The sequence below is a fragment of the Gorilla gorilla genome, chromosome 11 (genome assembly GCF_029281585.2).
Source record: "Gorilla gorilla gorilla isolate KB3781 chromosome 11, NHGRI_mGorGor1-v2.1_pri, whole genome shotgun sequence".
NCBI classification, from domain to species: Eukaryota; Metazoa; Chordata; class Mammalia; order Primates; family Hominidae; genus Gorilla; species Gorilla gorilla.
In genome coordinates this window covers 28,680,482-28,802,377 of record NC_073235.2, presented here as the reverse complement: position 1 = coordinate 28,802,377, position 121,896 = coordinate 28,680,482, and the positions used below count along the sequence as shown (strand labels likewise).

Below are 121,896 nucleotides of genomic sequence, written 5' to 3'. Positions count from 1 at the left end.
AAACTATATTGTGATCCATTTCACTATAAGTAAAATATGGCAAAATATTTACAGGAAAGTATTAAAAATAACTGAAACACAAAAGGCAAGATGAGATAAACTGGTTTTTCAGAAATCTCTACTCCAGTGCCCATAGCACACAAGAAGAGAGTCAAAACAAATAAGTAACTAAGATTCCCTGATCACAAATTTCCAAAGAACTGGAGAAGGGAAAGAAACAGGGTGAAAATGGTGGTGTGAAAGGGAATGGATGTTAGCAGCACTGCTTCAATAACTGATCTATTCTGAATGAAAAACCCTCTTTTCTGTGCAGTAAATTCTGAACAAGGCTATATTTTAGGATACTCCTTGAACTGAAATTAGAAAACACCCTGACAATGGAAGCGGTTCTTTCATCTAAGTTTAATAAGAGCCTCTTTCTCCATGGGCCACTGTTGTGAACAAAAGCCTGTTCGGGCATCAAAAGCTGTCACAGCAGCCCTTCCATCTCTTTCATGAAAGCCTCATAGATATCATCCTTACTTTGTACTGAGACAGGAACAGAAGGACCAGATTTGGGTGCTGCTTTGGCAAGAGGCACAGCAGAATCATCCTCTGACTTTCTTTTTTTTTTTTTTTTGAGACAAAGTCTCGCTCTGTCACCCAGGCTGGAGTGCAGTGGTGCGATCTCAGCTCACTGCAACCTCCGCCTTCTGGGTTCAAGCCATTCTCCTGCCTCAGCCTACTGAGTAGCTGGGACTACAGGTGTACATGCCTGGCTAATTTTTGTATTTTTAGTAGAGATGGGGGGTTTCGCCATGTTGGCTAGGCTGGTCTCAAAGTCCTGACCTCAGGTGATCTCGCCACCTTGGCCTCCTAAAGTGCTGGGATTACAGGTGTGAGCCACAGTGCCCAGCCCCTCTGACTTTCTTTGGAGAGCAGCAGTAGCCCCTTTATTCTCCTGATGTACTGTGAGTGCAGTGGGCAAAAATCGAGTAATCTCTGCCTTGGGATTAGTGATCTGTGGCTTGGCACTGATGGTTGCTGTGGCTTTCTTCTCAATGGTGGCTGCACTCATATCATCTGCCTTGGGCCACTGAATCAAGTTGGGCGGTGCATTGAAAACCCCAGGGTTTGGCCAGGGAGCTGGTAGGAAAAGCCCAGCGGGGGAAGATCCAAGTGGAGGTACCAATGGTGGGCGCATCATGCCAGGATGAAGTGGAGGAACACCCAGAGGTGCAGGGGGAGGTACTTTTGGTGGAGGTCCCCTAGGAGGGGGACCAGGAGGCAGACCTGGAGGTGGACCTGGGGGAGGGCCAGGTCAGGCTGGTGTTGGTCCTGGAGGTAAAAAGTCGGGGTAAAGGCCCTCGGAATCCTGGCATTCCAGGTGATCTCAGGAATGGAGGAGCTCCTGGAGGTGGGCCAAGAGGAAGGCCCGCAGCTGGCCCAAGAGGCCTTATATAATGGTGGAGCAGGTGGCGGCCCAAGAGATGGTGGTCCTGGGATGGGACGTGCTTGTATCTGAGAAAGAGGAACACGTGTGTGGCATTTAAGTTGTATAAATTATTCTGCAATTGCAAACAATGCTTCAATAATAAACCTTGTGCAAATGGATTTTCTTACTGTTGGAAGTGTATCTTCAGGGTGAATTCCTAGAAGAGGGATTGCTGATTCAAAGGTAAATGCAGGAACAGGCGCAGTGGCTCATGCCTATAATCCCAGCATTTTGGGAGGCCGAGGCAGGAAGATCACTTGAGGTCAAGAGTTCGAAACCAGCCTGGCCAACATGGTGAAACCCTGTCTCTACTAAAAATACAAAAATTAGCTGGGTGGCAGACGCCTGTCTGTGAAGAAGCGGTGGATGTGTCATCAGAATGAGACTCTTCTTTATGCTGTTTTTGTGATTGTTTTTCTGCTTCAGAGTCATCAGAATCATCTTCATCATCGTCCTCTGAAAATTACTCTACTTCTGGTCCCTCCTCAGGGACTTCTTGACCTGCCATGGAAGCATCATGGCTTGAAGAGGACTTAACTCCTTCATGTTCTTCTTTTTCTTCCTTGATTTTCCAGGCATCTCTGCAAACCGTACACTCAGACCTGAGTTGTTTTCTTCATTGCTGTCTCTCTCACCATCATCACGGTACACAATTCATCCCCCCACTTTCTCCATCTGATCTGTTGGTGTCACCATCATCAGTATTGTTACCATGCTTATGTTGGTCCTTGTCCTCAGAAGGGCCGTCATCTTCACTGGCGCTAGAAACATCATCACCATGACCTTGCCGGGCAAGTTCAGGATTATATAACATGTCTTCTTCATCTCGCCCATGAAGGGGAAGATCTAGGGCAAAACTCACTTTACGGCCATACATGTGCAAGACTTGAGGAGGAGGTGGGCCGGGGAAGGGCCAGGAGATTTTCTGTCAGAGGGCAAACGTGGAACATTATGCCCAAGAAGAGGAAGGATAGAAACTGCCCGAGTTGGAGGTCCATAGGCTGAGGTTTTCCTAAGGATGGAGAGTAGCTGGGACCAGGAAGTGGAATGTCCTGGATCAAAATGTTGGAAGGAGCACGCGGCACATCTGGCAAAAGAATGCTCTCCACTTCCGCTTGCTGAGCATTCTCGACAGCATCAAAATATTGCCTAAGTTGAGCCCTCTTCTGTTCATACTCTATTTCTAGTTTTTCAAGTCCTTGTAAATATCTGGATTTCCTTTTTCATAGTCATAGAATATGTTCAAAGGTTTCACGCAGTTTTTTACGCTTGTTTTTCAGTACTTTCTCATTTAATTGTGGCTGTTGCAGTGGGTTAAACTCCATTTCATCCAATTTCTCCATGTCCCGGGTAATCTGTTTGGGATCCTTCATTTTTAAAAACATAGCTCTGGCCGGGTGCAGTGGCTCACACCTGTAATCCTAGTACTTTGGGAGGCCGAGGCGGGCAGATCACTTGAGGTCAGGAGTTCGAGACCAGCCTGGCCAACATGGTGAAACCTCATCTCTACTAAAAATACAAAAATCAGCAAGGTGTGGTGGCACGCGCCTGTAATCCCAGCTACTTGGGAGGCTGAGGCAGGAGAATCGCTAGAGATGGAGGTTGCAGTGAGCCGAGATCGCGCCACTGCGCTCCAGCCTGGGCGACAAGAGCGAAACTCCACCTCAAAAATACCAAAACCAAACCAAAACAACAACAACAACAAACACTGCAGCTCGAACCGTCATGCGCTGTTTTTTGTTCTTTAATTCTCTCTTCTGGGATTCCTTTCGGACTTGGTCTGTGGGGTTCATAAATTTTCCACTGTTGGTGGATGATGTAGATCTCCGTCCCATGTTGAAAATTTGTGTGGTTTACTTGTTCATTTAAAAAGAAAAGGGAGAAAAAAGAAAAGGGAGAAAGAAAAACACTTCTGCTGTGCTCCCAAGACTGTGAGAAGTGGGGAGGCGGCGACTCCCGGCCTCTTTTCAATTTGTAAGGGCCTCTGGGTCAACCCCTCAGCCACCGCCATCATGAAACCTTGCGCGCCTCCCGCATATGCAGTTTTGTGAAATGCTGCCACATTACCCTTTACAGGGTTGTACTTATTCACATGTCCCCTAGCCATGCATGAGAGGCTTGTCTATCCACTGCGTTACCATCAGAGCTTATTGTTATATTTTTTAAATGTTGAAGATATAGGCTGGGTGCAGTGGCTCACACCTACAGTCCTAGCACTGTGCAGGTAAGGCGAGTGGGTCACTTGAGCCCAGGAATTCCAGACCAGCCTGGGCAACATAGTTAAACCTCATCTCTACAAAAATACAAAAAGTTAGCAGGGCGTTGTGGCACGAACCATGACCGCACTGCTGCACTCTGGCCTGGGTGACAAAGTGAGCCTCTGTCTTAAAAAACAAAATAAAAGAAAATATTATAGGTGAGAAATGGTATTTTAGTGTAGTTTTAATTGACATTTCTCTTATGAATTAGGTTGAAAAATTTTTTATATATGTGTGTGTGTGTGTATGTGTGTATGTGTGTGTGTGTATGTGTGTATGTGTGTGTATGTGTGTGTGTGTATGTGTGTATGTATGTGTGTGTGTGTGTGTGTGTCTGTGTATAAATTCCTCATTCTTATCTTTTGCCATTTTTTTCTATCGGGTTAAAAGAAATCTAAGCTGAGTGCAGTGGCACATGCCTATAGTCTCAGCTACTTGGGAGATGGGAGGATTGCTTGGGCCAGGAGTTTGAGGCCGCAATGCTCAAAGATGGTGAGATGGCACCTATGAATCGCCATTGCACTCCAGCCTGGGCAACATAGCGAGACCCTCATCTCTAAAAATGAAAAACAAAATATAAGTAAATAAACATTTTTAAAAATAAACCTTTTTTCATTTATTTATTTATTTTGAGACAGGGTCTCACTCTGTCACCAAGGCTGGAGTGCAGTGGCACTATCACAACTCACTGCGGCCTCCACCTCCCGGGCTCAGATGATCCTCCCACCTCAGCCTCCCATGTAGCTTGAACCGCAGATGTGCGCCACCATGCCTGGCTAATTATTTTTATTCTTTTGTAGAGACAAGTTCTTATCTTGTTTCCCAGGCTGATCTCAAACTCCTGGGCTCAAGAGATCCACCTGCCTCAGCCTCCCAGAGTGCTGAGTACTACAGGTGTGAGCCACAGCACCCAGCCTCTCCACTGGCTTTTGGGGTAATATATGTTGTAAATATTTTCTCCCAGTGTGTTGGCTGTCTTTTTACTTTGCTTATGGTGATATTTGCCATGCCAAAAACCCTCATTTTTTGTTTTAATTTAATCAGTTTTATCAATGTTTTTAGTGCATTTAGTGAATATGGATTTTGAGTCATAATTAGAATGTCTTTCCCTACATGCAAGGTAAAGAGAAATTCACCTCGTTTTCTCCTAATACTTGTAGGGATGTATTTTCCATTTAGATTCCTGATCATTTGGAGTTTATTTTTCAATAGGTGTGATGAGGTGTAGCTCAGTTTCATCTTTTCCCCCAAATGGCAAACCAATTGTCCCAGCATCATTTATTTAAAAGTGCATTTTTGCCCTAGTGATTTCAGTTGCTACCCTTATCATAGACTAAAGTTCCATATGTATTTAAAATTATTTCTGTTTTTTCTGTGACAGACTTGACAAACTATAATAGACTTGCTTACCTATTCAAGTGCTAGTACTACATTGTTTTAATTATAGAGGTTTTATAGTATGTTTCAATGTCTGATTGGGCTAGTCACCTTCATAGCTTTTCCTTTTTAGTGATTTCCTGGCTATTCTTAAATTACATGTTTATTTTTCCATATGAAGTTTAACATCAACTTATCTAGTTCCATTTTTTCAAAAAGCTTGCTGGCATTTTTTATTGGGATTACATTAAATTTATAAGTTAACTTAGGGAGACCTGACATTTTTATTATGTTGAGTCATTCAAAGAACAATAAATGTCTTTCAATTTGTTCAAGTACACTTTTATGTTTTTAAAATTTTCCTCGTGGATTTTGTACATTTCCTATTAGTACTTATTCCTAAATACTTTACCTTCTTTTTTGCCATATAAATGGCATTTTCCATGCCATTATATACTCTAACTGGTTATCATTGTGTATATGAAGGCTATCAAGTTCTATAAGATAATTTTACAGCTTGCTACCTTATCGAATTGTTAGTTTTATTGATTTTCTAGGGTTTTGTATGTACACTCGTATCATCTGCTAGATATAGTTTTACTTTTTCAAATCTCATGCATCTTATTGATTCTTCTTGTCTAATTGCATTGGGCTTATATCTCTAGTATAATGTTGATTAGTAGTGGAGATGGTAGGCAAATTCATCTTGTTCTCGATCTTAGTGGAAAGTTTCTGGGGCTTACCCATTAAAGAGTTGGTGGCTTTTTCACTAAAAGTGTATGTGTTGGGGTGGGAGTGTGTGTGTATGAAAGTGCACATATGTGTATTTACATGTTAATAAAGGATAGGTCAAGGGTGGTGGCTCATGCCTGTAATACCAGCACTTTGGGAGGTCATGGCGGGAAGATCACTTGACGCCAGAAGTTTAAGAGTAGCCTGGGCAACATAGCGAGACCCTGTCTCTATAAAAACATTAAAAAAATTAGCTGAGTATGGTGGCCTGTGCCTGTAGTCCCATCTACTCGAGAGGTCTAAGTGGGAGGATTGCTTAAAACCCAGGATTTGGAGATTTCAATGAGCTGTGCTGACACCACTGCACTCCAGCCTGGGCAACAGAGTGAGACCCTGTCTCTAAAAATACTCTGAATAATATAACTTATTTTCTTGAGGGTTTTTTTTTTTCTTGAGACAGTATCATTCTGTCACCCAGGCTGGAGTGCAGTGATACCATCTTGGCTCACTGCAACCTCTGCCTCACAGGTTCAAGCTATTCTCCTGCCTCAGCCTCCAGAGTAGCTGGGACCACAGGTGCACTCCACCACACCTGACTGATTTTTATATTTTTAGTAGAGATGGGGTTTCGCCATGTTGGCGAGGCTGGTTTTGAACTGATCTCAAGTGATCCACCGCCTTGGCCTCCCAAAGTGCTGGGATTACAGGCTCGAGCCACCACTCCTGGCCATTTCTTGAGTTTTAAAATTTTCTTTTTTATTTTCTTGAGACAAGTTCTCACTCTGTCACCCATGCTAGAGTGAGTGGCACAGTCATGGCTCACTGCAGCCTCCACCTCCTGAGTAGCTGGGACTATAGGTGCACACCTTCTGTAGTCCTGGCTAATTTTTTTTTTTTTTTTTTTTTAGTAGAGAGGGGGTGTGGCTCAGACCTGTAACACCAGCGTTTTGGGAGGCTGAGGCAGGCAGATCACTTGAGTACAGGAGGTCCAGATCAGCCTGGGCAGCACGGTGAAATCCTCTCTCTACTAAAAAAACAAAAATTACACACTCTTGAGTTTCTTTAAACAGGAGTAGGTAAGGAATTTGAAAAGGCTTTTTAAAAGCATCTATGGAAATAAACATGATTTTTCTCCTTAGATCTGTAAATACAGTGTGTTAGTTCACTTATTAATATTTAGCCAGTGTGTATTCCAGGAATAAATCCCACTTGGTTATGTTGTATCATTTTCATGGCGTGGTGTTGTATTCTGTTAAATAGAGTTTTATTTAGAACTTTTTCACGAATATTCATAAGTGATATTTGTAATTTTCTTTTTTTTGCTGTTTTTATCAAGTTTAGTTGTTAATGCTATACTTATTTTCTAAAAACAGTTCAGGAATGTTCCTTCATTCCCAATGATCTGGAAAAACTTGTGAAGTACTGTGACTGCCTGGTCTTTGAAGGTTTGGTAGAAAACCTTGTGAGACCATGAGGTTTTTTTTTTTGTTTGTTTTTGTTTTTTAATGTGGAAGTTCCTTGATAATTATCTCTGTTTCTTCGAAGTAAATTAGTCTGTTTAAACTGTTTGTCTCTAAATGGGGTCAATTTCAATACATTCTATTTCCCTTAAAGTTATCCACTTCATATAGATTGTCAGTATTTTCACAGAGGTCTGAAAAGTAGCCCCTTAGGTAAGAAGCCCCTTACCTTCTGTTTCAATGGTTATTTCCCCATTTGATATGTCTTATTTTGTGCATTTGTACTTTTTCTCTTTTTCTTGAGTAAATATAGGTTGTAATTTGTCTATTTTATTTCCCCCCAAAATTACAGATTTTAATTGCATCTATTGTAATTGGATCTATTGTTTTAAAATTCTTTATCTCATTAATTTCTGCTTTCATTTTTTATTATTTTCTATCTCTAGCTTTTATAACTATTTTCCTTACTACTTTAGATTTAATTTGCTCTTCTTTTTTAGTTTCCTAAGGTGGAAACTTAGATTATTGATTATAGGTCTTCATTCTGTTCTGATATGTACACTCAATGCTATAAATTTCCTCTTAAGCACTGCTTTTGCTGCATCCCACAAATTTTGATAACCTTTATTTTCATTTTTGTTTAATTTGAAATATTTAAAAATTTATCTTGAGAATTCTTTGATCCATGAGTTATTTCGAAGTATGTTGTGGTAATCTTCAAATATTTAGGAGTTTTCTAGCTATTTTTCTGTTATTGATTCCTAGTTTCATTCTGTTGTCATCAGATAGCATACTGCTTATAGTCTGAATGTGTCCCCCAAATTTTATGTGTTGGAGACTTCATCCCTAGTGTAGCACTATTGAAAGGTGGGGCCTTTAAGAGGTCATTGGATCATGAGGGCTCTGCCCTTACACATGGAGTAATCCATTCATGGGTTAATGGATTAATGGGTTATCATTGGAGAGGAACTGGTGGCTTTATCAGATGGGAGAGACCTGATTTAGTACGTTAGCATGCTTAGCCCCCTTGCTATATGATACCCTGCACTGTCTTGGGACTCTGCAGAGTCCCCACTAGCGAGAAGACTCTCACCGGATGCATTCCCTTGATCTTGGCCTTCTCAGCTTCCATAACTGTAAGAAATAACTGTCCAGTCAGAAGTTTGCTGCAAGGGTGGAGCCCTCATGGAGAACCTCTGCTAGGGCAGTGTGGAAGGGAAACGTGGGGTCAGAGCCCCCACAGAGTCCCCATTGGGGCACTGCCTAGTGGAACTGTGAGAAGAGGGCCACCATAGTCCAGACCCCAGAGTGGTAGATCCACTGACAGCTTGCACTCTGTGTTTCGAAAAGCTGCAGACACTCAACACCAGCCCTTGAAGGCAGCTGGGAGGGAGGCTGTACCCTGCAAAATCATGGGGACAGAGTTGCCCAAGAAGATGGGAGCCCTCCACTTGCATCAGCATGACCTGGATGTGAAACTTGGAGTCAAAGAAGATCATTTTGCAACTTTAAGGTTTAATGACAGCCCTGTTGGATTTCAGAGTTGCATGGGGCCTGTGGCTCCTATGTATTGGCCAATTTCTCCCATTCGGAAAAGTTGTATTTACCCACTGCCTGTATCCCCATTGTATCTAGGAAGCAACTAACTTGCTTTCCATTTAGGCTCAGAAGCGGAAGGGACTTGTCTTGTCTCAGATGAGACTTTGGACTTGGACTTTTGGGTTAATGCTGGAATGAGCTAAGACTTTAGGGGACAGTTGGACAAGCATGATTGTGTTTTGAAATGTGAGGATATGAGATTTGGCAAGAGCCAGGGACAGACTGATATGGTTTGGCTGTGTCCCCACCCAAATCTCATCTTGAACTCTAGTTCCCATAACCCCATGTGTCATGGGAGGGACCCAGTGGGAGGTAACTGAATCATGGGGAAGTTACCTCCATGCTGTTCCTGTGATAGTGAGTGAGTTCTCATGAGAGCTGATGATTTTATAAGGGACTTCCCCCACTTCGCTATGCACTTCTCCTTCCTGCTGCCAGGTGAAGAAGGATGTGTTTGCTTTCCCTTCTGCCATGATTGTAAGTTTCCTGAGGCCTCCCCAGCCCTGCAGAACTATGAGTCAATTAAGCCTCTTTCCTTCATAAATAAACCAGTTCTGGGTATGTCCTATAGCAGCAGGAGAACAGACTAATATAATTTGTTACTATTTTCTATTTGTTGGCCTTGTTCTTTGTTTCTTTTTGTTGCTGTTGTTCCACTCTTTTTCTGACTTTTCTCTCTCTCTCTCTCTCTGGGTTGTTTGTGTGTGTGTGCATGTGTGGCTTTTAAATTTTTGGTAGAGATGGGGTCTCACTTTGTTGAGTGAGCCCAGGCTGGTCTCAAGCTCTTGACCTCAAGTGATCCTCCTGCCTTGTTCTCCCAAAGTGCTGGGATTACAGGTGTGTGCTACCACCTCCAGCTCCTTCTCTGGTTTTAATTGAGCACTTATATAATTCAATTTTCTCTCCTCTCTTAGCATATAAATTATCCTTTCCTTTTTGAGACAGAGTCTCACTCTATCATCTAGGCTGGAGTGGCACAATCTTGGTTCACTACAACCTCTCCTTCCTGGGCTTAAGCAATTCTCCTGCCTCAGCCTCCCGAGTAGCTGCGATTACAGGCGCTGCACCACGCCTGGCTAATTTTTGCATTTTTAGTAGAGACAGGTTACACCATGTTGGTCAGGCTGGTCTCGAACTCCTGACCTCAAGTGATCTGCCTACCTTGGCCTCCCAAAGTGCTAGGATTGCAAGCTTAAGCCACCACACCTGGCCAAATTATGTTTTTTTGTTTGCCTTTTTAGTGGCTGCCCTTGAGATTGCAATAAACATTTACAACGAATCCAAGTCTTCTTTCAAATAATACTCTACCCCTTCACAGGTAGTGCAAGTACCTAACCACTGAGTATGCATAATTCTTCTCTTTCATATCTTATAACATTGCTGTCATTTTCACTTATCCATAAGCTACAATCATTGGATACTTTGTAGCTTTTTGTTTTGAACAAACTGTTATGTTATATCAATTGAGAATAAGAAAAATAAGAGATTTTACTTTATCTTCATGAGTTCCTTCTGTAATACTCATTATTTATGTAGATCTGAGTTTCTGATTGTATTAGTCCATTTTCATACTGCTATAAAGAAGTGCCCAACACTGGGTAACTTATAAAGGAAAGAGGTTTAATTGACTCACAATTCAGCATGGCTGGGGAGGCATCAGGAAACTGATAATCATGGCAGAAGTCAAAGGGGGAAGCAAGGCACCTTCTTCACAAGGCATCAGGAAGTAGAAGTGCCAAGCAAAGGGGGAAGGACTCTTTATAAAACCATCAGATCTCATGAGAACTCACTCGCTATCATGAGAACAACATAGGGGAAACAGCCCCCATGATTCAATTATCTCCACCCGGTCTTTCCCTTGACATGTAGGGATTATGGGGATTACAATTCACGATGAGATTTGAGTAGGGGGACACAAAGCCTAATCATATGATTTCGCCCCTGGCCCCTCCCAAATCTCATGTCCCTTTCATATTTCAAAGCCAATCATGCCTTCCAAGCAGTCCTCCAAAGTCTTTGTTCATTCTAGGGTTAACCCAAAAGTCCAAGTTCAAAGTCTCATCTGAGACAAGGGAAATCCCTTCCGCTTATGAGCCTGTAAAGTCAAAAGCAAATTAGGTACTTCCTAGACACAATGGAGGTACAGGCATTGGGTAAATACACCCATTTCAAATAGGAGACATTGGCCAAAACAAAGGGATGACAGGCCCCATTCAGGCCTGAAATCCAGCAGGACAGTCAAACCTTAAAGCTCTGAAATGACCTCCTTTGACTCCATGTCTCACATCCAGGTCATGCTGATGCAACAGGCCTCCTCTCAGCTGCTTTCATGGGCTGGCATGGAGTGTCTGTGGCTTTTCTGGGTACATGGTGCAAGCAGTCGGTGGACCTACCATCCTGGGGTCTGGAGGACAGTGGCCCTGTTCTCACAGCTCCACTAGGCAGTGCCCCAGTGAGGACTCTGTTGGGGCTCTGACCCTATATTTCCCTTTTGCACTGCCCTAGCAGAGGTTCTCTATGAAGGCCTTGCCCCTGCAGCAAACTTCTGCCTGGTCATCCAGGCATTTCCATACATCCTCTAAAATCTAGGTGGAGGCTCCCAAACCTCAATTTTGTTTTTGTTTTTGAGACAGAGTCTCACTCTGTTGCCCAGGCTGGAGTGCAGTGGTGCAATCTCGGCTCACTGCAACCTCCACTTCCCAGGTTCAAGTGATTCTCCCATCTCAGCCTCCCAAGTGGGTGGGACTACAGGCACACACCACCACACCCAGCTAATTTTTTTATTTTTAGTAGAGACGGGGTTTCACTATGTTTGCCAGGCTGGTCTCGAACTTTTGACCTTATGTGATCCATCCCCCTTGGCCTCCCAAAGTGCTGGGATTACAGGCATGAGCCACTGTGCCTGGCCCCAAACCTCAGTTCTTGACTTCTGTGCACCTGCAGGCCCAACAACACATGTAAGCCACCAAGGCCTGGGGCTTGCATCCTGTGAAGCCATGGCCCGAGCTGTGCCTTGGCCCTTTTTAGCCACAGCTGGGACACAGGGCACCAACTCCCAGGACTGCATAAAGCAACAAGACCCTGGGCCCAGCCCATGAAGCCATTTTTTCCTTGTAGGCCTCTAGGCCTGTGATGGGAGGGGCTGCTGTGAAGACCTCTGACATGTCCTGGAGACATTTTCCCCATTGTCTTGGTGATTAACATTTGGCTCCTCGTCACTTATGCATACTTCTGAAGCCGGTTTGAATTTCTCTTCAGAAAATGGGTTTTTCTTTTCTATTGCATCTTCAGGCTGCAAATTATCCAAACGTTTATGCTCTGCTTCTCTTTTAAACATGAAGTTCCAATTCCAAACCATCTCTTTGGGAATGCATATAGTCAAACACTTTTAACAGCACCCAGGTTACCTCTTGAATGCTTTGCTGCTTAGAAATTTCTTCCATTGGATACCTTAAATCATCTCTCTCAAGTTCAAAATTCCACAGATCTCCAGGCCAGGGGCAAAATGCCACCAGTCTCTTTGTTAAAGCATAGCAAGAGTCACCTTTATTCTAGTTCCCAACAAGTTCCTCATCTCCATCTGAGACCACCTCAGGCTGGACTTCATTGTCCATATCACTATCAGCATTTTGGTCAAAGCTATTTAATAAATCTCTAGGAAGTTTTAAAGTTTCCCACTTCCTTCTGTCATCTTCTGAGCCCTCTTAACTGTTCCAACCTCTGCCTGTTACCCAGTTCCAAAGTTGCTTCCACATTTTCAGTATCTTTATAGCAGCACCCCACTTCTGGTAACAATTTACTGTATTAGTCCATTTTTATACTGCTATAAAGAACTGCCTAAGACTGGGTAATTTATAAAGGAAAGAGGTTTAATTGACTCACAGTTCAGCATGACTGGGGAGGCTTCAGGAAACTTACAATCATGGTAGAAGGCAAAGGGGAAGCAAGGTGCCTTCTTCACAAGGAAGTAGGAAGGAGAAGTGCCAAGCAAAGGGGGAAGAGCCCCTTATAAAATTATCAGCTTATGAGAATTCACTATCATGAGAATAGCATGGGGGAAACTGCCCCCATGATTCATTTATTTCCACCTGGTCTCTCCCTTGACATGTGGAGATAATGGGGCTTACAATTCGAGATGAGATTTGGGTGGGGACACAAAGTCTAACCATATCACTGATGTATACTATTTTCTTTCTTTCTGAAGAATTTCAACATTTCTTGCAAGGTGTGTCAATTGTGACAAGTTTTCTCAATTTTATTTGTCTGTGAAAGTCTTTATTTCTCCTTTACTTTTCAAGGATAATATTTCTGGGTATAGAATTCTGGTGGTGGTGGTTGTTGTTGTTTCCGTCAACACTTAAAATATTTTGCTCCAAGCTCTTCTTACTTGCATGGCCTATGAAGAGAACTCTGATTAATTATTATACTTGCTCCTCATAGGTACAGTGATTTTTCCCTTTGACTTAATTCAAAATTGTCTCTTTGTCTTTGATTTTCTGTGGTTTGAATGTGCTATACCTAGGTGTAAATTTTTTTGGTATTTATCTTCTTTGATTTCCTGAGCTTCTGAATCTGGGGTTTGGTGTCTGTCATTCATTTTGGAAAATTCTCAGTCATTATTACTTCAAATATTTTTTCTGTTCCTTTTTTTTTCTTGTTTTGATATTCATTATCCATATGTCACACCATTTAAAATTGTCCCACGGTTATTGGATGTTTTGTTCTGCTTTTTAAAATTATTTTTTCTCTTACCATTTAGTTTTAGAAGTTTCTATTGACATATCTTCAAGTTCAGTGATTCTTTCTTTGGCTGTGTCCAGTCTATTTTTTATTTTTTATTTTTTATTTTTTTTTGAGATGGAATCCTGCTCTGTCACCCAGGCTAGAGTGCAATAGTGTGATCTCGGCTCACTGCAACCTCCGTCTCCCAGGTTCAAGTGATTCTCCTGCCTCAGCCTCCTGAGTAGCTGGGATTACAGGCATGTGCCACCATGTCCAGCTTATGTTTGTATTTTTAGTAGAGGCAGGGTTTCACTATGTTGGCCAGGCTGGTCTCAAACTCCTGACCTCAGGTGATCTGGCCGCCACAGCCTCCCAAGGTGCTGGGATTACAGGCATGAGCCATTGTGCCCAGTCATGTGTCCAGTCTATTTAAAAGCCCATCAAATGCATTATTTCCATGACAGTGTTCTTTATTTCTAGCATTTCTTTCCTTTTGATTCTTCCTTATTGTTTCCATCACTATGCTTGCAGTATCCATCTCTTATTGCATATGGTTCATTTTTTCTATTAGAGCTCTTGGCATATTAATTATAGTGCTTTTAAATTCACAGTCTGATAATCCCAACATCTTTGCCACATCTGAATCTTGTTTTGATGCTTACCTTGTTTCTTTAAAACATTTTTTGTCTCATAGGATGCCTTGTAATTTTTTGCTGGAAGCCAGACATTAGGTACTGAGAAAAAGAACCTAGGCAAATAGGCCTTTGGTATGATGCTTTATGTGTATTTGACAAAGAGTTAAGCTGTTTTGATTATTTGATGTACCTGTATGTTTCAGAGATATTAAAAGTTCCTCTAATGTTAGTTTTGTCTCCTCTGTTGCACAGAAGCCCTGTTGATGTGCTGGTAAGATGTGGGGGCAGAACAAACCTTCTCTAGTTCTTTGATTAAATCTCAGTCTTTTAATGAGCCTGTGCTCCTGTGCTGTGACCTTCACAAGTACTTCTCAGTTTCTCCCCCTTTGTTGGGACAGGATAGCTAGAAGGGACTAGACTAGGATATTTCCCTTTCCCCAGGACAATTAGCATTAGTAAAACCTCAGTTAAGCTCTGGTAAACTCATTTCTCTTGAGGGCAGGCCTTATTAACGATAGAATCCCCTGGCTTATTTCACCCTCCCCACTGACAGAAATACCAAGGGATTTTTCTCTTCACCTTGATGACCTGGTAAGCCTTCTGGAAGTAAAACTCAGAAAAGTGTTGGGGCCCCCCTAAGACTGGGCTTCCTGGAGTTTTTAACTCTCAAGCAGTCCAAACAGAGCCTCTAGCAATTCAGCAATTGCAGTTTAAGTTTTCCTACCCTGGTACTGGTTCCCATAAAGGTTTCTGCTCTTGAGCTTCCACTCAAGTAGTGAATCAAGTCATGATTCTCTGTATCTGCTGTCTGTCTCTCCAATTTATAAGACAGTAATTTACTGTCTTATATTGAGGTCATAAATATGATCTCAATTATCTTCAGGATCTAAGAAGAGCGGTTGATTTTCAGCTTGTCAAACTTCTTTCTTGTTGTTAGCGTGGGAATGACGACTCCCAAACTTTTTACACGCCAGACTGAAAACTGGAAGTCTGGTTGTCTTTCTTTCTTTCTTTCTTTCTTCTCCTTCCTTCCTTCCTTTCTTCCTTCCTTCCTTCCTTCCTCTCTTTCTCCTTCCTTTCTTCCTTCCTTCCTCTCTCCCTCCCTCCCTCCCTCCTTTCTTTCTTTCTTTGTTTCTTCCTTCCTTCTTTCTTTCTTTCTTCCTTTCTTTCTTTTTCTTTCTTTCTTTCTTTCTTTCTTTTTCTTTCTTTCTTTTTTCTTTTCTCTCTCTCTCTCGGAGTCTTGCACTGTCGCCCTGGCTGGAGTGTCATGGCACAATCTCAGCTCACTGCAACCTCTGCCTCCCGGGTTCAAGTGATTCTCCTGCCTCAGCCTCCTGAGTAGTTGGGATTACAGGCACGCACCACCGTGCCCTGCTATTTTTTTTTTTTTTTTTTTTTTTTTTAGTGGAGACAAGGTTTCACTATGTTGGCTAGTTTGGTCTTGAACTCCTGACCTCGTGATCCGCCAGCCTCGGCCTCCCAAAGTGCTGGGATTGCAGGCGTGAAGCACTGCACCTGGCCCAGAAGCACAAAAGTTTTAAATTGGCAGTGAGCTCCAACTTACCTACTTTTTCTTTTCTTTCTTTCCTTTTTTTTTTTTGAGACAGGGTCTTGCTCTGTCGTCCAGGCTGGAGTGCAGTGGTGCGATCTCAGCTCACTGCAACATCTGCCTCCTGGGTTCAAGCAATTCTTGTGCCTCAGCCTCTCAAGTAGCTGGGATTGCAGGCACCCACCACCATGCCCGGCTAATTTTTGTATTTTTAGTAGAGATGGTGTTTCGCCATGTTGGCCAGACTGGTCTCGAACTCCTGACCTCAAGTGATCCACTCGCCTTGGCCTCCCAAATTGCTGGGATGACAGGCGTGAGCCACTGCGCCTACCTAGCCTTTCTTTTCTTGTACTTTCATTAAGTGTCTTACCTAAGAAATCATTGTGTAATCCAAGGTCACAAACATTTACTCTTACATTTTCTTCTAAGGATTTTATAGTTTTGTCTCTTACATTTAGGCCTTTGGTCTATTTTGAGTTAATTTTTATATATGGTATGAGGTAGAAGCCCAGCTTCATTCTTTTGCATGTGGATATCCAGTCGTCCCAGTACCATTTTTTGAAAAGACTATTCTTTCTCCATTTAACTGTGTTGGCATCTTTGTCAAAAATGAAATTGGGCCAGGTGTGGTGGCTTACACCTGTAATCTCAGCACTTTGGGAGGCCAAGACGGGAGGATCGCTTGAGGCTAGGAGTTCGAGACCAGCCTGGTCAACATAGCAAGACCTCATCTCTAAAAAGTAAGTAAGTAAGTAAATAAGTAAATAAATAAATAAAAGAAATTGACCATAAAAGAAATTGATCATAGATCTATGGGGTTATTTCTGGACTCTCAATTCTATTCCTCTGATGTAGATGTCTATCTGTATGCCAGTACCACGTCATCTGGAGTATTGTAGCTATGACGCAAGTTTTAGTAAGTTTTGAAATGAGGATGTATGAGTCCTTCAACTTTGTTCTTCCTTTTTTTTTGTTTTGAGAGGGAGTCTCACACTGGTGCCCAGGCTGGAGTGCAGTGGCGCGATCTCGGCTGAAGGGCTCACTGCAAGCGCCGCCTCCTGGGTTCACGCCATTTTCCTGCCTCAGCCTCCCAAGTAGCTGGGACTACAGGCGCCCGCCAACACACCCGGCTAATTTTTTGTATTTTCTTTTTTAGTAGAGACGGGGGTCTCACTGTGTTAGCCAGGATGGTCTCGATCTCCTGACCTCGTGATCCGCCTGCCTTGGCCTCCCAAAGTGTTGGGATTACAGGCGTGAGCCACCGCTCCCGGCCTTGTTCTTCCTTTTCAAGAATGTTTTTGGCTATTCTGGGTCTCTCGCATTGCCATACATATTTTATAATCAAATTGCCAATTACTGCAAAAAGGGCAGCTGGAATTTTGATAGGGATTACATTGTAAGAGTATATCAATTTGAGGAGCATTAGTAAGATTAGTAAGATTAGGTCTCCCAATTCATGTATTAAATGAGATGTCTTTCCATTAATGTAGGTCTTAAATATTTCTTTCAGCAATGTTTCATGGCTTTCAAAGTCTAAGTCTTGTACTTCTTTTGTTAAATTTATTCTTAAGTGTTTTATTTTTTTTGATGCTATTGTAAGTGAAGTTATTTTCTTCATTTCATTTCCAGATTGTTCGTTGCTAGTGTGTGGAGATACAACCAGCATTGTTTATTGACCATGTGTCCTGCAGCTTTGCTGAACTTGTTTATTAGCTCTAATAGCATTTTATGTGTGTTTGTGGGTGGTTCTTACAATTTTATACATACAAGATTATGTTGTTTGCAAAACTGAAGTTTTACTTCTTCCTTTTCAACACTAATTTCTTTTATTTCTTTTGCTCATGTAATTGCCCTGACTAGGATCCCAGTACAATGTTGCATAGAAATGGCAACAGCAGAGGTGCCTGTCTTGCACCTGGCCTTGGGGGAAGCCTTCAGTCCTTCATCATGAACTATGACTTTATGGGTCTATGAGTGCCCTCTACCAGCATTCAATTGTTACCATCTCCATGGTCCACGCAAGGAGATGGCGGCTCAGAGAGGTTGACTAAGATGTCCAGCCAAATAGCTGGTAATTGAGAAACTCAGGGTTTGAATCTATTCTGTGATTTTCAAAGGCTCTTGGTGCTTTCCCCCTCTGCCTGGAAGTGGCCAGCAAGAAGAGAGCCCAGGAAGAAATGGGGAACAGTAAGGGCTCAGTGCTGAAAGAGCAGAGCTTCTCCATACTACAGGTGACGTTGGAAGTCATCCATCCCAATAACACGCCCACCTCCCACCAGGACTCCTGCTCCAAGACAGTGGTTGGCCTACCTGTAGCCCAACTCTCTGCTCTTTTGTCAGCAGCATTTGCTGGATGCTGGCAGCATTTGGAGCCATTTGAGGCACATTCTTGTCTGTGTTTCTGCCTCTTCCACGGAGTGTGGGGTTGTCCCAGGTAGGAGTACTTGCTAGGAAAGTTATGTGTTGGATGTAAACAAATGATCTTTTACTCCTTCCAGTTTCTTATCTGAACTTTTTTTTTCTTAAAAGATCTCCACAGTCAATCTTTATTAATGATGAGACGTTCTACTGCCTCACAAGTTTCTCATCTTAAAGAAGGTTTTTGGCCAGGTGCAGTGGCTCATGCCTGTAATCCCACCACTTTGGGAGGCCGAGGCAGGCGGATCACGAGGTCAAGAGTTTGAGACCAGCCTGGCCAACATGGTGAAACCCCGTCTCTACTAAAAATACAAAAATTAGCCGGGTGTGGTGGCACACGCCTGTAGTCCCAGCTACTCGGGAGGCTGAGGCAGGAGAATTGCTTGAACCCGGGAGGCGGAGGTTGCAGTGAGCTGAGCTTGTGCCACTGCACTCCAGCCTGGGTGGCAGAGAAAGACTCCTTCTCAAAAAAAAAAAAAAAGAAGGTTTTCTCAGAGAGATGTTTGGATTTAATTTTGGAATTTAGATATATTCTTCAGATCTTCCTCGTGCTCTGAATAATGGAGAAATCAAATAGGAAATGGAGGCAAAAGCAGTTTGGGTGAATTCCCCAAGGTCATATAGTAAGGAACAATCCTGCCACAAACTAAGATCCAGTCTTCCAATTCCTACACTACTGTTTCTTTCAGTCACACAATGTTTCATCACAGAATGCTAGGGCATCTTTGAAGAGAGCATTTACTCCCCATACGTTGTCCCCAGTGCTCTGTTATGAAAGCTTAGCTGTGAGCACACAGTGTTTGTTAAATGTCTGGGCTTGGAGCCCGAGACGTGGGTTTGAACTTTAACTGTACTGCTTATTGACTGAGGGCCATGGTCAGGCTAGACAGCCTGTGTGTCATTTTCTCCATCTATAAAATATAAAATAAAAATAGGAACATTTGCCTCATAGGACTTTTATGAGAATTAATTGACAAACTGTAGTGTTTTGTATAATGCCTGGTATATCGTAAATGCACAATAAATGATAGTTATTATTATAACACTTTTCCTTTCACAGTTCAAAGGAGGCCAGTTGAGTTGTTAGTGGATCTGGCTCACCCTGTTGGTGGCTTACCTTCATCTGTGCACATTTCAGCACCTAACTCCCTGACTTCAGGGCCTAGCCTAAGGCTGAGAAGACTTTCATGGATGGTGGAAACCTACGTAGCTTTCCCCACTGGTCTAACAAAGATGTCGGGCTGCCATAGAGTTAGGGTGATTTTATGGAGAGATATCGATTCTCACGTCTAGGTGGGGGACTGTGGATCTTTACAAAGATTAGAGGTAAAAGAAAAACAATGCAATGGTAGACATCAAAAGCCTGCGCTGCAGAAGGTGACTGAATAGAGAGTAAACCAGAATATTTTCTCCTCCTCCAATTTCCTGCAGGCACAGCCGTCCTGGGAGCTCCCCACACTGCAAACCCAGGGGCTCCCAGTTAGCTGCTGGGCTCCTCCGGAAGCCTGTCCCTGGGCACGTGGGAAGGGAAAGGGTACTATCTTAGTCTGTCTGTGCTGCTATAACAGGACACCACAGACTGAGTCATTTTTTAAGGAACAGAAATTTGTATTCTCACAGTTCTGGAGGTTGGGAAGTCCAAGATTAAGGCACCAGCATTAGATGAGGGCCTTCTTTCTGTGTCCTCACAGGGCGGAAAGCAGAAAGGGTGAATCCACTTCCACAAATTCTTTTTCAAACTTTATTTTTATTTTTAGAGATGGGGTCTTGCTCTGTTGCCCAGGCTGAAGTGCAATGGCACAATCATGGTTCACTGTAGCCTCAAACTCCTGGGCTGAAGCGATCCTCCTGCCTCAGCCTCCTGAGTAGCTGGGACTACAGGCATGTGCCACCATGCTGGGCTAATGTTTTTTTTATGAGGTCTCACTGTGTTGCCCAGGATGGTCTAGAATTCCTGGGCAACACAGTGAATACCCTAGAATACCCTTCTGCTCTGGCCTGCCAAAGTGTTGGAATTACTGGCGTGAGCCACTGCACCTGGCCTACAAACCCATTTTTATAGCAGCATTCGTTCATTCATGAGGCTGAAGCCTCATTATCTAAACTCCTCCCATTAAGCCCCACCTCCCAATACTGCTGCACTGGGGATTAAGTTTCCAATGCATGAATTTGGAGGGAAATACTCAGACCATAGCAGTCAGGGCAGAACCCTGGCTCCCATACCCAGCACAATGGTCATCCCTGGGTACCCCACATTCTTGCCTAGAACATCAGTCAGCCTGGTTCACTCTCTGCCCTGGAAAGTGGGGAGGGCTCAGGTCAGGAGTTAGCCTGAAAACCAAAAGGTGGTGCAGCCTGGAGCGCGTGGGAGGACAGGCCCCTGTCCATTCTAAAGCCGAGTGCACTACAGCCTCATGCTGCAGGGTGCTCAAAGCCCAGATATGCCACAGACAGATCTAAGTTTGAAGCCAAATAAAACCAGCTTTCAGTGCCCAGCTATGTGACTTGGGCAAATAACTGCACCTCTCTGAGTATCAGTGTTCTCATCTAAAGAAGAGCGGACTATGTACTGTTAATGGGAGGCCTGATGGCATATGGTAGTGGGTGATCAGCAAATGCTACCTTCTCTTAGTCACTTAGCCTCTCTGGCCTCAATTTCCACATCTATGCAATGGGGATCCCAGTCCTGTACCTACAAAGCCCTCAAGGTTTAATGCAGAAAAACACAGACACCAATCTCAAAGATGTCACAAAGCAGGATGGCGTGGCAGAAGACAGATGCAAAGTGATTTGGAAAGAGACGGCATGTTCTGTGCTATGAGGTGGCCAGAAGGAGCTTCTCTGAAGGAGTGGAACTTGACCTGTCCCGGTAATGGGAGTAATTAAATAGGCAGAGAAGACACCAGACATTAATTGAGTAATGAGGAACGGTGCAGCAGGGCTTGGAAGCAGGAATGCACATACCCTGTTCTAGAATCAGTCTTCCAGGGGTCTCTCGCTTTACCAGGAAGCCATGAAGCCTCTTGTGGGCTCAATGCTGACACATCAGTTGACTAAGATGAGATCAAAGCATGATGAAATCAGCCCTAAACGGGGCAGGAAAGCATTGAGGGAAGAAAAATGTACTGTGAGTCCAGCTTTCTCACTCCTAGGTATTTTATTCATGCAAAAACCTGTACGTGAATGCTTAGAGTGACTTTATTCATCATTGCCAAGACTGGAAATAATCCAAATGTCCTGAGTTGATCAGAATGATCCACAAACGAGAGTGCATTCCTATAATGAAATACTACTCAGCAATGAAAAGGGACAAAAACCTGATAAATGAAATAACATGGTAAATCCCAAATGCATTATGCTAAGAGACAGAAGCCTGATTCAGGAGGTTATCTCCTGGATGATTCCATGCATAAGATACTTTGGGAAAGGCAAAACTATAGGGGCCTAGCTGGGGTTGACTACAAAAGAGCATGATGTTTTTTTTTTGAGATGGACTCTCGCTCTGTCGCCCAGGTTGGAGTGCAGTGGTGCGATCTTGGCTCACCACAACCTCTGCCTCCCAGGGTCAAGCGGTTCTCTTGCCTCAGCCTCCCAAGTAGCTGGGACCACAGGCACCTGCCACCACGCCTGGCTAATTTTTTTGTATTTTTAGTACAGACATGGTTTCACCGCGTTAGCCAGGATTGTCTCGATCTCCTGACCTCGTGATCTGCCTGCCTTGGCCTCCTAAAGTGCTGGAATTACAGGCGTGAGCCACTGCGCCCGGCCTGAAAAAAATTTTTGAGGTAATGGAACTGTTCTATATCTTGACTGTAGTGGTGGATACACAACTGTATATGTTTTTCACAACTCAACTCATAAAACTGTACACCAAAAAGAGTGAACTTCAAATTATACCACTGGACAAAGGACATGGGAACTGGTGTCTGGGTAGGCAAGCTCACATTCTAGTCAACTTACCTTGGTATCCTCCACATACGAGGAATTCAGCAATCACAGATCACAACAAATCGATTCCAGTCTCATCAAATTCTGGGGTGTTGAAATACATCAATAAGATATTTTCAAACCTAAGTTTGATTTATATCAGAATATGTTAGGGGAGAGGAAAGAGTGTGGGACTGGGAGTTGGGAAAACTAGAGTCATCTTGGCTGCCTGCCTACTGTATGACTTGGAGCAAGTCGCTTGAATAATCTCTGGTAATTAGTTTCTGACTTGCCTTGTCAAAGGGTTGTTGAGAGGGTCGCATGAAAAGAATGTATGTTAAAAGTATTGCACACAAATCAGGTATTGGTATTGTCATTGATCATGTGTTTTCAAATAGGGAATATAAGTATCAGAATTTAAATGACATATCCAAGAAAAGAATCCCAAGATGAAACCCCATCCTACAGCGTCTCAAGTTAAAGAGTTGACACTCTCAAGACAAAACTAAAATCAAACCTTGAATGAATGATTTGAGGTAATTTAGAAGCCATAATTATAAGAAGACTACAAATTACTTAATCTATAAAAGCCTCCGTGCTCTATTTGTTACAAGGGAATTCATTTTTTTTACAAAAGTATGTTGCTCCATGAAGTGCCTGTGTCCTCTGTGCACACCTTGTGTGAAGCATCAAGGTTCACCTGGAGTAGGCGGGGCTGACCAGTGGGAGCTCCTCAGGACAGGGGCCAGGGCACAGCTCCTGCTGCTCTGGGCTGCACCTGCAAGATGACAGAAGGAGGCACTAGACCTTGGCAATGTCTGCACCACAGCTGCTGTGGTCTGAATGTGTCCCCCAAATTTAATTGGTTAAAATCCTAACTCCCAAGATGATGGTATGAGGAGGTGGGTCCTTTAGGAGGTGATTAGGTCATGAGGGTGGTGCCCTTATGAGTGGGATTAGTGCCCTTATTAAAAAGGCCCCAGAAAGCTCGCTTGCCCTCCCACCACATGAGGACACAGCGAGAAGACAGCTGTCTGCAGCCTGGAAGGGAGCACTCACCAGAACCTAACCATGCTGGTCCCGATCTCAGATGCCCAGCCTCCAGACCTGGGAGAAATAGATGTCTGCTGTGTACAAGTCACCCAGTCTATATCACAATGGCTCAAACAGACTAAGAACAGTTTTTTTCAGTGGACAGTGAGATCATGAGTTAGTTTAACTCCTGGGAAGTAATTTGGCTAAAGTTAAAGTCATGCTTTACCATTGCAGAACAAGTTTCCATTCGGCAAAGTGTTTTGTGGTTTATTTCAATTGGTACTGGGGACTGGATTTCTTTATTCTGGTGACTCAAACAGAAATTTACTCTTAAACGTGTTTGAGTGTCGCTAGGTTCCCGCTCTGCATTGGCTTGGGGGAATCCAGCCATGAGTCAGACACCGCCCCAGCCCTCAAGATGTTTACGGCTCTCCGCTCTGGCTGGAAACATGTTAATGTAAACAAGGAAGCCTGGGAAAGAGTTAAAAGGTGACAGATCTGTCACAGACAAGAGCCTGGGCTGGGCTTGCCAGGCACCCTGCCAATGTCTACAGGGAGAAAACAGGCTGGAAAAGGGCAATTTAGTGAGGCTGTCCCAGAACTGAATCCGAATCTGCAAGATTGAGGACCACGCCCTGAGCCATCTAGATAAATGCCACTTTGGAGAGAGAGAGAGAGAGAGAGAGAGAATGAATGTGCCGATTCACAAAACTGAAAGTTACAGAGGGGGTGGTAGATCTCCTCTAGGTACAGCTGGATGGCAGGCGTCTCCTATGAGGGTGTCAGGGGTTTCTTGATTAGGTGGTCTCCCGACAGATGGCTGCCTGCAGTCGCAAGCTTCTGGGGGCCTTCAGATTGCAATCCCCAAACAAGAGCACGTCTGCACTGATTGCTCTAGCAGAAGTCCCATGGAGGACTCTGCTCCCAACAATGCCCCCAACCCCTGGATCAGGGGCCACGGGCAGCCAGCCCCATCCAAACCCCTGGGACTGACTAGCATTGCTAGGGAATGTGGGAGGAAGGCTTTCCAAATAAAGATGAGCGAGCGAACCTCCTGTCTTCCCCTGCGGCCTTTGCTGAGGCACGCCTTCCTTTCAGAATTCACCAGTGTCTCATTCTCGGTTATCTGTCCCATCACCAGTATCTCAGAAACAGTGAGTGCCGTGCAGCACCGCCCCTACTCAGCGCCTACTAGAAATTCTCATCACTTCCCCGCAAAGCAGGTGTAGTGAAAGGCATAAAAACCCTGGAAACAGATTTGGGTTCAAGTATTAACTTTGCTCCTGACTTAACTCTTTTGGGAACATCTCTTTAACTTGTTTCTTCATCTGTGAAGGAGGATAATGTGCCCATGTCATAGAGTAGCTGCGAGGACCAGATGGATTCACAGGTGCCCAGGATAGTGCCTGATGCTCAACAGATGATGAAAACGTAAGCCAATATTTCGTAAAGCTGGTCAATGACAACAATAGTTTTTCATCACGGAAAGTTAGAGATTTTTGGCAGTGAAAAAACTGCTGCTAAGTCTTTGCTGGCTGACAAATCCCACCGGAAAATGCCCACATTCTTTGTAGGAAGAAATGTTTATTTTCTGCCTCAAGTGACCAGGATTATCACGGCTTCAGTAGCAACACCCGATTCACAGAGAAGACGATCTGAGATCTCCCAGTTCTGTCTCCTGGTATAACTTTGTTTTGTTTTGTTTTCTCTCTGTTCTGCCTTTTTATTGATGACTCTGGGGAAGCAACAAGATCATACTACTAATTCCTTTTCCTTTTTACCCATTAATTCTTAAGTGGAAACCAGTCAGAGGCATGGAATTGGAGCACAGGAAGCTGGTGTGGGTGAGAGAATTTCATGCAGACCGCAAGGAAGCTTGGAAGATCATCCCTGCCCCACTGTGACCAGCAGGTCTGGGTTTCAGAATTCAGAGGCTTGCTTCCTAGAATGTCTTGTACAGCAGCTCTCTTTTCTGAGATCCAGTTTGACTATCCCTGTTCTCTTCCAGGAATATATACCCTGCATTACTCTCTGCTTACCTAACAGCCGTGACATCTCTATTCCACGTGCTAGAGATTTATCCGTGGTCATCTGGATTGGAGTTCTGGGAGGTGGTGAAGCCTGTCTCTGGGTTTTACTTCCACAGATGGTCGTTTATTGTGTATAGAGTTTATTTACCTTTTAGAGGGCAACCCATTTTCCTATTTTGCTGTTGTCATTGGCTGTTGTTGGCTGTTGTTGGGAGAAGCTCATTTCTTCTCTATTACTGCCAACAAGCTGGTTTTCTTGAAGGAATACATCTGTACAAAATCTCCCGGTTTAAGGTCAGACAGGGACAGTGATGCCCTCCTGTTGGAATCTCACTTCTGTTTTTCTTGCACACTGGAAGGGAAAGGAACAAATAAATGGACAGTGTTTTCCTATTTTGGAAAAGTAGTTTTTCAGTTATTTTTTACTTATATTTAAGATTTCTTATAACATTTGATCCTTTATTCCCTCCACATTGAATCCCTCACAACTATGACAATCATTTACTTGTATTTTTTATTATTTTTATTTTTTATTATTACTTTTATTATTATTTATTTTATTATAAAGGCAATATTTTTATAGAAAACTCAGAAACCAAAGTAACATTACATATGTATATTAGAGTAAAAGAAACTCTTCCAATCAGGATGACTTATTCCATTTCTGGGTTCATATATGTTTTCCACTAATAATAATTACCTACAAAACAGTAATAAGAAAGCAGCATACTGCTCTATTGCAGAGTTTCAGACCGATCACTTATACCAATGTACTAACACTCTAAAATAGCCTTTGGCTTAAAGGATTATAAATCCTTCTGCTATAAAGACACATGCACACATATATTTATTGCAGTACTATTTACAATAGCAAAGACTTGGAACCAATCCAAATGCCCATCAATAACAGATGTGGTGGATAAAGAAAATGTGGTACTTATACACCATGCAATACTATGCAGCCATAAAAAAGAATGAGTTCATGTCCTTTGCAGGGACATGGATGACGCTGGAAACCATCATTCTCAGCAAACTAACATAGGAACAGAAAACCAAACACTACATATTCTCACTCATAAGTGGGAGTCGAACAATGAGAACACTGGGACACAGGGAGGGGAACATCACACACTGGGGCCTGTTGGGGGTTGTGGGGCAAGCAGAGGGAGAGCATTAGGACAAATACCTAATGCATGTGGGGCATAAAACCTAGATGATGGGTTGATGGGTGCAGCAAACCACCATGGCACATGTATACCTATGTAACAAACCTGCACGATCTGCACATATATCCCACAACTTAAAGTATAATTAAAAAACAAAAAGCCTTTGGCTTAATATCATTAGAGCTTGAGGCAAATTTCAAGAACTAATATCTTTATTTATTTAATTATGGAAACTAGCTTTAGACATCAGCAGAGATGATATCCTAAGACACAGGAGAGCAGGGGAGCTGCATGGAGCTCCAGAGAAGCCTGTCTCCATGTGTGTTTAAATCTTTCTTCCCCCTGTCTTTCTCTGTATTCTTCCTTCTCCTCTTCCTTCCTTTCTTTACTGCAGTCCTTTCCTTAATTAGCCTTCATAGAGAACCAGCTGCCTTTAAAATCATTGTTTACCTATATTGAACAGTTTAATATATGATTATTTAACAACCATCAATCATTGTTTATCTATATTGAATAGTTTCACGTCCAGAATGGACTGAATTGACTTCTACATATGTGGTCCTTTAATGATTTCTTAAGGACCAGTAGCCCTCTGCAAAACTTTAAAAGCCTCTCCTAGAGCAAGGCGATTGTGCTATTCTTCATCCTCTGCTGGCTAGCCGTGTTGCCACCCACTTCTGCCTGCTAAACGGCTCCTTTCCTCAGTCCCTGCCTGAGTGCTACTTCCTTCAGGAGGACTTTCTTTTGCACTGCTCCATCCTACCCTATAACTAGATGTGATCGCTTCTTGCCACAAATTCCAATCATATTCAGTCCAGTTTTGTGACACTTATAGTAATCTGGCTTGTATTTGTGTACCTGTTTTATTCTTCGAATAGGTTATGGCCTCCTAAAGGCAGGATCAAGGTCTTACTCTGAGTACTTTGCAGCTATCATGCCTTATAATTAAGAGTTGCAAGGGCCGAGTGCAGTGGCTCAAGCCTGTAATCCCAGCACTTTGGGAGGCCGAGGCAGGCGGATCACGAGGTCAGGAGATCGAGAACATCCTGGCTAACACAGTGAAACCCTGTCTCTACTAAAAATACAAAAGATTAGCCGGGCATGGTGGCTGGTGCCTGTAGTCCCAGCTACTCCGGAGGCTGAGGCAGGAGAATGGCGTGAACCTGGGAGGCAGAGCTTGCAGTGAGCCAAGATTGCTCCACTGCACTCCCGCCTGGGCGACAGAGCCAGACTCCGTCTCAATAAATAAATAAATAAGAGTTGCTGAGTACTTATTAATCAAATTCTTTTCTTTTTTTACAGACAGGGTCTTGCTCTGTTGCCCAGGCTGGAGCACAGTGGCATGATAATGGCTCACTGAAGTCTTGACTTTCTGGGCTCAAGCAATCCTCCTGCCTCAGCCTCCTGAGTAGCTGGGACTATAGGCACACACCACCACACCCAGCTAATTTTTTTATTTTTATTTTTTATAGTATCCAGGTCTTGCTATGTTGCCCAGGCTGGTCTTGAACTCCTGGGCTGAAGCAATCCTCCTGCTGTGGCCTCCAAAATTGTTGGGATTACAGGCGTGAGCCACCGCACCTGGTGTTGTTAATCAAATTCTGTAAGTTGAGTAACTATAGCCTTCTTTGCGTCACTTACATGATACTTCAATTATTCAAATGCAATGTAGATTTTACAGAGTTGTAAAGGTATAAGCTACTCATTAAAAATAAAATATTTAGCTGAGCCGGTGGCCTGCACCTGTAATGCCAGTTACTCAGGGGAAGGATCCCTTGAGCACAGAAGTTCAAGGGCAACCTGGGCAACATAGTGAGACCCAGTGTCTAAAAAATAAAATAAAATATTTTTATCTGGGCATGGTGGCATGTGCCCGTACTCACAGCTCCTTGGGAGCCTGAAGTTGGAGATGGCTTGAGCCCAGAAGTTGGAAGGTGTAGTGCCCAGTGATAGTGCCTGTGTATAGCCACTGCACTCCAGCCTGGGCAACACTGCCAGACCCCTCTCTGCTCTTTTTTTTTTTTTTTTTTGACGGATTCTTGCTCTGTCACCCAGGCTGGAGTGCAGTGGCAAGATCTCGGCTCACTGCAAGCTCCACCTCCCGGGTTCACGCCATTCTCCTGCCTCAGCCTCCCCAGTAGCTGGGACTACAGGCGCCCGCCACCAAGCCAGGCTAATTTTTTTGTATTTTTAGTAGAGACGGGGTTTCACCCCGTGTTAGCCAGGATGGTCTCGATCTCCTGACCTCGTGATCCACCCGCCTCGGCCTCCCAAAGTGCTGGGATTACAGGCGTGAGCCACCGCGCCCGGCCTGCTCTTTTTTGTTGTTGTTGTTGAGACGGAGTCTTGCTGTCACCCAGGCTGGAGTGCAATGGCGAGATCAGCTCACTGCAACCTCCACTTCCTGGGTTCAAACGATTCTCCTGCCTCAGCCTCCCGAGTAGCTGGGATTACAGGCGCGTGCCACCACGCCTGGCTAATTTTTTATATTTTTAGTAGAGATGGGGTTTCACCATGTTGGCCAGGCTGGTCTTGAACTCCTGAACTCAAGTAATCCGTCCACCTCGGCCTCTCAAAGTTCTGGGACTACAGGCCTGAACCTCCCTCTCTGCTCTTAAAAAATAAATGCTGGCCGGGCGCGGCAGCATTTTTTTTTTTTTTTCAAGATTACAGCGTCAGTAATCCCAGCTACTCGGGAGGCTGAGGTAAGAGAATCGCTAGGACCCTGGGGGCGGAGGTTGCTGAGCCGAAATCGCGCCATTACACCCCAGCTTTGGCGACAGAGCGAGACTCTGTCTCAAAAAAAAAAAAAATGCTTAGTAACAATACGTTGTAAACTGAAAAAAATCTTATTTTTTACGTTTAGATGCATGAGTACCAACTGTATGAAATCTTTAAATAATGTAACTCAGCGAGCAGTTTAACTACTGACTAGGGAAAAGTTCCCTTCCTTGAAACCACATGGCACACCTCTGGCCTTTCCCCGTGCTCCATCCCTCCCTGTGCGGCCACTTCTTTGTGCAGCCAGGCACTGGACTCTGAGTCTAGGTTGGCGGACTCCTCTCCTCGCCTCGGCATGGAGGTGGCTTCTCTTCTCCAAGCCTTGTGCAACAGGACCCGTCCTTGTGAGGGACCAGATAAACGCCCCATGCTCAAAGTCGCTCACCCTCACCTAGTCCTCACTGCTTCCAATGGTGTGCGGAATAAAAGCGATGAGCCCGAGGAAAGCCATCGTAAACGACCGTGATTGTCTTTATGAAAGCTTGTGGCAAGATAATCATGTGGTCATTTTACAACAGTAGGAACTACGTGCAAAATCGTCTCACTTTTGTTCCCCCCTTTGAAAGCTGAGTTACAATAATTTAAGTTGAAACCATAAAGAACTGCTTCTAAAATGCAAGAAAGACCAAAGATTTCTTTAGTATACCTTCAGTAGTCATTTCGAAGGACGGTAGTAATTTACAAAATCCCAGTAGACTTTTCTTTTTTTGGCCATGGTTGGAAGTGGGGTTGACCTTAAAACTTGGTGGTTTCAAGGAACGCTTAAGTGTGAATTAATATGATGTGAAGAAATAATAATAGCCTCATTCTCTTGCAGTCTAATCACAGCCTTTTCCCCAGCCCCAGGGGAGGGAGCCTTTAATAAGGGTCTGTGTAAACTGATGCCCCGGCGGCAGGAGTACGGAGAAGCACTGCTCTGACAAGTTAAGACCGAGGAAACAGCAACCCAAAGAGCAGCCCCCGAAACAAAGTTGCTCAGACAAACAAGCCGATGCAGACGAGCGCCATGGCCCTGCTGGCGCGGATCCTGAGAGCCGGGCTGCGGCCGGCGCCCGAGCGGGGTGGGCTCCTGGGCGGCGGGGCCCCGCGGCGGCCCCAGCCCGCGGGCGCACGGCTCCCGGCGGGGGCGCGAGCCGAGGACAAAGGCGCCGGGCGGCCGGGGTCGCCGCCGGGCGGAGGCCGGACCGAGGGTCCCCGGAGCCTCGCCGCCATGCCGGGGCCGCGGACCCTCGCCAACCTGGCGGAGTTCTTCTGCAGGGACGGCTTCAGCCGCATCCACGAGATCCAGGTAGCGCGCGCCGCGCCGGGAGGGAGCCAGCCCGGGCTGCTGCCCAGAAGGCTGACCGCGCGGGCGGGAGGGCGCCGGGGAGGGGCGCGGGGTTGGGGAGTCCCAGGGAGGGGCGGCGGGCAGGGATCCCCGGGCACTGGGCGGCGCGGTGGGTGGGGGGAGCTGGACTGGGGTTGTCCGGTTAAGGTTCGCTGGAAGGGGCGCTGGGGAGAGGACGCCGGAAAGGCGATCCGGGGTGGAGGAGGCAGGGACCGGGAGCGGGGCGGGGGCGTTGGGGAGGGGTCTTCGGGAAGCGGACCCCGGAGAGGGGCAGCAGGCAGAGGGAGCTGAGGAACGGGGCCAGAAAGGAACGGCTGGGAAGAGGCGGGGGAAATGGGTGTCTCGGGAGGTGGCGGCCGGGAGGGGTCCCCTGGAGGGGCCCCAGCCGGGACCCCTGGGGAGGAGGTGGCGGGGAGGGGAGTCAGGGATGGAGTTTCGGAGAGTGGTAGCCCGAGAGAGGCGGCGGGCAGGGTCTCCAGGGACTGGTCCCGGGGAGGGACCCAGGCAGGGATTGCCTGGTTGGGAAACCTGGGGAGGGGGCGCCGCGAAGGGAAACCAGGAATGGGACTGCGGGGAGGGCACCAGGGCTGAGGTCCCGGAGGAGGAGACTTGGGGAGGGGCAGCGGGCGCCTGGTGGACGCCGCCGGGGCCTGGGAGTGGAGAGCTGGCGGGACCCGCGGAGTTGGGGCTGAGGGGGCTGCGGCCCGGGGCCGGCCCGAGGGGAGCGCTAGGTTCCCTAGCTCCTCTAGGCTCTGCGGAGCTCGGTGTCCTTAGGTGGCCGAGACCGTGTGTATTCATTTCTAGTCCTTTTTGTATTTTGTAATGGCGGGGGAAGAGGGGACAGAGGCTCGGAGGCTCGGGGTGCCGTAGTCTCTAAGCCGGAGTTGGGGGCGACACCTGGAGTTCGCGCCGGGACTGGAGGCAGGACGTGGGAGGAACCCAGGGGTCCCAGCCACCCGCTAGGGCGTTGGGGCCGGTGAATTCCGCACGCTTCCCACTTGGAGCCTGAGTGCTGTCCTTCCCACGCCCACCTCCGTTGCGCCCTTCGTGGCAGGGGCACTGCACCCGAGCCGCGGCGGCGCCCTCCGATACCTTCGCCCATCGCCCGCCTCCCCGGGTGCCCGGCCCAGCACGCGCTGTTATTTCTGGGATGGGGGCTTTTGGTGTCTTCCGAGAACGCCCCCTTCTCCTCCCACCCAGGCCTGTCCTTCTGCCCAGAGTTCCGGTCTTTCGAGACCCTTCTCCATCGAAGCCTCTTCTAACTACCCACCTGGACTTCAGTCATTCATTCGTTCCATCAGCCATTCAGTCAATGAACGTGACGGAGAAGCCCCAAACCTCATTAATGGAAAAACGGGCGTGCGAGGAGCAATTTTAATTCGGCCGGGAATTAAAATTTAATTTAATTTTAATGCCAGGAAGTCCCAACCGTCCCTCCTCAAGTCCGCCATCCGCCACGCCAACCCTATACAGTTCCAAACCGCCACCCCCACCCCAATGCTTAGAGGGCTCAAAAATGATTTTCTTTGTAGAATCTGATAAGATATCAGGATGGCAACTTTCAAATACAGTAAAAAGTGTTTTGTTATTTGCTGTTGATGGGTTCAATACAGCCTGCGTTCTGAAGTGTAATTTAATTTTTCTTTTATCCGCCCCTACTGCCATCTGCTTTTATCCTCATACCTCACCCAGAGTTTGTTCCATGGGCGCAGGTTTCTTTGAGATGGACCGTGTTAAAGCCTGTATCCAGTCAGGATGTGTGGCAGTTCAGATGGGTATTTTCCATTCACCCGCCCCTGCCGCCGGCCCTCACCCTGAGCTCAGCCCCTCCTGCCCGCTGCTCAGACAGCTTCCTTCACCACACCCAGGGCCCTGGGGCACAGAGCAGAGAGTCACAACTGACTCACTTGGTGCCTTCTCACCAAGCGCACACAGGACCTGGAGAGTAAAGGAAATAGAGGAAAAAGTTCTTTTCCTTTACTCTCCAGGTGGCACTACCCCAACCCTCAAATATGGTACTTGTGGGGACTCTCACCTTCCTGCAGCCCCTCTGAGGACTCCCAATTTCGAACACATGGTTCTAGAAAAACCCTCTCTTCCCGCTCTCCAGGTTGCTCATTGTTCTGTGACCCATCACATCCAGTTCACTTGCGCTCCCCTTGCAATCACAGAATGTTAGCTAAACAAGGGCTCTTGGTGTTCACCTACATAGCTCACCTCTCATTTTACAGATGGAAAGAGTTGGGTGGTTACCTAAGCGACTTGCCTAAGGTCAGGCAGCTGGTGATTGGCAGAGTAGAAATCATAATTTGGGTCACTAGATGCTATTTAGGGTGTGGTAGAGCAGCAGGATGGCCGATACAGGAGTGATGTCCTCCAATGCTGGCCCTCTGCAGCCACCTGTGGAGCCTTGGGCTAGTCACTCATTCTCTCTGCACCTCAGTTTTCTCATCCGTGAAGGAGATTAGCAATCTCCATTCCTCTCATGGGTTATGATAAGGTCAAATGAGCTTAGTGTTATGAAACTGTAATAATAACAAATAATAACGATCAGTATTTCTAGAACTCTTTTCATGTGCCAGGCACAGTTTCAAGTCTTACGTGAAACTTATTTCTCCATTTTTTGGGTGAGGAAACTGAGGCATAGTGGGACCTAACTTCCAAAGGTTATTCAGCTAGTAAACTGTGAGCCCAGATTCAAACTCCGGAGTCTGTGCTCTTAACATCCAAGCAAACTCTAAGTACTGTGCCTGACTGTATAGTTCCATGGCCCACCACCAGAAAGTGATGAAAACTATCTGTATCATTTCTACCTCCAGTTCCCTTGTGCTGATTGTACCCAATTCAGTAGCTGGATTGGCTTGAGGAGTGGCCCATTTCCCAGTAGTTCTTGTTACCAGTCATTCCTTCAGTGGGCCCCTTTAGAGACCTGAACTCTTTGGGGGCCACTTATTTGTTAGGCAGAAGTTACCCCTTGGAGATGGACTCATTCCAGGTTAGTCTGAGTGTCTTCATTTTCAGGTCTCCAGAAGGAGTGAGTATAAGAGTAGAGAAATGACAGTGCTCCTGGCCCACTGTTTCTGAGATTGAGAGCTGGAGTGGTAAGAAAGCTGGGCAGATACCAAAGAGAGTCTTAGTAACTTTCCCCAGCCCAGCCCTGTCTGTGCCATGCTGAGCCATGTTAGAGGCCCATCACTTTTGTGTTTTAATTGAATAATTTAGTCTATTTACATTTATTGTGATTTCTTTTTATGTAGGGAGTAACAGCTTTCTTAAGATATAATTAACGTATCATATAATTCATCCATTTGAAGTATACAACAATCACCGCAGTCAGCTTGTAGAACATTTTCATGACCTCAAAAAGAAATCCCATATCCATCAGCTATCACCCCCAACTCTCCTATTCCCCCTGCTTTAAGCAACCACCAAGCTACTTTCTGTATCTATAGATTGGCCTATTCTGGACATGTCATATAAGTGGAATCATGTAATATGTGGTCTTTTATGGGTGGTTTCTTTCACTTTAAACATTTCAGTATAATGTTTTTAAGGTTCACCCATGTTGTAGCATGTATCAGTACCTCATTCTTTTAATGGACAAATAATATTGCAGCGTATGACTATACCACATTTTGCTTATCCATTCATCAGTTCATAGACATTTGGATTGTTTCCACCTTTTAGCCATAATGAATAATGCTGCTATGAATTTTTGTGTGTAAGGTTTTGTGTAGACATGTGTTTTCATTTCTCTTGGATATGTATCTAGGAGTGGAACTGTTGGGTCAAATAGTAATTCTATATTTAACCTTTTGAAGAACTGCCAGACTGTTTTCCAGAGTATCTGCCCCATCTTACATCCCCACCACTATCATAAGAGGGTTCTGATTTTTCTACATCCCTGTCAACATTTGTTATTACTTGTCCTTTTGATTATGGCCATTCTAGTGGGTGCGAAGTGCTATCTCTCCCTGATGACTGATGATGTTGAGCATATTTTCATGTGCTTATTTACCATTTGTATATCTTCTTTGGAGAAATATCCATTGAAATCCTTTGCCCAGTTTTTAATTGGGTTCTTTTCTCTCTTCTTCCTTCCTCCCTCCCTGCCTCTCTCTCTCCCTCCCTTCCTCTACTGATTTGTAAGTTTCTATATATTCTAGGTACAAGTCCCTTATCAGATACGTGCTTTGCAAATATTTTCTCCATCCGAAGGTTGTTTTTGCTTTCTATTTTTACATTTTATTTTTATTTTTTAATGAGACAGGGTCTTGCTATGTTGCCTAGGCTGGGCTCAAGCAATCCACCTGCCTTGGCCTTCCAGAGTGCTAGGATTACATGCATGAGCCATTATGGCCGGCCTTGTTTTCACTTTCTTAATAGTGTTCTTTGAAGCATAAAAGTTTTAAATTTTGATGAAGTCCTATTATCGATTTTTTTCTTTTGTTACTTGCACTTTAGGGATCATATCTTAAGACATTATGCCAAACCCAGGGTCATGAAGATTTACCCTTATGTTTTCTTCTAAGAGTTTATAGTTTTAGCATTTACATTTAGAGCTTTGATTCATTTTGAGATAATTTTTTTATATAGTGTGAGAAAAAGGTAAAAATTGATTCTTTGCTTGTGGCTATCCAGTTGTCCCTGTGCCACTTGTTTAAGAGACTATTAGATCCTTTTCCTATTGAAAGATCTTGGAACTCTTGATGAAAATCAGTTGACCATAGATGTTTGAGTCTTAAATCTAAGCCAATGATTATGCCATTACTGCACTGTCTTGGTTACTGTAGCTTTGTACTAAGTTTTTTTTTTTATTTTGAGATGGAGTCTCGCTCTGTCGCCCAGGCAGGAGTGCAGTGGCGCGATCTCAGCTCACTGCAAGCTCCGCCTCCCGGGTTCACGCCATTCTCCTGCCTCAGCCTCCCGAGTAGCTGGGACTACAGGCGCCCGCCACCATGCCTGGCTAATTTTTTGTATTTTTAGTAGAGACGGGGTTTCATCGTGTTAGCCAGGATGGTCTAGATCTCCTGACCTCGTGATCTGCCCACCTGGGCCTCCCAGAGTGCTGGGATTACAGGCATGAGCCACCGCGCCCGGCCTGTACTAAGTCTTTTTTTTTAAATTTCCTCTAAAAAAACAAAACAAAACAAAACAAAAAACAAAAAACGGATACATGTGCAGAACATGCAGGTTTGTTACATAGGTATACGTGCACCATGGTGGTTTGCTACACCTATTGACCCATCTAAGTTTCCTCCCCTCAACCCCCACCCCAGCAGGCCCTGGTGTGTGTTATTCCCCTATCTGTGTTCATGTGTTCTCAATATTCAACTCCCACTTATGAATAAGAACATGCAGTATTTGGTTTTCTGTTCCTGTGTTAGTTTGCTGAGGATGATTGCTTCCAGCTTCATCCATGCCCCTGCAAAGGACATGATCTCATTCCTTTTTATGACTACATAGCATTCCATGGTGTATATGTGCCACATTTTCTTTATCCAGTCTATCATTAATGGGCATTTGGGTTGGTTCCATGTCCTTGCTACTGTAAATAGCGCTGCTGCAAAAATATGTGTGAATGTGTTTTTATAGTAGAATGACTTATATTCCTTTGGGTATATACCCAGTAATGGGATTGCTGGGTCAAATGGTATTTCTGGTTCTAGATCCTTGGGGAATCACCATACTGTCTTCCACAATCGTTGAACTAACTTACATTCCTACCAACAGTGTCGAAGTGTTTCAGTTTCTCCACAGCCTTGCCAGCATCTATTCCTGACTTTTTAATAATCACCATTCTGACTGGTGTGAGATGGTATCTCATTGTGGTTTTGATTTGCATTTCTCTGATGATCAGTGATGTATACATTATACATTGAGCTTTTTTTCATGTTTGTTGTCTACATAAATGTCTTCTTTTGAGAGGTGTCTGTTCATATTCTTTCCCCACTTTTTGATGGGGCCATTTGTTTTTTTCTTGTAAATTTGTTCAATTTCCTTGTAAATTCCAGCTATTAGACCTTTGTCAGATGGGTAGATTGCAAAAACTTTCTCCCATTCTGTAGGTTGCCTGTTCACTCTGATGATAGTTTCTTTTGCTGTGCAGGAACTTTTTAATTTGATTCTAGTTGTCAATTTTGGCTTTTGTTGCAATTGCTTTTGGTGTCTTCGTCAGGAAATCTTTGCAGATGCCTATGTTCTGAATGGTATTGCCTAGGTTTTCTTCTAGGGTTTTTATGGCTTTGGGTTTTACATTTAAGTCTTTAATTCATCTTGAGTTAATTTTTGTATAAGGTGTAAGGAAGGGGTCCAGTTTCAGTTTTATGCATATGGCTAGCCAGTTTTCCCAGCACCATATATTGAATAGGAGTTCCTTTCCCCATTGCTTGTTTTTGTCAGGTTTGTCAAAGAGCAGATTGTTGTAGATGTGTGGTGCTATTTCTGAGGTCTCTGTTTTGCTCCATTGGTCTATATGTCTGTTTTGGTACCAGTACCATGCTGTTTTGGTTACTGTAGCCTTGTAGTATAGTTTGAAGTCAGGTATCATGATGCTTCCAGCTTTGTTCTTTTTGCTTAGGATTGTTTTGGCTATATGGGGTCTTCAATTCCATATGAAATTTAAGGTTTTTTTTTCTAATTCTGTGAAGAATGTCAATGGTGGTTTGATGGGAATAGCATTGAATCTATAAATTACTTTGGGCAGTATGGCCATTTTCACAATATTGATTCTTCCTATCCATAAGGATGGAATGTTTTTCCATTTGTTTGTGTCCTCTCTTATTTTCTTGAGCAGTGGTTTGTAGTTCTCCCTGAAGAGGTCCTTCACATTCCTTGGTAGCTGTATTCCTAGATATTTTATTCTCTTTGTAGTGATTATGAACGGGAGTTCATTCATGATTTGGCTCTCTGCTTGCCTATTGTTGGTGTAAAGGAATGCTTGCGATTTTTGCACATTGATTTTATATCCTGAGACTTTGCTGAAGTTGCTTATCAGTTCAAGAAGTTTTTGGGCTGAGGTGATGGGGTTTTCTAAATATAAAATCATCTCAACTGCAAACAGAGATAACTTGACTTCCTCTCTTCCTATTTGAATATGCTTTATTTCTTTCTCTTGTTTGATTGCCCTGGCCAGAACTTCCAATACTATGTTGAATAGGAGTGGTAAGAAAGGGCATCCGTGTCCTGTACCAGTTTTCAAAGGGAATGCTTCCAGTTTTTGTCCATTCAATATGATATTGGCTGTGGGTTTATCATAAATAGCTCTTATTATTTTGAGATATGTTCCATCAGTACCTAGTTTATTGAGAGTTTTTAATGTGAAGGGATTTTGAATTTTATCAAAGGCGTTTTCTGCATCTATTGAGATAATTATGTAGTTTTTGTCCTTGGTTCTGTTTATGTGATGGATTACGTTTATTGATTTGTGTATGTTAAACCAGCCTTGCATCCCAGGGATGAAGCTGATTGATCATGGTGGATAAGTTTTTTGATGTGTTGCTGGATTCGGTTTGCCAGTATTTTATTAAGGACTTTTGCATCAATGTTCATCAGGGATATTGGCCTGAAGTTTTCTTTTTTACTCTGTCTCTTCCTGGTTTTGGTATCAGTATGATTCTGGCTTCATAAAATGAGTTAGGGGGGAGTCCCTCCTTCTCAATTGTTTGGAATAGTTTCAGAAGGAATGGTACCAGCTCCTCTTTGTATTTCTGGTAGAATTCAGCTGTGAATCCATCTAGTCCTGGGCTTTTTTTGGTTGGTAGACTATTAATTACTGCCTCAATTTCAGAGCCTGTTATTGGTCTATTCAGGGGTTAAATTTCTTCCTGGTTTAGTGTTGGTAGGGTGTATGCGTCCAGGAATTTATCCATTTCTTCTAGATTTTCTAGTTTATTTGCATAGAGGTGTTTATAGTATTCTCTGATGGTAGTTTGTGTTTCTGTGGGGTCAGTGGCGATATCCCCTTTATCATTTTTTATTGTGTCTATTTGATTCTCTCTCCTTCTTTATTAGTCTAGCTAGCAGTCTATTTTGTTATTTTTTTCCAAAAACCAGTTCCTGGATTCATTGATTTTTTTGGAGGGTTTTTCGTGTCTCTATCTCCTTCAATTTTTCTCTGATCTTAGTTATTTCTTGTCTTCTGCTAGCTTTTGGATTAGTTTGCTCTCGCCTCTTTAGCTCTTTTAATTGTGATGTTAGGCTGTCAATTTGAGGTCTTTCTAGCTTTTCGATTTGGGCATTTAGTGCTATAAATTTCCCTCTTAACACTGCTTTAGCTGTGTCCCAGAGATTCTGGTACGTTGTCTCTTTGTTCTCATTGGTTTCAAAGAACTTCTTGATTTCTGCTTTAATTTCATTATTTACCCAGGAGTCATTCAGGAGCAGGTTGTTCAATTTCCATGAAATTGTGTGCTTTTGAGTGAGTTTCTTAATCCTGAGATCTAATTTCATTGCACTGTGGTCAGAGAGACTGTTTGTTATGATTTCTCAGCACTTGCTGAGGAGTATATGTGGTCAATTTTAATTGACAAATAAGTGCCATGTACACTGAGAAGAATGTATATTCTGTTGATTTGGGGTAGAGAGTTCTGTAGACATCTACTAGGTCCACTTGATCCAGAGCTGAGTTCAAGTACTGAGTATCCTTGTTAATTTTCTGTCTCGCTGATCTGTCTAATATTGACAGTGGGGTGTTAAAGTCTCCCAATATTATTGTGTGGGAGTCTAAGTCTCTTTGTAGGTCTCTAAGAACTTGTTTTATGAATCTGGCTGCTTCTGTATTGGGTGCATATATATTCAGAATAGTTAGCTCTTCTTGTTGAATTGTTCCTTTTACTATTATGTAATGCCCTTCTTTGTCTTTTTTGATCTTCGTTGGTTTAAAGTCTGTTTTGTCTGAGACTAGGATTGCAACCCCTGCTTTTTTTTTTTTCGCTTTCCACTTGCTCTGTAAATTTTCCTCCATCCCTTTATTTTGAGCCTCTGTGTGTCTTTGCCTTTAAGATAGGCCTCCTGAATACAGCACGCTGATGGGTCTTGACTCCTTATCCAATTTGCCAGTCTGTGTCTTTTAACTGGGGGATTTGCCCATTTACATTTAGGGTTATTATTGTTATGTGTGAATTTGATCCTGTCATCATGATGCTATTTGCTTATTTTGCACACTAATTGATGCAGTTTCTTCGTAGTGTCATTGGTCTTTATATTTTGGTGTGTTTTTGCAGTGGCTGGTACTGGTTTTTCCTTTACTATTTGGTGCTTCTTTTAGGAGCTCTTGCATGGCAGACCCAGTGGTAACAAAATCCCTCAGCATTTGCTTTTCTGGAAAGGATTTTATTTCTCCTTTGCTTATGAAGCTTAGTTTGGCTGGATATGAAAGTCGGGGTTGAAAATTCTTTAACTATGTGGAATATTGGCCCCCAATCTCTTCTGGCGTATAGAGTTTCTGCTGAGAGATCCACTGTTAGTCTGATGGGCTTCCCTTTGTAGGTGACCTGGCCTTTCTCTGTGGCTGCTCTTAACAGTTTTTCCTTCATTTCAACCTTGAAGAATCTGATGACTATTTGTCTTGGGGTTGATCTTAATATGGAGTATTTTAATGGTGTTCTCTGTATTTTCTGAATTTGCATGTTGGCTTGTCTTGCTAGGTTGAGGAAGTTCTCCTGGATAATATCATGAAGTGTGTTTTCCAGCTTGTTTCCATTCTCCCCGTCTCCTTCTGGTGCTCCAGTCGATTGTAGGTTTGCTGTTTTTATGAAGTCCCATATTTCTTGGAGGCTTTGTTTATTCCTTTTCATTCTTTTTTCTCTATTCTTGTCTGCATGTCTTATTTCAGTAAGGTGGTCTTCAAATTCTGATATCCTTTCTTCCACTTGGTCGATTTGGCTGTTGATACCTGTGTATGCTTCACGAAGTTCTCACACTGTGTTTTTCAGCTCCATCTGGTCATTTATGTTCCTCTCTAAACTGGTTATTCTAGTTAGCAATTCCTCTAACCTTTTATCAAGGTTCTTAGCTTCTTTGCATTGGGTTAGAACTTGCTCCTTTAGGTCATCGTAGTTTTTTATTACCCATCTTCTGAAGCTTACTTCTGTCAATTCGTCCATCTGATCCTCCATCCAGTTCTGTGCTCTTGATGGAGAGACATTGTGATTATTTGGAGGAGAAGAGGCACTCAGGCCTTTTGGTTTTCAGCATTTTTTTGTTGATTATTTCTCATTTCTGTGAGTTTGTCTAGTTTCAGTCTTGAGGCTGCTGACCCTTGGATGGGGTTTTTGTGGGGGCCTTTTGTTGTTGTTGTTATCAATGCTGTTGTTGTCGCTTTCTGTTTGTTTTTCTTTCAATAGTCAATCCCTCTTCTGTAGGGCTGCTGCAGTTTGCTGGGGGTTCACTTCAGGCCCTATTCTTCTGATTCGCTCCTGTGCCTGGAGATGTCACTCAAGGAGGCTGAAGTGCAGCAATGATGGGTGCCTGCTCCTTCTTCTGGGACCTCTGACCTCAAGGGGCATCCACCTGATGCCAGTAGGATTGCTCCTGCATAGGGTATCTGACAACCCCTATTGGAGGGTCTCACCCAGTTGGGTGGCACGGGGAGAAAGACCCTTTTAATAAAGCACTTTGTCCCTTGGTGGGGAGGGTGTGTTTTGCTGGGGGGAAACCCACTAGTCTGGATTGCCTGGATTCCTCAGAACTACCAGGAGAAGAGGCTAAATCTGCTGGTCCGCAGAGACTGTGGCCACCCCTTCCCCAAGGGCTCAGGCCCAGGGAGATCAGGGTTCTGTCCCTGAGCCTCTGGCTGGAACTGTTGGAGATCCTGCTGGGAATTCCCAGCCACTGAGGAAGGATGGATCAGGGTTAGACCTGAAGAGGCACTCTGGCTGCCAACTGCCACAGCTGGTGTGTTGAGCTGTGGGGATAACTCTTGGGACCAAGCCATCCAGCATCCCTGGCTCCAGCAGGGGAAAAGTGCAGCCTGGAGCTATAGAAATGGGTGCCACCCTTCCCCAACCCAGGGAGCTTAGCCTGTTGGCAGTTGTGAGTCCCAGTGCTGGCTGCTGCCCCTCCCCCAAGGAGCTCAAATTGCTTAGACAGCAGGCAGCTGCAGCTGGTGCTGGTCGCCCCTCCCCTCAGGAGTTCAGTAGGCTTAAGCAGATTCCAGCTGAGAGGCTGTAGGAATCTGTGCATACCAGGGTTGGGACGCTTGGCTCTGGTGGCATGGGTTCGGGAGTGGGATCTTCTGATCTGTAGGTTGCACAGTTCTGTGGAAAAAGCACAGTTTCCCCAGCTGGGTAGCCCACTCACTCACACCTCCCTTGGCTGGGGGGAGTGGGTTCCTTTCCCCGTGTGGCTCCCAGGTGGGCCACTGCACTACACTGTTCTTCCTTCTCTCCATGGGTTATGCCAGCCTTCTAGTCAATTTTGATGAGAGAACCTGGATACCCTGGCTGCCAGTGAAGGATTCACATGCTTATTATGTTTTTTTTGATGGGAGCCTCTGAGCGCCACTGCTTCTAGTTGGCCATCTTGGCCCCTCTCCCATACTAAGTCTTGAAACAGGAAAATGGGGGTCGACCAGCTTTGTTCTTTTTTCAAGATTGTTTAGGCTATTCTGGGTCTCTTGCATTTTCATATGAATTTTAGGATCAGCTTATCAGTTTCTACAAAGAAGCCCACTGGAATTATGATAGGGATTGTGCTGAATCTATTTACACACTTTGAGGTGTATTTCTATCTCAACAATATTAAATCTTCCAATCCATGAACATGGGATATCTTGCCATTTATTTCCTGTCTTGCCATTTATTTCAGGCTTCTTTAAACAATGTTTTGTAGATTTCTTTAAACAATGTTTTGTAGATTTCTTTAGACAATGTTTTATAGTTTTCAGAGTATAGGTTTTACCCTTCTCCTGTTAAATTTATTTCTAAGAATATTATTATTATTTTTTTGTGACAGAGTCTTGCTCTGTCACCCAGGCCTGAGTGTGGTGGTACAATCTTCACTCACTGCAACCTCCACCTCCCTAGCTCACATGATCCTGAGTAACTACTCAGCCTCCTGAGTAGCTGGGACTACAGGCTCACACTGCCATGCCTCGCTAATTTTTGTATATATATGTATTTTTTGAGATAGAATTTCACTCTTGTTGCCCAGGGTGGAGTGCAATGGTGCAGTCTTGTGGCTCACTGCAACCTCTGCCTCCTGGGTTCAAGCGATTCTACTGCCTCAGCCTCCGAGTAGCTGGGATTACAGGTGCACACCACCATGCCTGGATAATTTTTGTGTTTTTAGTAGAAATGGGGTTTCACCATGTTGGCTAGGCTGGTCTCAAACTCTTGACCTCAGGTGATCCCCTCGCCTTGGCCTCCCAAAGTGCAGAGAGTACAGGCATGAGCCTTTGCACCCAGCCATGTATTTTTTTTAGAGACAGAATTTTGCCATGTTGCCCAACCTTATCTCGAACTCCTGTGCTCCAGCGATCCACCCACTTAAGCCTCCCAAAAGTGCTGGGATTACAGACAGGCATGAGCCACTGCAGCTGGTCAAGTATTGTATTCTTTTTGATGTATTGTAAATTGAATTGTTTTTTAAATTTCATTTTGGATTGTTCACTGCTAGTGTATAGAAATACAATTGATTTTTGTATATTGATTTTGTGTCCTATTGAACTTGTTTATTTGTTCTAATAGTTTTTTAGTAGGTTCCATAGGATTTTCTGTATGTGAGATCACGTCATCTGCCAATAGGGATAGCCTGACTTCTTCGTTTCCAATCCAGATGTCTTTTCCTTCATTTTCTTGCTGGGAGTCAGTTTTAGAGGCTCGTTACAGACTGTCCACAGAGGGCTTGCTCTGCAGAGTTGGCTTGGTACTGCTTGGGTAGAGCTGTTGGGCCCATGGAAAGGGGCTGGCAGACAGGGCTCTGTTTGTTCTGGACATTTGTCTCTTACAATGACATTTCTCTCTTGTTGCTTCACACAGCTAAGGTAGTTTTAAAAACATATCCCTAAAGAATAAGAAAACTTCCATGATCATGCCTGTAATCCCAGCACTTTGGGAGGCTGAGGCAGGAGGATCACTTGAGGCCAAGAGTTCGAGACCAGCCTGGCAACATTGAGAGACCCCTGTTTCTACAAAAAATAAAAAAATAGCTGGGAGTGGAGGTGTGCACCTGCAGTCCTAGCTACTTGGGAGGCTGAGGTGGGAGGATTGCCTGGGCCCAGGAGTTGGAGGCTGCGGTGAGCTATGTTTATGCCACTGCACTCCAGCCTGGGCAACAGAGCAAGACGCTGTCTCTAAAAAACAAACAAACAAACAAACAAACGGAAACAACAAAAAAGAGATGGTTATGTGAAAACATGTTTATCTCAGCAATATGTAAATTACTGCTCTGATTCAGTGCTGTATTAGATAGCACTTCCCTCTGCCCCAATTTTCTGCTCCTCTAGCACACAGGATGTTTATGTTAAAGGTATATCATATCTATGTATTTTTTCCTTTTTTGATTTCTCCATGGTATTGCAGCAGAAGCACACACGGGAATATGGAAAAATCTTCAAGTCTCACTTTGGTCCTCAGTTTGTAGTATCTATTGCAGACCGCGATATGGTGGCTCAGGTGCTCCGGGCGGAGGGCGCTGCGCCCCAGAGAGCCAACATGGAGTCCTGGCGGGAGTACCGAGACTTGCGGGGGAGAGCCACCGGGCTCATCTCGGCGTGAGTATGTGGGCCCGGGCTGAGCCACGGGCTGGAGAGGGAGCTCAGGGAGAGGCCCCCTCCTCCAAAGCTCGGTTCCTAAAAGCCAGCTCTTAAAAAAGCACAGAACACCCCCATGGAATGATATCAGACAGTCTCCTTGTGTGATCTCCCAGACACAAGAGCCCTGCTGGGCTTTCTGGCTCCTCCTCCGTGCAGAGTTGTCCCGTCAGGAGCCAGGAGGGGCGACGCTGGCTCGGTGGTGGGCAGAGCGCTTCGGAAGCAGGGCTTTGTGGCTTTGGGAGTCCATTCGGTGATAACCGAGGCAGACAAAACTCACAGCGCCCTTGCCTGTGCACAGGGAAAGGAGGTGGTCACTATTTCAGGAAAATCCCTTTGACGAGGGGCTAAGAACCTCCAGCCTTGGTCGCCACGTGGTGCTTTTCCTGTCTCATAGCAGACTGTGATTATTCATTTTGAACCAGCGTCACCAACACCTCTGTGCCTTCCAAGAGATCATGGCCCGCGGCCAGGCAGGGAGGCCCAGGGCGCCTGCAGATGCCCCGGTCCAAATCCCCATGGGGTGGGACTTCTGTTTACAGCTCTTTTGATATCTATGTCCTTATACATAAATTGGGGAGAAATACAGCCACCAATTTCTCAAGTGAGATAAATAAGAATCGTGACCAGGTGTCACCAGGGTCCCTCAATTTCCGTCCTGGGGGAAATAAACAGCTCCTCCTGGATGTTCAGGCCTAGAGGGGCCCGAATGCTGAGGCAGAATCTCTCTGCTGTCTGCCCCGTTAGCTGCAGGCTCAGGAGCCTGTGTGGGTGCCTGGACCCCTCTTCGGCTGAGATGGAGTGAGGCGGTGCTGGTGACTTCAGCACAGTGGACAGCAAAGGGAAGGGCAGTGCCTAGGCCCAGGCGCCGGGGTGGCTTAGCTTGGGTTCCCCAAAGTCCATCTGGAGGCAAGGCTTTGAGTGCAAGTGGTCTCCTTGGGAACGGGAAGTGGAGCAGGGTTGGGAGGGAAGCCATGCGGAGGTGTGGAGGTGTAGGTGACGCTCGTGGGCACTTGAGGCTCAGTCCTGCCACGACCCTCTGAGAAACTGCAGAACACTCCTCAGACCTCCAAGGGGTTCCCTCAGTGTCCTGCCTTCACTTGGAGCGGTGTGCTGGGCCTGCTACCTGGGTGCTCTCCGAGTGCAGCCAGGAGCCCCAAGGCCCCACACCCTGGTAACAAGCTGCAGTCCCTCTTTCTTTCCCACACCCTGGTAACAAGCTGCAGTCTTGTTTCTTTCTTTCTTTCTTTCTTTCTTTCTTTCTTTCTTTCTTTCTTTCTTTCTTTCTTTCTTTCTTTCCTTTCTCTCTTTCTTTTCTTTCTTTCTCTCTCTCTTTCCTTCCTCCCTCCCCTCTCCCTCCCCCCTCCCTCCCTCCCTCCTTCCTTCCTTCCTTCCTTCCTTCCTTCCTTCCTTCCTTCCTTCCTTTTCTCTCTCTCTCTCTCTTTCTTTCTTTTTTTTTTTGAGATGGAGTTTCGCTCTGTCACCTAGGCTGGAGTGCAATGGCATGATCTTGGCTCACCACGACCTCTGCCTCCCGGGTTCAAGTGATTCTCCTGCCTCAGCCTCCCGAGTAGCTGGAATTACAGGTGCCCACCACCACACCCAGCTAAATTTTTGTATTTTGGTAGAGATGGGGTTTCACCATGTTGGCCAGGCTGGTCTTGAATTCCTGACTTCAGGTGATCCACCCATCTTGGCCTCCTAAAGTGCTGGGATTACAGGCATGAGCCACCATGCCTGGCCCTCTTTTTCTTTTTTAATATCAGTACCTACTTCATTTATATATACATATGTATGCATATATGTATATATATATGTATATATATATATATACTTTTTTCTTTTGCTAATTAGCAATCTCATTTCTTTTTTACAATATTATTTCAAGATTTTTTAAAGGAAGTCATATTACTTTTACTAAAGATGATTACTTAGCACTGGTAGTTTTTTCCTTAAAGTTTGCTTCAAAGGCAAGAGTGTAAGAAGCTCTAACAGGCTCCAGGGCTGCAGTTATTAACTCCTCTCTCCCCAGCAAAAAGTCTTCCTGTCTTAATTCCACTTTGTTGGGCAGATCTTGTTGATTCTTTATGGCTGAAATTTTTTCTAGAGGTTCCTTGAATTCTTTCCCAGAATGTCAGTGTAAGTAAGATGATTTGAAACTCACTTGATTCTTCTAGGGAGGGTGAACAGTGGCTCAAGATGAGAAGCGTATTGAGACAAAGAATTCTGAAACCGAAAGATGTGGCCATTTATTCTGGAGAAGTCAACCAAGTTATTGCTGACTTAATTAAAAGAATCTACCTCCTCAGGAGCCAGGCAGAAGACGGAGAAACCGTGACCAATGTCAATGATCTTTTCTTCAAATATTCAATGGAAGGTGAGGTGGAATCAGCAGGTGGGAAGGAGGGAAGAATGGACACTTGCCCCAACCTGCAGATGTCATCTTGGATCATTCCCTGGGTCCCAGGCAGTGTGCTAAGTCTGGGACATACATGCATGTCACCTCCACGGTGCTAACCTGAACCTAGTGTGAACCACTGTTGACCAATGAGGAAACTGAGACTTTTTTTTTTTTTTTTCTGAGATGAAGTCTTGCTCTGTCACCCAGGCTGGAGTGCTATGATGTGGTCTTGGCTCACTGCAACCTCTGCCTTCCAGGTTCAAGCGATTCTCCTGCCTCAGCCTCTCGAGTAGCTGGGATTACAGGCACCTGCCACCACTCCCAGCTAATTTTTTGTATTTTTAGTAGAGACAGTGTTTCACCATGTTGGCAAGGCTGGTCTCGAACTCCTGACCTTGTGATTCACCCGCCTTGGCCTCCCAAAGTGCTAGGATTACAGGCATGAGCCACTGCACCTGGCTGAAACTGGACTTAAAAAAGAACTTGCCCAATGCCATACCCCCATCCCTCTTTTTAGAGGCAGAAAGTTAGTTTCAAATTCAGGTCTTTTAAACTCAAGAAGCCATGTTGCTAATTACTAATTTACATGTTCAAAAAAAAAAACATTTTGTTTGAGCATAATTTTTAAAAAGGAGTGAAGTTGAGAGGACATCTACTTCAAACTCATTCTAGCTTTTAGTCATATTGAATGAGTGGTACATTCCTGTTCAAATAGCAATACTAAAAAGGCTTCAGTGAAGGTCTCCCTCTTTCCTGAATGCAGCAAAGGTCACTAGTCTCTCATGTATATGTCAAGAGATGTTTTATGCACATACAGAAAAACGCAAGTGAATATTCTTTTTATTTTTAAACAATAAAGGGTAGTACACCAAACATACTGTTCTGCACCGTGCTTTCTCTTTACTTAAGAATGCATCTTGGGGCTGGGTGCGGTGGCTCACGCCTGTAATCCCAGCACTTTGGGAGGCCGAGGCGGGTGGATCACCTGAGGTCAGGAGTTCGAGACCAGTCTGGCCAACATGGTGAAACCCTGTCTCTACTAAAAATACAACAATTAACTGGGCCATGGTGGTGGGCACCTGTAATCCCAGTGACTTGGGAGGCTGAGGCAGGAGAATCGCTTGAACCAGAGAGGCGGAGGTTGCAGTGAGACAAGACCACACAATTGTACTCCAGCATGGGTGACAAGAGTGAAACTCCATCTCAAAAAAAAAAAAAAGCATGTTGGTCTAACATGGTGATGTTTGTGTAAAAAAAAAAAAAAATAGAATGCATCTTGGAGGACTTTCTATCAGCTTTCTCATCTTTTTTAAAAAAAGCTTACCTTCAAGTTTCACTCAAGTTAGCTTTGCAGAGTTCTGATGTTAATTTTCTCTAAAATTAGTAACAAAATCATCCCAGAAGTGATTGGTAAATACAGTTCACAGCTCTGCCCGACACGGATTCATCCAGGCCACTTCTGCTGCGCCTTTAGCTCTCCAGGCCTGGGCTCTGCGTTTTGGCCAGGAGGAGTCACTTTTCAATTCCTCAAGTTGGGCAAGTGGCTGGAAGGCGATCCCCAGTGGCCAGGTGGGGCAGGAAGAGGCCCTGTGGGGTTTGCCGACTCCTTCCTGAGAGGAGGGTGTTGGGGGAGAGCAGCGACACGCTCGGTGATTGTCCCCTCCCCAGGGCTCATCATTTCAGACCTGTGCTCCAGATCTGTCCCAGGGTCCTCCTCTGCAGCCTTAGCCAAGCTACTTAAACTCTCAGAGCCTTCGAATTTCCTCCAGAGAGTGGGCTTCTTCATCTGTGCCTCCCAGGGCTGTGGGGCTCCTTAGGTGAAGCAGCAACAGCACCACCTGTCAGCCCTAAATGCCAGCACCCTGCAGTTCAGGACGCAGAGAAATCCTCAGAGGGACGATGCCTCATTCGTGCAAGGCACCTGGACCACGTTTGAAAGTTGCATTTATGGCCCAACATTGCCTGTTGGTATGGTAAATAATCTAGAAGAGGGTTTTCAAATTCTCTTTCCTGTCTAGGAGTGGCCACCATCCTTTATGAGAGTCGTTTGGGCTGCCTGGAAAACAGCATCCCACAGCTGACTGTGGAATACATCGAGGCCCTGGAGCTCATGTTTAGCATGTTCAAGACCTCCATGTATGCAGGCGCCATCCCCAGATGGCTTCGCCCCTTCATCCCAAAGCCCTGGCGGGAATTCTGCAGGTCCTGGGATGGACTCTTCAAATTCAGTAAGAGAAGAATTGAGAGCACCTTTTGCAGAAGCAGGTTGACCTGCTGTGTTGTGTGTCTAACTCTCATCCAGACAATGGGTGACCATAGCAGAGGATGCCTAGATGTAGTCACGTGTTGGTTTTTGGACCCATAACTTTTGGATTTTTTTTTTTTTTTTTGAGACTGAGTCTGGCTCTGTCGCCCATGCTGGAGTGCAGTAGTGTGATCTCAGCTCACTGCAACCTCTGCCTCCTAGGTTCAAGTGATTATCATGCCTCAGCCTCCTGAGTAGCTGCGATTACAGGCACCTGCCACCATGCCTGGCTAATTATTTTGTATTTTTAGTAGAGACGGGGTTTCACCATGTTGGCCAGGCTGGTCTTTAACTACTGACCTCAGGTGATCCTCCCACCTCGGCCTCCCAAAGTGCTGGGATTACAGGCGTGAGCCACTGCACCCAGCCTAAATATTGATCTTGAAAAGACATCATGAAACACTTTATTCAGTGTTAGCATTGCTCTAGAACATTGTTCTAAGCATTTTGAAAATAATTTCTTTATTTTCGGAAATGCTTTTATGGTAAAAATTTTAGTCACATAAGAAAACAAATCTCTTTGTAATCTTACCTTGGATTTGAACAAAAATTGTAACATTCAAATGAATGTGCGTGGACCTGAAACTCTACATTTTAAGCACTGACCAATTTATTTGGAGTAAAGACATCGTCTTGCATGGACATTTACTTGTACCTGTCCCTGCTAGCATGCTAGTGAAAATAAAAATTATTTTAAAATGAAAAAACTGATCATGTTACCTGTAGTCACAACCCACATGCTTTTTGCTTCTTTGAAAAACAAATCCATGGCCATGGCCAACATGGCGAAACTGCGTCTCTACTAAAAATACAACAATTAGCCGGGCGTGGTGGCGCGTGCCTGTAATTCCAGCTACTCGGGAGGCTGAGGCAGGAGAATCGCTTGAACCCGGGAGGCGGAGGTTGCAGCGAGCCGAGATCCTGCCACTGCACTCCAGCCTGGGCCACAGAGCGAGACTCTGTCTTAAGGAAACAACAACAACAACAACAACATTTATTTGAATATAGAAGTCCTGAAGTCCGTGCTATATGGTAACATCCCAGATAATAATGTGTGGCCTTTTCCTCTCCACTCATTTTCTCTTCTGAAAGTGTGGTGGAAAAAAAACAAAGGAGTTTGCATTTTGTTACTCGTATTATATAAATAATTTATTTGGCTATTGGATTAGTAAAGCAAACATCTGCAAATATCCTACAGCTTATTTTTAAAAAGGAAGATATGTTTAGCTTGTCTTTTAACTTTTCATTCATTTACATAAGCAAGTGTATGAGTGAAACTCCCAGGTTGACATTAGATAAATTGGGTTTCCTTACCCTCTGTCACCTGCCACTGGTTTAGTTAAGCTACTGGGAGGACAGAGGGCTTTGAGACTGAAAAGATGATTCTCAACCCAAACTCCTTTCAAAAGAAATACTGTTTTCAAACAGGCCAAATTCATGTTGACAACAAGTTGAGGGACATACAGTACCAAATGGACCGAGGCCAGAGGGTGAGCGGGGGACTTCTCACATACCTCTTCCTTAGCCAGGCGCTGACGCTGCAGGAGATCTACGCCAACGTGACTGAGATGCTGCTGGCCGGCGTCGACACAGTGAGTCTGGGGGTCCTGTTCTCAGCAAGCAACACACGATAACCCCTTCCTCATCACCTCATGGACGTTGTCTACTTTTTTGGAGGGGGAGGGTGGAGTTTTACTCTATTGCCCAGGCTGGAGTGCAATGGCATGGTCTCGGCTCACTGCAACCTCTGCCTCTCAGGTTCAAGTGATTCTCCTGCCTCAGCCTCCAGAGTAGCTGGGATTACAGGCACCCGCCACCACTTCCAGCTGATTTTTTGTACTTTTAGTAGCAACGGGGGTTTCACCATGTTGGCCAGGCTGGTCTTGAACTCCCAGCCTCAGGAGATCCACCCGCCTTGGCCTCCCAAAGTGCTGGGATTACAGGCACGAGCCACTGCGACTGGCCATTGTCTACTTTTAAGGCAGATTTGTTTAGCACACTGTTCATGTTTGTACTAGGCCTGCTGCACTGCTGAGGGGCTCCAGGAGGAGAAAACTCTGTGTATGCAGTCACGCCTCACTTAATGATGCAGATTTGTTCTGAGAAATGCGTTGTTGGGTGGTCCTGTCATTGCGTGAACATCTTAGAGTGTATTTACACAAACCTAGATGGTAGCCTACCACATACCTAGGCTGCACGGTAGAGCCTATTACTCCTAGGCTACACAACTGTACAGAATATTACTGTACTGAATACTGTGGGCAGCTGGAACACAGTGGTAAGTATGTGTGTATCTAAACATACTTAAACATTGGCAAGCTACAGTACAAATGTGGCTTTATAATCTTATGGGATCACCATTGTATATTGGGTCCATCATTGACCAAAACATCACTATACGATGCATGATTGTATATTAAATGTAAGGTGCATAATGATTCCTGTGAAAAGCATAACCAGAATTCCATTAGCACACACACAAAATTATAATAAATGTTTAAAGTTTACAAATCATTCCTGATTTGTAAACATTTTGTCATTGTTTCAGAATTTCATAAATGAAGAGGGTACAGACATTAAAAACCTTATTAGTTATCATTTAAAATATTCCAGGCCATGGAATTTATTTTATAAAGCCAAGAATTCATTTCATTCACCCCCCAATTTGTTCTATAAAGCCAACATAACTTCAAAACCAAAACCTGCTAAAGAGAGTGTAAAGAAAGTAAACTAAAGCAGTTTGGTTGATGAGTGTGTGTGTGCGTGTGTGTGTGTGTGTGTGTGTGTGTGTATCAACAAATTCCCTGTGAATGGAGCCCAGTAGCGTGGCAGATCAATGATACACTGGGACCAGGGAGGGTTCATATCAGAATGAGACAGAGCACTGCCCATTAACCTGGGGGGAACCCACAGGCTATCCGATGGGAAAGGAAGAGGCAGACCAGCATGTATACTGTGTCCTGTGAGTAAGATGCAGCGGCACCGCCCCCTCCCGGCTGTGTGCATCTGCACATCTGTCCGTGACTGTGCGAACACAGAGCAGCGCGTGGAGGGAACACACTAGATAGTTAACATGGGTTTCTTGGCTGGCTGGGGGTGGCATGGTCCGGGGGGAATAAGGAGCCAAGTTCCTTTCAAAAACACATGTGTAATATGATGCAATTAATAGGATACGTGTGAAAATGATCGCCATGTAGGTACAGGTGAAATTAGTTGTAAAATTTGCTAAAAGGAAGTGGCAAAACAGGGAGGAGCTAGGCTGATGCTTTCAGTGGGTGGAAGATAATGAAATTTCTGGCTGGAAACTGGGGAAGCTGCGGGCTGGGATGCTGCTGGTGGTCGGGTGGAAAGAGAGAATTAAGATTGCGTGACGCTTCGCTGTTTCCAAAGCATTGCACGCACACCCCGCCTGTCTCACAGCTTCCTCTAAGGTAGGAGTCATTGACTTCATTAACAGGTGGGGAAACTAAACAACCAAGCCCATCATCTCAAAGCTTTTCCTTTGCACGGGTGCTTCCCGGCCTTGAATAAGGCACGCCCCGCACAGACCTCCATCTTAAAGGGACGAAAAAGCCTCAAGGCTTTATTTTTATTATAATATCACTTAAGCATGTAAAAGCAAAAAACAAAACAAAACAAAACAAACCAAACCCACACAGCATAAACTCCTTATTCTTTTGGATTTCGTGCAACAATAAAATAAAAAGTAAATGAACTAAATGCAAACTAAATGATGCAATCAATGAGAATTCTAATTAACTACGTGAATGTGATGGTGTGGATTCGCTTAAATTAAGACACCACTTGAAAGGTGAAGAAATCAATGAATGGCTTGGTCGCTGAGCTTGTGCCTCCTGCCCCCTGGTGGTAACTAAGAACATCACAATGAGGCGGCATTCAGAAGGAAGCTGTTCCTTTTAGCATCCTACAATAGAAGCCAGGGAACAAATTCTTACAACTTCATACTGATTTTTAAAAATTAGTATGATTTTATTGCGGTATAACTTATGCATAGTCAACTCCATTTAAACTGCATAATGCGATACAGATTGTTGACAGATGGAATCATTTATGAAACGACTGCCACATTTTTCTAAACATTGATGAGAATGGAATTATATGGCATGCTGTCTTTTCTATCTGGCTTCCTGCACTCAGAAGAATGACTCAGGTTCATCCATGTGGTGGCATAGAACAGTAATTGATTCTTTTTTATTACTGAGTAGTATTCCATTGTATGGATATACCACATTTTTCCATAAAAATGTTATCTAAATAGAAATTTTCTATTCTCTTGATAGGAAGCATCTAAGTAATCTTTTATAATTTATAGACCTTGCACATTACATTATATATACAAGAGGGCTGCCCTTTAAAACACGTGATATCTTCTACAAGAAAATGATATCAATATTGCCTGCTTAAATTAGTTTTTTTTTTGGTGAAAGAGAAAGGCCTTTATACTGTGGCATTTCCTTGTTTACTAGAGAGTGAAATGTAGTCCCATAGATGATACTATTGATTTTAGCGAAAATCTTGGGACCTACGAGAATAAAACAATTATTTTCAGTAAGTAGAAAGGTTTGAGAAGAGGTATAAAAAATGACATGGCTGGCCGGGCGCGGTGGCTCACGCCTGTAATCCCAGCACTTTGGGAGACCCGAGGCGGGCAGATCACAAGGTCAGGAGTTCCAGACCATCCCGGCTAACACAGTGAAATCCTGTCTCTCCTAAAAATACAGAAAATTAGCCGGGCGTGGTGGCGGGCGCCTGTAGTCCCAGCTACTCGGGAGGCTGAGGCAGGAGAATGGCGTGAACCCGGGAGGTGGAGCTTGCGGTGAGCTGAGATCGCGCCACTGCACTCCAGCCTGGGCGACAGAGCGAGACTCTATCTCAAAAAAAAAACAAAAAGACACTGCTTTGCATAGACGAGTTATTGACTTGCTCTGTGTGGACCTTACTTGATGAAGGCAGGACATGATGGCTAACTAGTGATCTCCTGTGCACTCCAATCTCTAGATTAGGGCAGCCAGAGTGGGCTGGGCCCAGCATCCTGGGGATGCCGGGGGGCAGCCTGAGGCCCTTTCTGGCACACACCGAGCAAGCCCTGCAAAGAAGGTCACACAAAGTCCCAGCAGATCCTCCAGGCTCCACAGCATCCCTGACATATTGCTCTTCAGTGATTAAAAAAAGCTCCAGGATCATTTTTCCTGTGGCTCTTAATGACAGGAGCACATGAATCATAGAGTCGATGTCACTTGCCAAATATGTTCAGTTATTTATTTATTTATTTGCCATGAATTAAGGAAACAGTCTTTCGTTTTTAGTAAGACATTAGGTGCTATATGGAATTGGATGAGTTTGACTTTGTGCTGCGTGTATTCCCAGGGGACTTCCTACCTGCCACCGCGTCTGTTTCAGTCCCTGGTGTTACTCACTGCCTGCCTGTGTCTGCCGCTTTCTCTCCTTAGACGTCCTTCACCTTGTCCTGGATGGTGTACCTCCTGGCAAGGCACCCAGAAGTGCAGCAGACGGTGTACCAGGAGATTGTGAAGAATTTAGGGGAAAGGCATGTTCCAACTGCAGCTGATGTCCCCAAGGTCCCGCTGGTCAGAGCTCTCCTTAAGGAAACCCTGAGGTAAAAGGCTCGCCAGAATCCGTCAACAAACTGTGTCCCTTAGCTCCCTGGTTCTCTATCACAACAAGTCCTCCAAATGCCCCCCCTGGCTGACCTGTTCAGGACGAGGATGTTCGTGACTGTTATTTTTTCTCTGCTCTTGCCAGAATAGCAGAAAGACCATTCTGTTTTATGGGTCGACATAATCCTTGTTCTCTGTAAAGATCTTTGGGCCAGGCGCAGTGGCTCATGCCTGTAATCCCAGCACTTTGGGAGGCCAAGGCAGATTACCTGAGGTCAGGAGTTCAAGAGCAGCCTGGCCAACATGGTGAAACTGCGTCTCTACTAAAAATACAAAAATTAGCAGGACGTGGTGGTAGGCACCTGTAGTCCCAGCTACTTGGGAGGCTGGGGCAAGAGAATCGCTTGAAGTTAGGTGATGGAGCCAAGATTGCACCAGAGCACTCCAGCCTGGGCAACAGAGCGAGACTCTGTCTCAAAAAAAAAAAAAAAAGAAAGAAAAAAGATCTTTGGAGCAGTCATTGAATATTGTCCCTGCTTTAGCCAATTGGCTTACTGGGGGTTTCCCAAAATGTTCCTGGGTCAATGGCCTTTGACTTTGTTCCTCTGAAGATAACACGAAACAAGATCGATTTGTTAGGAAAATAGTTTGGGCTGTTCAGCTGATTTGCAGACCTGGATACAAACCTCATGGTTCTTGAGTGAATGTCCTCATCTGGGTTGAGACGCCACCCAGTGAGGCTCAATTACTCCCAGACAGGGCTTTCCTGACAAACGGAAAAGCCGGAGGGATGTGGGTTGTCCTGGGTTGAGGGGATGGTTTGGGTAGGAGGTGGGATTAGGGACGGATGACATCCCTTCCCCCAAACACGGCATCCTCTGTGAGGAAGTGCTGTGACAAAAAGCAAAGCTTGTTTTCTGCAGTATATACTAAAGAATTCTTTCAAAGCTGACTTGATAATGACTGTCAACCTATATAGCATGCTGTTGAATCTCAAAATTAAAAAAAAAAAAGCAGCTGGCTGTGGGGTTTATTGGTATTTGTCAATTAAAGTTTTATTCAGGGTTTTCTGAGATAATCTGATCGCTGAAGTATCTTTTCTCCAAATGCATTTCATGGGGCCTTAAGTCCTATGAATTATTCCTTGATAAAGTGGTCCCGTGGTCACATAAAATATTAGAAACTTGGAATTTTCCCTCCTGGGAACACAATGGCATGTGAAAGGCTTGGCTTTGTGTTTTGCAAATATTTTGCTTTGGGAATCTTTTCCACATTCCTCAGAATACTCACTGGTAAAGCAAGCCAGCAAAGAAGCAGCAAAGGTCCTTGCAAAATGTTTCAGTTGAAAATGTACCATGTGTTACTTTTTAAGAATTTTTAATGGAAATGGGAATATATCCAGGGTTCTGAACGTTCAATAAAATACTGTGAAAGTCACCACGCCATTCCCGTCCCCGCTGGCTCTTTTCCAGGCTGTTTCCAGTGCTGCCAGGGAACGGCCGGGTCACCCAGGAAGACCTGGTTATTGGCGGGTATCTGATTCCGAAAGGCGTGAGTTTGGGGCCATGGGGGTGGCCAGGCCTTGCGGGTCGGGGTTGAATTGGAATCTGCTTCTACCTTCAGGAAGTCTTTGTCCCTAAGCAGAGATCAATAGGTTTCCTTTTCTTTTGCATGTATTTTAAGATGAAGATGGGGTGTTGGGAGAAAGGAAGGGAATGGTGTGATCTCACTGCTCTGGAAACTTACTGCTCACCAGCAAGGCAGCCCATGCTCCTTGGCCTGCTCCCCGGGCCGTGTGGAAGTGGCCAGTCACCGCTGGGAGTCTCTGAAGGGCTCGACGGTCTTCTCAGTGGCTGCAGTGACATTTGGGGTGCAGTGTGGAGTGGGAAGGGAGGGAGCGGCTGCCATCCTGGGTGTGAGTGGACCCAGGCGGCCCCCAGGCGGGAGCACCCCGGGAGACTGTCCGGCTAGGGCTCTGGGCCCTGCCCTGCTCTTGAGTGATTCTGCTCCTTATCCCTTTTCTGTCATCCCTGATTTCCTCAGACCCAGCTGGCCCTTTGCCACTATGCCACATCGTACCAGGATGAGAACTTCCCTCGGGCCAAGGAGTTCCGGCCTGAGCGCTGGCTGCGGAAAGGAGACTTAGATAGAGTTGACAATTTTGGATCCATCCCCTTTGGTCATGGGGTTCGCAGCTGCATAGGGCGGAGAATTGCAGAACTGGAGATTCACCTCGTCGTGATCCAGGTAGGGCATGGAGGCCAAACGTTGGCCTTTGGGTTCAGCCTCTTTCTACTGGGCACAACAGGATAAAGACTTCCAGGTTGAAAAGCAAAGATGGTTTTGGAAACTTAAGAGCAAGATCTGTCAGGCACTGTGGCTCACACCTGTGGTCCCAGCTACTCAGGAGGCTGAGGCGGGAGGCTCACTTGAACCCAGGAGTTCAAGGCTGCAGTGAGCCGTGATCACACCACGGCACTCCAGCCTGGGCGACAGAGTGAGACCCTATCCAAAAATAAGAGCTCTGCATGAAATCCCTTGAAAATGCCTCCCCATCTCCCGTGCCCACCCTGTCCCCCAACCGTGGTAGCCATCTTCAACCCCATGGCCTCCTGCCTTGCTTCACTCCTCCTTCACGTCCATCATGTGGGTGGACGACAGGCCATGGCCTGAAGATTTGGATGGGGTGTGTGTCACTGGGGGTGCCAGGGGCCCAGAGCCCAGCTCTCCTGCCACCACACGGCGAGTTAGGAGAGAGGGGAGCGGGAGTCAAATGAGTGGTCTTCAAACGCTAGGGAGCATAAAGCCAGCAGGGAGCACCTTACAAGGCAGACTCCTAGCCCCGCCTGCAGAGTCACGGGTTTGAAGGCTTAGGGGTGGGGTGTCCACTGCTGCTGCCGATGCCGATGGTGCGGTGCGTGGGCTACACTCTGAGAAACCCTGGAGGCCTAAGTGAGGCCCGTGGGGTTTGGGGACCCCGCCTCCACCTCTAGTGGCCATGTCTGCAGTTAGGAGCTGGCCTCTCAGGCACCCTCAGCAGCAGGCCCCCCCCGCCGGAAAAGGCACAGTGGTGCTCTTGCTGGTCTCCTTTGTTTAACTGACCCAACCATTTACACGGAGCAGTGGTTCTCAAGCTTCTTAGGTTGTGAAACATCAGGAAGCCCTGGGTGTTGTTAGAGAACACCTTACATGTGAAGATACATAATTCTGGGTTTGCACCGTATCTGGGTTCAGGCTATAGCAGGAACTAAATAACACCTGAAGGAAATTTTATAAAAGTAAAGTCAATGGCGGAGAAAATTCCACCCGTTAGCCTCTCCTGCAAGTTGGAGAAGACTGTTTCAGCGACGGGAAACCTTGGCCCGAGGTTTGGGAGCTCCATCGTTGCCTGAGCATTTGGAGAACGTGGGGAGTGCCTGGTGACCTCATCTCCCCATTTTACTGATGAGGAAACCGAGGCTCAGAAAGCAACAGCCACTTGCCAAGTCCCACAGTGGCAGGTGCAGGGCAGGATCCAGGTGTCTTGACTTTTCCCCTACAAGTCATGCAGGTGCCCCCTCCAGGCTCACTGGGAGCCCGGAGCTGGGCAGAAGGAAGAGTAAGGGACCAGGGAAGCCTGGTTGGCTGGGAGGAGGGGTAGAGGGATTCTGGATGGTCAGGCTTAGGGTGGGCACCGGAGCTGGAGAAGGTAAGGGTCTACTGCCCAGGGAGGAGGCACAGAACGAGGTGTGGGGAGAACCCCCACTGGCTCAGGGCTGGCTCTGGAGGCACAGGTGGCCCATGAGACTCTGCTGGGGTGGGGCTGGTGGGACCAAGTGGCCATCCCACCTTTGTGTGGATGTGGCCGCTGCCCCTGTCCCTGGGAGCATGTGAGTGGCAGCTCGATGTGTAGGGGGAGCTCAGGGCAAGCTGGCTTCACCCTCAGTTCTGCCACTTGCTGGCTCCGGGACCTTGGCAGGTTTCTCAGCCACCTGAGCTGAGCCTGTCACGTCATTTACAAAAGGGGCCAAATCCCTGCCTGATAGGTGTGTGAGGAGTAAAAACAGTCCATGCACAGAGTCTGTGCCCAAGAAGTAGAAGCTGTTCTCATCTTCGGAGCCCTGCACTAAGTCTGCTGTGGGGAGTGTTTTCAGGAAGGTCTCAGCTCCCTAAAATGCTGCTGTGCCTCCCGCAGCCACTGCACCCTCCCGAAGGGCATCGGTGAGTTGGGAGGGAGGCTTGTTGCCCCCAAGCTCTGGCTGCCTGAAGAACCGGGGTAGACACCTGAGCAAGAGGCCAGCGGTGAAATGGTATTTGGAGCTCGTGATGGGGTCTTGTTTGCTGCTGTCAACATATGAATATACCTGCTAAAGTTTTTGCTTAAAAAGTCCTCATTTCTACCTGGGCAAGTGTAGAAAGGGAGCATCACGGTTTTTATTTTATTTTATTATTATTTTTGAGTCTTGCTCTGTCGCCAGGCTAGAGTGCAGTGGCGCAATCGGCTCACTGCAACCTTCGCCTCCTGGGGTCATGCAATTCTCCTGCCTCAGCCTCTGGAGTAGCTGAGATTACAGGTGCCCATCACCATGCCCAGCTAATTTTTGTATTTTTAAGTAGAGATGGGGATTCATCATGTTGGCCAGGCTGGTCTCGAACTATTGACCTCAAGTGATCCACCTGCCTTGGCCTCCCAAAGTGCTGGGATTACAGGTGTGAGCCACTGTGCCTGGCCCGTGATTTTTTTTTTTTTTTTTTTCAGAGTCTCGCCCTGTCACCCAGGCTGGAGTGCAGTGGTGCAATCTCGGGTCGCTGCAACTCTGTCTCCCGGGTTCAAGCAATTCTCCTGCCTCAGCCTCTGGAGTAGCTGGGATTACAGGCACCTGCCACCATGCCCAGCTAATTTTTTGTATCTTTAGTAGAGACGGGGTTTCACCATGTTGGCCAGGGTGGTCTCGAACTTCTGACCTCAAGTGATCCATTGCCTCAGCCTCCCAAACTGCTGGGATTACAGGTGTGAGCCAGCACGCTTGGCCCATGATTTTTAATTGTTAAGAAAAAAGCCAGGCATAGTGGCTCACACCTGTAATCCCAGCACTTTGGGAGGCCAAGGCGGGCAGATCATGAGGTCAGGAGTTCGAGACCAGCCTGACCAACATGTGAAATCCCATCTCTACCAAAAATACAAAAATTAGCCAGGCCTGGTGGCGGGTGCCTATAATTACAGCTACTTGGGAGGCTGAGGCAGGAGAATTGCTTGAACCCAGGAGGCGGAGGTTGCAGTGAGCTGAGATCGTGCCACTGCACTCCAGCCTGGGTGACAGAGTAAGACTCTGTCTCAAAAAAAAAGAAAAAAAAGAAAAAAAAAGAGAAGGCACAAATAGTACCAGGAATGAGCAGGAAGGCACAACTGTATAGATAGGAGATGATTTTTTTTTTAATCAAGAAAATACCTAAAACAGTTTTTTTGCCAATGAATTTGAAGACTTAGATAAAGCATACTGTTTACTAGAAAAAATATAAGTGATCCAAATTGACTCAAATGAAAGAGAACAGACCTAAGATATCGAATCAGTGAGAGCAAATCAAAGAAATGAGTCAGTGGTAAAAAGATTTACCCCTAAAATATCCTGAACCTAGACAGGGTTATTGGCAAGTTTTATCAAACCTTCAGGGAACAGGTAATCATCATCTTATATAAATAGAGAATAGAAAAAGGAAGTCTCATTTTGTGAGACTTGCATAACCTTGATATTCAAACCTGGAAAGGATGATATGGAAAATAAAAACCACAGGCTGGCCTGACTGATTAATAATTGAAGATGGAAAATATGCAAAGTCAACAGTTGGCAGGCTGAATGTATAAAACGGAAAGGCATCTTCACATATCAGGTGTATTCAGGAATGCAAGGATGGTCTGCCTAGAGAAAATCTGTCAGTAGAATTCACCAAGATAAAAAGGAAAATTACATGAGCATCCCAAAAGATAATTGATAAAATTCAACCCCAATTAATGAAGAAAGTCTCTTGGCACAGAAGCAACAGTGGAGGCTTTCTTTTTTTTTTTTTTTAATTTTACTTTAAGTTCTGGGATACATGTGCAGAACACGTAGGTTTGTTACATAGGTATACATGTGCCATGGTGGTTTGCTGCACCCATCAACCCGTCCACTAGGTTTTAAGCCCCACATGCATTAGGTATTTGTCCTAATGCTCTCCCTCCTCTTCCCCCCCATCCCCCTGACAGGCCCCTGTGTGTGATGTTCCCCTCCCTGTGTCCATGTGTTCTCATTGTTCAACTCCCAACAGTGGGGCCTTTCTTAACCAAATAAATGGCATCTGCCCTAACAGTACAGGAACATGCCTGAAGGCTACAGGGAAGGAAAGGGATAGCTTTCATGGTGTGATATTAATGTGTTCCCTTAAAATCAGGAAAAAGATATTTGATTGAACAGGAATGTTTGGAAGGTCCACCCCAGCTCCCTGGGAGCTAGAAACTGGATGTAGGGAGGTTGGGGGGCAGTGTTTTTTGTCTTTTGTCTCCTGCATAGTTTTAATTTTTTCAACAAACAAAACACTCAGAAAAGAAAAAATACCGTATGGCACGATGGCCTTGAAGTTAGGAGACCCACATGTCCACATGTGAGTCTTCCCTCTACCGCATGGGAATGAGCAGGCGTTTCTGAGAGGTCAGCACGAGGGGTCAGAGGTTAGGTGTTTAGGCTGAGCCACCCAGATGCCAGCAAATGATGTAGCTGCCTGAAGACATGCTGTTCAGCTCATTTCTTTAATAGTGACAAAGGCATGAGTTCCGCCTGCGTCCCCATTGCAAGCCTTGACCCTTGAGCCTTGGTGCCCTGTCTGACTCTTAATTATTTAAAAGAGATACCTTAAAGAGATAATCACTTTAGGGTGATGGATACTTTGGTGTTCTTTCAAACTCACTGTGTAGGTACATTCCAGTTTTACCCTGGGAGGCAGGGCTGGTTCTGCTTTTGAACTATAGAAATGAGAAATGGAATCAAAGGTACGAACCAAGATCAACAATCTCATCATTCATTCCTTTTTCATTACTATTCACTATTACCAGCACAGGTGATTGTAAATTAGGCTCTGAGGAGAGCTCTACCTCTCCTTTCAATAGTGTTAGAGGCCGAGAGTGGTGGCTCATACCTATAATCCCAGCACTTGGGGAGGCGGAGGTGGGAGGATCGTTGGAGGTTAGGAGTTCAGGAGCAGCCTGGGCAACAAAGCGAGTCTTTGTTTCTATAAAAAAATTAAAAAGTTAGCCAGATGTGATGCATGCCTGTAGTCCCAGCTACTGAGGAGGCTGAGGTTGGAGGATCACTTGAGCCCAGGAGGTTGAGGCTGCAGAGAGCTGTGATCACGCCATGGTGCCCCAGCCTGGAGCCCCAGCCCATCCTGGGTGCAGCTTCTTTGCCTGGGAGACAAAGCTGGAGAGAGAGGAAGGGCAGGGCGGGGACAGCCTGGGCCCTAAGTAGGAGACTATGGTATTGCCAGCTCATCTGCCCCCTGCCCTTTCCAAATGGGCTGAAAGCAAGGTCCCTCCTCCCCCCACGAGCCTGTCCGTGGACAGACGTCTTTAGAGCAGGTTACCTGTATTCCTAAGCCCAGGGCTGACTTTGAACATCAAGCCCTAGCCGGCCGCCGGGGGAGATAATTGCTTTAGGTGTTCTTTCAAACTCACCGTGTAGGTACATTCCAGTTTTACCCTAGGAGGCAGTGCTGATTCTGCTTTTGAACTGTAGAAATGAGAAATGGAATCAAAGTTACGAACCAAGAATATTTAAATTCAGGATAGTAGCACGGTGAAGTCTTTTGGAGGATTCAGCTCTCTCCGCCTCTGTTTCTGGCCGGGTCTGAAGTGTCTGCAGTTTCGGAACCAGCAGGAAACCCGGAATTTCACTTTGTTCCGCATTTCCCCCTGCTCCTTTGATGCCTTCTTCATCTAGACCTGCAATGGAAGCAAAAGAGGTAGAATTTGAAATGGCAAGTGAAACTTAAGTCATCTGAGCATCTGTCTGCATCTCTGTCCCACCGGCTGCACAGCTGCTTAGTGGACATGCCTAGGCTCTGGTACGGGATCTAAAGTTCTGTTTCCAAACAGCGGGCTTCCCACTGACCCGGAGGTTCTGTAGCCTCCAAAAGCTGGATGTGGGTGCTCATTGCCTGCGCTCTCTGCAGCCCAGTGCCGCCACAGGAAGAGTAAAAGCATTCAGGGAGCACTGAGAATTTTCTGCTGTTCCAATTCTGACCCCTTCTCTCTCTTTCTCTTCTTAGTTGCTTCAGCATTTTGAGATCAAAACATCTTCTCAGACCAAAGCTGTTCATGCAAAAACCCACGGGCTCCTGACGCCAGGGGGGCCCATCCACGTGCGATTTGTTAACAGAAAGTAAGCCTAGATTTTAAACCTGGGCTGATGTAGCAGACCAGCTCGCCGACACACAGTGGGTATTTGTGTGTCGCTGATCACCGTGGAGAAGGAAAGCGATGTCGCTAAAGGCTGTCTTGTTGTAGACTGGCCTCCCAGGTCCTGGGACACTTGTAAATCTTTATGCAAAGTAATGTAAAAAGGTTGCTATTTTACTGGTGCATACCAGAAGTTGCCCTTTCTTTGGGGGAAACAGCTGTTTAAAAACCAGTGGCACTGAATTTTTATGCTTCATACATTGTGCTAGACTCAGTATTTAATGACTGGCAGTATCCTATGCATTTACTTGTACAGGGAAATGGTGGTTTACTTACAAATTCAGTTCTTCAATATATGTTCTCTAATACTGGCATCTGGGCTCAAATTGCCATCAACAGTAAGTTGAAGGCAATTTCAACTTACTGTTTCTAATTTGAAGAGGGAACATTAAGAATGCCTCTGTAATACTGTAATTATGGGAAGAAAGCACCAGAGGCAACATTTTATCCTGAGCACCAGATTTAGATCCTGTTAAAGGGCTCAAACTTAAAAGGGCTGGCCGGGTGCGGTGGCTCACGCCTGTAATCCCAGCACTTTGGGAGGTCAAGGTGGGAGGATTGCTTGAGCCAGAAGTTCGAGACCAGCCTGAGCAACATGGTGAAACCCTGTCTCTACCAAAAATACCAAAATTAGCCAGGCGTGGTGGTGCACACCTATGGTCCTAGTTACTCGGGAGACTGAGGCAGGAGGATCGTTTGAGCTCAGGAGGTTGGGTCTGCAGTGAGCTATCTATGATGGCACCACTGCACTTCAGCCTGGGCGACAGAGTGAGATCCTCTCTCAAAAATAAAATAAAATAAAATAAAATAAAATAAAATAAAATAAAATAAAATAAAATGGCTGTATTCTTACTTTTCTCTCCACAACGAGTGCTTAATTTTCTAGTCATAACGCCTGATGAAGTTGACTATTAGTTTTTATTTGGAAGAAATAAAAAAGAAAGCTCCTGGTGAAATCAAGAATAATCAGATTTTCTAACCAAATCTAAATACAGAGTAGAGCAGACGTGCAAGAACTGGAAATATGACTACGTAAAATTTTGTTGCCTAAGTTGTGAGAAGTAATAAAACAGGCAGCATGGAAAACAGTGTAACTTTAGAACATTTTTATTTCAAGGAAAAATAAATACGTAAATAGAGATGCTACAGATACAACAATATTTTAATCTTGATGGTGTTGTTTTAAATATCCACACAAGAACCCTCACCCAGCTGTGTGCCTGTGCCAGGCTCTCTGGGAAGCCGTGGCTCCGGGAGTGCTGGGTCCTGAGGAGTTCTGTTGCCTTTCCTGCTGCTCACCGGTTGCTAAGAGGAAACACCGTGATTTCCTGATGCTCTTGCCTTGTCATCATGCCTGAAACAGCTTATTCCCAATTCTGTAATTCCTTTTACATAATCCTTCTCCAAAAATTACTTTCTTACTAATATAGACCATACAGGTTTTTTTCCATTTAGTAAGTCACTCTGCAAAATAACCCTTAAGTAAATAGACATAATATCCATTTCACATACCATTTTTGTTAAAGTATATAATAAAGTTGAAATCTCTGTGTGGTAGCAGAATAACTCTAGTATGAATGCTGTAAATGTACAGGTAAACGTGAAATTAGGTCATATTAACTGGCCAAGTGTTGGATTGATTACTTTGAGGTAGCAGTATACGTATATTAAGTTCTATAAACTAGATGAAATTGCATTCTGTTTGAGACTGAAATTTAAAAATATTGAGAATAACTAAGCAACTTGAAGTGACCTCTTATTCCCTGGGTATATATACAGTGTGACCCTCTCGTGAAGTGTGGCTCTGCCTGGGGATCAGCACAGGGTGAATAGCAAAGTGCGGGCTGGGGGTAGCACCTGTGCCCGCTGCTCAGTCTCACTGAACAGGAAGGGAAGCAGCCAGACACGGGGGCCTCCTGGTGTGATGTAGCAGGAAGTGCAGGGCGCCACCCAGGAAGCATCCACGCCAAAGAAATGGAGATTCAGCTGGACAAGTTTCTAGGTTCGCTACTGGTTTATAGGAAATATGTAGTATACAGGGAGATGTCAAAACTCCATGGGGGCTGGGCGTGGTGGCTCACACCTGTAATTTCAGCACTCTGGGGAGGTTGAGGCAGGAGGATTGCTTGAGGCCAGGAGTTTGAGACAAGCTTGGGCAACACAGTGAGATCCTGTCTACTAAAAATCAAAAAACTTAGCTGAGTGTGGTGGTGCATGCCTGTAGTCCTAGCTATTTGGGAGGCTGAGGCTGGAGGATTGCTTAAGTCTAGGAGGTTGAGGCTGCAGTGAGCTGTGATCCGCCATTACACTCCAGCCTGGGTGACAGAGCAAGACTTCATAACAAACAAACAAACAAACTCCATGGGGATGCAGTCAGCAAAATCCAGAATAGAGTGAGGTCTATAGGACCAATGTCTCGGGTTTCCAACAAAACGAATACGTGACAGGCAAAAAACAAGAGGAGGGGCCAGGCGAGGTGGCTCATGCCTGTAATCCCAGCACTTTGGGAGGCCAAGGCGGGCGGATAACCTGAGGTCAGGGGTTCCAGACCAGCCTGGCCAACATGGTGAAACCCCATCTCTACTAAAAATACAGAAATTATCCAGGCATGGTGGCGGGCTCCTGTAATTCCAGCTACTTGGGAGGCTGAGGCAGGAGAATCGCTTGAACCTGGGAGGCAGCTTGCAGTGAGCTGAGATCACGCCACTGCACTCCACCTGGGCAACAAGAACGAAACTCCGTATCTAAAAAAAACAAAAAACAAAAAGCAAAAAAAACCAAGGGGAGAGGAGAACTGTTGCAGATGAAGCAATATAGGAGACATATTAACCAAGTACAATGCTGGACTTCGTTTGAATCAGATTCAAATAAACCACTTGTAAAAAGACATTTAAGAGATAATTTTTAAAAATAAAATAACAGCCAAAAATATTAATTCTTCCAATGCATGAAAAAAAGAGAGCAACTCGGGGAAATTTGAATGCTGACTGTGTGTATTTGATGATATTTGGGAATTACTGTTAATTTTTTTGTTGTGATAATGGTAGTTATGTTTAAAAAAAAGAGACCTTATCTCTTGGAGATAGCTCTTAAAGATATAAATGTTTATAGCTGAAATGTTATGGCATCTTGGATTTGCTTTAAAATAACCCAGCTTGCTGCAGGAGGTGGGTATTGTGTGTGTGGGAAGGTGGGGAGGCTGCAGGAGGAAGAGATGACCCAAGAATAGGCAGATGTTGCTAACTGTGGAAGCAGGGTGGTGACTGGGGGCTCATGACATTATGCTCTCTACTTTGTGTACGTGTGAACATTTCCATAATAAAAGATGCCTTCAGAAACAAAAGACTGATCAATAATCTCATCATTCATTCATTTTTCATTACTATTCGCTTTTACCCGCACAAATGATTGTAAATTAGGCTCTGCGGAGAGCTCTACCTTCCCTTTCAATAGTGTTAGAGGCCGGGCGTGGTGGCTTATACCTGTAATCCCAGCACTTGGGGAGGTGGAAGTGGGAGGATCATTGGAGGTTAGGAGTTTGAGAGCAGCCTGGGCAAACAAGGTGAGTCTCTTTCTACAAAAAAATTTAAAAAATTAGCCAGGTGTGATGCATGCCTGTAGTGCTAGCTACTGAGAAGGCTGAAGTGGGAGGGTCTCTTGAGCCCAGGAGGTTGAGGCTGCAGAGAGCTGTGATCACACCATAGTACTCCAGCCTGGGTGACAAAGTGAGACCCCCATCTCTTAAAAAAAAAAAAAAGGGGGTTAGAAATGATTGACTTAACACACTGCAATAGTACAAGGGTTGTGCTAGGGTTTAGGGGACCTGTTGGGGCCCAGGTAGCCTTTGCAGCTGAGAAGGAAAGACAGGACAAGTCAGATAGCAGGAAGAAAAGGAGAAGTGGTCCCAGCAGGGGCTTAAATGGGTCAGACCACAGGGTATGACAGCAGGGGGTGGTGGGGCCCATGGGGGCACTCCCTGCCTGAAGGTTTTCAACCTCCAATTTTAAGAATGTGCTGGGCAAATGAAAGGGCTCACCAGCTGGTCAGGTCTGGGAAGCTGGCCGGGGTTCATGAGTGAGCCAAGGGCCCAGCACAAGCAAATGCCAGCATGAGGCGGCTCCACAGCCCCTTCCCGGCTGAGGCAAGCACACCCATCAGGAAGGTGGGGGACCAGCACAGAGACAGCAGAGCCATTTAGGTGAAAGTAAAAAGGAACTTATCAGAGGGACACTGGGCATTTGTCAAATGGAAGGACCAGCAGACCAGCCAAGCATCAGCCAGGGCCATCCAGGAATCTTAGCTGAGGATCTGGGGCCTCCCCAGCTCCTGGCTCATGTTTCTGTGGCTCTCCTGAGGGGCTTGGCCTGTGATGGACAGGTGCTCTGACAAAAGCAGGAGGGCTGCTGAGCTGGCAGCCACAGGAGTCCACTGGCCAGCATCACCAGTTGCTGGGCTGCACGTCCTCTCTCCTGTGTGTCCTCTTTCCCTTGGGGTCCCTGCACACCTGTGTGTCATTTCTAGCCCCTCCCTCCTCCACCTCCGATGTAGACTTGGGCCATTCACAATACTTTTTTTTTTTTTTTTTGAGACAGAGTCTCGTTCTGTGGCCCAGGATGGAGCACAGTGGCACCATCTTGGCTCACTGCAGCCTCTGCTTCCCAGGTTCCAGTGATTCTCCTGCCTTAGCCTCCCCGCATAGCTGGAATTAAAGGTGTGTGCCACCAAGCCCAGCTAATTTTTGTATTTTTAGTAGAGACAGGGTTTTACCATGTTGGCCAGGCTGGTCTCAAACTCCTGATCTCATGTGGTCCGCCCACCTCTGCCTCCCAAAGTGCTGGGATTACATGCGCGAGCCACTGCACCCAGGCTCAATACATCTTAGGTCACTTCCTGGAAAGAAAAAGTTCTCCAGTGACTTTTAGCCACTGCCACACTCTCATTTAATAATGAAAACATCCAGTCCAGTGTAAAGAAAACTTTGCTTAAAGCTGAGCATCTCTCCTCCCTCAGCTCAGGGCGGTGGAGGCTGGATGCCGGCAGGGCTGGGTGCCGTTGACCTCTCTGTTTCCTGCCTTGCCCTACCCCACTCCCACCCTAGGCTCTCAGGCTCCTCTGGTTTGGAGCTGGGGGAGGAAGAGGAGTTGGGGTGGGACAGGAGCTGCTTGACTGATGCCTCGGAGACTAGGCCTGAGCCTCTTCAGCCTGGGCAGACACAGATGCAAAATGGACCCTCCCTCCTGGGGGTTCTTTCTCAGGGTTTTTCCTAAGCAGGGAGCCTCCAACCAAACTTACCAAGAAACGGGCAGTGCCTCTCTGCCAGGCAGCTTCTTATGACTGCCGGTCAGCCTTGGGCATCCAGGGTCCACTTCTGCTTGGGAGCTAGGCCCCTCCAAGTGCTCCTCCAGGGCAGAACCTAAAACCCTCCCACTGACTCCCTTGTGTCCCACCCTCTCCCCACCAAAGACTGGTGATTGGAAATGGGAGGTCTGGTCACCAGTCTTTCCTAGTCATTTACAGAACAGGAACAATGAAGAGAGAGTGGTACTATAATCTAAGCATCAGAATTGCAAACAGGCAGTGTGACTCAGTCTCGGGGCTTAACTTCTCCCTTGGCATAATACATTTAGAGGGTCCTAAAATTGTATTTTCTTTTGCAATATAAATAGTGTCATACTGTATCATTCCACAACTTGCTCCCCCAATCATTTTAAGTGATTTATTCATGTTGCTACAAGTGAATCTGCTTCTTTAATTTTAACTCTTCACAATATTTCTTGATATTAATATAGCACTATTTACTTACCCATATTCTTGGAAGAAGCCTTTTTAACTAACACTTCCTTTTATTATAACTACTATTATTTTTATTATACTTATATGGAGGAAAACTTCAAACAACCACAAAAATAGAATAATGAACCACCATATATTCAACCTCAAACATTTTTAACACCTCATTTCCAATCTAGTTTCATTTCATCACATCAGTATATATCTCTAAAACATATGGATTCTTTTTTTAAAAAAAAACACGTAATACCCTAAAAATAGCTAAAAATTTATCAATGATGCATTATAATTTTCAAATATCCAATCAGCATTCAAATTTTCAATTGTCTCATAAATATAAATTTTGAAGTAGTGTGAATCTATTCAAATAATGTTTATTCCTTGAGATGGACTGATTTGTCTCTTAAGTATCTTTTAAGGTTCTCCCTCTCTCCCTCTCTTCCTGTGTCTTTCTTAAATTTTTTTCTTGCAGTTTATTTCTTGAAGAAACTGAATTGCTTTTCCTGCAGAATTTCCCACAATCTGAATGTTGCTGATCTCGTTCCTGTGGTATCATTCAGCATGTTCTTCTATCCCCTGTTTTTCCCTGCATATTTGTAGTTAGATCTAGAGGTTACCCTCATTCTAAAATAATTTAGTTGAGTATAGAACTCTATATTAGTGATTATTTTCTCCCAGCACTTTGAAGATATTATTCTGTTGTCTTTAGACTTTGGTTATTGCTATTGAGAAGTCTGAGGTCATTCTATTCTCACTCTGTAGGCAATTTATCATTTCTGTCTGGCTGTCTTTGCTCTTGGTCTTGAGGTTCTCCTATTTCATTAATTTTAATTGTTTTACTTACAGCTCATAGAAAAACCTCCCTGAATTAGAAGATGCATATCCTTCATCAATTCTGGAAAATTCTCAGCCATTTTTTTCTTGAGTATTGCTTTTCTCTGTTGTCTTCATTTACTCATTTAGGAGTTTCTAGTAAACTGAAACTGGATCTTCTGTCTTCATTCTCTGATTTTTATATTTTCTTTCAAACTTTTCACCTATTTATGTCTCTTGAGTGGCATTCTGGGAAATTTCTTCAATCTAGTTTCCAGTTCACTATTGCTCTTTTCAGCTATATTTAATCTGCTACTAAACATGTCCATCATTTCAATAATTGTTGTTTTCAATTCTATAAACACTATTTGGTTCATTTTCAAACAAGCCTGGTCTTTATCTTAACAATGTCTTGCTCCTGTATCATCCCTTGACTCCTTTTATCGAACGATTGTAAGCATACTTATTTTATAATCTACCTCTGTGTGTTCTGTTGTTTGGAGTTCCCAGGAGTTGAGTTCTTTGGTGCACTGTTGCTTGGACTGTTGCTCACCATGGCTTGTTTCCTCATTTGCTTTGTGGTTTTGGGGCATGCGTCTCTGTTGGTGGAGCTTTACTTGTAGAACATGTGCAGCCCAGACTGAGGGTATGTTCCTCAAAGGAGCTTTGGATTTGCTCTTGCCAGACACCCCAGGGGTGTTAACAGCTTGGAATTGCTATTTTCTTATTATTTCTCAACAGTGGGATTCCTTGACAATGCTTTCAGGCAGGCCTGAGGCTGTGCATTCTCATGGAAACATTTTGAGACAACCTGAGACAGACATAGTCTTTTGTGGCCACTTTTGGTCAATGAACAGATTTTTATTTATTCTCCGAAAGTATAGCCCTTTGATGATCCTCTTTGTGGGGTGGCCTTGTTTCTAACTCCCCTCCTCTGGGCCTGGGCCACATTGCTTGCCTTCATGGTTAGTGAAAACAAGCCCTTTGGAAACTGCTAGCCTCCCCATCCAAGGTAGCCAAAGTGTCAGCCACACTTACGTTTTTGATTTTCAGTTTTTTCTCGGTGGTAGGTAGAGTAATGCCCCCTGCCCCAAAGATGCCCACATCCTAGTCTCCAGAACCTGAGAATACGCTAGATGGCATGCAAATTGCAGATAAAATTACCATTGCTAATCATTTGATTTAAGATGGAATGATTGCCCTGGATTATCAGAGTGGGCCCAGTGTCATCACAAAGTTTTGTACAAGTGAAAGAGAGAGGCACAAGAGAGTCAGAGGAGATCTGATTACAGAAGAATGGCCAGAGATGCACTGCTGCAGACTCTGGAGATGGAGGAAGGGGCCACAAGCCAAGGAATGTCAGTGGCCCCTAGAAGTGGAAAAAGCTATGGAAATGGATTTTCCCTTAGGGAATGCAGCCCAGTGAGACCTGCGTCAGATGTCTGACCTCCAGAGCTGTAAGATAGTAAATTTGCGTTATCTCAAGCCACTAAGATTATGGTGATTTTTAAATGGCAGGGTAGAAAAATAATACACTCTCTAACATATTTGGCCTTCAGTCTTTTTACTTTTCTGTGGACTCGTGCATGCATTTAGAGGGACACATACTTTATCCAGCATGTCTAGGTGTTTTGTAGTGGGAGATTTTAATACCTCAGTCTACCGTATTGCTGCAAACAGAAGCTGTGCCTTAATTTTAGAAAGATTCCTAATATCTTTCATTCTCAGGCTTTTTGTTTGTTTGGGTCCTTCTGTTGTGTTCCTCTTTCTCAATCCACTAATAGTTTTCATCATGAAGTATAAAGAATGAGGGGAAGAAGGACCCTAACGTCTCACACGAGACACCTTTTGGGACAAACATAGATTTAGGCAATGAAGCTTGGATAGGAATGATCTTGATGGGCCAGGTGTGCTGGCTCACGCCTGTAATCCCAGCACTTTGGGAGGCCGAGGCGGGTGGATCATCTGAGGTCAGGAGTTCAAGACCATCTTGCCCAACATGGCGAGACCCCATCTCTACTGAAAATATAAAAATTAGCCCGGCGTGGTGGCAGGTACCTGTAGTCCCAGCTACTCAGGAGGCTGAAGCAGGAGAATCGCTTGAACCCGAGAGGTGGAGGTTGCAGTGAGCAGAGATCGCGCCATTGCACTCCAGCCTGAGCGACAGAGTGAGAATCTGTCTCAAAAAAAATAAAAAAATAAAAAAATTAATAAAGGAATGGTCTTGATGGGCCCCGGGATCTGTGCAGCCCACAAGGACCCTGCCCCAAAGCACCACACTGTGTGTCTCTTGGGATGAAACACAGCAGAGGAGGAGATATTTTAGTCACTGCCAAATGCTTTGTTTTATATACAGGCTCTGATTTATAATTTAGCTCTTATATAATAAACACTTTCCAATAGAACTATACTTAGAACCGCACTGGCTTGTTTCATCTTGGTCTCTCTGCCGAGGGCCCAGATCTGCTGTGGCCAACGCGTGGATGTGGACAGTGGATCAGGAGGCTCCTCAGAGAGGGCTGCACCATCAAGAGAGCCCTGTCAGCCTCAGGACGGTGTGGCACCACCACTGCGATACCCCAGGGACGCGGCGTGGGTTTTTAAATGTCAGCTATGTGGTAGGCAATTGTGTTGATAGCACCACATGTGGATTTCTAAATTACAGACTTAGTGAAAACCTAGGATCACCATGTCACTTCCAGAGTGTCTCCTGGTCCCCTCAAGTCTGAGTCATGAATGTTGTCCGTGGGATTGGAGCAGCCACGGCAAGTGGGCACCCTCCAGGGACCCCCAAAGACTTCTGAAATTGCCTTCTGTGTGAGGGGAAATGTGGCCAGAATGTATTTCGCTTATAGCCAAGCTTTTAAAAAGAAAGCAACAGCAACAAAGTGTGTGGGCTTTTAGTAGACATAGAGAGAAGGAGAAGTAACACCCTGTCAGGATGTGGAAGCCATTTCCATCAATAGATGATTCCAGAGGCGCACGGGGTGGGTTCCCTGAGGAGACAACACCCAGCAGCTCTGCCTCTGGAGGCCGTGTGGAGAGCACGGGGAGCACCATCCCAGCATCTGCACTGTGGGCACAGGAGGCTGCTGGAACCAGAGACCCGGATCTGCCCTTGTTATTGTCCCGAACGTCGCTGCTGGACTGTGCATCCCCAGATGCTTCATTCCCTCACCCTGCCTGAAGCTCCCAAAATGAGTAGCAGGACACGTGGAGTCCTCTGGGCTTCCGATGCAGAAAGACAGGGCCTGGGTCCGTCCAGTCCTTCATGCTGTCTAGCGCTTGGCTTTGGCAAGCACTCCAGGGCCCTGAGGTCTTTCCTTAAAGACCAGAGATAGCCACAGCCATTCTGCTTGATAAGGATTGGATGTGCTCATGGACACATGGCCTCTGGCACATAGCTGGGCCTCCGTAAAGAGTGCCTCTCTGCGTGTCTGCCTCACACTGTTGATGAAGCAGCCTGCCGCAAAGTGACCGCCCAGCCCTATTGCAGTGCATTCAATCCGAGGGTGGGGAAATGGTTTCAGTTCTGAGCCCCAGTTTAGTGTGGTGCCAGGAAGTCATCAGGGAAGCGAGGACTGGAATCATGTGCCCATGAGGGATTGCACCACTACAGAAGGGAGTGCAGATTGGGGAAAATGCAACAGAAGCGGAAATGAAGTCCAGGTCACAGTGGGGACACATGTGGCATGGTGTGCAGGCTTGGGTGTAAATCCTGGCTTCCTCGCTGACAAGCGGCAGGACTTTGTCAAGTGGCTGGACCTCAGTGCCCCAGGCTCTCCAGCTGATGACTACACCGACCTTACGCCGACCTCTTGGAGTTGTCCTGGGGTGGTGCCTGGCCCATGGGAAGAACGTTGGGCCTGTTTGCACCACCACTCTCTCTGAGCTGGCTTCCCTCCCTCCTCCCCATCTACACATCTTTTCTCTATCTCAGAGCCTCTGCCGACTGAGCCTCCTCCGACACAGCTCCTGTCTTTCCGTGCTTCTTCCCTTATGCTCCTGACTGCTCCCCGGGGCTTCTGTCTCCGCCTCCTTTCAGCTGTGTTGGAGCCGCTCAGCTCTGCCCTTGCCCAGCCGTGTGCTGGCACTGGTTCATGCCATGCTGGCTTGAGGGAGCTGATGGTTCTGTTTTAAGCGAGCATTGAAACAGTCGTGGCAGGAGTGTTTACACGATGGAAATCACTAAGCACTGTTTCGGTGACGTCTGGGCCACACTTCACAGGTTAAGGACACAGTCCCCGTAAGACTGTCTTCCTACAGACCCCAGCCACAAGTTTGGTGGCAGGTCACCCTTGGCTGGCTACAAATTCAGGAATCCGGGTTTGGTAATTTACTGGATAATTTACTGGAATGACTCAGGGAACTCAAGAAAGCACGATGCTTAGGATTACAGTTTTATTATAAACACAAAGATACAAGTCAGAACCAGCCGAAGGGAGAGATGCATGAGTGAGGCCTGGGAGTGTCCCAAACATGAAGCTTCCATCATTCCCAGACACAACTGTCTTCCCGGCACATTGTGTGTGACGGTACACAGAGTGCTGTCGCCCAGGGAAACTCACCGGAGCTGTGACGTCTGGAGTTCTTACTGGGTTTCATTATGTGGGCGTGGTTGATTGGGTCACTGCTCACGGGACTTCATTTCGAGCCCCTCTCCCTTAGCCCGGGTCAGGCTGACATCTCAAAGCCCCAATCCTCTCCTTACACGGTTGGTCTTTCTGGCCTGGTGGCCCCCATCCTGACCTTGCTAGCATAAACCATGGGCTGTAGCTCAAGGATCCACCATGAATAATAAGGGTTTAGAGGCGACCTCCTAGGACCTAGGGACAAGGACCAGCCAAACTGTCAATTACACAGCTACGAATCAGCGTCCACTGCCCCTCCCCTGTGTTTCCATTCCTGTCTCCGAGAGCAGGCCCCGGACAGGCCAGACTCATCTTTTCCTAGCAGGCAGCATCACGAACTCTAACAAGCCTCTGGCCAGGTGCCACCCCGCCCAAGCTGCTGGAGAAAAATTCACCCTTTGCCTCTCCTCCCATGGGACCTGCCCTTCTCTTCTGCTCCCCTACCCCGCATTTAGTGACCTGAATCTCTGGCTTTCTATTTGTCCTTGCCAAATGTGATCTTTGCTGGTTTTAGCCTGTTCTTCCGCCTGTTGGATCATTTTTATATCCTGGATTTGTTAACTCAGACATGGAATGACTGCATCGTGCTGTTCACAGTTTTGGCAACTGCAGTTCCCATGTTTATGTAAGTCATTTGCAAGACCCTCCGTAACCAATTGCTACAGCCCTCCCAGCCTCTGGACAGGGGTTTGAGCCTGTTGTTAATACATTGTCCCTACACTTCACTGCTCTCAGCCCTCCTCCTTGCCGAGTCTCCCAGGCCTCACACGTGCCTAGAGGGTTACTGCTCCCAGACCACGTGTGCAGGCCCCACCCACTGGCAGCTCCCACAGCCCATGGCATCCCTGCCTTGCACAGTGAGACCTGTCGTCTCTGCCTTAGACGGAGCTCGGTGGAGCTCTCCTGGGTTTGGTGCAGAAGCAAAAAGGAGGCTCCTCTTTCCCACCCTGAGTCCATCTTGTCTCCTCACCCCCTGTCCTTGAAAAGAAGGCGTAGACACCTTTCCTCCTCCCCACCTCTGCCCTAGGGACTTGCACACACTTTTCCTCAAGAGCCTTCTCTGGGGACTTCTCCAGCTGCACTTGCCCACCGCCTTTAGTTTCGGACAACCACAGCTGAGGAGTGCCGCCTTTTGCTGGGGCTTGCTGTGTCCCAGGGACATTTTCCTCCTTTCTGTCTCTCAGTCTTCACCACAGCTCCCTGAAATACTGTTTTTACCCCTCGTTTTTAGATAAGAAAACAGAGGCTTGGAGATAGTAAAAGCTCACTCAAAACCATCATGAACATACATCACAGGTCTAGGTTTGCATCCAAGCGGTCCACACATTCAACAGGTGTTCAGTGAACACCTATTGTATGCTGTCTGCCTCTGGAGCCCTCGTGCCTTCTACACCACCTGCCGCCTCTCATGCTGCTGAGGACCCAGGACTGGTGAGAGTGCCAGGTGGGAATGGGAGGGGGTGGGTGGGTGCCAGGGCTCTGGTGGGGGCACAGGGTGGGGGGGCGCTCACTCCTCCTGTCCCCCACTAGATGGGGCTGCTTGGTTGGACATCTCAGGCAGTGCTGGGTCAAACTGTCCGTCCACACCTTGTGGGCTTTAGGGCCCTTCTCTAAGCCCAGGGATGTCCAGCCTGCCGGGAGAGCACTCAAGAATGACCAGGAAGCTACCCAGAGGGGTTCCCACATCATGCTGGGATGTGGAGGGGACTGGAGCCCGAGGGGACTTGGAGGCCCCCTGACTCATGACCTACATTTTGATTTCTCAGAAGTTGCAGCTATGGAAGGTTCTGGAAGGTTGATGGCCCACGAAGACGCAGGAGGATGGACCCCAGAGGCAGTTTCTATGAACAGAGACATGCCTGGAACTGTGGGGTTCATATTTAGTTAACATTTTTTTAAGTTTAAAATTTTTAAATTTTGTGGATTCATAATAGCTGTACATACTAGTTTTCTCCCTGCAAACTTAATTTTGAAAAATTGCTAGCCTACAGAAAAGTTGAAAGCATAGTACAATGAACACCTGTTTATCTCTCACCTGGAGCCACTACTTGTTAATATTTGGTCAATTCGGCCGGGCGCAGTGGCTCACGCCTGTAATCTCAGCACTATGGGAGGCTGAGGAAGGTGGATCACCTGAGGTCGGGAGTTCAAGACCAGCCTGACCAACATGGAGAAACCCTGTCTCTACTAAAAATACAAAATTAGGCCGGGTGCGGTGGCTCACGCCTGTAATCCCAGCACTTTGGGAGGCCGAGGTGGGCGGATCACGAGGTCAGGAGATTGAGACCACGGTGAAACCCCATCTCTACTAAAAATACAAAAAATTAGCCGGGCGCAGTGGCGGGCGCCCGTAGTCCCAGCTACTCGGGAGGCTGAGGCAGGAGAATGGCGTGAACCCGGGAGGCGGAGCTTGCAGTGAGCCGAGATTGCACCACTGCACTCCAGCCTGGGCGACAGAGCAAGACTCCGTCTCAAAAAAAAAAACAACAAAAAAAAAACAAAATTAGCCGGGTGTGGTGGTGCATGCCTGTAATCTCAGTTATGGGGAGGCTGAGGCAGGAGAATCACTTGAACCCGGGAAGCGGAGGTTGTGGTGAGCTGAGATGATGCCATTGCACTCCAGCCTGGGCAAAGAGAGTGAAACTCCGTCTCAAAAAAAAAAAATATTTGGTCAATTCTTCTTGGTCTCTTTCTCACACTGTGTGCGTGTGTGCATGTGTGAGTCGTTGGAAAATCAGTGGCGGACAGCATGTCACTTCCCCCGAACACTCCAGCAGCATCTCCTAAACACAGGCACATTCTCTGATATAACCTTGGTGCTGTTCTTGGTGCTACTATTCTTTTAAGAAAAGAATGGAAGGGAAAATGTACTTGGCTTAGGAACGTGACAAATCCCCAGTGAGGCCTGGTTGCCAAGAGTGAGAACATGAGGAAGCCAGCTGGGAGAGTCTCCTTCCCTTGCTTTGAGGGAAATCCGAGGCCTAGCTTGTATTCACGTCATGACTTGAGCTTTACTTTGCTGTGCTTTGCAGGTGATTCATATGGGCAGGCATGATTTCATCTGAATGTGGAGGACCGTCTCTCAGGAACGCTAATTCTTCCCAGTGAAACTGTGAGAAACTCAGTCATTTGTCTTTTGCTTTTTTTTCCTCTTTTTACTTCACTGTCAATTTTCAAACCAGTATAGATGTTGAGGAAGTCTCATTCTTCTCAGACTGGCAGTCACTGCATACTGTGTGGTTACATCTTGCTGGTCATCAAAAAAATGCAAATTCATACGGGTGAAGAGATAGCTTAGGACCACATTAGTAAGTGTCCACAAGTTAGTAAATGCATGTTTGGCGGATGGTGAGGCCTGGTCCTTTGAAAGGAATGGCAAGCTGCGTGGGCACCCTTTGTGTGCAGGAGTGCACGTTTAGGTCATACTAGTTTTCAAGAACAATTCCAAAGTGTGGCCTGGGACCTCCAACACTACATTGCAACCAGTGAGCTACAACTCTCCCATCATCCCTCCAAACAACAAAGAGTTGATGAAGCAATGTATACTAAAGATGGAAAACTGCAATATGTTCCTTTTTTAAAGCTATTTTCCTTCTGAATATTTTTTTTTTTTCTTTGAGACAGAGTCTGGCTCTGTGGTCCAGGCTGGAGTGCAGTGGCGTGATCATGGCTCACTGCAGCCTCAACTTCCCGGGCTCAAGCCATCCTCTCACCTCAGACTCCCGAGTAGTTCGGACTCCAGGTGTGCGCCACCATGCCTGGCTCACTTTTTCTATTATTTTGTAGAGATGAGTCTCACTGTATTGCCCAGGCTAGCCTTGAACTCCTAGACTCAAGCTATCTTCCCCCTTTGGCCTCCCAAAGTGCTGGGATTACAGACACGAACCACCATGCTGGGCTGTAATTTTTTTTTTTAAGCAATTGGTTCTTCACTTTTACTTTTGTATACATATTTTTTTTGTTATGTCTTTCTACTGCTGGATACGGAAGTGTCTCTGAAAATGGAACATTCCAGCTTTTAAAAACTTCATCATATGCTTTTTCATATGGTGGAAACCGACCTGTATTTTGAAAAGATAAAAAGTTTTGAGGCTGGGCACGGTGGCTCATGCCTGTAATCCCAGCACTTTGGGAGGCTGAGGCGGGTGGATCACCTGAGGTCAGGAGTTCAAGGCCAGCCTGACCAATATGGTGAAACCCCATCTCGACTAAAAATACAAAACTTAGCCGGGCGTGGTGGCTCATGCATGTAATCCCAGCTACTCAGGAGGCTGAGGCAGGAGAATTGCTTGAACCCAGGAGGCGGAGGTTGCAGTGAGCCGAGGTAGTGCCATTGCACTCCAGCCTGGGCAACAAGAGCGAAACTCCATTTCCAAAAAAAAAAAAAAAAAAAGGTTTCAACCAAATGGTAGGGGAGGGATTTTAACATTCACTTTAGAATCTCCTGGTGCCATTTCCCACAGCATAATCAAGATGCCACAGTTGACCTCATGTCAGAGTCATAGTGTAGCAGGACGAGCTGCAGACAAAACCACTCAGACACCTAGTTAAAGAAGGAAGGGCTTTATTCGGCTGGAAGCATAGGCAAGACTCACGTCTCAAAAACCGAGCTCCCCAAGTGAGCAATTCCTGTCCCTCTTAAGGGCTTACAACTCTAAGGGGGTCCACGTGAGAGGGTCGTGATTGATTGAACAAGCAGGGGGTACGTGACTGGGGGCTGCATACACAGGTAAGAATGGAAGAGAACAGGACAGGGATTTTCACAGTGCCTTTCATACAATGTCTGTAATCTATAGATAACATAACTGATTAGGTCAGGGGTCGATCTTTAACTACCAGGCCCAGGGTGTGGCGCAGGGCTGTCTGCCTGTGGATTTCATTTCTGCCTTTTAGTTTTTACTTCTTCTTTCTTTGGAGGCAGAAATTGGGCATAAGACAATATGAGGGGTGGTCTCCTCCCTTATTTGATGAGCCAGTTCTGCCCTAGTGGAGTTCGTCAGTGCTGTTAGACAGGAGCAACAATCCCCAACTCTACATTCAGAGCCCTTTCAGCTATTTTTCTCAAGTCCAACACAGCACAGCACAGACCTGGTACGTGCGGACAACTTTCAGGGCACCTACCCAGCTCATTTCCTCTTGGCAAGAGCCATGCTTTTAATGTGAGAATGAACCCATGACCTCAGCTATGGGAAGTGGACAGAGAGATGCCACCTGGGCAGCCTCGCCAGCTGTTTGGGCAGATGCCTGTGAACTTGGGTACCTAAGATGGCCACAGGCCGCCATGGGCACAGGGAGGCCAGAAACTTCGCTTTGCCTCCCAAGGGCAGCAGGATCTGGACAGGGATGCTGTCTGCACCCTATGGACTGCAGGGTAGGGGGCTGCACTGGCTCCTTTCTGCAGGATGAACTACTCATCTGGTGCTGTCACTCCTCCACTCCCCCTGGCTTATCTCGTGTGGAAGAGCTGCAGCTGTTGCCATTTAGACGGATTTTGCAATGCGATTCCTGACCTTTGATTCTATCCCCAGTGCCCTCAGGATAAATTCTAAACTCGCTGACTTAGAAGGCCTTCAGTAACCTGACCTGAAGCCTCTTCCTGCTCCCTCATCTCTTGGTACTTTTCCTCACATTACCTCACAGCCAAATGGTTAGGCACCTCTGGTTAGGCATTCATTGTCCCTCAGCCAGGAATGGTCTGTCTTCACTCCTGTCCCCTTCACCTGGCTCACTCCTGTTTAGTCTCCAGGTTTCAATGTCAATGCTACTTCCTCAGAGAAGCCTTTCACAGCCCATAAGGATGGGTTAGCTGCTCCTCCCATGGGTCCCCAAGGTAACTTGTCCAGCTCCATTTAGGGTAAAAACAGCTCTCAGGCTGGGAGATTTTAAAATTCCAATTAGAATCTGCCTGCAGCATACACTGAAATCCTTGCACCATTCTGTAAGAGTCATCCCAGAGATGAAGTGGCATGTCCAAGCAGCTAGGCAAGCCGCCCTTCCCACCACAGTCACCCACCAGCAGCAGGCACTCAGGCAACCCTGCAGTAAGACAGGAGCACTTACACTCCAAGAGTCTCTCACCACAAAGGCGGTTGTTCATTGTTTCAGCAACTATCCTGCAAACACCCTCAGACTCAAACTCCACAAATGCATAGCCTATGTGAGTTGCAGTCCGCAACAGAAAATCCACAAGAAATAGACCAATCATCAGACTCCTAAATGCCATTCATTTAAATTGTGTACATTTTTAAGCAGGTAGTATCATTAGCCTAATTATCAAATGACATTATGTCATCTTGCAATTCCAGTTCCAAAATCATATAGCTCAGAGCCTGCTATGGGAAAAGAAAATATCTTAATTTGAACGTGCAGCTGAAGTTCACATATTCCTGGAATTTTGGTTAAATGTAATCAATACGTGATGACTATGGCTGGGATTGATTCAACAACAACACCCCATTGTGGAGAGGAAATGTGATAGTGCCCGGTTCTTTACCCCTTATCCGCTTACTTGATTTCACTGACAGCTGTATTATTCATAATACTCCGGAGATAGTATAATGCTCTGTGAAGGACGAAGATAATATTCTCGTATTGTTTATATGTGAGAATTGAGATGAAACAAAAACAAATCCTCAGTATCTCCCGGCAAATCCATGAAACACTGCTCATTCTCATGCTCCAGCGTGACCGGCCACCTTCCCAGAGGGAGGCACGGGGACTGGGCCAGCACTCTTTGAAATGCACATCTTGAATTTGCCACTCGGCACCCTAGCACGAAGTGGGTTCTCTCACCTATCTTTGTAACAAGTATGTGGGTTTTGGAGTTCAAAGGCTCGGGTTTGGATTCCCGACTCTGATAAGTAAGGGTAAGTAACACTTAAGCATCATGAGCCTCAGTTTTCCATTCTGTAAAATGGGGATGCTAACCACTCTCAGGGTTGCTGTGAAGATATGAGATTGTGCACAACAGCTCAACACAATGTGTGTCATGGACTCCATAAATGTTACCAGTGATTGGTGGTAATAACCAGAAAGGTTTTCTTTTTTTTTTTTTCTGTTTTTTTGAGACCGAGTCTCTCTCTGTCGCCCAGGCTGGAGTGCAGTGGCACGATCTTGGCTCACTGCAAGATCTGCCTCCCAGGTTCACGCCATTCTCCTGCCTCAACCTCCCCAGTAGCTGGGACTACAGGCGCCCGCCACCACACTTGGCTAATTTTTCATATTTTTAGTAGAGATGGGGTTTCACTGTGTTAGCCAGGATGGTCTCTATCTCCTGACCTCGTGATCTGCCCGCCTCGGCCTCTCAAAGTGCTGGGATTACAGGCATGAGCCACTGCGCCTGGCCCAGAAAGGTTTTCTAACCTTGCATTAGACAACATAGCTTTGTCTATGGATCAAAATTGGTGATGTGACTGGAGATAAGGAACCACCTGAAAGCCGCGTGGCTTAACAGGGTGGGAGTCAGGAGGCTCACTGCTAGCGCCAGCTGTGTCACTCATCAGCAGGTTGGCCACACCCACCACTGGGTCTCAGGTTGGTTGTCCGCAACAGAAGCATTCTAGTAAAAATTATTTTTTAATTATTTATTTATTTATTTATTTTGAGACGGCATCTTGCTCTGTTGCCCAGGCTGGAGTGCAGTGGCCGCCGGCTCACTGCAGCCTCCACCTCCCGGGTTCAAGCAATTCTCCTGCCTCAGCCTCCCGAGTAGCTGTGATTACAGACACCCGCCACCATGCCTGGCTAATTTTTTGTATTGCTAGTAGAAATGGGGTTTCACCATGTTGGCCAGGCTGGTCTTGAACTCCTGACTTTGTGATCCACCCGCCTCAACCTCCCACAGTGTTGGGATTACAGGCGTGACCCACCATGCCTAGCCACTCATTCTGGTAAAAATTACATTGTCTGTAGCTGGGAGTGGTGGTGAGTGACTGGGGTCCTAGCTACTGAGGAGGCTGAGGTGGGAGGATTGCTGAGTCCAGGAGTTTGAGACTGCAGTGAGCTAGGATCGCACCATTGCACTGCAGCCTGGGCAACAGAGGGAGACCCTGTCTTTTAAAGACATATTAGGCCAGGTGCAGTGGCTCATGCCTGTAATCCCAGCACTTTGGGAGGCCAAGGTGGGTGGATCATGAGGTCAGGAGTTCAAGACCAGCCTGGCCAATATGGTGAAACCCCGTCTCTACTAAAAATACAAAAATTAGCCAGGCATGGTGGCACACACCTGTAGTCCGAGCTACTCGGTAGGCTGAGGTAGGAGAATCGCTTGAACCCGGGAAGCGGAGGTTGCAGTGAACCAAGATTGTGCCACTGCATTCCAGCCTGGTGACAAAGCGAGACTCTGTCAAAAAAAAAAAAAAAAAAATCAATGTCATGAAAAACAAAAAGCAAACACTGTTGTAGATTAAATAAGTAGCTTTCTACCTCCCACCCTGCCTGTAAAACCAAAGGGTGAAAGCATTTTGAGGATATCAGATTAAGCTCTATGTATTGACATAGTCTCCTAATTAACCTTCCTGTCCACTTATGTCCCCTAGAGTAGCTCCCTTGAACCTCAGTTAGTGTGACATGTCACTCTTGCTCAAAACTATGTTATATAATGGCCCATTAGACTTCAGCCACATAACTGAGTCCTTCCTTTTTCCTCCACCTTATCTGTAGGAGAAAACACCTGTAAGACATTTTTTTTGGGGGGGGGAAACTAGAACATTTTAAAGATGGGTGGTATACCATGTATTGTGGAATTACTGTTATTTTTCTAGGTGTGATAGCAGTATTGTGGTTAGGTTGGAAAACACCCTTATTTTTAGGAGATGCACCCTGAAATATTTAAGGGCAAAGCACTATGGTGACACACTCAAATGGCTCAGAAAACAATGTGTCTGTCTATGGGCCGAGGTGAAGCTCATGTGTCTGGATGTTAACAGTGGGTGATGCCAGGTGACAGGTGCGTGGACGTTCATCACGCTGTCACTTCACCTTCTCTGTAGACTTGAACATTTTCAAAACCCAAAGTTGGGAAAAACAATGATGACTAGATAGCAGTATGAAATTTTTTTGCAAAATAATGTCGCGCAGAAGGTAGGGGAGATAGAAGAATTTTTAGGATGAACAGGCAATTTGTAGTGGTTGCTAAACATAAGGTACTCAGCCTCACTAAGAATAAGGCAGATCCAAAAACACCGACCATTCTACACACAGAGTGACTGGCTAAGCGAATACTGCACAACCCGCCAATCCCATTTCTGACTGTATATTGTAAAGCAGTGGTTTTGAAATTCAGGATTTGTCCTGAGGGAGGAGAGGGGTGGGGCAAGGATGGAGCAGGGCCTCATGGTCCTGATTTCTCATTCCTTCTTTCACTGTCTCTCGAGGCAGTCCATGGGGGTTCCTTCTTTCACTGTCTCTCGAGGCAGTCCATGGGGGTCTGGGTCTTGCCCAGGGTCCCCAGAAAAGCTGCTTCTGCCTGGTACAGCCTCTCCAGGACCAGTACCTTGAGAGCCTCTTGCTGTCAGTGGCCCCTCCATGGCCCACAGTCCATGGCTATAACCCTCAGGCAGCCAGGACCCTTCTGTCCACAGACTGCAGAGAACATGGGAACATTCCACTTGGAACCAAGCCAGATCTCATCGAGGTGGGAGGGGAACGAGCGCGTGAAAGGTGCTGCCCAACCTTACTCTCAATCCGACACCACAGACTCTGATAATAAATAAATCCCTCCTCCTGCACCCCCAGGGACACAGGCAGGCTGCTGCAGGCTGAGATGATGGCCTAGCGCTCTGGCCACCGGGGCCCTGGCCAGTTGCCATGAGAAATAAGGGAATCAATGCATTTTCACAGCCCCAACCCATTGAAGGGTCAAAGGTTAGGAAGCTCCTCTGAGGAGAATTGGTAGGCTGTCAACACTGGTGATGGTCTTTCTTCTCTGGCCTCAGCTCTCCTTCTGTGGCCCTGGAGGCCTCCTCCTGCCCACAAAGGCCGCAGGACACTCCTGACTCAGCCCCTCCGTGGTGTGCATGGGAAGGGTGTGAGACCATCCTGGAGGGCTCCACTAAGGGTTTCAACTTCTTGAATTTCACCTCCAAAAACTAGGGAAGAAGTAAATGGGATTTCCAGCTTTCACATTTGAAGATCCTGCCATCCCACAATGAGCATGGCAATCAGGATTTTCAAATTCCTCCTGCATGGAGTGAAGTGTGTGATGACACGGAAGTCCTTCAGGATAATGCTGTCCAGAGAAATGCTCTTAGGGCTATAAGAGGCTGTATGGGGCGTGCTCCGAGGGCCACCAGAGCTCCTCTGCAATGTGGGGGCTGGTCATTGTGCCATGGGGTCCCAGGCCTCATCCACTCACTGAGCAGCTCAGTCTTGTTGGCAGCAAGTCTGTAGGTTGCCTGGGGCTTGGCTGATTTTGCCTGGTTGGCTTCAGCTGGTGGCTCTGTTGATTTTAGCTGGATTCCCTGTGGTGTCAGCTGAATGTCAGCTGGGCTTTGTGGCAGCTCTTATAGGGCAGCTCTGCTGGTCTCTGCCTGGCTTGCTCATGCATCTTGGGGTCAGGTGAGGGTCAGCCGATCCCGAGGTGGCTGGGTTGGGCTGGGTGGCTCTGCTGGTCTTCACTGGGCTTGCTGGTGCAGCTCAGGGTCAGTTGGAGTTTGGCTGGTCTAGGCTGGGTGCAGCTGGTGCTCAGTTCGCTGCACCTGTCTTCTCCTCTTCCTGGAATAGCAGGAGAGCCCAGTCACGGCTTCCTGTGGCCACAGAAGAGGCACAAAGGAGCCACCTGAGAACAATTTACCAAGCTGCATTTTCAAAAGCTCCTCCAGACTGCTGCAAAGAGACTCAGCTGGAGGGGTAGGGGTGGGCCAGGCGGGCTCTGTTAGTGAGTTATAATGGTTTCAAGGAGAAATGGTGATGGCTTTGACCAGGGTCTTGACTGTGGACTGGGCTTCTGAGGACAGGCCTGTGTCTGACCTACCCTTCAAACGGTATCTGGTGTGAAATTACAAAAGATACAGCCCCTGGGGCATTTTCTGGGCTGTGGAGCTGAGTGTGGGCTGCCCTGGCCTCCTGGGTGGGAGCCGTGTGCAGGACAGTGGGCACAGGCAGGAGCCTTGCCTCGGCTCAGCACCAGGCCAGTGACCCTGAGCCCAGCACTCAGGAGCCGTCTGAAGGTTGGGGCAAAACCCACACAGGCTCCCAGCGCAGGAGACACTCTGCTGCCCAGGATGTCCAGAAAAGGGCTTAAGGAGGGGGACTCTCAGGGCCAGTGGTGGCTGGGGTGGCGTGAGGGTGGTGTTAGTGGCAGTACTTCCCAGACCCAGACCCCCATGGGCTGCCGTGTGAGATTTGCAAGAAGGAACTAGTAATTGGGGCCAGGAGGCCTTGTCCCATCCCTGCCCCACCCCTCTCCTCCCTCAGGTCAAATCCTGAATTTCAAAACCACTGCCTTACAGTATAGAGTCAGAAATGAGATTGCCAGGTTGTGCAGCATTCACTTACCCAGTCACTCTGTGTATAGAATGGTCAGTGTTTTTGAACCTGCCTTATTCTTGGTGAGGCTGAGTATCTTACGTTTAGCAGTCACTGCAAATTGCTTTTTCACATCCTAAAAATTCTTCTACCTCCTCTACCTTCTGTGCAATATTATCTTGCAAAAAATTTTTATACTGCTATCTAGTCATCATTGTTTTTCCCAACTTCGGGTTTTGAAAATGTTCAAGTCTACAGAGAAGGTGAAGTGACAGTGTGATGAATGTCCACGCACCTGTCACCTGGCGTCACCCACTGTTAACATCCAGACACATGAGCTTCACCTCCTCCCATATCTATACACACAGACACAGACATTGTTTTCTGAGCCATTTGAGTGTGTCACCATAGTGCTTTGCCCTTAAATACTTCAGGGTGCAGCTCCTAAAAATAAAGATGTTTTCCAACCTATTCACAACACTGCTATCACACCTAGAAAAACAACAGCAATTCCATAATATATAATCTCAAAGAACCAGAGTAAGAGGTTAGCGGTCAACACAGCGAGGCTGAGCACTGCTCCTGCTTGAGAGGAGCTGGAGTGGGGGCTCTGGAGAGGAAGTTTGGAGCAAGATTGTTGTGTTGACACAGCGTCAAACTCTGTAAAACATTTGGAGATTTATTTTGAGCCAAATGTGAGTGACCATGGCCTGTGACACAGTCCTGGGAGGTCCTGAGAATATGTGCCTGAGAGGGTTGGACTACAGCTTGGTTTTATACATTTTAGGGAGACATGAGACATTGATCCACACTTGTGAGATGCACATCCATTCAGTCTAGAAAGGTGGGACAACTTGAAGGAGGACTTTCAGGTCATAGGTAGATTCAAAGATTTTCGGATGGGTTGAAAGAGTTTATCTAAAGCTCTGGGATCAACAGAAGGGAGTATCTGGGTTAAGATATGGGGTTGTGGAGACCAAGGTTCTCCAGGTAGCAGGCTCCAGAGAGAATAGATTCTAAACATTTCTTATCAGACTTAAAGAGACAGCTTTGCAGGGCCATTTCAAAATATGTCAAAGCAACTTATTCTGGGGTAAAATATTGGATTGCTTTCGGGACCTGCTATCTGTCATGTTGGTGTCTTATTGCTACAGAGAGTCTGTTTTGTCAGTGTTAAAGCCTCTGTTTAATGCTGGCCAGCTGTGCCTGAACTCCAAAGGGTAGAGGGTATAGTGAGGTGTGCCTGACCACCCATGCCCATCACACCCTGAACTAGTGTTTCAGGTCTACTTTATTTATTTGTTTAGTTTTTGAGCCAGAGCCTTGCTCTGTCGCCCAAGCTAGAGTGCAGTGGTGCGATCTTGGCTCACTGCAACCTCTGCTTCCTGGGTTCAAGTGATTCTTGTGTCTCAGCCTCTGGAGTAGCTGGGATTACAGGCATGCGCCACCACGCCTGGCTAATTTTTTTTTATTTTTAATTTTAGTAGAGACGGGGTTTCGCCATGTTGGCCAGGCTGGTCTTGAACTCCTAACCTCAGGTGATTCACCCGCTCAGACTCCCAAACTGCTGGGGTTACAGACGTGAGCCACTGCATCCAGCCTCAGGTTTACTTTAGAATGCTCTTGGCCAAAACGGGGATACATTCTGTTGGTTGAGGGGCTTATAACTTTATTTTTAGTTTATAGTCCTTGTGGAGAAGATGAGGGAGAGAGGCAGGTGTGGGTCTGGGCTGAGGATCTCTGTTCCAGACCCTGGGCTCAAGCTGGGCTTGCACAAGGGCTAGGGAAGCATGCGTCCATGCAGCCCTTGTGGACCCCAGCTTCAGTGGAAGCTTCTGGAGCCTTGCCCTGGCCAAGAGGGCTGTCTGCTACAACAGTAGGGGTCTTGTTGGAGGACAGGTGGGCCCTTGGGAGGTCAGGGTCCCTCTCTAGGTTGCTGCCTGCTGGTTCAATGACTTCTGAAGCTGAGTTTCTGGCAGCTTCCTTGAACCTGTCCAGGTCAGTCCTCTTGATCACAGGCCATGGCCCTCCATGAGGCCGAGCCTGGCTTCAGACCTCTTGAAATTTGAAGGCAGCTTGGGCTGAGCCTGGCCCTCCACCCTGGGGAGGGGACACATACCCTCAAACTGTTATAGAAATAAAGAATACCTAGGCACATGCGGTCAAGCAACCGGGTACCACAAAATGGCCAGGGATGTGTTCAAAGTCACTGGACACTGATCTTTGGCAAAGATGCTACATCCCAGAGGTGGGAGGGGGCCTTGATGGCATCTTGTCCAACCTCCTATCCATGGCCGGAGGGGCACTGGCTGCCCAGCTCCATGGATCCCTGGGCTCTCAGTGCTCCGGGGGCAACTGGCCCCACGTGCTTTATCCCACAGCCATCCAGATGCCCTCACCGTCCTTTGCTGGTCTCCTCTCCAGGGTGAGGGAAAGGGGCCGCCTTTGAAATCTCATGGGAGAAGGGCAGATGCTGTGGGTGCTGAGGGTGAGGTGGGACTGGGGCCTCTCTGTTAGGGCACAGGCCTGCGTTTCTTGGTGTGCTCTTTTTCAGCAAAGTCACCTGTGCTCTGGAGGTAGGGTTTTTTTCTGGGGTCCTTTTTCTAAGAACCAGTCTGGGGCTGCAGAGCAGCTAGGTGTGTTTCCTTCCTTTGCAGCCAAGCCCTAAGTTCTTGGGAAACATGCTGGCATTCACTTTCGCCCTTCCCTTATGACCAGCAAGATCAGTAGGGAATTCCGTAACAAGCTTTCCTGCATCCATGTCTTGCTGGGCCCAGCCATGAGGGAATCTCAGGGGCAGATGGTTGACTTACCGCTCATGCCTGGGAACAGCTGAGCTCCCTGTAGGTGCACCAGGTGAAGCTGCTGAGTAATCCCAGTGCCAGAAAGAGACCTAAGGGTGCTGGGAGCTCATTACACTTCTAAAAAGTATAAAAAACCCTAAAGAGCTTTAGCTTACAGGGGTTATATGTCTAGATAGTCAGCATGTTAAAAATTAAAATAGAGCATTTAAAAACATCAATTTGTTTCATTGAGTGCTTTTACTCTCCGGCCTTTGGTACCCTGAGCTGCTTCCAAGCTTGTCCTGTGCTGTGCCCGTCACAGCTTCTCTCCTCTAAGAAGTCTCTGACGTTAAGCCTTGCACTCTGCCCCTTCTGTGCACGTGTCCACGCAGTGAAAGACTTTCTCCTCCAGTGGAGCTTGTCTCAGCGAGAAAAAGCTATGAAGAGTTTACTTAAGCATGTCTCACTAGGGTAAAAATGACTGCTTGCCCCACAGCTTCCAGGAAAAAACCTGATTGAAAGCAGAGGTAGATAATACAAAGAATTCTCTCCCTCTTTGGTTTTTCTAGCAACATGACAGTAACATGAACATTCCACCCACTTCTGTGGGGGTAAACGTGGAGTCCTTAGACTCCAATTTCCCAGCCTCTCTCTGCTCTTCAGAGCTGTTGCTACTCTTCCACCTCTAAGCCCTTAAAACAATTCCCCCAAGTCCTCCGACTCAGTGGGATCTTCCCCAGTGAGGAGCCCCAAATAAGGGCAGACTTGAGGACTGTCTGTCTTCAGAGTCCCAAATGTAACATTACCATTTGCTCTCTGTGGGTCTGTGTCCCTGTGTAAGTCAGGTACTGCAAAGAAATAGACCAATAGGATAGATAGATAGATAAGCTCATACCTACCTATTTATATAAGTATCTCTGTCTATCTATCTATCATCTATAGAGAGATTGATTATGAAAATTGGCTCATGAAATCGTGGTGGATGAGAAGTCCCATGATCTACCATCTGAAATTTGGAGACCCAGGAAAGCTGGTGGTGTAGTTCTGTCCAAGTTCAAAGGCCTGAGAACCAGGGAACTGAGGGCATAAACCCAGTCTGAGGACAGGAGAGGAGGAGACGTCCCAGCTCAAGCAGTGAGGCCGAAAAAAAGGGGTGATTTTCTCCTTCCTCTGCCTTTTGTTCTGTTCAGGCCCTCAAGGACTTGGATGAAGCCCAGCCCCATTGGGGAGGGCTTTCTACTTTACCAAGTTCACCAATTTCAATGCTAATCTCATCCAGAAACACCCTGGCAGACACACGTGGAAACAATCGTTAATCTGAGTATCCTGTGGCCCAGTCAAGTTGCCACCTAAAATTCACCATCACTGCGCTATCCTGGGCCTTGAGCCCCCACCATGTCTAGTGATGTTTGGATGTGTAACACTTGGCATCATGGTTGGCACAAGGTTGGCACCCAACACGCAGCTATGGAATGAATGAACGAATGTGCCCACAGCACTTCAAGACATTTGCAAGGGCACGGTTTGGGGTCTAACTCCTAGCACAACAGATTCAGTTTTGCATGAAAGCTGCTGGTCCCAAACGTTTGGTCTCAGGACCCCATTCCAGCCTTCAGAATGACTGAAGACTCCAAGGAAGTTTTCTTTTAGTGGGTTACATATATCAGTACCTTTCCTGTTTGAAACTGGGATAGTTTTACATATATATTTGCTAATTCATGTAAATAATAAAGTCATGGGATGTAAACATAATTAACATTTTTATAAATAATAACTATAGGTTTCAAAAATAAATTTAGTGAGCCAACTGACATTCTTTTACATTTCTTTAAGTCTCTTTAATGTCTGGCTTCAAGCGGGCATGGTGGCCCACGCCCGTAGTCCCAGCACTTTGGGAGGCTGAGGCGAGTGGATCACCTGATGTCAGGAGTTTGAGACCAGCCTGGCCAACAAGGTGAAACCCCATCTCTACTAAAAATACAAAAATTAACTGGGCATGGTGGCGGGTGCCTGTAATCCCAGCTACTCGGGAGGCGAGGTAGGAGATTCGCTTGAACCCAGGAGGTGGAGGTTGCAGTGAGCTGAGATTGTGCTGTTACACTCCAGCCTGGGCAACAGAGTGAGACTCTGTTTCAAAAAAAAAAAAAAATCTGGCTTCATGGAGGACAGCTGGAGTCTCATCTCTGCCCCCACACTCAACATGTTGTGATATATTGTTTTGACTGAGCATATGAAGAGAGTTGTAGCTGGGACAGAGATGTGCATTTTCTTTCCCAGGCTTTTCATGTAGTTGTAGATGTGTGTCTTTGTTCTGGCACCAAAACATGACAAGCAGTAGTTTCTTAAAGACTAATTTCAGTGTGGAATCTGAAACAGTTTCTCTTCTGTTCTTAAACCACTGGTCTAATCTGCACTTTGTGCAGATCTTTTACCTATACTTGATTTTGTAATGTCACGCACCGATCACTGGGAAGACACTGGTTCACTGAATTGTGGAGTTTTTCCCACTGTCGATGCCCTCTATCCTACAACATCACAAAATCCAACTGCATAACGTTGCTGCCCATCTTGTTGGAAAAGTCTTCAATGATTCAGGAGCTGTCAAGCTCGGGATGGTGGATACACGTTTTGCAAAGTTCTAATTTTTGCTTGAATGCCCACATTTTATCATTGGCAGCAAAGACTGTCACTGTTTCCTTTGAAATGAGAGGCTTACTTTGTTCATTTTCAAAGAAATATCTGTCAGATACCCCAGTCTGAATAACCATCGCTTGTTTGTCAGTCATTCTTTCAGGTAGAATGGCATTTTAGTCTTTCAAGTAAAAAGAGCGTTTCATGAAAGAAGAAGTGTCCACATCACTCGACGCTTCAGCAATTCTACAGGGGCTTTCCTCCACACAACTGTCATACTCAGTGTGCAATGGAAGCTCTGAACGCCAACTTCCGATTTTTTCACTCAGGATATAAAGAAGGCCATAATCGAAGGGATGAGACCTATAACAATTAATACTTTATACTGCTTCCTCAAGGACAATCGTATGAGAAATTGACACTTAAAGAAAAATGTGAGTGTGGATGGTGAAGAATCACACCACAGCCGGGTGCCGCTGCCTTGGGTGGTGTGAAGGCATCTCAAAGCCAGTGACAGGTGCATTCTTTCAGCCTCTTCCTCCCATGGCCCCTAAGTCCCCATGGATTGAGCACCCAGTGGAAGTTCACTACCTACCTGCTGGCTGAAGGGTTGGCATCTCTGTGGTGCAAATTTAGGCAATAGGGTCCGGATAGAGGTGCTTGTATTTGGGAAGTTAATGTTAAGAGCTCTTGGGGCCAGGTGCGGTGGCTCATGCCTATAATCCCAGCACTTTGGGAGGCCGAGGCAGGAGGATCACTTGATCTCAGGAGTTGGAGACCAGCCTAGCCAACACGGTGAAACCCCATCTCTACCAAAAATACAAAAAATTAGCTGGGCATGGTTGTGTGTGCCTGTAATCCTGGCTACTCGGGAGGCTGAGGCATGAGAATTGACTGAACTGGGGAGGCGGAGGTTGCAGTGAGTGAAGACTGTGCCATTGCACTCCAGCCTGGGTGACAGAGCAAGACTCTGTCTCAAAAAAAAAAAAAAAGAAAAAAAGAGCTTGGGGCTGCACGCTGGAGGTTGATTGCATTGGGGCAGTGGCCAGGCATTGGTATTTTAAAAATGTTTAAAATATTTTAAAATCTTGCTGCGAGGGAACTGTCTAGCATGAACTTAGCTATCAGGCCAAGAGTAGAAAGGAGTTCTGAGTACAGGGCAGAAGTCCACAGACATCTCTTTCCCCTTCCGTGGTTTCTGCTTAAAACAATCGAGATGGGCAATCTTGACCTTGCACTGCAGACCCGGGCTATATTGCCCTCCCACAGAATGGAGTGGGAAGGGCTAGTCCCCCCTGGAAGGGACTAGGGGCTGGCACCTCTGGGTGCTGTTGGAAGTGGGGGAGGGAAACAAGCTTCTGAACTGGGAAGGAACTGGGCCACTGGGGCATGTGCCCTTGCTCTGCTGCAGAGTTTTGGAGTCACGCTGGGCAAGGTTAGGAGGCCAAGGTCCCTGTTAATGCAGCCCTCCACTGGGGGTCTCCTTGCTCCTCTCACTCTGAGAAAGGCCGTCTTAGGCGTTGCAGGTCACTGCTGTGACTCAGAATGGGGCAAACGGATTCCAGGTGTTGTGCCCCTGGCTAACCTCACTGCCCTCCAGCCCCGGGCACTCTCTCTCTAGGGACAGTGCTAGAGGCTGGGGCCTGCAGGCCGTGGCCATCCATCTGTGAGCCTCTCTCCTGGCATGTTTCTATGGCTGTGAATAGGTGGAAGGGCTGAGGAGGACAAAGCTGTCCTGGCTTCCGGTGGTACTTTTGATTTTGGAATTTGCAAGTGTCCTCTGCCCTCCAGGGAGCACCCATGGGCTGCTTGACTAAACCATCTCCCCAGGTGCTTCTAATGCATGGCTAAGCAGAGATCCTGTTTTTTTTTGGTCGATATTTATTTATTTATTTATTTGAGATAGGGTTTCACTCTGTCATTCAGGCTGGAGTGCAGTTGTGTGATCAGGGCTTACTGCAGTCTTGACCTCCCTGGGCTCACGTGACCCTCCCACCTCAGCCTCCAGAACAGCTGGGACCACAGGCACATGCCGCCATGCCCTGCTAATTTTTGTATTTTTTGTAGAGATGGGGTTTTACCATCTCTACAGGCTGGTTTCGAGACCAGCCTGTTGCCCAGGCTGGTGTCGAACTCCTGGGCTCAAGTGATCCTCCTGCCTCAGCCTCCCAACGTCCTGGGATTATAGGCATGAGCCACTGTGCCTGGCCGGTTTATTTATTCTTTAATATTGACTATTCAGTGGGAAAACCAGAGATGATGTTTTGAGAGCCAGGTGGAAGGCAGAGCCATATGCTGGTTGGAAATTTTTTGTTTTAAAGCAGTATTTCATTGTAGCCTGCATATAAAGATTATCAAGCCAGAAATGTATTTGAAATCTGAAAAGTACTTTCATTGATTATGTTCATTTTTCTGTGATCAATTCCAAAAAGGCATTTAAAATCTTGAAGACCAAGTTCTTAACAGCACTAGGGGTCTGTAAGAAAAAAAGCATTATTTTATAATGCTGTGGGGTATACACAATATTTTTGTGTTTCTGCCAGATCTCTGAACAAAATCTGCTGAAACTTGGAATCCTGGGCATTTTCATTCAGGCTGCCATAACACAGTACCATAGACTGGGTGGATAAACAACAGGATTCCATTTCTCGCAGTTCTGGAGGCTGGGAAGTCCAAAATCAAGATGCTGGCAGCTTCAGGTGAGGGCTCTCTTGCTGGCTTGCAGACAGCTGCCTTCTCACGGTGTTTTTGCATGGCGAAGAGAGAGAGCAAACAGATTCTTTGGTGTCTATTCTTATAAGGCCATTAATCCCATCATGAGGGCCCCACCCTCATGACCTTATCTAATCCCAATCACCTCCCACAGTCCTTGTCTCCTAGTACCATCACACTGGGGTTTAGGGCTTCAACATATGGATCTGGGGAGGACACAGATGTACAGTCCAGAACACTGGGTTATGATCAAGCCTTCAAAGTTAATTTACAATTATAAAGATAGTGAAGAACTCTAGAGAGGTTTACCTCACTCTGGAGTTATGTGTTTGCATATCAAGGGGCAAACTAGCTCTAGGTTATTTGGTCCCTAGAGAAATGTCTTTATATTCCAAAGAGCAGAGTGAGAATTCAGGATTCTAGCCATGCACTCTCCAAAAAGCAAGCATGTCTTCCCTTCTTTCAGGAGAGGGGGCCCCCAGTGTCTCTCCTGGGTGTAACTGGCCACAGCCCGTTGCTCTCAGTCCTCCCCTAAGGAGTGTCCAGTTGCTCGTGGAGAGTTTCCATTTGGCTCTCACTGCCTCTCCCACAAGCATGGACTGGAGCAAGGAGGGGCCCTAGGCTTATGATTTACTGTAAGGTCACCGGGGAAGAGTCTGTCTCAGATCCAGAGGACCTCATGTGCACATTCAGGATAAAATTAAGAAACATTAAAACCCAAAAACGTTAAGTAAAAACAAAACAGAAAAATGTTATATATACAGAATGACTGACTACAACTTTGGCAAAAACAAACAACAACAACAACAACAACAACAAACCCTCAATAGAGGAAAAAGTAAACAAGAAACAGATCAAATTATTAACACAACGACATTTGAATGGTGACAAAATTGGTGATTTTAGTTTTTCTTTCCTTTTAAAATGTTTTTAAAGCACATATATTAATTTGGCAATGGAAGAAATTAGAAAGAAAATAACTTTTGCATGAAGATCACAGCTGAGGATATCCTGTTAGTTATCTATTGTGGCATAACAAATTAATCCAAGACTCTGCAGCTTAAACCAAGACAGCTTTTTTATTGCACAGTTTCTGTGGTCAGATGTTCACATGGTTGAGCTCCCACTGAGGGCCTCCAGGGTCCCACCCCCTTAGCAGCACATTACAAATCGAACTGGTAAAATAACTTCATATGGAACTCATCAAATATATTTGAGTGTCTTGTTGCTCTTTCCATTTTTTTTTCTATGTTGGGGTTTCAGATAAGATTTCTACAGTTTTTCATGCAGAATGTTCAATCCCTGTCTTCTCAAGGCCTCTAAACCCTAACCCGTGAGTGTTGGAGGTATTCAGTGCAGCGCTTGGTCTTCCTGGCAGTGTTTGTTATTTGGAATCAATCACAGTAGTGACTGGACAAGGGGTTACAGAATTTCTTGGCATGGGGTGGGAGAACTGTTGCTTTACTTCCTATTAAAAGTACTGGAGTGAGGCTGGGTGCCATGGCTCACGCCTGTAATCCCAGCATTTTGGGAGGCCGGGTTGGGCAGATCACAGGGTCAGGAGATTGAGACCATCCTGGCCGACATCTGGAAATCCCGTCTCTACTAAAATACAAAAAATTAGCTAGTCATGGTGGCATGTGCCTGTAGTCCCAGCTACTCGGGAGGCTGAGGCAGGGGAGTTGCTTGAACCCCGGAGGTGGAGGTTTCAGTGAGCTGAGATTACGCCACTGCACTCCAGCCTGGCAACAGAATGAGACTTCATCTCAAAAAAAAAAAAAGAGAGAAAAGCTGTTATTTGGGAATATGAAAATTAAATATGCAGAGGCATGTGCCCTTTACCTGGGACCTTGCTGACAGCTGTGTTCTCTAGACCTCTCTCTTTAGGAACGTCTCTCGTCCCACCTCCACCCACAGGAGAAGCCACTGGAAGCTCCTCCAGGTTCCTAGTGAAGCCCCCAGGACTCAGCTCCTTGGCCTCCCTGCCCACCTGCCATCAGCTTCTTTGGCCTCTGGAGAACCTCACGACCAGCCTGCAGAGCTGCACCCAGGCCTGCCCTATGCCTGGGTTCCCACTGAGACCCCAGGGTCACTCACTTAGCAGGACGGTGATCATCAAGTGGGTTAGGGTTTCCAGGATGCTTCAAGGCAAGGCTCTGAGATCTGAGCTGTGGAGGAGGATGTAAGGAATCAGTACAAACAGGGGCTGGCCACACAGCACTGGGGAACTCTGAAAAAGCTTCTGGAATCCAGAGGCCCCACGTGTGCACTTGGTGGGTGTAACAGAAACGGTGAGCCCACCATCTCCAAAAGCTTGAAACTCCACTCTTGCTTAAACTCAGGATCACACATCCTATGCCAGCGGGCTCTTGGTCCTTAGACTGTTCATAAGAAAAATAGGAAATTGCCAGGGGCCTGAGGAAGGAATGCAGCCATAGCTGACCCTGGCTGCCTGAAGAGAGCTGGGTTGGTTTGGAGAGTACTGGGGCGGGGAGTAGGGTGCAGGGATGGGCTGGGGGGCCAGTGAGTAAAGTGTGCAGGAACCCAGGGTGGCCCATGGGCCTGAGGACTACACAGGCCCTGTCCTAGAGGCCATCTGGAGGGGGCTGGTCCGCTGGCTCCATTTCCAATTAACACCCCCTGCACCCCCCTGGATCCTCAGAGCCTCTGCTGGGATAGATGATCTCACCAGCTCTGTGACTGTGGCAGAAACACCAGGCCAGCCAAGCTTGAGTCATGCGACCTCCTCTGGCTACCAGGGCATGAGGAGGAAGAGTGCCTGGTTTCCTCCAGCCACATAGTAGGAGGCAAAGCCTGGCTCTCACCAAGTAAAGCAAGACTCCCACCAGATAGACAGGAAGGGCGCTCCCTTGACTGGGTGATCTCTAAATATCAAATGTCCATGACAGTGGCCAAGAAACTGCGATATCTTAATCACAAATAATCATCACCCATGCATTTGAACTAACTGGCAAAAGAACTCTCTTTCTCTCTCTCTCTCTCTCTCTCTCTGTGTGTGTGTGTTCAACAACAGCATCAAGGCTGAACATAAAAGATCACCTCTTGCTGACTTTATAATCTTTTTTTTTTTTTTTTTTGAGATGGCGTTTTGCCCTTGTCGCCCAGGCTGGAGTGCAATGGTGTGATCTCGGCTCACTGCAACCTCCGCCTCCTGGGTTCAAGAGATTCTGCAGCCTCAGCCTCCCATGTAGCTGGGATTACAGGCACCTGCCACCACGTCTGACTAACTTTTGTATTTTTAGTAGAGACAGGGTTTCACCATGTTGGCCAAGCTAGCCTCAAACTCCTGACCTCAGGTGATCCACCCGCCTCAGTCTCCCAAAATGTTGGGATGTGTTTTTTTTTGAGATGTGGTTTTGCTCGTTGCCCAGGCTGGAGTGCAATGGCATGATCTCAGCTCACTGCAACCTTCGCCTCCTAGGTTCAAGTGATTCTCCTGCTTCAGCCTCCCACTTAGCTGGGATTACAAGCATGTGTCACCATGCCAAGCTAATTTTGTATTTTCAATAGAGACGAGATGGGGTTTCACCATGTTGGTCAGGAAACTGCTGACCTCAGGTGATCTGCCTGCCTCGGCCTCCCAAAGTGCTGGGATTACAGGTGTGAGCCACTGTGCCCAGTCGACTTTAATCTTATACAAACATTTATATGTATTTATATGTGCCCTGGTGGGACTGTGGCATGCCATTGACAGTCACTGTTCAGATTACTCTTTTCAGCAACTGCTATTTGAGTTCAGAGAAAAAAACTAAAAATCTGTGAAGGAAATATCCATGGAAACAGCCACTCTCTAGTCTACTTTCTATTCATTTGGAAAGCAATGTCTCTCTTAGCATCTGAGGCTTCTAACCCATATTTTCAAGATGGCGATTCCCATCAGGAAATCTCTTACAGCCTATGGCAGAAAATACGCGGGTTGGGAATGACTGAGGTTTACGTCAGAGCTGAGAAATGAGTATTGAACTCAGTCTAGTGAAGTTATCTGGGCATTTTCCCCGGGTGTTATTGGCATGTCCTGCTCCATGTTGGGACATTTAGATAAATAAGAAGTTGGGCCACTCATTTTGGTTCCACATTTACACCCACCTGATTTCCTCAGTTCCGTGCCAGCCACAGTTGACAGAAATGAAGGATACTTACTTATTCCTGCACCCGGGAGGTACAGGATGTGGAGAAGACAACACATAATTAGAAAGTTATAATGAGCTGAACTACTTGGGAGTATGCTGGGAGTGTGAAGCCCCAGAATAGACTTAGCGTATCTTTCTAGAGAGTTGATTTCATTGCATGCTAAATAATGTAAACCGAATTAGGTTATGTGAATGTGCTCGGATATACTGTGGAGTAGAATGCAAAATACAAAGTGGATGTTGGTGAAAGTGGCAGAGTTAGGGCTGGGCACAGTGGTTCATGCCTGTAATCTCAGCATTTTGAGAGGCCGAGCCAGAAGAATCACTTCATCCCACAAGAGTTAGAGACCAGCCTGGGCAACATAGTAGACCCTGTCTCTGGTAGGGGTTACCCCATCTCTGGTAAAAAAAAAAAAAAGTTGCCAGGGATAGTGGTATGTACCTGTAGTTTCGGGTACTCAGGGGGCTGAGGCAGGAGGATTGCTTGCATTTGGGAGGTCAAGGCTTCAGTGAGCCATAAGTGCACCACTACACCCCAGCCTGACAAGACTGAGACTCTGTCTATTAAAAAAAAAAAGGAAGTGGCAGAGTTAGGACCTCTGAAAAGTCTCTCCATAAAAGCAATGAGAAAATTGACAAAAATTACCAGAGCCAATTTTTTTTTGAACTTTGGAAATTAAATTGCAACAATCCAAGTAGTGTTAATATTTAAGAAAAGTGGCAGAATCTTGGTAAGAATAAAAAGCTTTGTGACAATTTAATTTATCCTAGTCCCATCCCCATGGTAACCTTGAAAAATTATAGCATACACTAACAGTGAAAATTAGCATGGTGGCAGCCACCTAAGAGAACAGAATTGGCCTGGAGCTCGTTAAAGGTCCATTACCAGAGAGCTGTCATTATTTGACCTGTCTGGTGATTCTCTGGAAGACCCCCCCTTGTAAGGTTGTCTGTATTTGACCTGACTCTGAACTTACACAGTGTGAAAAGCTCTTTTCCAGGGGCATTTATCAGAAACAATTACAGCCAAATTGATTAACTTCATGGATGCCTGAGGGAGTAGAAAACAGCTGGGGCAAATAACAGACCAACCAAAAAGCTTAAAATGAAAAGTTGGGGAATAGCATGTCTACAGGGGGCATTGAAAAGCTCTGAAATATTCCTGGGAATCAAGAAGGTCATGTTCTTGTGTAAGGCTGTGAGCATGCCCAGGATTGACCTGAAAAAAACCTGAGAAGGTCCTAAGCTCTCATCTCTGGCTCCCCTGAGACTCTGTGCAATCAGGAAGTGAAGGCTAAGGCAGAGTTGTAAACTGCCTGGCTGAGGGTTGCAGGCACGCCTAATGTACACAAAGAGCCCCCCAGCAAAGACTGGGAGACTTATTTGTTTCAGATGTTTTTAGGAAGTCTCTGTTCAATCATTAACTGATGACTAGGCTAAATGAGCAGAGACTTCATTGCTACCTACAACAAAGAATACAGACTATGCAGAATTAGTTAAAAAAAATACACTAAATAGGCTGGGTACAGTGGCTCATATCTATAATCCCAGCACTTTGGGAGGATGAGGTGGGCAGATCACCTGTGGTCAGGAGTACAAGATCAGCCTTGCTAACATGGTGAAACCCTGTCTGTACTAAAAATACAAAAATTAGCCAGGCGTGGTGGCACATACCTGTAATCCTGGCTACTTGGGAGGCTGAGGCACAAGAATCGCTTGAACCTGGGAGGTGGAGTTTTCAGTGAGCTGAGGTCATGCCACTGCACTCCAGCCTGGGCAACAGAGTGAGACATCATTTCAAAAAAGAAAGAAAGAAAGAAACAAACAAAAACCCCCAAAACACTAAACAAACAAAATGAAAACAACTACAAAAAACAACAAAAACCACAAATCTTGGAGAGAGAATTTGATTTTCAGAGCTGCCATAATATATTATTTAAAATGTCTAGTTTTCAACAAAAAATAGGAGCATGGAAAGAAATAAGAAAGTATGGGCCATTCACAGGAAAAAAACAATCAATAGAAACTGTCCCTGAGAAAGCCCAGATGTTGGACTTACTAGACAAAGACTTTAAATCAGCTACTTTAAATATGTTCAAAGGATTATATATACAAAAATATGCATTTTATACATATTTGGTTATATATTATATATAATTATATTTTTATACATATATAATATATATTATTTACATATATATTATATATACTTGGCTTTATAGATATAAAACCAAATAGAAATTATGGAGTCAAAAAGTACAATAACTAAGAAGAAAATTCCATCAGAAGGCCTCAACAGCAGATTTGAGCAGACAGAAAAAAAATCAATGCACTTGAATATATGTCAATTGAGATTATCTGGTCTGAAACATAGAAAGAAAAAAGAATGACGAAAAATAAACAAAGCCCCTGCCAGGTGCAGTGGCTCACGCCTATAATCCCAGCACTTTGGGAGGCCGAGGTGGGCGGATCACCTGAGGTTGGGAGTTCGAGACCGGCCTGACCAACATAGAGAAACCCTGTCTCCACTAAAAATACAAAAATTAGCCCGGCGTGGTGGCGCATGCCTGTAATCCCAGCTATTTGGGAGACTGAGGCAGGAGAATTGCTTGAACCCAGGAGGCAGAGGTTGTGGTGAGCCGAAATCAGGCCATTGCACTCCAGCCTGGGCAACAAGAGCGAAACTCCATCCCAAAAAAAAAAAAGAAAAGAAAAAGAAACAGAGCCCCAGAGACCGAGACCTATGGGCACCAATAAACACACCAATGTATGCGCAGTGGGATAGAGGGAAAAGGGCAGGAAAAATATATGCAGAAATATTGGGTGAAAAATTCCAACATTTGATGAATAATTGTCTATACATCCCAAATGCTCAACCAACTTTAGAAAAAACTCAGAGTGAACCACAGCTAAACAAATCATGGTCAAGTTGTTAAAAAACAAAGGGAAAAATCTTGAAAATGGTGAGAGAGAAATGACTCATCATGTGCAAGGGATTCTTATAAAATTAAAAGCTGATTTCTCATAAGAAACCATGGAAACCAGGAAGCAATGGGATGATATACGCAAAATGGTAAAACGGAAAAAAAACCTGTTAAACAAGAATTATATATTCAGCAAAACTATTCCTTAAAAATGAGAGGAGATGAAGACATTCCCAGATAAACACAGGGAATTCATCACTGGGAGAGCTGCCCTGCAAAAGATATTAATGGGAGTCTCTCAGGCTAAAATAAAAGAAACACTACACAGTAACTTGAATCTATATGAAGAAATAAGGAGCATTGGTAAAAGTAACTACATAGGTAAATATAAAAGACAGTATAAGTGTATATTGCTAGTAATTCTTTTTTCCCCATCTCATCTGAAAGACAACTGCATAAAGCAATAATTAGAAATCTATGTAGAAATACTTTTAAATAATACAAAGTATATTTTCTCCCCCAAACAAAATACAATTAAAATCAATAACAAATGAATTTGAGAAATGCAGAAATATGTAGAAATTAACCATATATGCTCAAATAAGCAATAAGAAATAAGTGCAATCTATAGAAACATTGATTATTTAATCAATGGCTCAAAGAAGTAATTACAAGATAAATTAGAAATACCTTGAGATAAATGAAATAAAGATACACTATACCAAAACTTATGGGAAACAGATAAAGCAGTGCTTAGGAAGAAATTGATAGCTGTAAGCACCTATGTTAAAAAACATGAAAGATCTCAAATCAGCAACCTAATCTTCCATCACAAGACACTGGAAAAAGAAGAGCAAACCAAACAAAAAGCAAGGAGAAGGAAGAAAGAAATTATAACAAAAATCATAAATACATAATGTTTTCAAGGTTCATCCGTGTTGTTGTATGAATCAGTGCATTTTTATGGCTAAATAATATTCCTTGTATGAATATACCACATTTTGTTTGTCCATTCATCAGTTGATGGATATTGGGTTGTTATCAACTCTTGACTAATATAAATAATGGTACTATGAATATTCATGTAAAGGTTTTTGTCTGGGCATGCTTTCATTTCTCTTCGGGGCATGCCTAAGAGTGAAATTGCTGCGTAAAATAACTAATTTCTCGAGAAACTGCCAGAGTATTCTAAAGCGGCTGCACGATTTTATGTTTCCACTGACAGTGTAAGAGGGCTTCAATTTCTCCAAATCCTCATCAACACTTGTTATTATCTGCTTTTTAAAGTCTAGCTATCAGGACGGGTGTGGTGGCTCACGCCTGTAATCCCAGCACTTTGAGAAGCTGAGGCAGGCGATCACCTGAGGTTGGGAGTTTGAGACCAGCCTGAACAACATGGAGAAACCCTGTCTCTACTAAAAATACAAAATTAGCCGGGCGTGGTGGTGCATGCCTGTAATCCCAGCTACTCGGGAGGCTGAGGCAGGAAAATTGCTTAAATCTGGGAGGCGGAGGTTGCAGTGAGCTGAGATCACGCCATCACACTCCAGCCTGGGCAACAAGAGCAAAATTCCATCTGAAAAAAAAAAAAAGAAAAAAAAAATCTACCTATCCTATGTGGTTCAATTTATATGAAATATCCAGAATAGTGCCATCTATAGAGACACAAAACAGATCTGGAGCTACAGGGGATGGAGCGATTGGGAGGGGTATTGGGGATGGAGCAATTGGAGGTGGTTTCTTTTTGGAGTAATGAAAATGTTATAAAATTGATTGTGGTGGTGGTTGCACAATTGTGTGAATACACTAAAAGCCATCGAATTGTACACTTTAAATGGATGAATTGTATGGTATGAGAATGATGTCTTAAGCTGTTAAACAATACATGTGAATATCTTTAGGAGAAAACTTGAAACTCCAGGAAACCCTGACCCTGTGGATGGCCCTGTCAATCTGCATGTCCCATGCTGGGACAGAGGTGAGTCCAGAAGTCCAGGCAAAGTTATCAAGATGAGGGTAAACTTTCTACTGCTATGCAGCCCTTGGGGGCCGGGGTCCCCCAAGCTGTCAGGATGCCTCAGCCCAGACCTTTGGAATTAAAGAGGCCTGTTGGCTGGACACACTTCCAACTCCGGCACTCTCAGAAGAGGCTTCCTGGAGCCCCTCGGCTTTAATCCCCGGCTGCAATGTGAGCCGGGCTCACTTGCTAAGCTCAGGAACTAAGCAGGCAGAGGGGCCAGCTCATCTTTCCCCCAGGACGTGCAGCCACAGGGATCCTGGGCCCTCCCTGCATGGCATGCCGCTAAGAATAGCGAGAGTACAGTATGTGTGTCTCTGAAGATCTTCCTGCGAGTCAGGAAGTATTTACAGCCTTTCCTGGAATAGAGCTCCTCCATCTGCAGTACTGCTTGGGAGTGCCTTGTGGTCTCTCCCTTCAAAATCCAGCCTTAAATTCCTCTCCTCCAGGAAGCATACCTTGACGTAACCAAACCTCCCTGGTTGAATTTTTTGAATGACTAAACCTGAATTAGGCTGATGAACAGGTCAGCACCCTTTGGGAAGCAGGTTTGTTGGGCTGTGAGGAAGGGCTCTGGCCCCAGCATTTCCTCTCCAGCCTACCCATCCTCTTTTTGGACAACCTGATGTACACGTAAGTATTAGTTACAAATCTTTGGTTGCAAGTGACAGAAACCCAAGCCAAACCTGGGTAGTAGCCAGGGTGATGGAACCAGGAACTCACTGCTACCAGCACACCATCTCCCCTGTGGCCTGGATGTTGCCTTCTCTTCCATGGCACACTGGGCTTTTCCATACAGCCAAGGAGATGGCTGTAGAAGCTGGTTTGCCTCCTCTTGTATTGGACGCCTAACGGGCTTCCTCCTGGCTCCCGAGTTGGAAAATCCCTGGGAAGGGCTCTAATTGGCCCTACCTGAGTCAGGTGCTCTCCTCTGAACCAATTGCTGAGCTCAGGAGGCAGGTCAGACTACCTGGTGGAGGGGAGGCGCAAACGCTCACAAGAGGGATGCCTGGTAGAGGAGTGTGAGTGGGGCTGGGTGCACCGGCGACGGTATTGGTGCCTGGTACTTCCCTGATTCTGTGCCGTGGAAGCTGTTCGGGATGTTAAACTCCTGGGAGATCAGGCTGAGGACGACAGTCACTACTTGTGCCTGCGCAGCATCCTCTTTGCCATAACAACGACCCCAGTTTCCTCTGGAGACCACCCTGTTGGCAGCCGTGTGTTCATGGGGCCTAGGAGTGGAACACGTGGCCGGGACCATCAGCCAGCACAGTCCCTTTCCTGTGACCACAGCCCCGGCTCTCAGCAGACTGCCAGCACCTTGAGGGCAGGGTCTGCATGCCACTCAGCTCTGGGTGCGGCACAATGGTGGCTCCCAGACCTGGCCTACCTGACAAACCCCCAGGGGCCCCTGACCAGGGCTGGTCCCAGGCATTTATATTTTTAATAAGCTTTGTAGGGAATATGAATAATTAGTTTTGGGAATGGTTGCTGCATGGTGTTTGTATACAGTAAGTGCTTTATAGTTGCTGGTGTAATGGGAAAGACTGGAGTCAGCTTCCCAGGAGTGATCATCCTGGCTGTCTTTGAGTTGCCCATGGACACAGAGCTGCCAGGACCCTCTTTGCATGTTTTGAGGTGGTCCTGTCACTCTGGGTGGGCAGACCCTGGCCCTCCTTGTTGGTGAGATGGCACTTGCTGACAGGATCAAGACCTTCCAATTCCAGGAGCTGGAAGAACCCCAGAGGGTTGGGACACTTGAGAAGACAGACAGCTTGAAATGGGCTCACCCAATTAGTTCCAATCAGGCCACCTCAGGATGACTCAGTTAGAATGTCAGGGCCTTCTAAAATTAATCACAGCTGCCTCTGAAATCAGCACCTTGCATGAAGTCCCCAGCCCCTCTTGGACCCACAGAGGTCTTGGGAACTCGAGGGAGCTGGTTCTGGCCCAGCACCGTCTCTCAGCCCCTCAGACATTCATCTGAATTTAGATTTGCTAACAGGCAGTTTTCCTTCTGCTTTTCCTTTTTTTTTCCCTTCTAATCCTCTCCCTTCTAACTGCAAGCAAAGGCTATTTTTATGACCAGGGGTTTCATTTCTCAAAAGGAGGATGACAGGAGGTGGATATTTTAGTACAGTGTCCTAAGCTCTCATTAATGGAAGTTGGGTACAAATTTAATCCAATATATTCAGTTTTTTTTTCCTCTCAAGATGGGTTTTTATTTCTTCTGAATAAAAAGGTTGACTATGAACATTGTAAATTCAGGTAATACAGGAAGTTCTACAGAAAAAAGGAATAATTGCTGGAAATCCCTTATCCAGAGAGAAACAATTGTTGGCATGTTGATGCATACTTATAAAAAACCCTCCCAGTGCTTTTCAAAAAACCCCCTAAAAGTCCATAGACTTGAAAAATAAAAATGCATAATCTGCATATATGGAAATAAATGATAATTCCAAGAAAGTCTTTGGCTTCTTTGTGACAAGAAAGTCTGTTGGAGGAAAGAAATCAGCTATTTGGAGGCTCTACATCAATGTCACTTTTAACCTTTCTCTCTGTCTGATTGTTAGATTATAAATTTAAATTTAATTCTTCTAGAAGACAGTTGGATTCATGTATATATACAAAAAGACAAACCTGCCGCTGCTGCAGCAAATACAATGGTAGGAATTTATCTTAGAGCAGAGTTTCCCAAGCTTTCTTGGTTCTTGGTGCCTTTAGTGTTTCAGAAATGTTTTCATGGCTTTTCCTAGGCCAAAAGAAGCACCTAATAGTTCCATTTAAGTAGTTAGGTCCAAACAACAATTTAGTAGTTGTTTTAAAAAAGTAATACACAGAATTTGAAAGAATTTTTTTTATTTCATACTTAAGTAACATCAGATGGCAACAATGGCCGATAGGAGGCAATGGAACAATGCCTTCAGTATTCCGAGGGACAGAGATTTGCGGCTTGAAGGACTGTTCATCAGAGGGCAGTGCCTGCCTCATCTGCATGCTGCCAGCACTGCTCCAGGGCTTGGCTCAGCCAGAGTAAATGCTCAATGCATCTGTGCTGAATAAGTGAATGAATAAACAAATGGATGAATGAATGAATTTTTAGGGTTGTCACACTTTCCAGTTTTTCTTCAAAGTCCTTGAAGAAGAAGGCGTTGGTCCCTGAAGCCCCAGCCTTGAAAGTTTCCTCTGCATCAGGAGCCAGGAAGGCCCTGGGGCAGATGGCCCAGGAGAGAGCAGCGGGTGGGCAGGCCCAGGAAATCAGTAGCCCTTTGCTTTCAAAGCCTGGTTTGGAAGAGAGTATGATTCAGTGGTTAAGAGGCCACAGACCTGACTCCAGAGTCTCCCTCTGTTTCTCAGTTAAATCATCTGCAAAACAGGAATAACACTAGTCTCTGTTCTCATAGCGAGATGACCTGTGTGTGTCTAACAGCTTCCTGGTACACAGCGTTCCTTAAACACTAGCTATTAATATTAGTGGTTGATCTCTTAGAACAACTTTCTGCTCTCTAAAATGGAAATGACAACACTGAGCTCTCAGTAAGAATTAGAGGCAACACCTGTGGGTCGGCCTCGTCTCTCCTCCGCCCACTGTGAGATGTGAGAAGGCTGTGATGGGCCTGTCTGTGCTTTCCCTGCGGGTCCCTGTCTCTCTCTGAACTTTCTCTCCTGCCCCTCCTGGTTTCCACACTAAAGAGGAACAGGAAGTGAAAGCAATAAAAGTGGGAAAAGGGCCTTTTTCTTTAAATTAGGGATGTGCTCTGATGTTCACCTCCTCCGTGAATTTTTTTTTTTCTTTTTGAGATGGAGTCTTACTCTGTGACCCAGGTTGGAATGATCATGGCTCACTGTAGCCTCAACCTCCTGGGCTCAAGTAATCCTCCCACCCCAGCCTCCTGCGTAGGGCTACAGGCGGTGCCACTACACCTAGCTAATTTTATTTTTGTAGAGACAGGGTCTCACTATGTTCCCCAGGCTGATCTCAAACTCCTGGGCTCAAGCAATCCTCTCACCTCAGCCTCCCGGTGCTGGGATTACAGGCGTGGGCCACCGTTTCCGGCCTGTGAATTGATCTTGATTTGGGTTCTTTGAGAGCAGCCAGCAGGCTGTGCTGTGTCTGCCGTGTAGAATTCCTGGATAGCAAGGCTTAGAAGCAGGAGAACTAGCTCTTGTAAGATCCTGGCTCTGGTCACTCCTGTTCATTCCAGAGCTGAGGGATCCAACTGACCCTCTCTCTCCACTACCCTTGACTGCTCACTCCTGGAAATTCACCAGTCTACATGTGCTCTGCAGAGGTGAGAGGACCTTTGGAGGAGCAGAAGGATGGTGGCTGTGGAAAGCTGGTGACCCTCAAGTCCACTTACAATGGAGATGGCTGTGTGTGTGACATCCCCGTAGTGCTAGACTCAAGCTAATCCTTTGGGGAATGTTTGAGGTGGACCAGGGGCCCTCATTTTTTTCTCTTTTATACAGGTTAGGACTCCTAGGACATCAAGTGGTAACTCATCATTATCACCATCACACAGCAGCTGGAACCAGCAGCCTCACCAGGCCTTTCTCCTTTAATAATGACAAACATGGTGTGCAGTCTGGGCCACTTAATCCTGTTCTGCAGATGGGGACTCTGAGACATAAAGAGGTAAAGATCATGCAGGTGACAAAGCTAGCTGAAGATTAGTATTATGAGATATGGGAATAGTAACTGAAGGGTTGATTTGTAAATGTGAAAAATTGGAAATCAGCCTTGATTTCCAACAATAGGGTATTGATGTGTAATACAACCACACAGTAGGGTATTGTACAGCGATTAAGAATGATACAGCAGTATTTGTTGACATGGGAACATTTTTCACAATATGCTTTAAAAAAAGATAGATAAGTGCTTATTAATAATATAGGTACAGGGACTCAAGTCAAAGTGGGGATATATTCTAAACTCTGGTGACCAATTTCCTAAACCATGTAGTTTTTGCTATAGAAAACATCTAGCTGTGGGTCTGCTTGTAATACTCAGTATATTACCTTATTTCGTATGCCATTTATTTCTTCTTTATGAAAATGGTGTCATTCATCTTTATTAATGTAGTTGAAATTCATAAACTTTCTGTGTGAATCATTTAATCAAGAAAAATGTGTTACAGGGATAGATTTTATACAAATGAGAATGAAATGAAATGTTTCATTAAAATATGTAAAAGTTGCCCAGTATATCTTAAGGAGAAATCGTATGTGTATAATATTATTGTATTTTTGTAAGATAAAACAAATGTTGTAAGACCTTAAAAATATTGTTAGGAGAAAAAAATACATGTATGCATAGAAAAATGTCTAGAAGGATAAATGCTAAAATGTTCATCCTGGACCTCTGCAAGATGGGGCTATGGGTGATTTTTTACCACTTCCTTTATTGTTCACCTGTATTTTCTAATTTTTCAATAACGTTCATGTGTTACTTATTTAGAAAAGACAGGGGATGAATGTTTAAAGTGACGGATATGGTAATTACCCTGACTTGATCATGATACAATGTATATATGCATTGAAACATCACACTGTACCCCATAAACATGTATGGCTATTATGTATTAGTTATAAATAAAATATTAATAAGAAATAAAAAGATAAGGGGGGTACTGGGCTGGGAGTAAGGAGACTGCATTCTGACAGCAACTCTGCCTCTAACTGACTGTGTGATCCTGGGCAAGTCCTTTCCTTTCTGGTTTTGGAGTCTTCATCTGTAACACGAGGGGTTGTTAGCAGACATGAAGTTCCGCGAGAGCTGGGACCATGTCTGTTTTGTTCTGGCAGTGTCTGTAGCACAGGCTATGCTCTGTGTATACTACATTAACGAGTGTGTGCATGAGTGAATGGAATTAGCGGCTGTGATGATTGGGAGAGTTTTGGAGACATGGCCTGCTGCAGTGGTCCTCCAGTGTGTTCCAGAGGCAGAAGCCCGGGAGGTTGTAAGGCTTTTTCTGGATGCTTTGGAAAAATCACGGGGCAGAGCTTTGCATTCGACTTACCCGCATGGGAAGGCAGTGGGCTTAGTGTTGAACAGAGTTGAGTTAGGGACGTAGTGCTGCTCTTTGCCGGCAGTGAAATCTTGAGAAAATTTTGTATTTTTTTCTCTAAGCTTGTCTCCTCATTTGTAAATTGAGAGTTATTACTAATACCTAGCTCATAGGGTTGCTCTGAGCACTTGAAAAATCTATTTAGAAATTAGCTAAAAATGGCAGACGGAACCCCAACCACTTTTTCCTGTCCCAAACCCTTAGAAATACCAGAAAAAATAAATACATGTCATCCAAAAATGTTCCAGGAGATGGGAAGGGGCCTCGGTGGATTTAAAGTTGCGAGGAATTATTGAAAGAAGAAAATTGGTGGGGTTGAAAGGAAGAAACCACTGCCCAAAATACGTATAGGGAGACCTGCTGTCATAGGCAGTTTTGAAGGGAATTTAAGCTTGAAGATGGTGAATGGGGTGGTGGTGACTGGTAGGTCGTGGGTTAGGATGTTGCGGTAGGAACCACAAAGCCAGCCAGCTACCTACTCCTCCCACCACACCTTTCCCACTTAGCCAAATAGCAGGCAGCAGGGATCTCTGTCTCCCTCATGCCAGTGTGAACGCCCAGCCTAGGGAGGCAAGGCGACACTCTGGACAAACGGACCTCGGATGCAGGCACACCACGTCCACCAGCTTGTTTTCCACCCACGGTCATCTCTCCCACACCGTGGCTGGAGGCATCGCCCATAGACTGGGTAACAAAGAACCTCAAACACAAGACGAGCACACACCAGAGCCGCTGAACACTGAGGAAAGCACTGCCATGACTGGGACGCAGAGCACAGGAAACAGACTGATACCCAGATAAACAGCAAGCAGAGCACACAGATGAAGCACAGTTAATCTCAGACAGCTGTGAGAGGAAACGGTGTGAGGCCTTAGAAATAAAAAAGAAGACGCTCAAAGGTATATTCAAAAAGGGGCTTTTGGAGTATGATCAGACTGGATGTAGGTCAATAATAGCATATTAGTGAACTGGAAAATCAAACTGAGGACTTCATCTAGAATGCCCCGCAAAAAGAAGAGATAGAAAGCATAAAATAAAAGTGAGGATATATGAAGAATAGATTCAGAAATGTTAATACCTTTTAAATAGGAGCTCCAGAAAGAGGGACTAGAGAGGTTGGATGTGGGGAACGCTAAGATTAATAGAGAAGGACATTTCTCAAGTCTACAAAAGACAAAAGTCCTCATCCTGAAGGGGCCCACTTCATGACAAGCAGAACAGAAAATGATAGACTGGCTGGGCTGAAACTTAGAACACGAAGTGTGGAGAAAAGGAAAACAGATTACTCCTAAGAGAAAGCAGACTAATATTAGATTTAGCTACAACACTGCATGTTGGAAGATCTTCAGAGACCCAGGGGAAATATTTTTAGAGATCTAAGGGACACATGTTTGAATCAGCTAAAGCTGTTATTCAAGTGTGAAGGTAAAATATGTAAAGACAATTTCAGACATCCGCAGATGAGAAAATGAGTCACCTTCCATCTTACCTGTAGGAGGAGGTACTTCAACACAATGAAAATAAATCCAAGAGAAAGCTACAGATTCAAGAAGCAGTGGTGAGTAAAGGAATTAGAATTTGCTGCTAAGTCTAAATGGAACTGGAACTAAAATCTCAAGTGGTATTAACATTGCAGGTGGGGAGGAGAAGGAGAGGAAGGAAGTCCAAGTGGGCTAAGGTTTGTGCTTTGCTGAGCATAATGACAAGGGGCACTACACTTACACAGGCTATAAGGGAAAATAAAATAATGGACAGATGTTGGAGTTAAAATTTAAAGGTAAGCACTTAATCAGAAATTAAATGAAGAAGAGCTGGTCAATTGATAAAAAAGGAAAACCGTGGGGAAAAGTAGAAAGCATGGTACATATATTAATAAATATAAAACAATATGGCAGAAACAAGCTTTGACATGTCAGTAATCACAATAAATGGGAATGGTTTGAATTGTCTCATGAAAAACAACAAATCAGGAGGAAAAGAAATCCCTAAAATGCAGCTACATGCTATTTCTGAGATACAAAGAAATAATGACAGAAAAATTGAAAACGAAAGGATGGAAAAAAGGTACATCAAATATATGCTAACAAAAAAGGTAACAAGTTTAATAATGTCATAAAAATGGAATTCAAGGCAAAACAAAAGGAAAAAAGAAAACATTTCATAATGATATAACAATTATGAACTTTTATTCATCTAACAACCTAACATCAAAGTATTGGGAGAAAAGCACACCATGCTGTTTTGTTTACTATAGCCTTGTAGTATAGTTTGAAGTCAGGTAGCGTAATGCCTCCAGCTTTGTTCTTTTTCCTTAGGATTGTCTTAGCTATGTGGGCTCTTTTTTGGTTTCAGATGGGCTCACAGGAAACTGGTCACAGTGTCTACTCCCAGGGAAAGAATCTGGGTGACTGGGGGATGAGAAGAAGAGACTGTTCTTCTACTCTATGCCCATTGGTACCTCTTAAAATAGATATTTCTTTGACCCAAAATGGAGATAAAATGCATAGGTACTGGAAAGGAAGAAAATTGTTTTATTAGCAGATGGTACAACCTTCTACTTGGATACCCAAGAACATTATTTGGCAAATGATTAAAATTAATGAAGGAATTTAGCGTGCTGGCTAGGTTACAATAGCAACAAGCTAATGTAGGCCTTGCTTATGTTCCAGCAATAATCAAGTTGAAAATGCCACCACCACCACCACAGTCCACTATTAGGGATTTACTTTCTTGAGCAGGCTGCTCTTTCAAAATGAAACTCTCCAGAAAAGCCATCTTGAATCTCCTGATGCCTCAGCTTGAACGTCTGTCTCTGGGGTGGCCGGGGCAGATGGGAGAGCCTAGCCCGGGGTGGAACCAGGGAGGAGGGATGGGGTCCAGAGCGGATACAGCCAGGGGCTGTGAAGACCTTGTTTCTGCCTTGAGTCTCCCTCGCCCCGGAAGAGTTGCTGTTTTAGGCAGGACTAAGTGCTGGTACACAGAGTGGGGGGTCTGGGAGGCCCCCGGAGGAAAGTGAAGAGGGCATGCAGCCGCAGTCATGGGACCCTGCTGTTGGGCAGTGGGAAAGGTGGCTGTGGCCAGTCGACCCTCCAGGCCTCCACCTGCCCGAAGCGCATGGCTGAGCACAGGGCAGAGTCCGAGGAAGGGAGGGTACATCCCAGCAGAAGGGTTAATGCCTAAACCAGTGGCTCTCAATCTCTGGTGCCCCCAGGGCCACTGTGGGGTGGGGGGTGGAGGTGGGGGTGGGATGTCTGCCTAAAAGGCCAGCGGGCAGCCCCAGAAGCTGACAGTGAGAAAGGCAGAGCAAAAAGATGTGCAAACCCCCAGGGTTGTGCCCCCCACCCTGCCGCCCCTGCCCCCGCATCCACCCCTGGCATCCTGTTGCAGTGAGGCCAAATGCCCTGGTGCTGGAAGTCCGTTTGGGCGAGGGTTCATGACAGGATGTTCTCAAAGGTGTTCCTCCTCACTGGCTGGTGCTGCTGCATAACTGGGCTCAGCCTGTCTGCTGGGCGAGTGGTGGTGACCAGTGACCTGCGTCCCACCCTGAACTTGGAAGACAGCTGTCTGCGAGCGCGGCTGAGGAGATGTGCCCAGCACTCTGTCCTGTGGCCGGCAGGGCAGGCCGTGCCCTCACCCCCACGCGTGCGGAGTGGCTCTATGGGAGACGGCCTCAAGGAATGGGTCGCCCCCAAGAAAGCTGATGTGACAGACACGCCATGAGTGGCAGGCCTAGTCCGCAGACACTGTCCTTGTCACACCCTGCCATCTAGGTGGATGTGAGGAATGGAGCTGAAGGAAGCGTGTGAAGAAACCCTGAGAGGGAGCGTCAGCATCTGGACGTAGCTCCAGAACAAGGGCCGTGGAGTTTGGCCAACCATCGCCCTTTGCACTGACTTGGTGTCACCCAGAACTTCCGAGTGGTCCTCTGGCTTCCTGTGGCAATGCCCCTGCCGCGAGAGGACGCGGCAGCTGCAGAGAGAGGGACAGGCCCCCGGCAGCAACATTCTCTTTGTCAGTTCATGCGCTGGTGTCTGGCTGGTGCTTGCGTTGTGATGAGCCCCCGGGCCTGTCCCCTGGGACTGGTTGACATCAGGGGCCCTTTGAGCTTGCCAGGGTGAGCCCTCCACATGGCATGCTGCCCACTCCCAGGCCAGTCCATCTTCTTCTGCTCTCCCAGCACCCCTCTGTGGGCTCGGGCCACAGTGCTGCAGGGGCTCTGAAGGGGGAGGGTGCTTTGGCCCTTGACTGGAGGGGCAGGTTCCTCCTCAAACTGCCTCCTGTCTTTCTGCAAGAAAAGCAGCTGCAGCCCAGTTCTGCAGGAGATTATTAGTATGTCAGGGACTTCAAAGGCTGAAGGGAAAGTTGCCACAAGCCCCATGACCAGCCTCCCCTGCAAATTAGGCCTCGCTGGTGACCTAGGCAGCAGGGACAGGCAGGTCTGAGGCTCTCAGAGGCTGCCCATGATGCTGCCCTGGCTTTCAGACCAGGACTTCTCCAGTGTCTCCCAGGGTCATCCTGGGAGTTAGTCAGGTCAAAGGTGAGCTCCCTCAGCTCCCACACCCCACCCACACTGACCAAGCAATGTCCTTCCTGCCCTGCTTCTCTTCCGTCCCCATGGGGGCTAACACCCCTCCTGCACCCCTGGAGCTCTTGTTCTGTGGCTAAGATGTGGTTCCAGCATTAATCTTTGGGCAGACTTCCAAATCGTCCTTCCCCTGTGGGTGGAAATGGACACTAGACCTTCCTGTAAGTCCCTTGGTCACCCCAGCCCTGTCTGTTCCATCTTGGGCATGGAGATGGGGTCAGCAGACTCCAGCTTCCCGCATGGCCCCTTTCAGGCCTTGGCTCTTCCTTCCTCATTCCTCCCCACCCCGTCCTCCTGTACGCGCATCCCACCCCAGGATGCCTCCTCTCTCCGTCTTCCCCCGTCTCCCACCCCACACCCTTCTCTGCTCCTGGATGCCTGGGTCCCTCCCACCCCAGCATCAGGGGCCAGCATGGCAACTGCTCATGTGGCCTCTCTGATGCTCACGATTCCCTGACTTCCCACCTTGTACTGGGCACTGGCAGGCACTTGCCCGCCTCATCTCATTTCTTCTGCATCAAAGGCGGGCCTGCTCTGCCCTAGGTGGTGACTGATGGATCACTGCATGAAGGGTGAGGCCTTCATGCTGCTGGGGACTCTCAGGGTCTGGGTTTCGGGGGAAGAGGATGAGCAGGCCAACTTGTCAGGACAGGCATCCTGCAGTCCTGCAGCACAGTTAGGGGTTGGTGAGCTGGCTGTAGGATGCTGGGCATTGTCCATAGGTACTTCCTGAGCAGGCAGCTGAAATCTCCCCAGCCCTTCCCATCCTTCTGTCTTTCCCTCCCCTCATCCATCCATCCATGAAGCCATATAGCTTAGTGCAGAGTCACAAACCCCTGCTCACAGGGCTACGTGGATACCATGAGTGAATGGAGTGGACCAGGAAGGGGGTGAAAAGTGGCCTTTGATTCTTGTCTTTGGTGTTGGAGGTACAATAGGGAGTGGTGACGGCTGGGGCAAACAAGGCTTAAGAGTCTGATGTAAAGGGGTCAGCTGCTACCCAGCTCAGCCAATTATTCCCAGGAGGAAACATAAGCCCAGTGGAGCCTGATGTCCTAATTTTTCTAGAGAATTCAGAAATGTGAGATTTAATGTTAACTCTTCTGATTGCTAAATGTTGACAACAAATAAAACTTAAAACTCTGAGGAGGCCTCATGTGTGTGAATCAAGTGAAACCTGTGTACAGGCTGGAACCAGCCTGGGGCTAGCTCGCAGTCTCTGGCATGGGATCCAAACACAGGCGTTGCTGTCAGATTTAGACTTGTCTGACAGCAAGTCACTCAACCACTCCAAACCCCTGTTTCCTCCTCTGTAAGATGGGGTGAGATTCACCTACCCCACAGGGCTGGTGTGAAGGTTAGGGTAGATTATGCTTGAAAAGCACTGTGTACAACAGTCACCTAGAGTGCCTGCTCAAATGCAGGCAGCTGTCATTCTTATCATCTGTCGTGAGTGTCTGCTCTGGGCCTGGCCCAGTGGCAGGTGTGGCCTGTGAGGACTCTCCCAAGGCAGGGGCAGTCCCTGCAAGCCGGAGGCCAGAGGATGAGGGGGCCTTGCAGTCAGCATCAAGACTTCCCCTTCGCCTCTCCCTCCACCTTCCCGTTCCATCCTGTTTCTAGTCTTCTCTGGTTCCTTCTTCTGAAAGTAAAAAGGGGAAAAGGGTATTTTTAAGAAGCAGAACAGAGATTTCTTTCCTTTTTAAAAAATCCTATTTAAAGTCCCAGTTTCCAGAAAAGTCAGCGTAAGTCACTGGCTATGCATAGGGAATAAAAGAAGTCATCTTAGTGGGGCTCAGGGGCGGGGGGTGGGGGGTCCCTGCACTCAGAAGCCTCTGCCCCTCCAAGTGTGTCTGCTTGGAGGATGCTCTAGGGGATGAGGCGCTGCAGTTGGGGGGCAATTAGGTGAGTGCAGGGCCAGGAGACCCCTCGATTCCATCTGCACCCGTGGCAGGCTGTTCCCTTGCTGCTGGAGTTGGCCTCAGTTTCTGTTGTTTGCAACCAGAGGGACTTGTTTTGTTTCAGGGAACAGTGAGTGGCCCACATCCTCACAGACTGAGGAGGAGGTCACTGTGGGTCCCCAGTGGCTCCACTCTGGGTCTGAGCCCCTCTGGGTCTCTTCTTGCCTGTTATGGTTTCATGGGGGCTATTAGGCAGGAGTGGGGGCCCTTGGACCTGCTGTGCTCCTGCCTGTGTGTGCTGCTCACTCCCACACTCTCTCCTTCTCTCTCTCTCTGTCTCCCAATCTCTGTCCCCCAGCACTCTGTTCTCTCCCTCCAGGGGTGCCTCCGCTTCCCACCTTCCACTTCAGTGTCCCTTGCCAACCAACTGATTTTCTTTGAGCTTCTCATTTAAAGAAGAAAGGAGCCGGAGGGGAAGAGGTCTGTAGACATGTCTTATCATCTGGGCTCAGCGCTATCATAAATCATGTCTGGTGCTGGCCTGCCCATGCATCGATTGCCCCAGACAAGAATATTTATTTTACGGAATTGTCTGAAGAACACTCATTTACTCCTAGCCCCAGTGCATTCATGTCTGTATCCTTAGAGTCAGGTTCACATCAGTGTTCAGTGATGATCTGTTAAGTGGATTTGTTTGTGAGTGGTGGGTGTAAGCATCAATTAAGAATGTTTTTGCTACAAGAAACAGAAAATCCTTTTGCTAGAGGCCAAACCAGCGAACTGGCTATGTTGGTTCAGCAAGCCCTGATGTCCGTGGAGTCTTGTCTGCAGGCCTCTTGGGTTATGCTCTTGCTTGTTGCCTCATGATTACAAAAGACTTGCTGTAGCTCCAGACATTGTATTTGTGTTCAAGGCAGCAGGGAGGGGGAAGAGAAGGTGCCAGCTGCATATTTCCCTTTAATCAAGAAAAGCATGCCAGGTGTGGTGGCTCGTACTTGCAATCCTAGCACTTTGGGAGGCCAAGGTGGGAGAATCACTTAAGGCCAAGAGTTCAAGACCAGCCTGGACAGCTTAGTGAGACCCCATCTCTACAAAAAAATAATAAAAAAAATTAGCTGGGTGTGGTGGCATGCACCTGTGTTCTCAGCTACTCAGGAGGCTGAGGTAGGAGGATTGCTTGAGCCTGGGAGGTTGAGGCTGCAGTGAGCCAGGATTGTGCCACTGGATTCCAGCCTGGGTCACAGGGTAAGACCCTGCCTCTTAAAAAAAAAAAAAAAAAAGGAAAGAAAAAACAAAACTTTCCCAATCCTGGAAGATTTTCACTCAAGTCTCATTTCCCAGAACTGTGTCAAATGTCCACTCTGTTGCAGGAGAAGCTAGTAAAGCAAGTCTCTACCTTTCCCAGGCTCTTTAGGGGAGGTGGCAAGGGACAGGGGATGAAATCCTCACTTTTCTACCTGCAGTCTGCCTTAGGTTCTCCTGCCCTCCTCTTTCTGATGGGACTGTGGGATAGAGGCATTTTGGGGGCTTATCAGGAATGTGCCTGGAATACAGTACACGAAAGAGGAAAGCCAAGTGCAGAATCTGGGCCTGGGGCAGGAGGTTTGTGTTATTAGAGGTGTGACCCTCAGCTAGTTCCCTCCCCGGACCTTGGCTTTTGTCTCCTTACCGAGCTGTTGGATGGGGTGGTGTCTGAGAGCCCCTGTAGATCTTATGGTCTGGCTTCGTGAGGTCCTGTGTGGAGGCCAGAGGGAAAGAACAGAGCGAAGGCCAAAAAGAAAAAATACGCATGTATCTGAGGATATATGCGTTGATAGAGATATATTTGTAGGCAGCTGGAACTGAAATGTTAGATTGAAGCATCCCCCGTGCTGGGTCAACCAGATGGAAGTGAGCAGGCTGTGGTTATGTGTGTGGCCGGAGCAGCAGCGCTCAGCACGCTTGGTGTGGCTGTCAGACTCAGGATGGCTGTAGCGGCCATGGCTGGGCCAGGGTGTTGGGGGGCACAGGGCAGCATGGGCAAGCCCTTCACTTTGTCATGGGAACGCGTCAGGGCATCGGGGCTCTTTCCTCTCTGCGTTTTCTATATTTTTTTTTTTTTTGAGATGGAGTCTCGCTCTGTAGCCCAGGCTGGAGTGCAGTGGCGCAATCTCAGCTCACTTGCAAGCTCCGCCTCCCGGGTTCACGCCATTTTCCTGCCTCAGCCTCCCGAGTAGCTGGGACTATAGGCGCGCGCCACAATGCCCAGCTAATTTTTTGTATTTTTAGTAGAGACGGGGTTTCACCGTGGTCTCGATCTCCTGACCTCGTGATCTGCCCGCCTCGGCCTCCCAAAGTGCTGGGATTACAGGTGTGAGCCACCGCGCCCAACCTCTGCCTTTTCTTTCTGGGGAGGTGCTGATTTATTATTAGCCCTGAATCAGAACATCTGTTCTTTACTGAGCTTGTCTGTGTTTTCTGCTCTTTCTAAAATTGGACATGTATAATCCAAAATTGCAAAAAAAAAAAAAAAAAAAAAAAAAAAGCACACACACACACACAGATACCAGAAGATATATATATAAAATAAATCAAATCTTACCCTCATCATACGTTTAAATACCACTCACCTTCGGATCACTAATTGACTCACAAAAGCCAAGTCTGGGCCTGTGTTAGTATTTGTTGTCTTTTAGAGGAAAAAATTATCACTTACCCCAAATGTGGAAGTGTGGGCTTAAACTATATTTTAAAAACAGCTTGCTAAAATATTATTATTTTTAATTTGTAAGAATGATACAAGCTTCTTATAAAGAACTCATTTATAGAAATATTAAGAAACTAAATTTGTAAATTTTTAAAAACTAACTTTGTACATTTTCTCGCTATTCAGGAAAGAAGACTCTACAACAAACTTCACTGTGACATGTTTACTTGAAACTATGGCCTAAATGGTTTTGATTATTATGTCTTTTGAATGTATACAAATATAAAATGAAGCATAAACTTCTTATGCTGATAGCTCTTATAATACTATAAAACCAAAGCAAATTTAGAAATCATATATAAACGATTATACAGAACCAATAAAATACAAAATAGCAACATTAATTTAACATGAGGGCTGATAATGTTTTAATGAAAATGAACAATTTATAGTATCACTAGCAGGCATAAGGCTTTCTTTTATTTTATTGTTTTGTTTTTGTCTTTGTTCAGCAGGTTGAGTATTCTGACATATTCTAAGGTCAAAAAAATGAAAAACAAATCTTAAACTTCACTTGATAGTTTTAGTCCTCCAAGTAATATCAGTATTGTAATTTTGAAACTATTTGATGCATGTTGTAGGTGAAAGTAAATAAGTAAAAATACTAACTGAAACTAAGATTTTTCAGCTTAAAGGAAAAGATATATGAAGATAAAATTAAAAATGTTAAAGGGGAAGAAACCCTATAATATTAAAGCTGAATTGGAAATATTAGCATGGTTTTTCAAATGTCAATTTTCTGCAAACTACCTGGACTGGGTGGCTCATAAACAACAGATATTTGTTTGTTACAGTTCTGGAGGCTGGGAAGTCCAAAATCGAGGCACCAGCAGGTTTGGTGTCTCATGGGGACCCATTTTCTTGTTCCTAGATGGCCTTTTTCTCTCTGTGCCTTCACAGATGGCAGAAGGCAGAAGGGAGCTCTCTGGGGTCTCTTTTGTATGGGCACTAATCCCATGACCTAATCACCTCCTAAAGACTTCATCTACAAATCCTCTCCATGGGGTGATAGGATTCTAACATGTGAATTTTGTCAGGGGACACAAATATTTAACCTATATGAATGAACCTGAAGTATGTCAGGAAAAAAGGGAGCATTCTGTGTTGGAAAATTTCGTGTGTCACCTTAAACTATGGTGCCCAGTAGTTTTGTCAAACAGGAGTCTAGATGTTGCCACGAAGGTGTTTTGTAGATGGATTAACAGCTACAATCTCTTGACTTTAAGTAAAGGAGTTTACCCTTGATAGTGTGAGGGGACCTTGTCCTATCAGTTGAAGGCCTCAAGAGCCAAAACTGGAGTTTCCTGGAGCAGAAGCCATTCTGCCTGATTGTAGCATAGAAACCTTGCTTGCATGTCCAGCATGCTGGCCTGCCCTACAGATTTCAGACTCGCCTGCCTCCACAAATGTGTGAAGCAAGTCCTTAAAAAGAATGTGTATATATATGTGTATATATATATATGTATCACACACACACACACACACACACACACACACACTCTCACATGCCCCTCCTTTGGGTTCTGTTTCTCTAGGGAACCCTCACTAAATCACTTTCAAAGACTAATAGGGACATACCAAAAGGACAAGGAGCCAGCTAGAAGGGACTCCTGCTGGCCAGATTTGAGATAATATAATATGAGCATCAAAAAGAATAAGGACTGAATTGATTGGAAACATCGAATAAATAGAAATCCATGAGTCCATAGCAAGTTTAAAAAGAAAGAGAGAGAAAGAAAGAGGGGAAATCCGTCTTGTTTGCCCCCATCAATGACTATTCTATCAATTCCGTATTCTGGAAATAAAGAGAAGGAATTAAGCATTTATACTATCTTTTTAGCAAGAATGCTTTTTAGAAAGGTTGACAGAATTAGAAAATAACCACTTGGCAAACCCCAGTGAAATAACTGATTTGGAAATCGATCATCCAGGGATGGTTAAGCCACTAGTTGGAGCTTGCTGGGGGTCAGGATACTTGCGTGGTGCCAAATGACCATCCCGCAGCTCATCTGCTAATTGCAAGATGAAAATAAACCTTGACGACGGAAGGAGCAGGTTGTCACCAACTCTGCCAAGTGATCAACCCGAATCTCATGAACAACGGGACCAGCTGACATTAGGCACGTCCTGTTGTAAAGCGGTGTGAAGTGTGTCTGCTGAAAAGGATCCAGAGCTGACTTTCAGTTTATGATAAGTCCAGGGGAACAAGTTAAACCAAAGGCCAAGGAAACAACATTCAGAATATGGAACGTTCTTTAAGAAAACTGACCTGGTTTCCTCAAACAGGTGATATCATATCGTCTCAAAAGCTGGTGGGGGCTGTTCAAAACAGCCTAAAATATCCTAGCAACAAATCCAATGTGTGAACCTTAACTGAATCCTGTTTTTAACACCATTAAAAACACCAGTGTGACAACTGGTAAAGTTAAATTAAATTTAATGTGGATTAGATATTAGATAATAGATATATTATTGTTAAATTTCTAAGGCGTGATAATGGCAGTGTGTTTATGTAGAAATTCTTATTCTTAGGAGTTGCACACTGAAATATTTATTTATGTATTTATTTATTTATTTTGAGACGGAGTCTCCCTTTGTTGCCCTGGCTGGAGTGCAGTGGTGCAATCTTGGCTCACTACAACCTCCACCACCCAGCTTCAAGTGATTCTCCTGCCTCAGCCTCCTCTGTAGCTGAGATTACAGGCGCACACCGCCATATCCAGCTAATTTTTGTATTTTTTAGCAGAGACGGGGTTTTGCCATGTTGGCCAGGCTGGATTTGATCTCCTGACCTCAGGTGATCCACCGGCCTTGGCCTCCCAAAGTGCTGGGATTACAGGCATGAGCCACTACACCCAGCCCACACTGAAATCTTTAGGAGTAAAGTGTCACCTGCAATGAACTTTCAAATGGTTCGTATATATATTTATAATAAATATATAATTTTTCACCACAGATATGTGTGACAAAGTGGTCACAACTTTTGCTTGGAGATCATGGGTATATGAGGGTTTGTTGTGTTATTTTTTCCATTTATTTATGTTTGAAATTTTCCACTAGGAAAAGTTGGAAAACAATCGGTAAAACCCATAAAATAAAATTAACAACATAAACTGAATGTGATGAAGGATATTGCTTTATTATCCTCTTTGCAGGGGTACAGGCTGTTGCTCTGTTTTAATTTACAGGTTTAGCTGGCATGCCCATAGAACTTGGTGTCAGGAGAAGACTCAATTCTCCAACTACTTTACCCAAACTATTGTGAAGCTTTTTTTTTATGGGGCATTGTGAAGTTGTTTGGCCTTCTCTTGACTTGACGCCAACTTTGACATTATGAAATCTGCCCTGTTCTCTTACATTTACCTGGAGACACAGAATTCTACTCGGTGCCAGTATGATCTTAAACAGAAACTGAAATTCCACGCAGATGTGGCCAACAGGACCTCGCTGTCACGTGGTCAGGCAGGTAATCCAGGGCGCCTGCACCGGTTGCCTGCTTTGCCTCCACACTGGCAGCAGGGTGGTCAGAGTGCTGTGTCTGCTTTAACACTCACTTTCCCCAAATCTCCTTGTTGCTAAGCATGGTGCGTGACCCAGTTCTGGCCAACAGGATGAAGGCAAAAGTC

At 45.8% G+C, this 121,896-nt stretch overlaps 1 protein-coding gene and 1 pseudogene across 1 annotated transcript; one reads left to right on the top strand and one right to left on the bottom strand.

Annotated features, from left to right (window-relative positions):
* Window positions 1–418: 418 nt before the first annotated feature.
* Window positions 419–3,309, bottom strand: LOC101150899 (WW domain-binding protein 11-like; annotated as a pseudogene).
* Window positions 3,310–30,025: 26,716 nt separating this feature from the next.
* CYP27C1 (cytochrome P450 family 27 subfamily C member 1) lies at window positions 30,026–66,293 on the top strand. The gene is made up of 9 exons (XM_031008793.3): window positions 30,026–30,451; window positions 44,014–44,204; window positions 46,421–46,620; window positions 48,663–48,872; window positions 50,378–50,541; window positions 54,421–54,587; window positions 56,061–56,139; window positions 56,632–56,835; window positions 62,866–66,293. Exons 1-9 carry the CDS (start codon window positions 30,155–30,157, stop codon window positions 62,980–62,982), a joined length of 1,629 nt encoding a protein of 542 aa, XP_030864653.2. The 5' UTR covers window positions 30,026–30,154; the 3' UTR covers window positions 62,983–66,293.
* The last annotated feature ends 55,603 nt before the right edge of the window (window positions 66,294–121,896 follow it).

Coding starts and splice junctions, on each gene's coding strand:
- CYP27C1 (XM_031008793.3), top strand. CDS start 30,155: ATGCAGACGAGCGCCATGGCCCTGCTGGCGCGGATCCTGAGAGCCGGG. Junction 46,621..48,662: donor CTTCAAATATTCAATGGAAG/GTGAGGTGGAAT, acceptor TTTCCTGTCTAG/GAGTGGCCACCATCCTTTAT. Junction 56,836..62,865: donor TTCACCTCGTCGTGATCCAG/GTAGGGCATGGA, acceptor TTCTCTTCTTAG/TTGCTTCAGCATTTTGAGAT.